The sequence below is a fragment of the Myxocyprinus asiaticus genome, chromosome 3 (assembly GCF_019703515.2).
Source record: "Myxocyprinus asiaticus isolate MX2 ecotype Aquarium Trade chromosome 3, UBuf_Myxa_2, whole genome shotgun sequence".
Taxonomy (NCBI): Eukaryota; Metazoa; Chordata; class Actinopteri; order Cypriniformes; family Catostomidae; genus Myxocyprinus; species Myxocyprinus asiaticus.
In genome coordinates, this window is record NC_059346.1 from 46,191,685 (window position 1) to 46,306,865 (window position 115,181).

A 115,181-nucleotide genomic window follows, 5' to 3' on the forward strand; every position below is an offset into this window, starting at 1 on the left:
AAAAACCTAAAATGTCGCCCAGCTTCCTCAAGAGTAAGTACAGCGAGTCAGGCCCACTCACATGAGAAACATCCAATGGTTTACTCAGACATTGATTCTATAAAATACATTGCCAGATTTGGACATGCGAATACTTTGCGACCGACCTTCGTTTCTATTCTCAGTTTGACAGGATACATCAGAGCAAACGAGATCTTTTTCTGATGTAAGAGTTTCTTACATTCCTTGAACCGATCGTGTTTCTCTCTTGTCGAACTCACAGAGTCCGGGAACAAGAAAATATTATGGTTCTTCCAAGAAAGCTCCTCGCCTGGCGCAACACAAGATCTTTATCGGATGATCTCAGAAATCTGGCCAGAATCGATCTGGGCCTGTCTCCCTCAGCAGATCCATGAGCCGGCACTCTGTGAGCTCGCTCGATTTCCAGCTTGTGGCCTGTTATGTCGAGCAGACTCGGGAAAAACTCGTCTAGGAATTTCACCATATCTCTACCATCCTCATGCACAGGAATTACAACAATTCGAATGTTATTCCTGCGGCTTCTATTCTCAAGATCTTCAAGCTTTTCAAGGAGATGTTCCAAATCAACTTTGGTTGCGGGCGGATTAGCGGTTAATTCCCTCTCCGAAGATTCCAGAAAATTGATTCGTTTTTCAACATCAGTCACTCTTGTACCTAACTCAGATAATTTTGTTTCAATCGTCGTAATCGATCGACGTATTACAGCAAGATCCTCCAAGTCAGCAAGAATCTTCGTCAACATCACCGACATGTTGGACAACTGATGCTGGATTCCTTCTCCCGCCACGCCATCCAAATCGAGTCCCCGGTCTGCAGGCCTGTTGGGGCTTTCATCCTGAACACGTAAGTGTCTTTTAATGTCTCCAGAGCCCGAGGATTTTGACTTCTTTGCCAGGTTTTGCAACAAAGGACAAATGTGTAACTGGGTGTATCAAATTTCACCAGATTATAACATTAGAATAATTGAAAATTCAGCAAAGTGTGCAGAGCTCGTCGCTCACACGTCCGCTCCTTGCATGGCGTCACGTCAGGACCTTTCATTGGCTTTTTATCAAAGACCAGAGGTGTCTCAGGCTCCCAAGTGTGACCCCTAGTGTCACTACATCGACACAACGTCGAGTGAGTGACAGATAGGGAACCTAAAATGACTGTAAACATGATGATTTAAACAACTTAACACATTAGTTTTAGCATAAGAAATAATGTAAATGCTTTTATAAAATTATAAGCTTCACATTTCTGCCTTTAAACCCTCCAAAAATTGCCCCATTCACTTCCATTGTGAGTGCTTCTCTGTAACCTCGATTTTTTCTTTTTTTTTTTGTAAAGAAAAGGAGGGACGAGTCAAAATTATTTTTTTATGGTAATCAGCACTATGCCACAAATGCTGTCGATTGAGCTTAACTTGTATTGAACCTGAAATATTCCTTTAATACCAGCTCTGTGTTCTGGCAGTTGCTGGTTTCAAATGGTTTTGTTATTATGCAAAACTTTCACATTTTAAGCTACATCATCTTTTAGCCCTCTTTACAGTTTGCTCTAAAATATACAAATAAATATAATTATTTATCTAAAAATTCTATACTCACCCCCGATAGCACAGCTCTCCGCACTATGCTGCTATCTTTAGACTATAGTTGAGGAGGCTCATTACATAATATTGGATCAAATCTCTGAAGCTCACTTTCAAACCAAGCTCTATCTCACCTGTGTTATTCATTAAAGTGATTGATAATTATTAGCATATCATTCATGTTTTAGCTAACTCGCACACTTTTTGTTAACCTTATCCTTGTGAATGCATATTCAATAAACTGTGCGTCAATCGTAAACCTTTGTCTCAGTGAATATACAAAAACACAGTAGGCTTGGTTGCATGTGCACAGAAAGGATGTATTTAATTTGTGATTGTGGATTTCAAAGCTAAAGAAACTGAACTCCATTGAATAAGTGATTAATTAGGCTAGCCAGTTTCATAATAAAAACTGGACAAGTACTAAAACATTTTCATATTGTTCAATTTGGTAAGGACAAACACTAAAGCCCTGCCATTCTCCTGCATTCTCACTTAAAACAAATGTGATTGTTAACAGACAAGTGATTTACAGCATTTTAAAATATGACAGTTCAGAATAAATAAGAATAATAGTTTGAGTTGAACAGAGAATATTATAGTATATATTATGTATATGGCTCATCACCCTACACTGTAACACAGTAAAGACAGCAACATGTATAAGATGATAATGAGGCAAGGATCATGAACAAAAATAAATGTTGTACAAGCAACTTTATCCTATCATGAGGAAATATTAGAGAAAAATTATCTGGAGAAAAAAATGCAGAAACAACATCATACATGGTCACTATTCTTCCATAAAAGTAAGACCTTTTTAAGTGAATAATTTCTTTATATGTCAAGTTCACACTTGCTGACACTTCAGTAAGTGGTTGGGAAATTATTTCACAGATGTTTTCTCAGATTGCAATACTGTTGGGGATTTTGTCTGGGGACAGATACCAATAGGGCAAAGGTAACTTCTCATTTCGTTCCTTGATGGTGTTGGTCACTTTTGCTAGCTCCTTGCGGAACGTGTTCATGGCATTTAGGACTGATTGCTCAGTGAAGTACTTGTCTGGATATGTCCCTAAAAACAGCTGGGGAAAACAGGGGAAAAAGAACAATATTTTACTGTCTTTTTACAAGTTTAAATGCCAATTAAATGACTTTATGATTGCAGTGCTTGTACGTCGGCATTGCAACAAATCAACAAGCAAGCAGTATATATATATATATATATATATATATATATATATATATATATATATAAATTATGGTCCAGTGACAAATAAGGGTGTCCAAGGGAAAATCTTTAAAAGCTCTATTTTAAAATACACGTGCCAATTTATTATAAATGTAATATATGTATGTTGGTTTCAACTGGTTTTGAAACATCAGTTTACAAGTAAAAAGTAATATTTCTTGCATCTTAAATGCATGTAAGTGTAGTTCCCTATCTGTCACTCACTTGACGTTGTGTCGATGTAGTGACACTAGGGGTCACTCTTGGGAGCCCAAAACACCTCTGGTCTTTGATAAAAGGCCAATGAAAATACGGGTATAAAAGGAGCTGGTATGCAGCCACTCATTCAGATTTTCTCTTTGGAGCCGAACGGTCGATGCTCACTGAGCTGAATTCCCAAGGCTGTTCATTCACCTCTGCTGGATCTGACGGCTCACAGCCACGCCCTGCCCCAGTTCCTTTCTTCCCGGAAGTGCACGAGGAGCTGACAAGGTTATGGGAGGCACCTTTTACTGCCCGGTCCCGATCTTTCAGCTCCCCCGCCCTCACTACCCTCGATGGTGGGGTGGCCAAGGGCTATTCGGCGATCCTCACGGTGGATAAAGCGCTCGCGGTGCACCTATGCCCGCAGAGTGCCACCACCTGGCGCAGGCACCCAAAGCTCCCATCCAAGGCCTGTAGGTTTATATCGTCCCTGACGGCCAAAGCCTATGGTGCCGCTGGACAAGCCGCCTCTGCCCTGAATGCCATGGCTCTCCTGCAAGTCCACCAAGCCAAGGCGCTAAAGGAACTGCACAAGGGTAGTTCCGCCCCAGGATTGATGCAGGAGCTGTGCTCGGAGACCAACCTTGCTCTCCGGGTGACGAAGGTCACGGCGCGGTCTCTCGGGCGGTCGATGTCCACCTCGGTGATCCAGGTGCGCCACCTTTGGCTCAACCTGGTCGAGATGGGAGAGGCCGACAAGGCGACCTCAACACTGCAGCGGACGCGCTGTCAAGGCAGGTTACCCTCAGGGGAGAGTGGAGACTCCAGCCTCAGGTGGTCCAGCTGATTTGGAGTCGATTCGGGCATGCACAGGTAGACCTGTTTGCTTCCCAAGAATCCTCCCACTGCCTGCTCTGGTACGCCCTGACTGAGGCACCTCTCGGTATAGACCAGAGGTGTTTCGGGCTCCCAAGAGTGACCCTTAGTGTCACTACATCGACACAACATCTCGTTCCCTCCATCAGGGAACGGAGGTTACGCAAGTAACCAGGACGACATCTACTTAAACAGCCAGACTACTTCATAAGTTTTTTACTGTATTTAATTTTTTTTTTTTTTTATCAAGAATTTCATTCTTTCAATTAGACCTTTTTCTTCATTATGATCTCAGGAAAGATGTATCACCCTGACATTTTTTACCTAATGCCCCCCAAAAAATAAACAATATCATAATTTAAGTGTGTATTCAAGTCATTGTTTGTGTGAATTGCATTTTTAATGTAAAATAAATGAGAAATATTTTTCACATCTTTTTATTTTGAATAAATTAGATAAATTAATAGATTCGGACAAAAAATTAGTCATGCCATTACCAATGGACCTCTCTAGACAATAAGGGTACACTTCTTTATGTGGTCAGATTTCTGTGTATACCCTCAGATATAATTCTGCAGCGGACCCCTGGGTCACAGGGTAAAGTTAGACTTCTTTTGGGCTTTTTTACATTTATATTGATAAACAGAGTAGAGAGGGGTCAGGAAATGACAGGGGAGAGATAGTGAATGTGGCCGGGACTCTACACACCCCCCTGAGTACGAATCGCCAGAGGTCCCTGGTGGCTGAGGGGTCCTAAGCAGCCACGTATATGGCTTATACCAAAAAGAGGCCCTGCTACAGCTCATTGTGTTAGCGCATTTGTGCTAACAAGTGGGAACTAGACTCTCTAAAATTGTGCATATACAGTATATTCAGATCTGTAGTGATGAATCAGTCGACAAACCTCATTCTCCTGGAACTGACTCAGGGCCCAAGCTGTTCCTAGAACCTTGCAGGCACGATCACGGTCAGGCAGACTCTCCATGATATACTTCATGTCGACTTGGTCCTTCTTTGTGGGTGGGGGTTTCCGCATGGTGGAGGGGCCGTTGGGGACCCATCCATACCAGTCGTACTGGATTGCAAGTTTACACACACACACACACACACACACACACACACACACACACACACACGCACACACGCACACACACGCACACGCACACACACGCACACACACGCACACACACGCACACACACACACACACGCACACACACGCACACACACGCACACACACACACACGCACACACACACACACGCACACACACACACACGCACACACACACACACATTAGCCAATAGATATTATTCAGATATTTGGTTAATTATTTTAATTGTTGAAGAGATAGACTAGCATGCTGCCCAAGATCTCCTTTTGTGTTTGAGGAAAGAAAAAAGTTATACAAGTTTGGAATAACACTAGGGTAAGTAAATTTGGACAGAATTTTCATTTATTGATGAAATATCCCTTAAAGTTTATGAAATCCTACCTGTCCAAAGTTGACTGCAGCATGTTGTGCTGAGACTGTGAAGATCACAACAGTCAGGTACTCAGTTAAATCCTTCTTAGTTTTGAGGGATTTCGGAAAATCTGTGGACAATGACATCAATTATTTGTTCGTTTACAGATGTAAAGGGGAGTTAGTATACACATAGACACCTAGAATATGCAAATGTATGTTTGGGAAGTTGACATTTCCTGACAATCCTGTGTGACATGCTATGCTTCATCTAAAACCAGGGGGAGTAGATTCCTCCCCCCCAATAATATACCATGATCGATTGAAACATGTAATTGCTTCACGCTTCAACCCCCCAAACGTTCAAACCACACCCTTGTCTAAAACTATTTTAAACAGCACTATCTTTCTTTTATTAATTATTGTGCATGCTGCTAATGACATCATACTGATAGATTCATTGAATAATTGTACTTTTAAAAATTATTTGTTACACCACAGGGCCATTTAAAATGATCTAGTGAAGGTAAGGATATAAAAAATGTGATAAAAAAAAAAAAAAAGAAAAAAGAAAAGAAATGGTGACCAGTTACAGGACCTAAGATATTCACTTTCTGTTTAAACATTCATATACGTTCTTCATAAACCTACAATCTTAAAAAAATGTCCATGCACACATTATGCATTAACTACCTAGATGATTTTGTACTCACCACAATGATAATTCATGCCAAAGCAAACATCCTTAACAAAGTTCTGAATCTCCTCATCACTCTGAACTGTCTTATCACTCTTGTAGTAGATCTTCACCACATCAGAAACAAACCTACAGAAAGAGCAAATCAAATGACAAATCACCAAATTCCAAGGTGCCACATTTCTACTTTGTTACAAATCTAGCCTAATTTTTATTCTGTTAATCATCCCATCCCTCCTTAACATTTGAACTGTTGTAAAATGTTATATATTTTACAACCAACCTTTTCACTGCTTCCCAGACCATCATGCCATCGTCTCTATAGTAGTAGTTGGGCACATCTGTCTTGCTATCCATTCCTCGATCTTTTATGGCCTCAGGAAAACACAGAGACTTGTAGGTGAAAGTCTTCATGACCTTTTTGACCACATCCCCAAGTGTAGACCCACTTATGCTATTACCCTTTGGAAAATAAGAACTTTAGTGAATCGTCTGCAGCCTTGCTGTCGGAAATATCACAAATTTGAGTTACGAGCACACGAAAGACCAACTGAATTCATATGGACATGACCCACAATTTTGTATGATCATCAGTGTATTTAATTGTTTATAATCAGACAATAGAGATATCTTGAATCGGTGCAATGGAAATATTAGTTTCTGACTGTTTCCTGAAGTTCTCCTCTCCATGTATTAATTCATCTTTATAACTTGAAAAGTACATTATTGAATGTGTTCTTTAAAAAAGTGCTACATAAAACATAATTTTAGATGCTGTTCATTATTTTAATTATAGCACATTATTGACATTAGATTTCGATTCAGATGGGTATATTTTAGTAATAATGTTCCTTTTGCTTACATATGAAAGACATCGTCTCCCAGCTAATGCTGTTAATTATACAGGGGACCTTCTAACTAGGTACATTCCGAAAATATAATTTTACTAATTATATTTTATTAGGTTTTCATAATTTAAGTCACATTTTAGCTTTTAAAAATGAACAAATCAATGTATTTAATCAATAATTATGATATTATATTGCATATATTAGATTTTGTTTCAAGTTCATTGTTTAATTGCATAATGTTTACAATTTACAGGTATTTACATTGATTTGTTGAACACTAAAAAAACGGTACTTTTACCTCTCTTTAAGGAAACTTTACTGGACATTTCTGTAAACAGCATCTTTAAATTAGCACATGTCAATGAGAGATTACTCAAATGGCTTTATCTCATCTGTGCTATGCCTGATTAGAATAAAAAATATATATATTTTTTGTTTCAATTAACAACTGACTGTAAAGAACAGAAAGAGTATTAAAAGTGATATTATTCATTTACAAACGGGTCACGTGGATCTTGTTTTTGGACACACAAGGGACAACTTTTACTCTCAACATGCAGTGAAAGGATCTCGCAGCTGAATACTACACCATTATACTAAACAATTACTGGTGAGTGAAATGTAAACACTTTCCAGCCAGCTGCCAAATATATACATTTTAGTCGCATAGCACGAAATTTGGTTGCAAATGTGAGTGATTTGCTCTCATTGAAGTGGATGGTTGCGCATAGAGTAAAAGATCAATCTTGGGATTTAAGAATCGATATCGAGATTGGTCAAATGAAGATCGCGATGCATCGGAAAATCAATATTTTTCCCATCTCTAATGTAAATACCAATAAAACTAGGTCTATAAATCAGAATCTAAAGCATTGTGTAACTGTAAATGACAATGTCGCAGGCCAAAAGTCTGTAATTGATGAAGATTGTAAAAACTGCATCCTCAAACCTCAAGGTAATGTGGCATTACTAGAGATAACAAGACAGAAGAATATAACTAAGGCAGAGGCTATTTGCACTAAGTGTAAAAAGCAACAAAAAGCATCTTTTTTGCACTTAATAAAATTAGCAAATAATGTTAGATGCTATTTGCACCCCGGTGCCAATCATGGGAGATACTATTTGCACTCCTAATTAAATACTAACATACAGGATAGGGGCATCACTGCAATGTGTTTATTGTGTTTAACGACACTATTCACAGTAGCGCCATCTTTGATTTTTAATGGGAATGACAACGAGGCTGTGAGGGATAGACTTACATTCTCTTCAATGGCATGCATGGTATAAAGCTGTAAAAAGCTCTTAAATTGCATCTGATTTTCAACAACTCATGTTGTCTGAAGTTTTCTGTCTACTGAATGTTCTTAAAAAGATGTCTTCTGAATGTTTTGTCCGCGAAATGATCCAAAAACACTTTAAACTGCAGTGCAGCCCTTTGCAGAGACTGTACATCTCTCGCTCATAGCCTCATTCCCATCAAAAATCAAACATGGCGCTGCTATGAATAAGGTCTATTTAGAGTCCCAAAGACACCCTACACCAACCCCTACCCCTAAATCTAACCCTAACCTTACCTTACAAAAATTTGCCATGATTTTACTATAGTAACCACAGTATCACCATGGTATTTTGCAGGAAGGTCAACCACAAAATTAAACATGGTTACTATTATTATTACTGTAGTAACACCATGGTTAATTGCAATTAAACTATGACTTCCACCAAAAACGTGCTAACTACAATATTACTATAATAAAGCTATCGTTAATTTTACCTGGATCAAACCTTTTTTACAACTCCTCCACCTTTACCGTGACCAAATTAGTGCGAGGAAATCAACCTTTATAATAATTTCTATTGATTTTTAGAAGTAGTATTGAAGGAAATATTAAGAGAAGAAACAGGATGGGAAAAAGTGGGACAAAAGGGGGATCGAACCCGATTTGTCTGCATGAACAAAAACCTTCCACACAGTCTTTACAGTTACAGAGTATGCCAGGGCTAATCAACTGGCAGCCCGCCAATCATCTTTATCTGGCTCTTCGACAAATCTTTGTTAAAATTGCTTTGCAGTCTGAAATACCAGAGTGCTCTCTGTGCAAAACTCAGTGTTCATAGGCGTGAGCATCAGCAGTGAGTTTAACAACGCTCAATGTCACGTGAAACAGTGTTCAGCCGTCATCATTTGTCTGGACTGGAGCACACGTTAAAGCTTTTCTGGCCATAGTTAACTTACACTGCTTTGCTAAACATGGATGGCACCGCTTAGGTAAGCATTTGGTTGCACTTTATTCAATCAAATGTATTTATGTAAATTGCTTAGTTGTGTAGAGTGCTTTCAAATCTGCAGATGTTAACAACAAGATGGCAACAAAAGAGAACTCGATGATGAATACCGAACTTTAAAAGAAAATGCGCTCAAAAAGTTACTTTTATTTACTATTCATGAAGTGTTAAATGGGCATGTCTCGTCTGTTCAGGGTCTGTAGTGCTTTAAACAAATTTATAACATGAAACTGAACCTGCAAATATCCTGATTATATATGGTTCTATATATTGTGATTCAGCCCTCTCAGTTACAAACAGCTTCAACTCAGTTTGTTCTTTTTCCAGTGATTATCTGCACAAATATCTGACTCCTGCACTGGCTATTGTGTGCAAATCCACAATATTTGCAGGACAAAATTTTCCCTCAATGAATGGGTTGATACTGTATAACAGAGAAAAGGGAGGAATAGACATTTTCTCTTTTTTCCACAAAGAAAATTACAGGTGCACTCAGTAATGTTTTCTTAATTAAAAAAGTTTAACTCCTAAAGACATGAATTGTAATTTTGCAATATATATATAAAATCATGAGCACTCACATTAAAATGAAGACTCCAGTCATATCAGTAACCTTATAAAAGCTGTTTTATTCTACATGGAGAGAGTCCGCACATGGGGGCTGCCATGTTAGAATCACATGACCAGCTGAATACTACTCACTTAAATCTCAGTAACCGTCCTGTTATTTGACATTTTCACTCATTGATTAAAGTAATCATGGCTGACTGTGAATAGTACATTTCTACAATGGCATCTGAAACTGAAAACTATTGATTTTAAATGATGCTGCATCCAAGCCGCTAGGTGTCAGTGTAAGTGCGAGATGACACAAAGACAAAAGTTACTGAGTGCACCTTTAAGTGTATTCTTATGTAAAAATGACAGTTCTATATGGCCATTGATTTTATATGTTGGTTGATATTGTGAGAGGGCTTTAGCAGGTTTAAATGTTCCTCCTCAGTTTTCATAATTCTAAACTGTTGAAATGATCATTGTTTTTTGTATTTCAAAGTAAAGTTAATCAAAACTAATTTGTTAGTTACGAGTATAAGTCATGTTTGTTCTTCAGTCAGATCTTAAGAAGAAATTATATGGCCAAACTTTAAAAAAATATTTTAATATAAATAAATGCACAATATTTTTTATTTTAACATGTTACTTGTAATGAAAGTAAATACAGAACATTTCTTGGCCCCTTCCAAGATTTCTTATGGATAATCTGGCCCCAGCAAGAAAAGTAGTTGAAGAGCCCTGCACTACGCCATCAAGCGACACGTGAGGGTGCAGTTTGTCTTTCATTTCTGTCTGGCCACCAGACTATTGGAGAGCAAAAAGCACTGTGTGGCAGGTGCTATTTACACCTAGTGTAAAACTAAATATGAATACACTTGCTCCTGACTAGATGCTGTTTTAAGTGTGGCCACATTAAACTGGGGTAAAAGTACCTTGTCAAAGACCCCTCCTGCAGAGATGAGATTTTCACGGGCTTCTGTGTTGATGGCAATGGTGTATCGAATGTGAGGGATCAGTAACTGTGAGGAGTGAATGATGCAATAAAAAAATCTGCATTTTTAAAGCATTTATCCTAAAACAGGAAACTTGGGTTCTAAGAAACACAATGCCAAATAAATAGGTCTTTTGTTAAATATGAGGCTGCTAGTCCCTATAACATTCTGCCTAACATCTCCTTTTATGTTCGACAGAAGAGAGAAAGTCATACAGGTTTGGCATTACATGAGGGTGAGTAAATGATTTTTAATTTGACAGAATTAAAATGTTTGGTTGCAAAATGTGAAAGATTTGTGAAAGTAGGCCTACCTTGTATACAGGATGGACTGCAGGGAGGTGTCTGTACATGGCTATGGTAAAAACCTCAGCAATCAGATGTGTCTTGAGAAGGTGTGTGAGCCCCTGATGAACATTAAAGTTGCAGGATCTGACCCACATCTTGGCAAGCATCCAATCGTATTGATTATCACTCGGGAGAAAAATTGGGTTTCCCTCTCCTGGTTTTTGACAGAGCTGTTTCAGATATCATAGTAAACACAAACAGGATCATTTGTAAAAAAAAAAAAAAAAATGTGTACAAGCATTTTTATTTGTATCATTTTATCTGTTCAACTAGCTACTGGTTCTATATATTACAGATACCTGAATGGCAATCGGCACAATTTGATTCTGTGTGTTCTTGTACAGGAGGCAGATGGGTGCAGCCAAATACTGCGGGGTGTTTGGGTCTGTGGTATTGGCTGGCACTCCGTCCAGTATTTCATAGTCTGCGATGTAAATATTTCCTGCCTGTAATACAGAGCTATTTATTTAATACTGTAACCATGGAGTAACTATGTGAAAGAATTACTGTGTTGAGTTCAGTAAGAATTTACTGCACTTTTATCATTTTAGTGTTTCAGAACCTTAGGTCGGCAATTTACTTTTCATATAACTTTTAGTACAAAAGTAGCGAGACATGACAATTAAGTGAATTAATTTAAGTACACTACTTGGGTTACACATATTTAGAAAATACAGTATATGACTAGCATGAGACAATGAACAAGGAGAATATGTAGACATTGTTTTGAATTCGTTGAGTGAAAAAACAAACACTTTTCTGTAAAAAGTTTTTTAGAAAGTAACTGAAAATCAAGTAGTAATGTGATTACTTTTCAGTGAAGTAATCAGTAAAATCAGTTATTTGATAAAAATTTTGGAAAAATAATTAGTAATTTGTAGTGGATTACATTTTTGAGCAATTTATCCAACACTGCACGCAAGAACCAGTGAGGTTTGGTGTTATTGGCGTAGCCGACATACTGAATTTCAGCACTGTGCTGTTTGCTGTTTTGATTTAATTTGAGAGTGAATAAGTACTTAAATTACAGTCTGTTCATAATAAAAAGTGATCGTTTGTCTTCAGAAGACTTGGAATATGGTGCATGGACTACCTTTATGACACTTTAGGTGCTTCATCACTAAGCGCTAAAGTGAGTGACTGTATACTGCCATTGTGTTGAATTCAGCCAACAAACATTCATTGAGTTATTTCATTTTGTGTTACACAGAAACAATAAGAAAGTCATTCAGGATTGGAATGACATCAGGGTGAGTAAGTGATGACTGGATTTTCATTTTTGGGTGAACTATTCCTCTAACTACCTTAAACAGTGAGACTTCCTTGATCACAGATCTTCTTTAGAAATAATCAACAAGCTTCTGTTTCGCATGGCTACAGTATGCTGGTCCACCAGCTAGACCAGCACTAAAGCATTAATAACCAGTCTGGACCAGCATGGACATTCATGCTGGTCTTTTCAGAAGGGTATGCAAAACGTATGTCTTGGATTTGATACTGATAAACTGATTAAAGTGTTTTACAGTAATGGATCTTGTTTCAGAACCTCTAATTCCTCATGTAGAGTGAGACCTCTCTTTAGGAAGCCCTTCACCATCTCCTCTGTGACTGGAAACTTTTCTGCTGGAAGTTTCTCACATTTCTTGATCATGACAGGATTGCAGCCATTTAAGAACTGATATCCAAACAGGAAGTCCTCATTCCAGTTGTCCATCAGATACTCTGTTCAGACAAAGTGAATAATAAAGTCAACTGCCCATGAGTTGTATTATACTGATCTGTACTTCCACATTGCTGATTTTACATAAGTATGTTTTTTTATGAGCAAAGAAACAAGAATTCTGACTAAGGAAGTAATAATGGCACAAACCTGGCACAGCGTTCTTGATAATCACATTAATCTTTTTTAAATCTGCAATTCCTTCCCAAGGGCTTTGGAACTTTTCCACCATTTGGTTAATATATGCATTCAATTTCCTGAAACAGCCAGAATATTTACAATCAGAGAGTGTCTGGCAATGCTGTAAAATGGAATTCTGGGCCTCCTGACTGTATATTAGTCCGGGTCCCTTACTTTTTTCAAAAATACAATTTAGACATTTTTGTGCCCCCCCCCCCACCTGCTGGCCCCTAGAATTGTTCCCACCTTTCCACCCACTTGCTACAAGTGGTAGAAAATAATCGTAATCAACTTGTTTCTGTGACTTGTTTCTCCATTTTTCCACCTCTGAATTAATACATTCAATGTTAAATCGTGGACCTGACACACATTCACTTAAACTTACGCTCTGATGACTTTCAGACCAAAGTCAAAAGTTTTATCTGTTTCAAACTTCACATCTTGTGGAAGATTTTTGTAGCTGTCATCTATACTCATGGGGTAGCCAGGGCACCACTTACACCATCTAAGAAAACAAAAAAAATTATTTTTCAATTACAAATTTACCAAGAATAAAATTCCATCATGAACAAAGTTGTTTTATAATGTTGGTATTTGTGTGCTGACTCATTAAACTGTAAACCATGCGGTCACATCAAACCTGAATATTTTTTGTCGCCATTCCAGTTCAGCACGCCGGTGCTCTTTTGTCAATTCATTTTCATCATCCTGAGGCAATCGAGCTAAATGAACACACACAACACATATACTCACAGTATTACGGCATGCTTTATTCACAGTTATAAAATTTATATTCTGGTCCTGGAAGCCAATTGGTCAATAACTGTGCTTTTTTTCTGGACAAATCAGCTATGACCTCTTCTTTGAGCTACTATATGTAGGCCTATCACTGCGCAGAAGCAATAAATAATCATTATTTTTGTTGTATATGTAACATACACACACACACAATACACTGTCAAAATTGTTCAGTTTATTGTGTCTTTCAGCAAAATGTGTGAATTATTAATTATTTAGTGAAGTATGTGTGACCCCTGCTGGTGATTTTAGATCGAAGTGGGTCATTCTCCTCTGAGATGCACTCAGTATTTTTTTCCTCATTAAAAAGTTTAACTCCTAAAGACATGAATTGTAATTTTACAATACATGTATAAAATCATGAGCACTCACATTAAAATGAAGACTCCAGTCATATCAGTAACCTTATAAAAGCTGTTTTATTCTACATGGAGAGGGTCCGCACATGGGGGCTGCCATGTTAGAATCACATGACCAGCCGAATACTACTCGCTTAATCAGTAAACGTCCTGTTATTTGACAGTTTCACTCATTGATTAAAGTAATCATGCCTGACTGTGAATACTACATTTCTACAATGGCATCTGAAACTGAAAACTATTGATTTTAAATGATGCTGCATCAAAGCCGCTAGGTGTCAGTGTAAGTGCGAGATGACAGAAAGACAAAAGTTACAGAGTGCACCTTTAAATTGTGTGATCACTCCTCTCTCCCAGCTAAGAAAGTTTTTTCATGCAGGGAGAAGCAGATGTTTGTGTGTGTGGATGCCTATTCGAGTTGCCGATGAGTAGAGGGCATAGGCCTACTATTTATTGTGCTATTACAAATAAGAACGCAGTTCCTCGTCTCTGTCTTGATTTGAGCTCTATCAGATGAGGTGTGTTACAAATAGCAATATTTTAACTGTCAAGACTATTTCTTCTAGTGTTAGGATGGCATTGCATTTTACTTAAAATAAAAATAAAAAATGTGTTATTTTTTTTTTTTATCCCCTTTTCTCCCAGTTTGGAATGCCCAATTCCCACTACTTAGCAGGTCCTCGTGGTGGTGCGGTGATTCACCTCAACCCGGGTGGCGGAGGACAAGTCTCATTAGTCCTCTGCTTCTGAGACAGTCAATCCGCGCATGTTTTCACATGGCTCGTCGTGCATGACACCGCAGAGACTCCGCATGTGGAGGCTCATGCTACCCTCCGCGATCCACGCACAATTTACCACATGCCCCATTGAGAGCAAGAACCACTAATCACGACCACGAGGAGGTTACCCCATGTGACTCTACCCTCCCTAGCAACCTGGCCGATTTGGTTGCTTAAGAGACCTGGCTGGAGTCACTCAGCACACGCTGTATTCGAACTCGTGACTCCAGGGGTGGAATAAATAACATTTTAAGAAACATTTTTGTCCTTAATATTTATTGTTTGGTAACCGTTTTTTAAAAGCAATAAGGCATTTGAAACCGTGCTATTGTGAAAAGTCATGGCTGAAGGGGTTGCAAGCACTCAGTGTACGCCTCTCGTTACTTAGGCTATTGCTTAACTAGAAAATAATAAACAACTTGACACATCGAGTCGACTGTCGACACCTACCTGTGCCTTCCCTGAGAACCACTTCCTTTTGATCTACTAACCAGCGATAACAGGGAAACTGAAAGCAGTTTCCAGATGGTGTCATCACTGTGATATGTTTACAATACCACTGGTCATTGATGCAGTATCTCTCCTTCTCAAGTTTCACCAGCACAATGTCTCCAAGGTTCTCCTTTACAATGACGTTGAACGTGTTCACCTTGAAAGACATTTGTTTTGACAAATCACACGCTATATGCAAAAATCCATTGGGAAAGGAAGATGAATTAAAAATGAGCCACCCTGCATCAGCACAATCATGATGCACTTTGAACAGAGAAAAAATGAACTAAAAAACATCAAACATTTCTTACCGTGCCTCTTACGAAATAATCAAAAAAGGATTTATTCAGCAGAGTTCTGTCACTGGATCCATCCTTGCCAACCAGTGTCAGGTAAATGTAGTTCATTGATCCAGAAAAGAGCTGGCTGCCTGTGGTAACAGACACTTCGTAGGTCCACATTCTTCTTGTACTGATGCACAGGTGTAGTAGCCTATAGAGACCCTGGAACCACAATTTATACCCAATTCATTTCCTGCTCCCATTGTCTTTAGGAATGAGGAAAAAGAACAAATGAAAATGAAAATGTAAAACCACTGTGATTTCATTAAATATTTTCTCATCAAATGAGGAAAGGGTATACTTACATCAAATGATTTTTGTATTGCTATGGTACAAATAATCAGTAGCACAAATGTTTAAGTATATTTTCAATTGACCTAACACAAGACACAAAATCAAAACATAACAAAATCTTTAATTTACTGTAAAAATAATGAAAGGCAATTACTTTACATAATTGAAAGGTATTTTATTTTTAGATAAAACACTGTTTAAAGGAATATTCTGAGTTAAATACAAGTTAAGCCCATTCAACAATATTTGTGGCATAAGGTACAATGGGGCTAAAAGCAACAAAATTTGTGTTAAAATAAATAAAATTGGAAGGTTGTTTTGATTTGTTACGATAATACTTATTCAAAATAACCACTTCAGAATAGGGTTAAACATTGTCTGTTTTTTTTTTTTTTTTTATTATTGTGGAAGGCTTTGATTAGAAAATGTTTATAAAGCATTATATTTCTACATGTTTTGCTTTCTTCCCTAAGATTGAAATAAATTAATTTTGACCAGAAAAGAAGTAAATAAATTGTCAGATTTAAGCACTTTAAGCACTTTTTAAATCTGTGATTAATTGCAATTAACTACAAAACAAATTATGTGATTAATTGTGATTAAACATTTTAAGCGACTGACAGCACTAATTGAGTTACAGTATCTCTTTTCAAAAGAGTAATTTAGATTTTCTGAAATGTTTTGGTCAAATAAGATCAAAGCAGTTCTTTTTTTTCTCCCCTTTTCTCCCAAATTTGGAATGCCCAATTCCCAATGCGCTCTAAGTCCTTGTGGTGGTGTAGTGACTTGCCTCAATCCAGGTGGTGGAGGATGAATCTCAGTTGCCTCTGTGTCTGAGACCGTCAATCTGTGCATCTTATCACGTGGCTTGTTGAGCGTGTTACTACGGAGACATAGCGTGTTTGGAGGCTTCACACTATCCTCTGCAGCATCTACGCACAACTCATCACATGCCCCACTGAGATTGAGAACCACATTATAGTGACCATGAGGAGGTTACCCTATGTAACTCTACCCTCCCTAGCAACCAGGCCAATTTTGTTGCTTAGGAGACATGGCTGGAGTCACTCAGCACGACCTGGATTCAAACTTGCGACTCCAGGGGTGGTAGTCAGCGTCTTTACTTGCTGAGCTACCCAGGCCCCCCAAAGCAGTTCTTTATCTAATCTTTAAATGTTTTTTTGCTTTACCATCAAGAGCAAATTGATGTAATAATGGTCAAATGTATTAACATGAATTAGGAGAAAAGCAAATGAAAAGCATCATAACAGGACATTGTAAAAGGCAATTCCTTTTGAAGATTTTTTTCATTCATTTTAAGGTATTTCAAGGATAAAACAGATTAGATGTGGTGAAAGAGTTACTCTTTTGATTTTGTGTAAATGTAGTTCATTGAGCAAGCAAAGAGCTGACTGCCTGTGGCAAAAGATACCTTGTAGATCCACATTCTGCTTGCACGGATGTAGAGTGCTCCCATTGTCTTTAAAAATGAGGAAAAAGAACAAGGAATGCATGACACTCCCCCACCCCTGTGGTTTCATTCAAATTTACTTAGGTCATAGGGCAGGTTTGAGGAAAAAGGTAATTCAGGTGTTTCTAGAATAAAACTGTGAGAATTACCTTGTGATTTTGTGTATTGTAATTGATAATATGCTTCAATATTGAGGAGATTTGTAATGTGAAAATAGCACAAAAGCAATTGAAAATCAAGAAAGTCTGATTACAATTGGGGTGGTCTATACAAAACAAATACTGCAATGTAACTGATTTTTGGAGGTTTCTTAACTTGACAACAGATGTGATTAAATGGACAATCCACTGGATTTCTCTGATAATTTTTCTAGTTACATATTGAATAATTACATAATTAGTCAAAACATTCCGATGTCAAGGTAATCTACAGACAAAAAGACATTTTTAACAACACAGAACCTCTGAGTTACATGTCGCCATGCGAGGTTCGGACGTGTGAACGAAGAGCTCTGCGCACTTTGCTAGTTTTGATACTTTATGTGTCATAAACTGGTGAGATTCGATACACCCTGATCCATAACTGTTCTAGGAAGACAATATGTCAAAGAATTCAAAATCCTCGAGCTCTGGAGACATTAAAAGACACTTATGTGCTCAAGCTGATGCCCCTCTGGAGGCCTTGAGCCAGGGAGTCGATTTGGCCGGAGAGGTGAAAGAAATTCGGCGGCAATTGTTGAACGCATCGGCAATGCTGACGAAGGTCGTTGCTGACTTGGAGGATCTTGCTGCAATACGTTGATCGATCGCAGCCATGGAGACGAAATTCAATGAGATGGTTACAAGAGTGGCGGATGTCGAGAAATGGATCTGCAGTCATCGGAGATGGAATTAGCTGCTAATCCGCTAGAGACCAAGGCGAATTTGGAGTGCGTCTGGGAGAAGCTGGAGGATATGGAGAATCGTAACTGCTCCTCAGGGAGCAGAGGGTCAGAATATGGTGGAATTCCTGGACGGGCTCTTTCGAATCTGCTCAACAAAACAGGCCATAAGCTGGAAATCGAGCGAGCTCACAGGGTTCCGGCTCGGCGATCCACTGAGGAAGACAGGCCCCGATCAATTCTGGCCAAATTAGGCTCTCGTAGGCGTACATGGACTGTTTGAGTTTAGAGGGTTGGACTCTGGTTGGCGCTGTCGTGCGCTGGGTCAAATGGGAGCCAGAGCTTGCAAGCGGGTGAAACGCCATCTGGGCCTTGTGCTTTCCTTGTCTTTTGTTTTCAGAAGACACAGAACACCTCTTCTTCATAGATCTTAAGTGCAGGGTGAGTAGCAGGTGGGAGGGGGGTTGTAGGAGGTGTTGGTGTTTGTGTGAAGTGAAGGTCAGAGCGGGTGTGGGGTGTGAGATTGGGCCTTTCAAATCTGCAGTAGAATACATTCAAGTCATCAGCCAGTTGTTGGTTCCCTACAGCGTTGGGGGCAGGAGTCATGTTTTTGCCACCTGCTCTGTACTATTTGTGGGAGTAACACACACCCCCCTAAAGCGGCAGATACTCTGGGAGAGGTTATTACTGATTTTGGAAAAGGTCATAAGGCATCAGTGTATTACTCCCTGCTAATTCAGAGTCTGAGGGATGGAGCTTTAACTTCTATCAAGAGACTATGGGAGAAAGATTTAAACTTGGAGGAGGGAATGTGGGCTAGGATTCTAAAAAATATCAAGTCTGCATCTAGAGATGCAAGGGTGCACCTTATGCAATTCAAGATTTTACATCGATTCTATTGGACCCCCTCTAGATTGTATAGGCTTGGTCTTAAAGACACACCCACTTGCTGGCGATGCCAATCAGAGGATGGAGACACAACCCATGTCTTTTGGTGGTGTGTTAAGATCCAAGAATTTTGGTTGAAGGATCAGAGTTTTTTGTGTGATGTATTGGGCACTTGGGTTTCATTTTGCCCCAGAATCTGTATTTTGGGCGATGGGGTGGTCATCAATGTAGAGAATAGACATATAAAGAGTTGGGTCCTAACCAGTGTCAAGATTGCCAGACAGATAGTTTTAAGTAGATGGAGGTCAACTGGAGCGCCCTCATTTCAGGAGTGGTGCTCGGAGATGGGGAGGGTGGTGCCCTTTGAAGAAGGGTCATTTAGAAGACTAGAGAAATTGGACTTGTTTGTGGGGTAATGGGGTGGATATCTGGCATTTCTGGAGGGCTCTCGGGGAGGGGCAGTGGAGAGAAAGGTGTAGTTGTAAAGTTTTTCTCTGCAAATGAAATGACATTTATAACGAATGTCTTCTTTGTTTATTAAAGGAAACGTCTTGGTTACAATTGTAACCTCTGTTGTGTCGATGTAGTGACATTAGGGGTCAAACTTGGGAGCCCCAATCACCTCTGATATTTGAGAAAAGGCCAATGAAAATTGGCGAGTGGAATTTGCATGCCACTCCCCCAGACATTCGGGTATAAAGGGAGCTGGCTTGCATTCACTCATTCAGGTTTGTGCTGAGGAGCCGAGACAGAGTCCCGGCCATTTCGGCAGGTAGTTCAGTGTTATAGCAGGAGAGACACAACGTCTCGTTCCCTCCATCAAGGAACGAGACCGAGACGTTCCCTATCTGTCACTCACTCGATGTTGTGTCGATGTAGTGACACTAGGGGTCCCTATAGAAAATGCCACAACCAGCTGAACTGTGTTACGTGGCTCGGTGGTGCAGATGTAGGCAGGCTGAGTAACAAGTGCACACAGCCCCATCGTAACCTTCCCAAAGCCCCACATAAGTGGCATAGTCCCTCATACCCTAATGGGGGGGAAAGACGTACTTACAATGGGAATAGGTCGCATCAGCTGTTTCGACCTTTTCTCTCTTTTTTTGAAAATGAAAATTCACTTAGCTGGGACTGAGATAAATTTGTACCGGGGAAGGTGTTCTTTTCCCCATGGAGAAAAGGACACCACGGAAACCACATCCTGCCCGAATGGAGGTTAAAATGTGGAGAACACATCACATGGACTTACCAACTGGGAAGTATCACACATGGAAATGAGTCCCGTGGTAGGTCCTACCTGGAAGGGAGGAGCTCTACAAGCGCAGCGACTGGTGTAGGGAAGACACGGGTTTACCATCAGGGAAACCGTACCATGGAAAACACCTCATATGTGATTACCGACAGGGAACCACCACATATGGAGCACCTATCCCAAGTACAGGGGCTGACCTGACAGGGCATACTTCACGAGTACTGGGCCTGGCATTGAATTCCTCCACCGAATTCGCCTGCCGCAGGGTGCTGGGGGAGGAAAGACATCCAGGGTTCGCCGGTCCCGGGAACTCACGTGGATGAAAAAATGCACTTTATTCCCTCAGGGAGGGGAAAGGCGCTGAGTGCAAGCAGTACACCCAGCCAGCTGCCCACATATTTACCTGTTCGTACCCGCTAACAGACAGGACGAAACTGGCTCAACACGGAGATTGTAAAATCTCGCAAAGGTATTAGTGTCACCCAGCCTGCTGCTCTACAGATGTCTGTTTGAGAGGCACCATTCGCCAGGGCCCAGGAGGATGCCACACTTCTAGTGGAGTGAGCTCATACTCCCAGGGGACACAGCACGCCCTGGGCCTGGTATGCCAAAGCGATGGCATCCATGATCCAGTGGGAAATCCTCTGTTTGGAGACAGCCTTCCCCTTCTGCTGTCCCCCAAAACAGACAAAGAGCTGCTCAGAGCATCTAAATCTCCCTGTTCGTTCCAAGTAAACATGCAAGGCACGTACCGGACACAGAAATGACAAGGCTGGGTCTGCCTCCTCCTGGGGCAGCGCTTGCAAGTTCACCACTTGATCCCTAAAAGGAGCAGTGGGAACCTAGTGCACATAGCCTGGCTGGGGTCTCAGGATTACGTGAGAGCATGCCGGACCGAACTCTAGGCACGTATCGTCGACAGAAAATGCTTGCAGTTCCCCAACCCTCTTGATGGAAGTGAGCACAGTCAGGAGGGCCATCTTCAGTGAGAGGGTTTTTAGCTCGACTGACTCCAGAGGCTCAAACGGGGCTCTCTGTAGGCCCATCAAGACTACAGAGAGGTCCCACGAGGGAATGAGGTGCGGCCTAGGAGGATTTAACCTCCTGGCTCCTCTAAGGAACCTGAAGATCAGGTCACGCTTCCCCAAGGACTTACCATCCACCGCATCATGGTGTGTCGCTATGGTGGCCACATACACCTTTAAGGTGGAGGGGGACAGCCGCCCCTCTAACCTCTCCTGCAGGAAGGAAAGCACTGACCTGACTGTGCATCTCTGTGGGTCTTCACCTCGGGAAGAACACCAATTTGCGAACAGACGCCACTTCAAGGTATACAGCTGCCTCGTGGAGGGAGCTCTGGCCTGAGTGATAGTGTCTGCCACCGCCGGTGGTAGCCCACTTAGGTCTACTGTGTCCCTTTCAGGGGCCAGGCATAGAGGTTCCAGAGGTCTGGGCTCTGGTGCCAAATCGTGCCCCGTCCCTGAGAAAGGAGGTCCTTCCTCATGGGAATTTGCCAGGGAGGGGCTGTCGCGAGGAGTGTGAGCTCCGAGAACAAGTCTGGGTGGGCCAGTACGGTGCCACCAACACGACTTGTTCTTCATCCTCTCTGAATTTGCACAGAGTCTGTGCAAGCAGGCTCACTGGGGGAAACGCATATTTGCGCAAGCCCCGGGGCCAGCTGCATGCAACGCGTCTGTGCCATGCGGGCCTCGGTCAGGGAGTACCATAGTGGGCAGTGGGAGGATTCCTGGGAAGCAAACAGGTCTACCTGCGCTCCGCCGAATTGACTCCAAATCAGCTGGACCACCTGGGGGTGGAGTCTCCACTCTCCTCTGAGTGTCACCTGTCGCGATAGTGCATCCTCTGCATGATTATGTTCCCCTGGGATGTGAGTGGCCTGCAATGACTTCAGTCACTGCTGACTCCAAAGGAGGAGATGTCGGGCGAGTTGCGACATGCAATGTGAGCATAAACCGCCTTGGCGATTTATATATGCTACCGTTGCCATGTTGTCCGTCCGGACTAACACGTGCTTGCCCTGGATCAACGGGCGAAACCTCCGCAGAGCCAGCAATACCACCAGCAACTCGAGGCAATTGATATGCCAACACAGTCGAGGACCTGTCCAGGAGCCCAAGGCTGCGTGCCCGTTGCAAACGGCACCCCAGCCTGACTTGGACACGTCTGTTGTGACAACAACACGCCTGGATACTTGTTCTAGGGGAACCCCTGCCCATAGAAATGCATGGTCCGTTCAAGGGCTGAATGTGCGGTGACAGATCGTCATGATAGCCATGTGATGCATACCGTGGCACCATGCCCATCTCAGGACTCGAGTCTGAAGCCAGTGCTGAAGCGGTCTCATATGCATCAGCCCGAGCGGCGTAACCACCACTGAGGATGCCATATGCCCCAGGAGCCTTTGAAATTATTTCAGTGGGACCGCTGTTCTCCCCCTGAATGACTTCAGGTTGACCTGATGCCCCAATCGGTTGAGGTGTCTGAGCACCAGGTCCCTGTGTGCACACAATAAATCTCGAGAGTGAGCTAGAATCAGCCAGTCATCAAGGTAATTGAGGATGCGGACGCCCACTTCCCTTAGTGGGGCAATGGCTGCCTCTGCGACCTTCATGAAGACGCAAGGTGACAGGGACAGACCGAAGGGGAGGACCTTGTACTGGTATGCCTGACCCTCGAAGGCAAACCGAAGAAACAGTCTGTGATGAGGCTAAATCAAGACATGAAAGTACGCGTCCTTCAGGTCTACTGCAGCGAACCAATCTTCAAATCAAATCAAATCACTTTTATTGTCACACAACCATATACACAAGTGCAATAGTGTGTGAAATTCTTGGGTGCACTTCCGAGCAACATAGCAGTCGTGACAGTGATGAGACATATACCATTTTACAATAAACTTCAGATTTACACAACACAATTTAAAATCTAATATACACATAATTACACACAACACAATATACAAATAATAACATACAATGTACATTATACAATACACACAGTATAGAATGCACATTATACAATAAAAAATAGTATATATAGTATATATAAAATGTACAGTCGGTTGTATTGTACTGTATTGACATTCAGGCTGTCGGTTGATAGTCAGTTGCCAGTGTGTTGTTAAGAGAGATATAATTATGACAGTCCAGTGTGAGATAATAAGATTAATAAAGTGCAGTGCTGATGTATATTGATCGTGAGAGATCAAGAGTTCAAAAGTCTGATTGCTTGGGGGCAGAAGCTGTCATGAAGTCGGCTGGTGCGGGTCCTGATGCTGCGATACCGCCTGCCTGATGGTAGCAGTGAGAGCAGCCCATGGCTCAGGTGGCTGGAGTCTCTGATGATCCTCCGATCTTTTTTCACACACCGCCTCACATTCTGAGGGTGGGTGCTTCCTGTTTCAGTTTCTGCTTGTAAGCGGGAAGAAGCAGAATGGAAGAGTGGTCCGATTTGCCAAATGGTGGGCGGGGGAGAGATTTGTAGCCATCCCGGAAGGGAGAGTAGCAATGGTCCAAAACCCGGTCCCCTCATGTGTTTAAACTGATGTGTTGGTGGTATTTTGGTGCGATTGATTTGAGATTGGCTTTGTTAAAGTCTCCGGTCATAATGAACGTGGTGCGCAGTTTCCTGCTTTCTTATAATCCCATACAGTTCCTTGAGTGCCCAGTCTGTGTCAGCTTATGGCGGGATGCACGCAGCTGTGATAATGACCGCTGTGAATTCCCTCGGTAGCCAGAATGGTCGACACAGAAGCATGAGAAATTCCAGATCAGGAGAGCAGAAAGACTTGATAGAATGTACGTTCCTCTGATCACACCAGGATTTGTTGATCATAAAATATACACCTCCACCTCTGCTTTTACCTGAGAGGTCTTTCGCTCTGTCCGCTCGGTGCATGGAGAACACTGCGGGTTCGATGGCTGAGTCTGGAATCTCTGCAGACATCCAAGTTTCTGTTAGGCAGATAATGCAGCAGTCCCTCGTCTCTCGTTGAAAAGAGATCCGCGCTCTCAGCTTGCAGAGCTTGTTGTCCAGAGACTGAACATTTGCCAGTAGAATACTGGGTAGCAGGGGTCGATTTGCACGACGTCTTACTCTGATGAGAATGCCGGCTCTGTTTCCCCTTTTCCTTCTGCGTTTCCGCGGTGGGGCTGCCCAGACAAAGGGCTGTGCTGGCGTGTTTGTAAACAGCGGGTCGGCATTGAAGAATTTGAAGTCCGGTTTATGGTGTGTAATTGCAGAACCAATGTCCAAAAGTGTTTGTCTGTCATAGACAATAAGGCAGACAACATCCAAGACAAAAAAACATAAGAATTGTAAACAAAACAAACAAAAACTACAATGTTGCGTCGGAGCTCGCAACGCACTCGGCGCCATCTTGAGTTCAGTATCTTGATGCCAGATGCATGACAGAATGTGTTTCTGCATCAGCATTTTGAACGGGACCTTGTACAGGGCCCGATTCAAAGCTCGCAGGTCTAATATTGGACGCAACCCACCGCCTTTTTTTGGTACGATGATGTAGGGGCTGTAAAACCCCTTCTTCATCTCGGCTGGAGGGACAGGCTCTATCGCGTCCTTCTCTAGAAGGACTGCGATTTCCGCATGCAGAACAATGGCATCCTTGCCTGCTACTGAGGTAAAACGGATGCCATTGAACCTGGGTGGGCACCTGGCGAACTGAATCACATAGCCGAGTCGGATCATCCTGACGAGCCAGCGCAACGGGTTGGAGAGTGCTATCCACGCCTCCAGACTCTGTGCAAAGGGCACCAAGTGGACAATTGTGCTTGACATACCTGCGGATGGGGCCTCACAGCAGGGAAGTGCAGGAGCTGCCATGTCGAGAGGCCTCACGTCCTGAACCCGTGGCTGTGCTGAGAGAGATGTTAGAGCACTTAACTCGCTCTGTGTACCCACCATATGATCGGTCTGTGATGGGAGAGGAGGCTGGGCGTCCTCGTGGCGCATCACATACGCCTGATCGTGGATATGTGAGTGTCGCAGCTGGGTGTGCGAAGGCAGATGACTCGCGTCTGCAGCGCCCCTGCTGTGAGTGTTCGATGTACGGCTGTCGTGACAACGACAGTTTTGGATGTTCTGCAAGTTCCATAAAACAATACGTCATAAAAGCTGTCCAATCAGGTTGTGACTTTTTCCTGATGCCTTTGGTTTTGTATCATTAGGTTCGGTGTTAAAAATGCCAGTGTGAATGCTAAGCGAACCAGGACTAAATGTATCATTTTCTTTTTTGATCCGGACCAAGAGGACCAAGAGAAACGAACTACAAGTGTGAACACACCCTAAGTGCGGAGACCCAGACCAAGTATTGAGTAACGAGACCCAGATCCACACCAAGACCATGTTTATATGATCTCAAGACCAAGGCCGCAAGATTAAGGGGGCTTTCACACTGGGCACGTTTGCTGCGGTCCGATTCCGAGTGCGATTGTTCCCGGTGGCCCTCACAGCTTTGGTCTGGTTTCACACTCACTTGATTCTATCGAACCCCGGTCCATTTGTGTTCATCATATGTCATCACAAACACACATAGAGAACACAACGCGACTCATCATACTTTTGTTTTTTTTGTTATTTTGGTGCCATTATGCACAGCAAAGTGAACGACAACTGCGTATATGTGTGCTTCATGGTGTAACTCATCAGACGTCCAGGGGAAGGCGGCTTGCTGCTGCTCGCAAACGGCGTTTTTTGAGGAGACAGCTGATTGCAAGGAATTCATTTGCATCTTTGTTTACACTGCACGCTTACTCACGCTCGTGTCCAAGGTGAAGTTATCGCCACTGTCATCTTTTATTATACCCAATATTTATAACCTATAATAGTATTAATATATAGTATTTATAAGGTGTATAGATAGATAGATAGATGTCGTCTTCGGCTAAAACGCATGCGCAGGTTATTTTACTTCCTGAACGAGTGCGCACCCGAGTCCGAGTTGCTTTCACATTCACACGAATCACGCTACAGTTCCATTGCAACCGAACTCAGACCACCTCCTACAGGTAGTCTCGGGTTCGGTACCGTGGTGCGCTCCTCGGTCCGCATGACAGCTTTCACATTACCAATTTTTCATGCAAACTGTGCTGTGTTTCGAACTAAACTGCCAGTGTGAAAGCACCCTAAGGCTCCACCTCTGAGTACAACACATGAACAGTATGATACACTGTAAAATCTGATTTTGAGGTTAAGATGTAAATTTTAGTTGGCACAACTAATATTTCATGCCAACTTAACTTAAGTTTTGATTCTATCAACTTGTACTTAAACTGGATCAACAATCGTATTTGCCATTTCAACTCACTTAGCAAAGTTGACTGAAAAAACAAAGATTTGCCAGCTCCCAGCATGCATTGCAGCATAAATAAATAATGAGTTTAGTTTTGTAGGCATTTTTTTTTTTTTTTTTTTTTTTTTTGCGATTTGTGGACTTTATTTGTGCTGTTTTTGCCATCACTGTTAGTTAACAGTTGTGTGGTGATGCTAAGAGCTAAAATTTTATTTAATGGTGTTTGTTTAGTGTCACCATTACTGAGGTTTGTATTGAAAAATCTGTGTCTTCTGTTCAGAATATTGAATATCTGTGGAGAAGGGATTGTTTCATATTAACATAAAAATGGAAAGAGATTCATAGAAATGAAATTCATTTGTTAATCGCACACATTTATTTGTGGATCTGATAGTAAAGCGAAGCGTGATTGGTTAAAGATAGAACGTGCTATGATTGGTCCGATTAATGTGGCCGTTATCTGATTGGCTTGAGAAGACGATGGGTGGAGTCCACTTATTTGTAAATTTGTGTGCATGTCTTGATGCTAGATTTGTTTCAGAATTGACAAATGTGTGTAGCAATCTGTAAATGCACAGGAAGCAATCCACAAATACATGTGCGCGATTCACAAATGAATGCTGGACAGAGTTGTGTTTGAGTTAAAAAATACATTTGTAAATATTTTTTTTATTTGCAAATTTCATTTATTTGTGAATTCACTTTATTTTTGTGAAACTCCTAACATATATTTACAAATCTCTTTTTATTTGTGAATTCATTTCCTTTCTGTGAAACTCCTTACATTTATTTGTGGATCTCATTCAATTTATCTGTGAACCAGCTTTCTATTTGTGTGTTCATATGAAACAAAAATAACCCCATAGGATGTCCAGCTTTGGCTGATGTTCATAAAACTCTTTAATCAGAACATAAAACATCAAAACTATAGTCTAGGTGCTGCAATGCACCCTGGGTAGGCTTCTGAGTCACAATAGTAAAGTTATTTGAACAAAACCTGTTAAATTCAGTTTACTCAAAAATAATCAGTTTTGTCAATGGATTATTTCGTTGTCTCGACAAAACTTTGTGTGTTAATGTACTGTAACTGGACTAAGTCAAAGCAAAAAGACAACTAGCTTAAGTTATGTTGAGTGAACAACTGTTAAAATGTATTTATTTATTTATTTATTTATTTTACTATTGTCATTTGGGTGTACTACTGAAATTATATAAGTTGTGCATCTATTTAGACTCAGTAAGTACCTGGGAAAATACTTACAGTATGTGTAACTTATGTGTAGCTAATGTCTTTATTATGTGTAGCTCAAAGTGTGTTTGACAGCCAGTTGCATCTCATGAAATTTCAGTGGAAAAGTAATGAATTTGGTTTTATAGATTTCTATTGATTTGTTGCTTTTTTCTTTGATATATGATAAACTAAAACATCAAAATATATTTCATTCTATTATTTTCTTATTGTATAGAAAATAATTTGAAAATGACACTGTCTGGGCATTTTGTAGATCCATATAATATATGAGTTAAATGATAAATATAAATGTTGGGTCTTTAGATCCAAATATGTAAGAGTGTTTAGTGAAATTCCCATGCATTTAAGGGTTAATGTTTTATGTGTTTTTTGTTTTGTTTAGAGATTATAGGCTTAGGCTACTAAACGTTTTAATAATGTAACACATAGTTGTGACAATAGTATGGAAGAGGAAAAAAGCAACCGAAAACTGTAACACTGAAAACATCTGCACACAACAGAGTCTTCATTCATTCATTGTTAGATGGCGCTGTTTAATATCACACTGAGGCGGACTGTCAGCACACCCTCTTCAGCAGTTGTTGGTTGACTGGCGTTGCTAAGGAAGTCAAGTAACTGTCTGGATCTAACGGAGTGATGCTTCCGTATCAAAAGACGTCATTTTATTCTTCAGACAAACGTATTTTAAATATGTGTTTTATTCCGTTTCCATATGTATGTTTTGGAAGGTTGTAAACGCCATATTCGGAGAGTTTTGTTTACTAATGTGTCTATCGTGTGTCATCACTGAATTTAGCATGACAGAGATTTAAAACTAATTTAAAACTTTATCAATAGTTCATACAATATCTTTATTTTTTTATTTTATTTATTTTTTTTTTTTAGCATATAAATATTAGTTAAAGCTGGGTACCAAAACAGATAATTACGCTGCAGCTTTTTTTAAATCTCTGTACACGTTATAATTGTCTTCTTCTTATTTATAATAATGTTTTTGTTGTTTTTAGTAAAATGGCAGATTAAACAATCCTAAGGTGGTTTGCTTGTCTTAGTTGGTTTGGCCAAACTGGTTTTCAGCTGGCTTAGCTGGTCCCTCAGCCTGAGAAGTGCCCGAAACCCTCCAAAAACCATTAAACCAGACTGGTGGCCAACTGAGGATCACACACTTGTTTTGTGTTCAGCTGGGTATTGTACTATTGAATGTTGGTAGTTTACAGCTTCCGTTTAGATGTTTAATAGACATTTGGGTGGATTCTTAATAGTTATAATGTTTGTATTTTTGAGATACATACTTATGCACAATAAATCTGCTTGCTGTCTCCACAGAATGTAATCAAATGAGGACCATGGAGCTTGTTTACAATTAAAACCAAGTCTGACAATAAGATGACTGAGCATGGAGAGACCATTGTCCCATTTAAACCCACAGGAGAACCAGCTTGCAAAACAGATATTACTGGTATAAGTGTAGACCCGAGGAAAGAGAAGAGTGACCAAGAGGAGCTCAGAGATCTCAAGAAGCAATATAATGGACCCACTGTACTTCAGAATGAACACAAGGAAACTAAGCTTAGTCCTGATCAGCCTCTGCCTCCCTCTCTTCCGAAGCCTGTGGGATTGGCAATGGGGGGTAGAAACATCACATTTGATGAGAAGGTGAGGGGCAGTAGATTGAGAAAAAGCCAGGAGAGTCTCACAGATGCGGGTGAGACTGGCTCGTCCACCGATTCCCTTAAAGAAGACACCTCGGCTCCGAAGTCAAGCAGTCCATTGGGTTTCAAGAATGGACAGAGCCTTACGTCAGGACATCCACCCATGGAGATGTCACCGTTCAGGGACTGGACTGGAAGTTTCTCTGAAACCGAAGTGTCCCCACATGATCTTTGTGATCTGAACAAAGAGCGTTTGAGACAGTCTAAAATAATTCTTTCTCCACTCCAGTCCACTGGCATGAATCCTCCTCTGGAGCACAGCACAGACTCCACGTCCTTAAGGACAGCTAATCGGATTGACAGAGCTTGTTTGGATTACAGTGTGGTGGGGAGAAGGGGGCGGTCGGAGAGGCTTCAAATGAACCTGAGTGATAGTGGGCTGTTGGAGACCTTAGTGTCAGATAGCACCTCTGTCCACTCCATGAAGTCCACCTATAGTGTACTGAACCCTATCAGACCCAGGGATGTGAGGAATAGGTAAGTGTTTATATATTTGTTGCTTCTGTTCTGTATTTCTTTGCTGCCCATTTAGATTTAGCTTTTAGCAGGTATCCATCCTCCACTTCAAGATCACATGATCACGTGCTGATGTGTCATCTTGCTTAACTCCTAAAGAATCCAAGTGTCTTTCTGTAATAATACATGTCTTATTTTTCAGCATAATACAAGAGATTGTTAATTTGTTAACCCAATAAATAAGATGTTAGGAAATAGATCATAATTACTTCTCCTGATGCACTGAGTGTAGAGTAATTCTCTACATTGATGACCACCCCATCGCCCAAAATACAGATTCTGGGGCAAAATTAAACCCAAGTGCCCAAAACGTCACACAAATAATTCTGAACCTTTAACCAAAAATCTTAGATCTTAACACCCCCCCAAAAGACATGGGTTGTGTCTCCAACTTCTGATTGACATCACCAGCAGGTGGGTTTGTCTTTAAAACCAAGCCTATATAATCTAGAGGGGATCCAATAAAATCTATGTAAAATCTTAAATTGCGTAAGGCAAACCCTTGCATCTCTAGATGCAGACTTGACATTTTTTAGAATCCTAGGCTCGTCCCCCAGACTCTGAATTAGTAGGGAGTAATACACTGATGCCTCATGACCTTTACCAAAAGCAGTAATCACCTCTCCCAAAGTATCTGCTGCTTCAGGGGGGGTGTATGCTACTCCCAAAAACACTACAGATTAGGTGGCGTGTCTGTAAATACCTATAAAACTGAGATCTGGGAATCCCAAAATGATGAACCAAATTCTCAGAAGATCTCGACACTCCACTCTCATACAGGTCACCGAGTGTATTAACCCCCCTCACAATCCACTCTGACCAACAGAAAGGGAACTTGTTGATACTTAATTTAGGGTTCAGCCATATGCTTGAGGCAACGTTTAAATAAATGTCCGAATTAAATACTCTGGACACTCTTGTCCAAATCATGTGCAAATGTGAGATAACGGGGTGTGACTTAACTTCTCTGGTTAGTTTGATAGAAAGGCTTTGCAATTGCGAAATAGGGGCAATGACTTCCTGTTCAATACGAAACCAGGGAGGGGCTCTCTCAGGTGGAAGCGACCAATGAGCCAAATGTCTGAGACCGAATGCATAACAATAAAACAAAATCTTGGGTAGGCCTAGCCCACCTTTGTCTACCGGCCTATGTAACTAGTTGAAATGTAATCTGGGACATTTACTGTTCCAAATAAAGGACTTCGCTATGCTATCAAATTGCTTGAAATAAAAGAGGGGGACATCTACAGGGAGAGATTGTATCAGGTAGTTGAATTTTGGAATACAATTCATTTTAGTAACATTAACCTTCCCAATCATAGATAAATGTAACGAAGCCCACCTACTCACATCACTCGAAAACCTTTTTATTAATGGGTCAAAATTAACTCTAACTAAATCACACAAATTAGCTGGGAATAAAATGCCTAAATACTTAATGCCCTGTTTAGGCCACTGGAAGGCGCCCGTCTGAAAATCTGTTACTGGGCAGTACGCTGTCAGAGCTTAGACCAATTGACTCTGTAACCTGAGAACTTAAAGGAATTAATACTTCTGTGGAGGCAAGGCATAGATCTAGTGGGGTTAGAGATGAATAATAAAATATCATCTGCATAAAGCAGAAGCTTATGCACCAGACCTCCCACCATCACTCCTGGAAAATCCTCCTCCTTTCTTATCATGGCTGCTAATGGTTCCAGGGCAAGACAGAACAATAATGGGGAAAGAGGGCAACCCTGCCAGGTGCCCCTATCCAGAGTAAAATAATCTGAAATTAATCAATTTGTTTGTACTGCCACTACTGGATGTCTATAAAGTAAATTAATCCATTCAATAAAAGTATTCCCGAACCCATACATTTCCAAAATCTTAAAAAGATAATCCCATTCTACCATATCAAATGACTTTTTGGCGTCAAGTGAGATGGCAGCGACCGGAGTCTGTTCATTTGCTACTGACCACATGATATTAATTAGAGGCCTGATGTTATCAGAAGAGCTCCAGCCCCGAATAAACCCCACCTGATCTATATGTATAAGAGGTGTCATAACTTAATCGGTTAGCCAAAATTTTTGACCAAATTTTAACGTCTAGCTGGTTCAGATAAATTGGACGGTAACTCTTACACTCTCTTGGATCTTTGTCTTTTTTAAGAATCAGACTGATCCGGGCTTGTGTCATGGTTGGCGGAAGTTTTCCATTCTTTAATGATTCCGTATAAACTTCGAACAAAAGTGGAGCCAGTTCTGTAGCATAAGATCTAAAAAATTCAGTGGCAAAGCCATCTGGCCCCAGAGCCTTGCCTGTAGGCAGGGCCTTAATTACCTTGTAAAGCTCCTCCAAGTGTATCTCAGAATCAAGATAATTGTTTTGCTCAGCCGTCAGTTTAGGAAGATCTAATGGTTCCAGAAAGTTTCTAATATTTGCATCAGTAGACGAAGACGTGGAATTATAAAGATCAAGATATAATTCTCTAAAAGCATTATTAATATCAATGGCTGAGGTAAATATTCCACCACCAGCAGATTTTACTGAGGGAATGGTAGAAAAACACACTCTCTGCTTTATATATCTAGCGAAAAGCTTCCCTGCTTTGTCACCTGACTCAAAGTATGACTGTCTTGCCCTGAATAGCAAAACTCCACCTTCCGTGACAAAATAGTATTATTTCTGTATTTCAAGCTGGTCAATTCCCTGAGGCCATCAGATGACATTCGACACTTCAGCTCTGTCTCGGTACTTTTAATATTCTCTTCCAACTCCAGGAGTTCTCGTGCTTTGGATTTTTTGATGAATGAGGCATGCTGTATGATCCGACCCCTAAGAACTGCCTTAAGTGCCTCCCAAGCCACACCCACAGAGGATACTGAAAACCAGTTGGTCTCCATATAAACATTGATTTCAGCCTTTAACATTTGTTGGAAATCAGGATTTTGGAAAAGGGATACATTAGAGCTCCAACTATATGATTTCTTTTTCTCCGTATGTGGCAACACCTCTAAACTCACCAGGGCGTGATCTGAGACTAAAGTGTTTCCAACTGAGCAACCAACAACAGATGAAATGAAGTACTTGGATATAAAAATAAAATCTATTTTAGAATAAATCTTATGGACTGATGAAAATTTTTTTATAGTCCCTACCAGATGGGTTCAAAAGTCTCCAAATATCTGTAAGACCAAGATTTTTACACATCCTGTGAAGCATCATTGTTGCTCTAGGGGGCTTGCACACTTTTGCTTCACTATGATCAAGAACTGAGTCCATCAAAAGATTAAAGTCTCCTCCCAATATTATATCATGAGGGGTGCCAGTGGCTTGCAATATCCCTTCAATATCTTTAAAAAAGCCCTGATCATCAATGTTAGGTGTGTAAATATTAGCCAAAATCAACATTTTCCTCTGAATTTCAGCTAAAACAATAATGACTCTTCCTAATTTATCTTTAATCTGTTTGAGACATTTGAATTGTAGATGTTTACTTAACAATGTAATGACTCCCCTGCTCTAACTTGAGCCAACACTAAAGAAAACATGTCCACCCCATATCTTCCCAAATTTTTCAGCTTCCTGTGGGGAAAGATGCGTTTCTTGAAGAAACACAATATCATACGTCTTACGTTTAAGAAAAGAAATAACCTTCCTTCTTTTTATGGGGTGCCCCAACCCATTCACATTCCACGTGGAGAGAGACAGTCCACTCATATTAATATTTGACATTTTGACATATTAGGAAAAAATCGATTGTGTGTCAAAAATACAATTATAAAGACCACATTCCCCATTAGTGCAACAATCAAACCCCGAACTTCCCCCCGAATCAAACAAATAGAAAAAAGAAAAACGTGCTTATTAACCCCGCGCATGACAGCGCCAACTGGCGTCCATCCCTCTAAACTCAAAACGCCTGCGAGAGTCCCCGTGACAAATTTGCCGTCTAATTGCTCAAGTCCGGTGCTTCTGTACAAATTTTGTGAGACAGAATTACACAACAAAAAAATAAGCTATAAAACAAATGCCAGCCAATAGGCAGAGTAAACACAAATAACGTGTAGATTCATACACAAAACTGTCTCGGAGGTGCAATCCTTCACAAAACAAACTCCAGCCTGTACCGGAACCAGCACAATACTTTTTTACAAATAAATAATAATAATAATAATAAAGACATTCAGTTTCCTCGGACAGTCAAACAAGTGTTCAGTGAGCCGGCTGTTTCATAAGTGCAGCAGATGACGTAATCATTCCAATGTCCTGCAAAAAAAAATTCCACGAAACACACACCAACTAAAAGGAGGCATAAGCACTAAGAACGAGCAGATTCATCCATAACTGTCCCGGAGTGTTATTCCACAAAACAAACTCCAGCCACTAGGCAGAACCAGCACAAAAAGAAACAAAAAAGGCACCCAGCTTCCTCGGATGGCCAAAGGCATGTTCAGTGAGTCAGTCCATTTGGAGGCATGTGAGAAACATATCATGACTTCCTCAGTCCATTGGTTTTATGAAAGACAATGCTTATTGTGGGCATGTAAATATTTTGTGGCCATCCTTAGTATCTATTCTCAATTTGACCGGGAACTTCAGTGTAAAAGCTTCCCTTCATCGATGCAAAAGGTTTCTTAAAGGAGTGTTATTCCACAAAACATACTCCAGCTGCTAGGCGGGACCAACACAAAAAGAAACAAAAATAACACCCAGCTTCCTCAGAGAGTCAATAGTAAGTACAGCGAGTTAATCCACTCTGGGGCCACATGAGAAACACCAAATGGCTTACTCACCCATTGACTCTATGAAAGACAATGCTTGTTGTGGGCATGTAAATATTTTGTGGCCATCCTTAGTATCTATTCTCAATTTGGCCAGAAACATCAGTGCAAAAGCGATCTTCCATTGATGTTAGAGTTTCTTGCATTCCTTGAATTGATCATGTTTCTCTCTTTTCGAATTCGCTAAATCTGGGAACAAGAAAATGCTGTGGTTTTTCCTTTGCTCCTCGTCTCGCGCAACACGAAATCTTTATTGGATGATCTCAGAAATTTGGCCAGAAGTGATCGGGACCTGTCTCCCTCAGCCGATCTCCGAGTCAGGACTCTGTGAGCATTCCAAATCAACTTTGGTCGCCAGCAGGTTATCAGGTAAATCCTTTTTCGATGACTCCAGATAATTGATCCGTCTCTCGACGTCCAACAATATTGTAACCAACTCAGAGAATTTTGTTTCCATCGCCGTAATTGATCGACATATTGCACTGAGATCCTCCAAGTCAGCAACAACCTTCGTCAGCATCACAGACATGTTGGACAGTTGACGCTGGATTTCTCCCGCCGCACCATCCAAACCGAGTCCCTGGTCCGCAGGCCCATCAGAGGTTTCAGCTTGAGCACATAAGTGTCTTTTAATATCTCCAGAGCCCGAGGATTTTTAATTCTTTGCCATGTTGACTTCAAATAACAGATATGTAGCAGGGTGTATTGAATCTCACCGGATTTTAACATAAAAATAATTAAAAACTAGCAAAGTGAACAGAGCTCGTCGTTTACACATCCGCTCTTCGCATGGTGTCACATGACTCTCCTTCAGATGATTATTTAAGTAATATCACATGAGCAAGAGTGCGATATGGCCCTACATCAGCACTGCTGTGATTCGACCACAGACTGAGTGCCGTAGGTAATCACAGCAGTGCTGATTTAGGGCCATATCGCACTCTTACTCGTGTGATATTGCTTATATAAAACAGTTCAATGAACAAGTACATTTAAAAAAATTAGGAAAAACTGAGTATGGTCATAAAAAATGCATTTGTGCATGGAACTACTTTCTTACATGACAGATCAGAATCTGCCATTGCTGGTTCAAACCAAATGATGTGCCCAAGCCTTTGTTAGTGATTCAAAAATTTCACTTTAGAACTAGTATCACGGCTTAGGCTGTTTCTAACAAGTTATTGGAGAAACAAGGGTGTGTGTGTGTGTGTGTGTGTGTGTGTGTGTGTGTGTGTGTGTGAGAGAGAGAGAGAGAGAGATATGGAGCGGGTGTGATCACCTGTTGCCACTCCCAAGCAGAGATGCTGTAGTGTGTTAGTCAGCTTTCTGAAGATAATGTTATTTTGGTTAAATTCATCCTATTTTCTTAGTAGAAAAATAGCTGTCCAAGTGGGGGTATTCCTCCCTATTTCGCGGTAGTTGGTGCGCAAGAGTCATTTACTATAGAAACCACAATCTCCAATCGCCATTTTGAACAGTATGTCCTTTCCAATGTGGAAACTCCGGTAAGAGGTAAGCGCCATGAGTTTGTGTAATTAATCAGTCTGTTGTGTCTCTCAGCTGTGATGAGCCTTAATGCTGAAGTTGTTAGTTTAATGCCGTTTAAAGATATTTCCTAGCTTTAGTAGTGTAGTAGTAATATGAGCGATCACGGAGTGCTGATGAATGAAAACACTGACTGATGCTGACTCACTTCACATCACCAACTGGCTCATATTACACACAAAAATGGTCTTTTGCTGCCACCTGCTGGCTAAAATATGTAATGTCTAAAAATGTAATGTAAAGAGACACATTTACAGTAGCTCTTAACACATATGCACTGCTCTTTCACTTTAGTTTAGAACGGCATGAACACAAGCGGAGTGATACACAGTGAAGCGTCTGAGTGCTGATGACCATCAGTGTGAGACCATCAGTACTCATAGAACATCTCTCGTCCAATCAAATTTGAGGACCGGACCGGTTGTATATTGATATATATCTGCATTTTTTCCAGATATAAATAGGGTTGCTCCTTGAACAATAGACTTTGCCTTTTCAAGCGTATTTCTCAACACAGTATGAGTGGCAAGGTTAATTAAAGAGGGTCGCACCTGGATGCATCTGGTGGACACATGACGTGTTCTAAAATTCAAAACAATTATTTTCTACATAGGTACACACACTGCAGCTACCACCGCTCACAGTTTCCGGAGGCTGCTCTAAATTCTGCAGCGCCACGGAGCTCAACTCTTTTTGTGGTTTGACAGACCGTGGTAAAGATAGTTTGCAGTTTGAAATTCAGACTTTGATTGGCTATAAACCCACTTTGCACTGTTGTAGGCATGTAAATAATGTTGCATGTTATTCTACACGATTTGTGTGTGCAATCGGTCATTTAAATTCTCTTCATTTTCTAATGCAAATAGCTCCAAAAGTGGAACACCTAGAAGACTGAAACCACTCTCATCTTGACCAGTCTGATTTGTGAATTTTTTCACAGCAGTTTCACTTTTCACTCTTCACTTTCACATATCCAGCAAACATGCAGTCTGAGTTCATGCAAATTTATCGGGTCTTTGAACCCACGGCAGGCTACCTCCATGGAGGAGGCCCGCCAGGCGGGTACCCGCCGAGGGCGGCATGCGTCGGCGGCCGGGCGCGTGGAGGAGAAGACACGGTGCGGCCATAGTCGAAACGCGGTTCACCTCGGGCGGGGAGATGCCACCACCCCTGCCTCGGCCTCAGCCTTTTTTCAGCCGCTCTGGGCCTCACGCCATCAGAGCCTTCGTTAATGATCCTTCCGCAGGTTCACCTACGGAAACCTTGTTACGCCTTTTACTTCCTCTAGACAGTCAAGTTTTATTGTCTTCTCGGCACTTCACCAAGGCCCACGAGGAGCTCCGGAGGGGCCGATCCGAGGACCTCACTAAACCATCCAGTCGATGCAGTCGGGACAAGCTGTTGATCCATGGTCACCGTTGCAGTGACTGTAGCCAAGGAGGGTGTCTCTCCCCAGCTTGACAACTTGCCCAGGCACTTGGAGGTGCAGTTTTAACAGAGGGTATGGTGATTTATCCTATCAGGTGCATGTGAGCTCCATGGGGACAGTGTCAGTGACCTTAGCCGAGGTGGGTGGCACCTCTCGGCATGAATCAGAGCCCAAAGTGCCTGGAAGAATGACCAGAACTGGTAAAATGACTAAGTCGATGCAGTCGGGAGCAGGTGTGCTCCAGGGTCTCACTCGCGTTGAGCCAGTCCGTGTAGGGTGGCTATCCTTGGCTTGAAAATGCGCCCAAGCCCCCTGGAAGGTCACAAAAACAGGGGGGTACAACAAAACTGCATTCGGGAGAGGGTGTAAGAACCAGGCCCTCACTCGCACCGAGTGAAGCCGAGTAGAGAGGGCCCTCCCGGCTTGAAGCGATTTCGTGTGATCTGGATGAATTTGAGGTGTTGAAAAACATCGGGCTGGGGAGCCACGGCCACTATAAACAAATTATAATTTGCAGCACAAACATTTGCATTTGGAGTTTGATGTGGTGAAAGATTAAATCTTTGCCAAAAATTAATGCTTCAGTGATACCAAACCCAGCACAAGCCAGAAAAGAGCACAAACGATGAAGATGGGTGAGAGTGATTGACATGGGGTTTAGCCTGCATGATTTCATGGCTCCCAAAAGCAATCTTGTTAAATACAAAGGAAGGAAAATGTTATGATGTTTCTTTTAACAGCACAAACCACCACAAACGAATGACACCGGTTTGGAGTGATGTGGAGTGACGTCACTGCTCCTGAAAAGTTTCATGCTATTTCTAAGGAAGATAAATAGTTTCAGTGTTTCTTTTAACGCCTCAAATTGAGCAAAAATGAACGACATCGGTTCGGAGCAATTTGGACCACATGGGATGAAGAGTGATGTCACTGCTCCCGAAAAGTCCATATGAGCACAAATCAAGCACAAACGAACAGCACCGGTTTGGTGCGATTTGGATGACGTGGGGTGGAGAGTGACATCACTGCTACTGAATTCAAATTATTATTTCTATATAATTCAAAGAAATTGTTACAGTGTTTCTTTTAACGGCACAAATCGAGCACAAATGAACGGCACCGGTTTGGAGTGATTTGGATGACATTGTGTGCAAAGTGACATCACAGCCAAAACAATTATGTCTAATATCTCAAACACCAAACCAGCACAAATGTTAATTTTTGCTTCACAAATCGGCACAAATGAATGGTATAGATTTGGTAATGATTTAATTATATAGGGTGCCAAATTCACAGAGATAATGCGTGGAGCCAGTGTTGTGCTGACTTTGGCTGCTCTTACGAGCTCCTTAGCTCACACTCACGCACTCTGTTTGTAGCAGATTACCACGAGCAGAGTGCTAATTCAGTTCATACAGACATATTTATTTAATTAAACAGCAGCCCTTTGCAGTTTAATAATCACTTTGAGTCACGTAACGACCGGCTTTTCTGGAGGTGAAACAAAGGGGATAGCCACAGTCTACTGGCAAATTAATATTGTGGAGGATGACAGTTTAAGGGATTTAATGCCCATTGCAATGAATAAGCAACATATGTGGGGACTAGTTCTTTCAATTAGTCAAACTCCCACATAGACTTTGGGAAACATTTAAGTTTACTTGAATTGTTGATATTTTACTGCATTGTCTTTAAATTGTGGAAGGCTTTGATTGGAAAATGTTAATAAAGCATTGTATTTCTACATATTGTTTTGCTTTCTTTCCTAAAATTGAAATTAATTTAGACAAGAAAAGAAGTAAATATATTATCAAATTTAAGCACTTTTTAAATCTGTGATTAATCACGATTAACTACAAACAAATTATGCGATTAATCGCAATTAAAACAAATGTAATCGACTGACAGCACTAGTTGAGTTACAGTAACTCTTTTCAAAAGAGTAATTTAGATTTCCTGAAATGTATTGGACAAATAAGATCAAAGCAGTTCTTTATCTAATCTTTAAATGTTTTTTTGCGTAACCATCAAGAGCAAATTGATGTAATAATGGTCAAATGTATTAACATGAATTAGAAAAAAAGCAAATTAAAAGCATCATAACAGGACATTGTAAAAGGTACAATGTTTTTCATTCTTTTTAAGGTATTTCTAGGATAAAACAGATTAGATGTGGTGAAAGAGTTACTCTTTTGATTTTGTGTAAATGTAGTTCATTGAGCAAGCAAAGAGCTGACTGCCTGTGACAAAAGACACCTTGTAGATCCACATTCTGCTTGCACGGATGTACAGTGCTCCCATTGTCTTTAAAAATGAGGAAAAAGAACAAGCAAAGCATGAAATTCCCCCCCCCCATTTCATTCAGATTAGGTCATAGGGCAGGTTTGAGGTAAAAGGTAATTCAGGTGTTTCTAGAATAAAACTGTGAGAGAGTTACCTTGTGATTCTGTGTATTGTAATTGATAATATGCTTCAATATTGAGGAGATTTGTAACTTGTAAAAATAGCACAAAAGCAATTGAAAATCAAGAAAGTCTGATTACAATTGGGGTGGTCTATACAAAACAAATACTCCAATGTAACTGATTTTTGGAGGTTTCTTAACTTGACAGCAGATGTGATTAAATGGACAATCCACAGGATTTCTCTGATAATTTTTCTAGTTACATATTGAATAATTACATAATTAGTCAAAACATTCCGATGTCAAGGTAATCTACAGACAAAAAGACATTTTTAACAATGTAGATAGTCTTTCTTAAAAAATAAACTATACTATTTGAAAAGACTAATAGCCTAAACCCATTTAGAAACCTTTAACTACAACTTTCACAGTAATAATTCCATTGAGTACAAAAAGAGATGTTAGATTGAACTCAGTCACCATTAACTTTCATTGCACCTTTTTCCATAAATGGAAAAATATATTAATCTTGTTTCCATTCATAGAAGAAAGAAATTCCTATGGATTTGGATCAAGATAAAGGTGGGAAAATGATGACAGAATAATATTAATACATAAAGTCTTATATAGCCTATATATTTACCCTTATTGTTACAGTATACCAGATACCAGTTAGTGTTACTGCATTAAAAACATTTTAGTTTGTATGATGATGTGTATTTTAAAAACCTTGTAATTGATGTTGTCTCACACTGTTGTCTCTTAACCTCATCAATGCTGTTTAATGTAAGGGCTGTCTGGAAGTTTGAGAGGTTCAACTTCTCTCAGAAGAGTTCAAATATGTCACAAATGTTTTGGTGTCGAAGCCTGACTGGATCACACAAGTTTTGCTCTGTGCTGAGCTCTGGCTCTATATCTCTGTGCACACTGATGTGGGCTGCGGCGGTTTGCTTGAAAGCACACTTCATTCGCCCGCGAAGATGCACATGTCAGATGTGAGAAGCATATTTACTGCTTATAAGGTGCTGAATGCGAGATGAATACAATTACATTTTCTTAGTCTGCGGCCACCCACCAAAGTGGCTAGTAAGGGTGGCTGAGTTACCTGCCAAACCCGATTTCTACCCACATTTGGCGGGTGTTAATGTCAAGCCCTGAGTAGAAGTATACAAACTCATATTTTAAACATACCATTATTCTTCTCTTGGTGTCAACTGTTGCTTCAGCAGCCATCTTCAGAGATGGAAACGAACTCATCCACATTCGATTGATCAGTTTTGTTATCATCCACCTTATGAGTGCCAGTGGCAGTTTGAAAGACTGTCACAGCCTCCCAGAGTTTCCTTTGTACTGTGACCTTACTCATTGTGAGTCATGGCGAGTGTAATAAAGGACAGTTTACAAACCCGGTTGGTCGGTGTTACATATTTTCCAAACGATTTTCATCAGACACATCTCGATAAGTGGACATTACGATGAAAAGTGACTCTAGATCACAACAACAACAGATTCACTCCTACATGTGCCGATGTTGTGTCAAACTCTTGTTTCCCCCCAGCAGATCTGTATGGGGGAACAATATCTGACGGTAACATTCTCCACTGTCAGAATGCATTCCCCCATGCACAAACCTAAGCCTAACCCTTCCCTACCCTACCGTACCCCACCTACCCTAACCCTAACCTACATTACCCTACCTACCCTAACCATAACCATAACCCCATACCCTATCGGGGCTAGGGGGAAACAGATTTCGACGGGGAACACATTCAATACAACACCGGCACCCATAAAAAGTTTACCATTAATCCTAATTTTCCTTTATTCTGAATAAACTCTGTATGACTTAATATAATATGTCTTGTCATGCTGTAGATAATCCACTTGACAAGCTTGCAAGTGCTGATAGAGAATCTGTGCATATCACTAATCTCGTTGGTTGTATCTCTTCTACCCACTGAAGAGCAAGAAAAATGGCTAGTAATTCTGTGGTGAATACTGATATATGATCTGTTATTCTTTTTGCTTTTTTTAACTTTAAAATTAGGTATATAAACTGCTGCCACTGTGCTTTCAGAATCTGGGTCTTTTGATCCATCTGTAGGCCTATATATCTGTATCATTGTATAAGCTAATATGTTTCATTAAGATATTGTTGCACTGCTATATCTATTGGAACTTTCATTTCCTTGTTATGTATTTCTTCATGTGCATGGAGGTCAATTTCAGGCATTGGAAAGAGCCTAGGAGGTATTGCTGGCACAACCACAGAAGGGGCAATATCAATATCACTCAATCCCATACTCTGTGCATCCTTACTAACAGCATTTACTTCAGACCATCCCATACATACATGCTGATAAACATGTGAAATGAAATATTAATTATGCACTAATACATTCTAATGTATTTTTCGCCATCACCTCAGGAAATCCAGATATATGTGAATTTTATGACATTTGGCAACACTAGAGCGGCTGACATCAGAGAAACGAAAGAGGTTGCAGGTCCGCACTTACAAACGCACATCGCCATCTATCGTGGTGGTGTAGAAGTAACACATTTAGGGGCAGTTCACATTGAATGCGTTTTAAGTGTTAAAAACATCTAAAAAACAAAACAAAAAGATGCACTCCTGCGCAAGAGGCTGAGAACACAGCAAGATGCGATGCAAAGACATCAGTGTAGCGAATGTTTACATAGGATTTAAATAACGTGAACAGACGCAGCAATGTTTCGGTGTGAACGGACCCTTCGGTGCACTTTAGCCATAAAAAAGCACTGAAACATGACTGTTTAATTGGAATGTGTGTTAAATTATGTGTGAAATCTGGGGCAACACGAGCTCTATAGATGTCAGTTTTGTAAATTTTTTAAGTTACCTACATAACCTAGACTACTTTTACTATTACGACACACTGGCAATGGTGATTTAGGAACCGGGATGTTTAAAAGGAAGATTTTGGTTTAAAAGTCTTCATAGTCTTGTTAAAGGAATATTCCGGGTTTAATTCAAGTTAAGCTCAATCAACATCATTGTGGCATAATATTTATGACCAGAAAAATTAATTTTTGAATTAAAAAATAACAAAAAGAAAAATCTGGTTTACAGTGAGACATTTACAATGGAAGTGAATTGGGCCAATCTGTAAACATTAAAATACTCCATTTCAAAAGTATAGCTGCAAGACATAAACAATATGCGTGTTAACATGATTTTTGTGTGATAAAATCACTTAGTAACCTTTTCTGTGTAAAGTTATAGCCAATTTTACAACTTTGTTGCCATGAAGATGAAACATCAACAAACCCTAAAATGACTAAACATGATGATTTAAACAACTTAAAACATTAGTTTTAGCATAAGAAATAATGTAAGTACTTTTATAAAATTATAATCTTCACATTTCTGCCTTTAAACCCTCCAAAAATTGCCCCATTCACTTCCATTGTGAGTGCCTCTCTATTACCTTGATTTTTACTTTTTTAAAGAAAAGGAGGGACGAGTCGAAATAGTTTTTTTGTGGTAATCAACACTATGCCACAAATTCTGTCGATTGAGCTTGTATTGAACCTGAAATATTCCTTTAATACCAGCTCTGTGTTCTGGCAGTTGCTGGTTTCAGATTGTTTTTTATTATGCAAAACGTTCAAATTTTAGGCTACATCCTCTTTTAGCCCTCTTTACAGTTTGCTCTAAAATATACAAATAAATATAATTATTTATCTAAAAATTCTATACTCACCCCCGATAGCACAGCTCTCCGCACTATGCTGCTATCTTTAGACTATAGTTGAGGAGGCTCATTACATAATATTGGATCAAATCTCTGAAGCTCACTTTCAAACCAAGCTCTATCTCACCTGTGTTATTCATTAAAGTGATTGATAATTATTAGCATATCATTCATGTTTTAGCTAACTCGCACACTTTTTGTTAACCCTATCCTTGTGAATGCATATTCAATAAACTGTGCGTCAATCGTAAACCTTTGTCTCAGTGAATATACAAAAACACAGTAGGCTTGGTTGCATGTGCACAGAAAGGATGTATTTAATTTGTGATTGTGGATTTCAAAGCTAAAGAAACTGAACTCCATTGAATAAGTGATTAATTAGGCTAGCCAGTTTCATAATAAAAACTGGACAAGTACTAAAACATTTTCATATTGTTCAATTTGGTAAGGACAAACACTAAAGCCCTGCCATTCTCCTGCATTCTCACTTAAAACAAATGTGATTGTTAACAGACAAGTGATTTACAGCATTTTAAAATATGACAGTTCAGAATAAATAAGAATAATAGTTTGAGTTGAACAGAGAATATTATAGTATATATTATGTATATGGCTCATCACCCTACACTGTAACACAGTAAAGACAGCAACATGTATAAGATGACAATGAGGCAAGGATCATGAACAAAAATAAATGTTGTACAAGCAACTTTATCCTATCATGAGGAAATATTAGAGAAAAATTATCTGGAGAAAAAAATGCAGAAACAACATCATACATGGTCACTATTCTTCCATAAAAGTAAGACCTTTTTAAGTGAATAATTTCTTTATATGTCAAGTTCACACTTGCTGACACTTCAGTAAGTGGTTGGGAAATTATTTCACAGATGTTTTCTCAGATTGCAATACTGTTGGGGATTTTGTCTGGGGACAGATACCAATAGGGCAAAGGTAACTTCTCATTTCGTTCCTTGATGGTGTTGGTCACTTTTGCTAGCTCCTTGCGGAACGTGTTCATGGCATTTAGGACTGATTGCTCAGTGAAGTACTTGTCTGGATATGTCCCTAAAAACAGCTGGGGAAAACAGGGGAAAAAGAACAATATTTTACTGTCTTTTTACAAGTTTAAATGCCAATTAAATGACATTATGATTGTATAACAAATCAACAAGCAAGCAGTATATATATATATATATGAAAAAAAAAAATGATGGTCCAGTGACAAATAAGGGTGTCCAAGGGAAAATCTAGTTTAAAATACACGTGCCAAGTTATTATAAATGTAATATATGTATGTTGGTTTCAAATGGTTTTGAATCATCAGTTTACAAGTAAAAAGTAATATTTCTTGCATCTTAAATGCATGTAAGTGTAGACATCTACTTAAACAGCCAGACTACTTCATACGTTTTTTACTGTATTTTAATTTTGTAATTTTTTTTTTTTTTTTATCAAGAATTTCATTCTTTCAGTTAGTACTTTTTCTTCATTATGATCTCAGGAAAGATGTATCACCCTGACATTTTTTTTTTTACCTAATGCCCCCCAAAAAATAAACAATATCATAATTTAAGAGGTGTATTCAAGTCATTGTTTGTGTGAATTGCATTTTTAATGTAAAATAAATGAAAAAAATATTTTTCACAGCTTTTTATTTTGAATAAATTTGATAAATTAATAAATTCTGACAAAAAATTAGTCATGCCATTACCAATGGACCTCTCTAGACAATAAAGGTACACTTCTTTATGTGGTCAGATTTCTGTGTATACCCTCAGATATAATTCTGCAGCGGACCCCTGGGTCACAGGGTAAAGTTAGACTTCTTTTGGGCTTTTTGACTTTTATATTGATAAAGAGTAGAGAGGGGTCAGGAAATGACAGGGGAGGAGATAGTGAATGTGGCCGGGACTCTACACACCCCCCTGAGTACGAATCGCCAGAGGTCCCTGGTGGCTGAGGGGTCCTAAGCAGCCACGTATATGGCTTATACCAAAAAGAGGCCCTGCTACAGCTCATTGTGTTAGCGCATTTGTGCTAACCAGTAGGAACTAGACTCTCTAAAATTGTGCATATACAGTATATTCAGATCTGTAGGGATGAATCGGTCGACAAACCTCATTCTCCTGGAACTGACTCAGGGCCCAAGCTGTTCCTAGAACCTTGCAGGCACGATCACGGTCAGGCAGACTCTCCATGATATACTTCATGTCGACTTGGTCCTTCTTTGAGGGAGGGGGTTTCCGCATGGTGGAGGGGCCATTGGGGACCCATCCATACCAGTCGTACTGGATTGCAAGTTTACACACACACACACACACACACACACACACACACACACACACACACACACACACGCACACACACACACACATTAGCCAATAGATATTATTCAGATATTTGGTTAATTATTTTAATTGTTGAAGAGATAGACTAGCATGCTGCCCAAGATCTCCTTTTGTGTTTGAGGAAAGAAAAAAGTTATACAAGTTTGGAATAACACTATGGTAAGTAAATTTGGACAGAATTTTCATTTATTGATGAAATATACCTTAAAGTTTATGAAATCCTACCTGTCCAAAGTTGACTGCAGCATGTTGTGCTGAGACTGTGAAGATCACAACAGTCAGGTACTCAATTAAATCCTTTTGAGTTTTGAGGGATTTTGGAAAATCTGTGGACAATGACATCAAATGTTTGTTCGTTTACAGATGTAAAGGGGAGTTAGTGTACACACAGACACCTAGAATATGCAAATGTACAACACTGACAGATGCATGCACGCTTACAATGCATTGATACTTTTTGTGGATAGTTGACTTAAAATACTTTTGGGAAATTGACATTTCCTGACATTCCTGTATGACATGCAATACTTCATCTAAAACCAGGGGCGTAGTCCCCCCCATTAATATACCATGATCAATGGAAACATGTAAATGCTTCATGCTGCAACCCCCCCCCCCCCCCCACGTTCAAACCACACCCTTGTCTAAAACTATTTTAAACAGCACTATCTTTCTTTTATTAATTATTATGCATGCTGCTAATGACATCATATTGATAGATTCATTGAATAATTGTACTTTTAAAAATTATTTGTTACACCATTTAAAATGATCTAGTGAAGGTAAGGATAAAAAAAGAAATGGTGACCAGTTACAGGACCTAAGATATTCACTTTCTGTTTAAACATTCATATACGTTCTTCATAAACCTACAATCTTAAAAAAATGTCCATGCACACATTATGCATTAACTACCTAGATGATTTTGTACTCACCACAATGATAATTCATGCCAAAGCAAACATCCTTAACAAAGTTCTGAATCTCCTCATCACTCTGAACTGTCTTATCACTCTTGTAGTAGATCTTCACCACATCAGAAACAAACCTACAGAAAGAGCAAATCAAATGACAAATCACCAAATTCCAAGGTGCCACATTTCTACTTTGTTACAAATCTAGCCTAATTTTTATTCTGTTAATCATCCCATCCCTCCTTAACATTTGAACTGTTGTAAAATGTTATATATTTTACAACCAACCTTTTCACTGCTTCCCAGACCATCATGCCATCGTCTCTATAGTAGTAGTTGGGCACATCTGTCTTGCTATCCATTCCTCGATCTTTTATGGCCTCAGGAAAACACAGAGACTTGTAGGTGAAAGTCTTCATGACCTTTTTGACCACATCCCCAAGTGTAGACCCACTTATGCTATTACCCTTTGGAAAATAAGAACTTTAGTGAATCGTCTGCAGCCTTGCTGTCGGAAATATCACAAATTTGAGTTACGAGCACACGAAAGACCAACTGAATTCATATTGACATGACCCACAATTTTGTATGATCATCAGTGTATTTAATTGTTTATAATCAGACAATAGAGATATCTTGAATCGGTGCAATGGAAATATTAGTTTCTGACTGTTTCCTGAAGTTCTCCTCTCCATGTATTAATTCATCTTTATAACTTGAAAAGTACATTATTGAATGTGTTCTTTAAAAAAGTGCTACATAAAACATAATTTTAGATGCTGTTCATTATTTTAATTATAGCACATTATTGACATTAGATTTCGATTCAGATGGGTATATTTTAGTAATAATGTTCCTTTTGCTTACATATGAAAGACATCATCTCCCAGCTAATGCTGTTAATTATACAGGGGACCTTCTAACTAGGTACATTCCGAAAATATAATTTTACTAATTATATTTTATTAGGTTTTCATAATTTAAGTCACATTTTAGCTTTTAAAAATGAACAAATCAATGTATTTAATCAATAATTATGATATTATATTGCATATATTAGATTTTGTTTCAAGTTCATTGTTTAATTGCATAATGTTTACAATTTACAGGTATTTACATTGATTTGTTGAACACTAAAAAAACGGTACTTTTACCTCTCTTTAAGGAAACTTTACTGGACATTTCTGTAAACAGCATCTTTAAATTAGCACATGTCAATGAGAGATTACTCAAATGGCTTTATCTCATCTGTGCTATGCCTGATTAGAATAAAAAATATATATATTTTTTGTTTCAATTAACAACTGACTGTAAAGAACAGAAAGAGTATTAAAAGTGATATTATTCATTTACAAACGGGTCACGTGGATCTTGTTTTTGGACACACAAGGGACAACTTTTACTCTCAACATGCAGTGAAAGGATCTCGCAGCTGAATACTACACCATTATACTAAACAATTACTGGTGAGTGAAATGTAAACACTTTCCAGCCAGCTGCCAAATATATACATTTTAGTCGCATAGCACGAAATTTGGTTGCAAATGTGAGTGATTTGCTCTCATTGAAGTGGATGGTTGCGCATAGAGTAAAAGATCAATCTTGGGATTTAAGAATCGATATCGAGATTGGTCAAATGAAGATCGCGATGCATCGGAAAATCAATATTTTTCCCATCTCTAATGTAAATACCAATAAAACTAGGTCTATAAATCAGAATCTAAAGCATTGTGTAACTGTAAATGACAATGTCGCAGGCCAAAAGTCTGTAATTGATGAAGATTGTAAAAACTGCATCCTCAAACCTCAAGGTAATGTGGCATTACTAGAGATAACAAGACAGAAGAATATAACTAAGGCAGAGGCTATTTGCACTAAGTGTAAAAAGCAACAAAAAGCATCTTTTTTGCACTTAATAAAATTAGCAAATAATGTTAGATGCTATTTGCACCCCGGTGCCAATCATGGGAGATACTATTTGCACTCCTAATTAAATACTAACATACAGGATAGGGGCATCACTGCAATGTGTTTATTGTGTTTAACGACACTATTCACAGTAGCGCCATCTTTGATTTTTAATGGGAATGACAACGAGGCTGTGAGGGATAGACTTACATTCTCTTCAATGGCATGCATGGTATAAAGCTGTAAAAAGCTCATAAATTGCATCTGATTTTCAACAACTCATGTTGTGTGAAGTTTTCTGTCTACTGAATGTTCTTAAAAAGATGTCTTCTGAATGTTTTGTCTGCGAAATGATCCAAAAACACTTTAAACTGCAGTGCAGCCCTTTGCAGAGACTGTACATCTCTCGCTCATAGCCTCATTCCCATCAAAAATCAAACATGGCGCTGCTATGAATAAGGTCTATTTAGAGTCCCAAAGACACCCTACACCAACCCCTACCCCTAAATCTAACCCTAACCTTACCTTACAAAAATTTGCCATGATTTTACTATAGTAACCATAGTATCACCATGGTATTTTGCAGGAAGGTCAACCACAAAATTAAACATGGTTACTATTATTATTACTGTAGTAACACCATGGTTAATTGCAATTAAACTATGACTTCCACCAAAAACGTGCTAACTACAATATTACTATAATAAAGCTATCGTTAATTTTACCTGGATCAAACCTTTTTTACAACTCCTCCACCTTTACCGTGACCAAATTAGTGCGAGGAAATCAACCTTTATAATAATTTCTATTGATTTTTAGAAGTAGTATTGAAGGAAATATTAAGAGAAGAAACAGGATGGGAAAAAGTGGGACAAAAGGGGGGATCGAACCCGATTTGTCTGCATGAACAAAAACCTTCCACACAGTCTTTACAGTTACAGAGTATGCCAGGGCTAATCAACTGGCAGCCCGCCAATCATCTTTATCTGGCTCTTCGACAAATCTTTGTTAAAATTGCTTTGCAGTCTGAAATACCAGAGTGCTCTCTGTGCAAAACTCAGTGTTCATAGGCGTGAGCATCAGCAGTGAGTTTAACAACGCTCAATGTCACGTGAAACAGTGTTCAGCCGTCATCATTTGTCTGGACTGGAGCACACGTTAAAGCTTTTCTGGCCATAGTTAACTTACACTGCTTTGCTAAACATGGATGGCACCGCTTAGGTAAGCATTTGGTTGCGCTTTATTCAGTCAAATGTATTTATGTAAATTGCTTAGTTGTGTAGAGTGCTTTCAAATCTGCAGATGTTAACAACAAGATGGCAACAAAAGAGAACTCGATGATGAATACCGAACTTTAAAAGAAAATGCGCTCAAAAAGTTACTTTTATTTACTATTCATGAAGTGTTAAATGGGCATGTCTCGTCTGTTCAGGGTCTGTAGTGCTTTAAACAAATTTATAACATGAAACTGAACCTGCAAATATCCTGATTATATATGGTTCTATATATTGTGATTCAGCCCTCTCAGTTACAAACAGCTTCAACTCAGTTTGTTCTTTTTCCAGTGATTATCTGCACAAATATCTGACTCCTGCACTGGCTATTGTGTGCAAATCCACAATATTTGCAGGACAAAATTTTCCCTCAATGAATGGGTTGATACTGTATAACAGAGAAAAGGGAGGAATAGACATTTTCTCTTTTTTCCACAAAGAAAATTACAGGTGCACTCAGTAATGTTTTCTTAATTAAAAAAGTTTAACTCCTAAAGACATGAATTGTAATTTTGCAATATATATATAAAATCATGAGCACTCACATTAAAATGAAGACTCCAGTCATATCAGTAACCTTATAAAAGCTGTTTTATTCTACATGGAGAGGGTCCGCACATGGGGGCTGCCATGTTAGAATCACATGACCAGCTGAATACTACTCGCTTAATCAGTAAACGTCCTGTTATTTGACATTTTCACTCATTGATTAAAGTAATCATGGCTGACTGTGAATAGTACATTTCTACAATGGCATCTGAAACTGAAAACTATTGATTTTAAATGATGCTGCATCCAAGCCGCTAGGTGTCAGTGTAAGTGCGAGATGACACAAAGACAAAAGTTACTGAGTGCACCTTTAAGTGTATTCTTATGTAAAAATGACAGTTCTATATGGCCATTGATTTTATATGTTGGTTGATATTGTGAGAGGGCTTTAGCAGGTTTAAATGTTCCTCCTCAGTTTTCATAATTCTAAACTGTTGAAATGATCATTGTTTTTTGTATTTCAAAGTAAAGTTAATCAAAACTAATTTGTTAGTTACGAGTATAAGTCATGTTTGTTCTTCAGTCAGATCTTAAGAAGAAATTATATGGCCAAACTTTAAAAAAATATTTTAATATAAATAAATGCACAATATTTTTTATTTTAACATGTTACTTGTAATGAAAGTAAATACAGAACATTTCTTGGCCCCTTCCAAGATTTCTTATGGATAATCTGGCCCCAGCAAGAAAAGTAGTTGAAGAGCCCTGCACTACGCCATCAAGCGACACGTGAGGGTGCAGTTTGTCTTTCATTTCTGTCTGGCCACCAGACTATTGGAGAGCAAAAAGCACTGTGTGGCAGGTGCTATTTACACCTAGTGTAAAACTAAATATGAATACACTTGCTCCTGACTAGATGCTGTTTTAAGTGTGGCCACATTAAACTGGGGTAAAAGTACCTTGTCGAAGACCCCTCCTGCAGAGATGAGATTTTCACGGGCTTCTGTGTTGATGGCAATGGTGTATCGAATGTGAGGGATCAGTAACTGTGAGGAGTGAATGATGCAATAAAAAAATCTGCATTTTTAAAGCATTTATCCTAAAACAGGAAACTTGGGTTCTAAGAAACACAATGCCAAATAAATAGGTCTTTTGTTAAATATGAGGCTGCTAGTCCCTATAACATTCTGCCTAACATCTCCTTTTATGTTCGACAGAAGAGAGAAAGTCATACAGGTTTGGCATTACATGAGGGTGAGTAAATGATTTTTAATTTGACAGAATTAAAATGTTTGGTTGCAAAATGTGAAAGATTTGTGAAAGTAGGCCTACCTTGTATACAGGATGGACTGCAGGGAGGTGTCTGTACATGGCTATGGTAAAAACCTCAGCAATCAGATGTGTCTTGAGAAGGTGTGTGAGCCCCTGATGAACATTAAAGTTGCAGGATCTGACCCACATCTTGGCAAGCATCCAATCGTATTGATTATCACTCGGGAGAAAAATTGGGTTTCCCTCTCCTGGTTTTTGACAGAGCTGTTTCAGATATCATAGTAAACACAAACAGGATCATTTGTAAAAAAAAAAAAAAAATGTGTACAAGCATTTTTATTTGTATCATTTTATCTGTTCAACTAGCTACTGGTTCTATATATTACAGATACCTGAATGGCAATCGGCACAATTTGATTCTGTGTGTTCTTGTACAGGAGGCAGATGGGTGCAGCCAAATACTGCGGGGTGTTTGGGTCTGTGGTATTGGCTGGCACTCCGTCCAGTATTTCATAGTCTGCGATGTAAATATTTCCTGCCTGTAATACAGAGCTATTTATTTAATACTGTAACCATGGAGTAACTATGTGAAAGAATTACTGTGTTGAGTTCAGTAAGAATTTACTGCACTTTTATCATTTTAGTGTTTCAGAACCTTAGGTCGGCAATTTACTTTTCATATAACTTTTAGTACAAAAGTAGCGAGACATGACAATTAAGTGAATTAATTTAAGTACACTACTTGGGTTACACATATTTAGAAAATACAGTATATGACTAGCATGAGACAATGAACAAGGAGAATATGTAGACATTGTTTTGAATTCGTTGAGTGAAAAAACAAACACTTTTCTGTAAAAAGTTTTTTAGAAAGTAACTGAAAATCAAGTAGTAATGTGATTACTTTTCAGTGAAGTAATCAGTAAAATCAGTTATTTGATAAAAATTTTGGAAAAATAATTAGTAATTTGTAGTGGATTACATTTTTGAGCAATTTATCCAACACTGCACGCAAGAACCAGTGAGGTTTGGTGTTATTGGCGTAGCCGACATACTGAATTTCAGCACTGTGCTGTTTGCTGTTTTGATTTAATTTGAGAGTGAATAAGTACTTAAATTACAGTCTGTTCATAATAAAAAGTGATCGTTTGTCTTCAGAAGACTTGGAATATGGTGCATGGACTACCTTTATGACACTTTAGGTGCTTCATCACTAAGCGCTAAAGTGAGTGACTGTATACTGCCATTGTGTTGAATTCAGCCAACAAACATTCATTGAGTTATTTCATTTTGTGTTACACAGAAACAATAAGAAAGTCATTCAGGATTGGAATGACATCAGGGTGAGTAAGTGATGACTGGATTTTCATTTTTGGGTGAACTATTCCTCTAACTACCTTAAACAGTGAGACTTCCTTGATCACAGATCTTCTTTAGAAATAATCAACAAGCTTCTGTTTCGCATGGCTACAGTATGCTGGTCCACCAGCTAGACCAGCACTAAAGCATTAATAACCAGTCTGGACCAGCATGGACATTCATGCTGGTCTTTTCAGAAGGGTATGCAAAACGTATGTCTTGGATTTGATACTGATAAACTGATTAAAGTGTTTTACAGTAATGGATCTTGTTTCAGAACCTCTAATTCCTCATGTAGAGTGAGACCTCTCTTTAGGAAGCCCTTCACCATCTCCTCTGTGACTGGAAACTTTTCTGCTGGAAGTTTCTCACATTTCTTGATCATGACAGGATTGCAGCCATTTAAGAACTGATATCCAAACAGGAAGTCCTCATTCCAGTTGTCCATCAGATACTCTGTTCAGACAAAGTGAATAATAAAGTCAACTGCCCATGAGTTGTATTATACTGATCTGTACTTCCACATTGCTGATTTTACATAAGTATGTTTTTTTATGAGCAAAGAAACAAGAATTCTGACTAAGGAAGTAATAATGGCACAAACCTGGCACAGCGTTCTTGATAATCACATTAATCTTTTTTAAATCTGCAATTCCTTCCCAAGGGCTTTGGAACTTTTCCACCATTTGGTTAATATATGCATTCAATTTCCTGAAACAGCCAGAATATTTACAATCAGAGAGTGTCTGGCAATGCTGTAAAATGGAATTCTGGGCCTCCTGACTGTATATTAGTCCGGGTCCCTTACTTTTTTCAAAAATACAATTTAGACATTTTTGTGCCCCCCCCCCCACCACCTGCTGGCCCCTAGAATTGTTCCCACCTTTCCACCCACTTGCTACAAGTGGTAGAAAATAATCGTAATCAACTTGTTTCTGTGACTTGTTTCTCCATTTTTCCACCTCTGAATTAATACATTCAATGTTAAATCGTGGACCTGACACACATTCACTTAAACTTACGCTCTGATGACTTTCAGACCAAAGTCAAAAGTTTTATCTGTTTCAAACTTCACATCTTGTGGAAGATTTTTGTAGTTGTCATCTATACTCATGGGGTAGCCAGGGCACCACTTACACCATCTAAAAAAACAAAAAAAATTATTTTTCAATTACAAATTTACCAAGAATAAAATTCCATCATGAACAAAGTTGTTTTATAATGTTGGTATTTGTGTGCTGACACATTAAACTGTAAACCATGCGGTCACATCAAACCTGAATATTTTTTGTCGCCATTCCAGTTCAGCACGCCGGTGCTCTTTTGTCAATTCATTTTCATCATCCTGAGGCAATCGAGCTAAATGAACACACACACAACACATATACTCACAGTATTACGGCATGCTTTATTCACAGTTATAAAATTTATATTCTGGTCCTGGAAGCCAATTGGTCAATAACTGTGCTTTTTTTCTGGACAAATCAGCTATGACCTCTTCTTTGAGCTACTATATGTAGGCCTATCACTGCGCAGAAGCAATAAATAATCATTATTTTTGTTGTATACGTAACATACACACACACACACAAAATACACTGTCAAAATTGTTCAATTTATTGTGTATTTCAGCAAAATGAGTGGTTTATTAATTATTTAGTGAAGTATGTGTGACCCCTGCTGGTGATTTTAGATCGAAGTGGGTCATTCTCCTCTGAGATGCACTCAGTATTTTTTTCCACATTAAAAAGTTTAACTCCTAAAGACATGAATTGTAATTTTACAATACATGTATAAAATCATGAGCACTCACATTAAAATGAAGACTCCTGTCATATCAATAACCTTATAAAAGCTGTTTTATTCTACATGGAGAGGGTCCGCACATGGGGGCTGCCATGTTAGAATCACATGACCAGCCGAATACTACTCGCTTAATCAGTAAACGTCCTGTTATTTGACAGTTTCACTCATTGATTAAAGTAATCATGCCTGACTGTGAATACTACATTTCTACAATGGCATCTGAAACTGAAAACTATTGATTTTAAATGATGCTGCATCAAAGCCGCTAGGTGTCAGTGTAAGTGCGAGATGACAGAAAGACAAAAGTTACAGAGTGCACCTTTAAATTGTGTGATCACTCCTCTCTCCCAGCTAAGAAAGTTTTTTCATGCAGGGAGAAGCAGATGTTTGTGTGTGTGGATGCCTATTCGAGTTGCCGATGAGTAGAGGGCATAGGCCTACTATTTATTGTGCTATTACAAATAAGAACGCAGTTCCTCGTCTCTGTCTTGATTTGAGCTCTATCAGATGAGGTGTGTTACAAATAGCAATATTTTAACTGTCAAGACTATTTCTTCTAGCATTAGGATGGCATTGCATTTTACTTAAAATAAAAAACTTTAAAAAAAAAAAAATGTTATCCCCTTTTCTCCCAGTTTGGAATGCCCAATTTTACCACTACTTAGTAGGTCCTCGTGGTGGTGCGGTGATTCACCTCAACCCGGGTGGCGGAGGACAAGTCTCATTAGTCCTCTGCTTCTGAGACAGTCAATCCGCGCATGTTTTCACATGGCTCGTCGTGCATGACACCGCAGAGACTCCGCATGTGGAGGCTCATGCTACTCTCCGCGATCCATGCACAATTTACCACATGCCCCATTGAGAGCAAGAACCACTAATCATGACACGAGGAAGTTACCCCATGTGACTCTACCCTCCCTAGCAACCTGGCCAATTTGGTTGCTTAAGAGACCTGGCTGGAGTCACTCAGCACACGCTGTATTCGAACTCGTGACTCCAGGGGTGGAATAAATAACATTTTAAGAAACATTTTTGTCCTTAATATTTATTGTTTGGTAACCGTTTTTTAAAAGCAATAAGGCATTTGAAACCGTGCTATTGTGAAAAGTCATGGCTGAAGGGGTTGCAAGCACTCAGTGTACGCCTCTCGTTACTTAGGCTATTGCTTAACTAGAAAATAATAAACAACTTGACACATCGAGTCGACTGTCGACACCTACCTGTGCCTTCCCTGAGAACCACTTCCTTTTGATCTACTAACCAGCGATAACAGGGAAACTGAAAGCAGTTTCCAGATGGTGTCATCACTGTGATATGTTTACAATACCACTGGTCATTGATGCAGTATCTCTCCTTCTCAAGTTTCACCAGCACAATGTCTCCAAGGTTCTCCTTTACAATGACGTTGAACGTGTTCACCTTGAAAGACATTTGTTTTGACAAATCACACGCTATATGCAAAAATCCATTGGGAAAGGAAGATGAATTAAAAATGAGCCACCCTGCATCAGCACAATCATGATGCACTTTGAACAGAGAAAAAATGAACTAAAAAACATCAAACATTTCTTACCGTGCCTCTTACGAAATAATCAAAAAAGGATTTATTCAGCAGAGTTCTGTCACTGGATCCATCCTTGCCAACCAGTGTCAGGTAAATGTAGTTCATTGATCCAGAAAAGAGCTGGCTGCCTGTGGTAACAGACACTTCGTAGGTCCACATTCTTCTTGTACTGATGCACAGGTGTAGTAGCCTATAGAGACCCTGGAACCACAATTTATACCCAATTCATTTCCTGCTCCCATTGTCTTTAGGAATGAGGAAAAAGAACAAATGAAAATGAAAATGTAAAACCACTGTGATTTCATTAAATATTTTCTCATCAAATGAGGAAAGGGTATACTTACATCAAATGATTTTTGTATTGCTATGGTACAAATAATCAGTAGCACAAATGTTTAAGTATATTTTCAATTGACCTAACACAAGACACAAAATCAAAACATAACAAAATCTTTAATTTACTGTAAAAATAATGAAAGGCAATTACTTTACATAATTGAAAGGTATTTTATTTTTAGATAAAACACTGTTTAAAGGAATATTCTGAGTTAAATACAAGTTAAGCCCATTCAACAATATTTGTGGCATAAGGTACAATGGGGCTAAAAGCAACAAAATTTGTGTTAAAATAAATAAAACTGGAAGGTTGTTTTGATTTGTTACAATACTACAAAATAACCACTTCAGAATAGGGTTAAACATTAATTTGTCACATTTGGTATTTCAATAGATCTCAGGTATTTTATAAATAAATTAATCTCCATTGTGATTGCATGTGTGCCCACTTTGAACTTTTTTCAGAACAACTGTATTCGCCCCACTTAAGAAAAACGATGTGTTTTATAGGGGCCTTTAGCCACTGCAACGGGGGGCTTTTTACCCCAAATACTATCCTTTCACTCATTGGACACATATTACAAAAACTTTTTATTTAATCACCTTGAACAAAACTGAAAATGACAAATAAGTGTTTTTTTTTTTCTCAAAATAAATGTGATAATTTAAATTATATTGATTATAACTTTACTTGGATAAGGTTAGTACGCAATTTTGTCACACTAAAATCATTTTAACACAGAAGCAGTGAAAAGTGAATATTTTAACTTTACAAATTGGCCTCATTCACTTTGCTTTTTTTTTCTTTTTTTTTTTAAGAAAAGGAGGGAAAAGTCTAAATTAAAGTTTGTGGTAATCAACATAGAGCCACAAATGCTGTCGACTGAACTTAACTTGTATTGAACCTGTTATTCATTACTTTGTGATTAATATATGTGTATTGTCAATTGAAAATACTTAAAAAAGAACTATTTGAAAACATTTTTTGTTGATTTGTTTGTAGATAAGTACTAAGTGTTTTGAGAATTAATCACTTGTGAAAATAGTACCAAAGTGATTAAAATAGTAATTGACATCATTTTTGTGTATTCTGTCTTGAACAAGAGTAACTTGCATATGGAGATAGTAATCATACACCTTCTTCCACCTTCATGTAGAAAAGATTTCCTCAAAAGGGCTGAAGAATGGAAAGAATGGGGTAGTGACACTGTTATTAACCGCAGTTGGGCCTGAAATCATGCTTGAACCAACTCTGCAAGAAGCTGTCAGTGTTCTACACAATATGTAATTTAATCCCTGAAAATCATGAACTTTTCCATATTTTTTTAATTGGATACTTGCAGTCTATTCTGCTCTACTGAAAATTTTCAAATGCTCACACTATTACAAATATGAAAACCAACTGAGGGGCACTGGTGGCTCAGCGGTTAAGGCTCTGGGTTACTAATCATTGAAGACTGGGGGTTCAAGCCCCAGCACTGCCAAGATGTCACTGTTGGGCAAGGCCCCCTGACCCTATCTGCTCCAGAGGCACTGTATCATGGCTGACCCTGCACTCTGACCCCAGCTTAGCTGGGATATGTGAAAAAAAAAAAGAATTTCACTGTATATGTGCAAACATATAATGTGTGATAAAATTAATTATAATTATTAACTGTGGTTACCATGTAAAATAAATTGGCAAAAAACAAGAAGTCATTATGTTGAGTTTAGAGCTGTCAGAATTTACGCATTTACACATGGGATTAATTTAACATTTTAACGCATTAATTTGTCTTAATCGCGATTAACGTATTTACCATTAATACAGCATCAATGCTGGTGTGAAGGGCGGAACCTTTATAATGTGTCCGCCCGGAGTCATTACACTGACGCACACACCAAAAACACCCACACACCACAATCCTTCTACCAAGCCTAGAAGCTTAGCATAAAACAGCATAATGCAACGATCCCATAAACATTCTATGGGCGGTCCTGTCATAACACACTAGTTGACCGTTAAGGCCCAAATATACTCTACGCAAGTATGTGAATGCAGACGCACCTTGCTATGCAAGCTCGGTTTCACATGTCATTGCGTTGTGAAATGTGTCAGCGCTTAATTCATAACTCAACGCAAGTACGCGCTGCATTCTCAGCACTGCCACAAGGGGCGCTAGAGCGGATTTTCTTCTTTCAGTCAACAACTGTCATGGTGGACTCGGGCAGCAATTTGAGTTGAATCTTTTCAAAATATATTTACGATTTTTGTCCCCAGTCCATTCAAATGAACTTGTTTTTCTCTGTGTATCTCCCAACTCCTCAACTATCGACCCATCTACCACATCCAGTTTCATGGTCATGCTTAAAAAAATCTATTGCCCCCTTGTGGTCTGATGTTTGTAACCACCAGAGCAACACAAGAGCATACGTAATGTATGTACAACTGGACCACGTGTTGGCCATGAGTTGGCCAAGCGCTCACGTCTGCGTTTGCATACTTGCGTGAAGTATTTTTCAGCCTATGTAAAGCACATTTTAATTACCACAGATGCATATCAAACCTGAACTATCACTAAAACGCAGAATGAGATGTTTTTGTTTGCAAGCACTTTTCATGGTGAGTTCAAAGCTGCGTCTGATGCAGGCATTGATGCTCTGATACGAATCATGAATGCAGCTTCACGATTGCTGTAACAAAGCGGATAGCCACAGTCTACCGGCAAATTAATATTGTGGAGGATGACAGTTTAAGGGATTTAACGCCCACTGCAATGAATATGCAACCTATGTGGGGACTAGTTCTTTCAATTAGTCAAACTCCCACTTAGACTTTGGGAAATGTTTAATGTTACTTGAATTAGTGATATTTTACTGCACTGTCTTTAAATTGTGTAAGGCTTTGATTGGAAAATGTTAATAAAGCATTATATTTCTACATATTGTTTTGGTTTCTTTCCTAAGATTGAAATAAATTAATTTTAACCAGAAAAGAAGTAAATAAATTGTCAAATTTCAGCACTTTTGAAATTTGTGATTAATCGCAATTAACTACAAAAGAAATTGCGATTAATCGCGATTAAAAATGTTGATCGACTGACAGCACTAGTTGAGTTAAAGTATCTCTTTTCAAAAGAGTAATTTAGATTTCCTGAAATGTTTTGGTCAAATAAGATCAAAGCAGTTCTTTTTATTTCTCCCCTTTTCTCCCCAATTTGGAAAGCCCAGTTCGCTCTAAGTCCTCGTGGTGGTGTAGTGACTTGCCTCAATCTGGGTGGTGGAGGACAAATCTCAGTTGCCTCCATGTCTGAGATGTCAATCTGTGCATCTTATTACATGGCTTGTTGAGCACATTACTGAGGAGACATAGCATGTTTGAAGGGTTCACACTATCCTCTGCAGCATCCATGCACAACTCACCACACACCCCACTGAGAGTGAGAACCACATTATAGTGACCATGAGGAGGTTACCCCATGTAACTCTACCCTACCTAGCAGCCAGGCCAATTTGGTTGCTTAAGGGGCCTGGCTAGATTCACTCAGCACGCCCTGGATTTGAACTCACGACTCCAGGGATGGTAGTCAGCGTCTTTACTCACTGAGCTACCCAGGCCCCCCAAAGCAGTTCTTTATCTAATCTTTAAATGTTTTTTTGCGTAACCATCAAGAGCAAATTGATGTAATAATGGTCAAATGTATTAACATGAATTAGGAAAAAAGCTAATGAAAAGCATCATAACAGGACATTGTAAAAGGTAAATCCTTTTGAAGTTTTTTTCATTCTTTTTAAGGTATATCTAGGATAAAACAGATTAGATGTGGTGAAAGAGTTACTTCTTTGATTTTGTGAAAATAGTACATTGAGCCAGCAAAGAGCTGGCTGCATGTGGCAAAAGACACCTTATAGATACACATTCTGATTGCATTGTTATACAAGTACAATTTACATGAATAAACTGTGTAAATGTAGTTCATTGAGCAAGCAAAGAGCCGGCTGCCTGTGACAAAAGACACCTTGTAGATCCACATTCTGATTGCATGGATGTACAGTGCTCACATTCTCTTTAAAAATGAGGAAAAAGAACAAGGAAAGCATTAAATCCCCCCCGTGGTTTCATTCAAATTTACTTAGGTCATAGGGCAGGTTTGAGGTAAAAGGTAATTCAGGTGTTTCTAGAATAAAACTGTGAGAGAGTTACCTTTTGATTCTGTGTATTGTAATTGATAATATGCTTCAATATTGAGGAGATTTGTAACTTGTGAAAATAGCACAAAAGCAATTGAAAATCAAGAAAGTCTGATTACAATTGGGGTGGTTTATACAAAACAAATACTACAATGTAACCGATTTTTGGAGGTATCTTAACTTGACAACAGATGTGATTAAATGGACAATCCACAGGATTTCTCTGATATTTTTTCTAGTTACATATTGAATAATCACATAATTAGTCAAAACATTCCAATGTCAAGGTAATCTACAGACAAAAATACATTTTTAACAATAGAGAACCTCAGAGTTACGTGTCGCCATACGAGGTTCGGACATGTGAATGGCAAGCTCTGATCCTGTTAGTTTTTATATTTTTTGTGTCATAAACCAGTGAGATTCGATACACCCTGATCCATAACTGTTCTATGAAGACAATATGTCAAAGAATTCTAAGTCCTCAAGCTCTGGAGACATTAAAAGACACTTATGTGCTCAAGCTGACAGCCCTCCTGAGGCCTCGAGGCAGGGAGTCAATTTGGCCGGAGAGGTGAAAGAAATTCGCCAACAATTGATGCACGTGTCGGCAATGCTGACTAAGGTCGTTGCTGACTTGGAGGATCTTGCTGCAATACGTTGATCGATCATGGCCATGGAGACGAAATTCACTGAGATGGTTACAAGAGTGGCGGATGTCGAGAAACGGATAGATTATCTGGAGTCATCGAAGAGGGAATTAGCTGCTAATCCACTAGTGACCAAGGTGGATTTGGAGTGCGTCTGGGAAAAGCTGGAGGATATGGAGAATCGTAACTGGTGGAATAATGTACAAATTGTTGAAATTCCTGAGGGAGCAGAGGGTCAGAAGATGGTGGAGTTCCTGGATGGGCTCTTTCCAAATCTGCTCAACATAACAGGACATATGCTGGAAATCGAGTGAACTCACAGGTTTCCGGCTCGGCAATCCAGTGATGGAGACAGGCCCTGATCAATTCTGGCCAAATTAGGCTCTCATAGGCGTACATGGACTGTTTGAGTTTAGAGAGATTGATGCCGGTTGTCGTGCGCAGGGTCAGTTCGCACTTTCTTTTTTCTGTTTGTTTGGTTCAGGGTTTGATTGTTGCATTATTATGGAATGTGGTCTTTATAATTTTATTTTTGACACACAATCTATTTTTTCTAATATGTGTGGGTTATCTTTCTCCACATGGAATGTGAATGGGGTGGGGCACCCCATAAAAAGAAGGAAGGTTATTTCACTTCTTAAGTGTAAGAAATATGATATAGTGTTTCTTCAAGAAACGCATCTTTCCCCGCAGGAAGCTGAAAAATTTGGTAAGATATGGGGTGGACATGTTTTCTTTAGTGCTGGCTCAAGTAAGAGCAGGGGAGTCATTACACTGATAAGTAAGCATCTACAATTCAAATGTCTCAAACAGATTAAAGATAAATTAGGAAGATTCATTATTGTTTTAGCAGAAATTCAAGGGCAAAGTCTGATTTTGGCTAGTATTTACGCACTTAACGCTGATTTTCAGGGCTTTTTTATAGATCTTGAAGGGATATTGCAAGCTGCTGGCACCCCTCATGATATAATATTGGGAGGAGACTTTAATCTTTTGATGGATTCAGTCCTTGACCATAGTGAAGCAAAAGTGTTTAAGCCCCCTAGAGCAACACTGACGCTTCACAGGATGTGTAAAAATCTTGGTCTTACAGATATTTGGAGACTTCTGAACCCATCCGATAGGGACTATAAATTTTTTGCATCAGTCCATAAGATTTATTCTAGAATAGATTTTCTTTTTTTATATCTAAGTCCCTCATTTCATCTGTTGTTGATTGCTCAGTTGGAAACATCTTAGTCTCAGATCACGCTCTGATGAGTTTAGAGGTGTTGCCACATATGGAGAAAAAGAAATCATATTGTTGGTGCTTTAATGTATCCCTTTTGCAAAATCCTGAATTCCAACAAATGTTAAAGGCTGAAATGTTTATATGGAGACTAACTGGTCCTCAGTATCCTCTGTGGGCATGGCTTGGGAGGCACTCAAAGCAGTTCTTAGGGGTCGGATCATACAGTATGCCTCATTCATTAAGAAATCCAAAGCACGAGAACTCGTGGAGTTGGAAGGGAATATTAAAAGTGCAGAAGCGACGAATGTCATCTGATGGCCTCAAAGAATTGACCCGACTGAAATACAGATATAATACTATTTTGTTGCAGAAGGTGGAGTTTTGGTTATTCAGGGCAAGACAGTCATACTTTAAGTCAGGGGACAAAGCAGGGAAGCTTTTGGCTAGATAAATAAAGCAGAGAGATTTCGAAAATGATAGTAGTTACTTGAATGCAAGTATGTGGCATTTCTTTTTCTCTGCAAATTAAATAATATTTATAACAAATGTCCTCTTTGTTTGTTAAAGGAAACTGCATGTTTTGGTTTACAAAGATTGTCACAGTGCTAGAGAATTAAAGTTGCCACCAGTGGCTAGCTGAGAAGTCCAGGCTGATGGTGGTAAATTACTTTGTGAGACTGTTTTTCAAAAACAGTTGAAGTAATTTAAAGGAATATTCCGGGTTCAATACAAGCTAAGCTCAATCGACAGCAGGGCCATAGCTAGAGGGGTGAAAGGTGGTAATGATTCTAGGGGCCCATAGGTCCAGGAGGGCCCCACAAATTCTAAACTGTATTTTTTTAATAGGAAAGGGGCCCAAAGCAATATACAGCCAGGGGCCACAAAATACCCAGCTATGGCCCTGAAGACAGCATTTGTGGCAAAATGTTGTTTACATTTTCTTAAAAAAAAAAGAGAGAGCAAAATATAGGTTACAACGTAAGGGAATGGGGCCAATTTTTGGAGGTTTCAAAGGCAGAAATGTGAAGCTTATAATTTTATAAATCACTTATATTAATACTTCTGTTAAAACTCATGAATTATTTGAGCTGTAAAGTTGTTTATATTGTTGTTTTTATGGTCGTTTTAGAGTTTTAAGGTTTACAATGTCATCACGACAATACTGTATGTATATCTGTTCTGTTTATTTTTCAAAATCACAGACATGTCTGTTGAGTGCATGAATGCAACGGCCAATCAGAGGCATTCGAGTCACCGGGACAGAAGAAATCCATTCAGCGCACGCTCACGGACTGAGTTCTGCTGCTACATTCTCTCGCAAATGATCATCATTAACAACAGGGTGTAGAAATGATGTAAATAAGAAATTTATTGTGCAGTGTAGACAGCTTCATTAATAATAACGGGAGTTTTCGTGAGAGTGCAGAACTCAGTGAGTTCACGCTAAACTGAAGTGACTGACAGCTTCAATGATTATAAAGGGATTGATTGTTCTTTGCTCGCTTTCTCACAATTTGAATAACAGTTATTTTTCATGCAGCATGCAATACATTTATATTAAACAATATTATTAATAGTGATTACAATATCAAGGGAAATAATGTTCAATTATGATTTTAGTCATAATCGTGTAGCCCTACTCCCGCCAACAACGTAGATTACTGGCCACTCCCACTTACAACTCCTGCAACGTAAAAAGCTTATTGGGTCCTGTAGCTACCGCTGGTAAAGTCATGGCCTCTACATGGCAGTTATAACCATAAATCACTAATGATAGCTTTGTGTTGTTAGACCATAGTTCTAGCACTTACATTCATGTGATAAGCAAAACATGCATGATGACACTGAGGCAGAAGTTTTTGCAAATTTTCAGTAATGGTGAAGATGCCACGCCAACTAATGGTTGAAATAATTATCACATTTAATGCACTGGTAATACTGCGGTCTTGACTAAGACCATAAGCCGAGACCCAGATCCAGAACAAGACCATGTTTATATGATCTCAAGACCAAGGCCGCAAGATTAAGACTCCACCTATGAGTACAACTCATGAACAGTATGATACACTGTAAAAACTGATTTTGAGGTTAAGATGTATCAATGAGCTTTTTTGAGTTGGCACAACTAAAATTTCATACCAACTTAAGTTTTGATTTTATCAAATTGTTGGATCAACAATCGTATTTGCCATTTCAACTCACTTAGCAAAGTTGACTGAAAAAACAAAGATTTGCCAGCTCCCAGCATGCATTGCAGAATGAATAAAAAATGAGTTTAGTTTTGTAGGCATATTTTTTTTTTTTTTTCTGCGATTTGTGGACTTTATTTGTGCTGTTTTTGCCATCACTGTTAGTTAACAGTTGTGTGGTGATGCTAAGAGCTTATATTTTATTTAATGGTGTTTGTTTAGTGTCACCATTACTGATGTTTGTATTGAAAACTATGTGTCTCCTGTTCAGACTATTGAATATCTGTGGAGATGGAATTGTTTCATATTAACATACAAATGGAAAGCGATTCACAGAAATTAAATGAATTCACAAATAAAAAGAATGAGATTCATAAATATTGTTAGGAGTTGTACAAAAATAAAGTGAATTCACCAATAAATAAAATTAGATTTGCAATTAAAAAAAATCTTTACAAATATATTTTTTAACTCACAAACACAACTCTGTCCAGCATTCATTTGTGAATCGTGCACATTTATTTGTGGATCGCTTCCTGTACATTTACAGATCGCTACACACATTTGTCAGTTTTGAAACAAATCTAGCATCAAGATGTGCACACAAATCTATAAATTGGTGGACTCCAACCATCTTCTACTCAAGCCAATCAGATAATGGCCACATTACTCAATGTGCTCTGATTGGTCCATCTTCAACCAATCACGCTTCATTTTACTATCAGGGCGGGACCAGAGTCACAGACCTCTCATGAGCATGGAATCAAGCAGATACAGATAAACTCCAAGGCCGCAAACTTTTAAAGAAACGGACAGAGGAATACGGTGATTTAAGGTTTGTATAATTTTCTCTCTGTTATAAACATGTATAATATCTTGTTAAATGTCGACAGCTAAAAATTGCCCATTTATAGCGTGTCCTGATCTTTAGCTTTATAGCTAACCTGGCTGACTGTATGAGTCTGCTATTTTAATTTTTACCAAGTTTCTTGACTGAAATGTGTCATCAAAACCTTAACTCTTAATGTTACATGGCAGATCCAAACAGACACTACTAGAAACTACAAAAGATCAGTAGTACAGATAGTGTCTTTATAAAACATGAATCATATTAGATAGTTAAAGTAGCAAAATAAAGGGAAAAAACAAGGCAGGCAAGGTTTTGGTACACAGGCAGACAGTCCAGAAAGGCAAACCAAGTAAATCCGAGAGGCAGAGGTGTAATCCAGTAAACAGGCAATAAATCCAAAAAACACACAAGCAGGCTGGGAAATATGAAGAACAGGCAGGAATTAAAACAGAAATGGTAAATACCGCTCAGAAATGTTGACTAGGCAAATAAGACTTTGCAATGAATGTGTAAACAGGGAACTTAAATAGACAGAGTTAATATGGAACAGGTGGGAGAGTAATCAGTTTGAATGGAGGATTATGGGAAATGTAGTTTGGGAAATGTTAGTACTCCTGGAGAGGGCGACCTCTGGTGGCATACAGGAGAGATAGCAGGCGCTACAGGTGTAACACAGTCTGCCAGGTTAGCTATAAAGCTAATGATCAGGACACTCTATAAATGGGCAATTTTCAGCTTTAACAAGACACTACACATGTTTATAATTGAGAGAAAATGATACGAACCTTAAGTCACAGTATTCCTCTGATGACGTCCGTTTCTTTAAAAGTTTGTGGCCTTGGAGCTTATCTGTATCTGCTTGATTCCATGCTCATGAGAGCTCTGTGACTCTGGTCCCACCCTGATAGTAAAACGAAGCGTGACTGGTTGAAGATAGAACATGCTACGATTGGTCCGTGGCTGTTATCTGATTGGCTTGAGAAGACGATGGGTGGAGTCCACCTATTTGTAGATTTGTGTGCATGTCTTGATGCTAGATTTGTTTCAAAATTGAAAAATGTGTGTAGTGATCTGCAAATGCACAGGAAGCGATCCACAAATAAATGTGCACGATTCACAAATGAATGCTGGACAGAGTTGTGTTTGAGTTAAAAAATATATTTGTAAATATTTTTTTTTTATTTGCAAATTTCATTTATTTGTGAATTCACTTTATTTTTGTGAAACTCCTAACATATATTTACAAATCTCTTTTTATTTGTGAATTCATTTCCTTTCTGTGAAACTCCTTACATTTATTTGTGGATCTCATTCAATTTATTTGTGAACCAGCTTTCTATTTGTGTGTTCCTATGAAACAAAAATAACCCCATAGGATGTCCATCCTTTGCTGATGTTCATAAAACTCTTTAATCAGAACATAAAACATCAAAACTATAGTCTAGGTGCTGCAGTGCACCCTGGGTAGGCTTCTGTGTCACAATAGTAAAGTTATTTGAACAAAACCTGTTAAATCCAATTTACTCACAAATAAATAACTGGTTTGAACCAGCAACGGCAGATTCTGATCTGTCGCGTAACAAAGTAGTTCCATGCACAAATGAATTTTTATGACCATACTCAGTTTTTCCTATTTTTTTTTTTAATTGACTTGTTCATTGAACTGTTTTATATAAGCAAGATCACACGAGCAAGAATGCTAAATCAGCACTGCTAAATAACTAAATAATTGTCAATGGATTATTTAGTTGTCTCGACAAAACTGTGTGTTAAAGAGCACCTATTATGGTTTTTAAACGTGCCTAATTTTGTTATAAAGGTCTCATACAATAGATTTACATGCATCCAAGGTAAAAAACACTTTAATTTGCTCATAATTTAAATTCCAGCATTACCTTTTTTTTCCCCACTGTCAAAAACGACTCGTTCAATGATCCGTTCTAAAGGATTCATTCTAAACTCCTCCTTTCAGAGAGCCTACTCTGCTCTGATTGGTCAGATATCCCAGTCTGTTGTGATTGGTCTACCGCTTAGTGTAGTGTTTGAGGGCGGGTCAAAGCTGTTCGCGAGCAGTCAATGAAGACCAGAGGCAGGTTTTTTATTACCAAATTAGGTAGGTTAGTACAGGAAGTGAGTCTGGAATTACTAACGATTCGTTTCAGGTGTTCAGAATCGGTTCTTTCTTTTGGGAGTCAATAAATCCATTTGTCGTGCACTTTGATTTTTGAAACTTTGCAGCCTTTTTTACATTCAGAAACAGCTATATAACACACTACATGAAAGGTAATATTTGAAAAACCATAATAGGTGCTCTTTAATGTACTGTAACTCGACTAAGTCAAAGCAAAAAGACAACTAGCTTATGTTGAGTGAACAACTGTTAAAAAAATGTTTTTTTTTTTTTTTTTTCTTTTTACAGTGTATGACTATTGTCATTTGGGTACTGAAATTATATATATATATACACATTGTCAAGTGAGTGACAGAAGGGGAACTGTAACACTGAAAACATCTGCACACAACAGAGTCTTCATTCATTCATTGTTAGATGGCGCTGTTTAATATCACACTGAGGCGGACTGTCAGCACACCCTCTTCAGCAGTTGTTGGTTGACTGGCGTTGCTAAGGAAGTCAAGTAACTGTCTGGATCTAACGGAGTGATGCTTCCGTATCAAAAGACGTCATTTTATTCTTCAGACAAACGTATTTTAAATATGTGTTTTATTCCGTTTCCATATGTATGTTTTGGAAAGTTGTAAACGCCATATTCGGAGAGTTTTGTTTACTAATGTGTCTATCGTGTGTCATCACTGAATTTAGCATGACAGAGATTTAAAACTAATTTAAAACTTTATCAATAGTTCATACAATAGTTGTTTTTATTTTATTTTATTTTGTTTTAATTTTTAGCGTATAAGTATTAGTTAAAGCTGGGTACCAAAACAGATAATTACGCTGCAGCTTTTTTTAAATCTCTGTACACGTTATAATTGTTCTTCTTCTTATTTATAATAATGTTTTTGTTGTTTTTAGTAAAATGGAAGATTAAACAATCCTAAAGTGGTTTGCTTGTCTTAGTTGGTTTGGCCAAACTGGTTTTCAGCTGGCTTAGCTGGTCCCTCAGCCTGAGAAGTGCCCGAAACCCTCCAAAAACCATTAAACCAGACTGGTGGCCAACTGAGGATCACACACTTGTTTTGTGTTCAGCTGGGTATTGTACTATTGAATGTTGGTAGTTTACAGCTTCCGTTTAGATGTTTAATAGACATTTGGGTGGATTCTTAATAGTTATAATGTTTGTATTTTTGAGATACATACTTATGCACAATAAATCTGCTTGCTGTCTCCACAGAATGTAATCAAATGAGGACCATGGAGCTCGTTTACATCTAAAACCAAGTCTGACAATAGGATGACTGAGCATGGAGAGACCATTGTCCCATTTAAACCCACAGGAGAACCAGCTTGCAAAACAGATATTACTGGTATAAGTGTAGACCCGAGGAAAGAGAAGAGTGACCAAGAGGAGCTCAGAGATCTCAAGAAGCAATATAATGGACCCACTGTACTTCAGAATGAACACAAGGAAACTAAGCTTAGTCCTGATCAGCCTCTGCCTCCCTCTCTTCCGAAGCCTGTGGGATTGGCAATGGGGGGTAGAAACATCACATTTGATGAGAAGGTGAGGGGGAGTAGGTTGAGAAACAGCCAGGAGAGTCTCACAGACGCGGGTGAGACTGGCTCGTCCACCGATTCCCTTAAAGAAGACACTTTGGCTCCGAAGTCAAGCAGTCCATTGGGTTTCAAGAATGGACAGAGCCTTACGTCAGGACATCCACCCATGGAGATGCCACCGTTCAGGAACTGGACTGGAAGTTTCTCTGAAACCGAAGTGTCCCCACATGATCTTTGTGATCTGAACAAAGAGCGTTTGAGACAATCTAAAATAATTCTTTCTCCACTCCAGTCCACTGGCATGAATCCTCCTCTGGAGCACAGCACAGACTCCACGTCCTTAAGGACAGCTAATCGGATTGACAGAGATTGTTTGGATTACAGTGTGGTGGGGAGAAGGGGGCGGTCGGAGAGGCTTCAAAGGAACCTGAGTGATAGTGGGCTGTTGGAGACCTTAGTGTCAGATAGCACCTCTGTCCACTCCATGAAGTCCACCTATAGTGTACTGAACCCTATCAGACCCAGGGATGTGAGGAATAGGTAAGTGTTTATATATTTGTTGCTTCTTTTCTGTATTTCTTTGCTGCCCATTTAGATTTAGCTTTTAGCAGGTATCCATCCTCCACTTCAAGATCACATGATCACGTGCTGATGTGTCATCTTGCTTAACTCCTAAAGAATCCAAGTGTCTTTCTGTAATAATACATGTCTTATTTTTCAGCATAATACAAGAGATTTAGTTAATTTGTTAACCCAATAAATAAGATGTTAGGAAATAGATCATAATTACTTCTCCTGATGCACTGAGTGTAGAGTAACTGAGTCACCTGCACAACTTAAGTTGTACATAATGGCAAAGTGAAACTGAGTGTTTATATAGAGATTGAAGAGGAAGGTGAAAGTAAGGGGATTAAGGCTGGATCAATGACATGCCAGTTCAGCATCTACTGCAGCTGCCAAATTGATTTAGTAGACCATTCATTCAGATTCATTTTGTGAGTATAGCTTTACAGACTGTTAATAATGTCAAATGAAATGGCCAATTTGAAATGTATATCTAACCATTAGTAATGCATCTAATTATCACTTTATATCTCAATTAAGCTTGTTCTGCCTTCATTAAATAATATACTGTAAATTCTGTTGTTACCAAAAATGAAAAGAAACTCTGGAGGAAGTCGTAAAAAATAGTTGAGATGGCGCAATATTAAGAAATCAAACAATTTGGCTTGTACTAAAACATATGACTTGAGGGGCGGTCACACTACACTTCGCACTCCATACACTCCCATTCTAATGCATCTGAATGCGAAGAAATTTTGTACGACGCTGCGTACCAAAGTTCAAGTTTAGTGAACTCTGAACTAGAGGACACGTGACCAAAAGAAGATTGAAACGTCACATTCTGACCTCTTGGCTCAATTCAAAGGATACACTCAGTTTTTCAAAGCTGTGTGTTTTTTAGTCTTGGGATCGATGCCTTTTATACGCATCGATAATCTGAAGATTTTTCAGATGATTATTTAAGTAATATCACATGAGCAAGAGTGAGATATGGCCCTACATCAGCACTGCTGTGATTCGGCCGCAGGCCGAGTGCCGTAGGTAGTCACAGCAGTGCTGATTTAGGGCCATATCGCACACTTGCTCATGTGATATTGCTTATAAAAAACAGTTCAATGAACAAGTAAATTTAAAAAAATGTAGAAAAACTGAGTATGGTCATAAAAAATGCATTTGTGCATGGAACTACTTTCTTACGCGACAGATCAGAATCTGCCATTGCTGGTTCAAACCAAATGATGCGCCCAAGCCTTCGTTAGTAATTCAGAAATGTCACTTTAGAACTAGTATCACGGCTTGGGCTGTTTCTAACAAGCTATTGGAGAAACAAGGATGAGTGTGTGTGCGTGTGTGTGTGTGTGTGTGTGAGAGAGAGAGAGAGAGAGAGAGAGAGTGAGAGAGAGAGACAGAGACAGAGACAGAGAGAGATATGGAGCATGTGCGATCACCTGTTGCCACTCCCAAGCAGAGATGCTGTAGTTTGTTAGTCAGCTCTCTAAAGATAATGTCATTTTGGTCAAATTCATCCTATTTTCTCAGTGGAAAAATAACTGTCCAAGTGGGGGTATTTCTCCCTATTTCGCGGTAGCTGGTGCACAAGAGTCATTCACTATAGAAACCGCAATCTCCTTTGCCATTTTGAACAGTATTTCCTCTCGAATATGGAAACTCCAGTAAGAGGTAAGCGCCTTGAGTTTGTGTAATTAATCAGTTTGTTGTGTCTCTCAGCTGTGATGAGCCTTAATGCTGAAGTTGTTAGTTTAAAGCCATTTAAAGATATTTCCTAGCTTTAGTAGTGTAGTAGTAATACGAGCGATCATGGAGCGCTGATGAATAAAAACACTGACTGACGCTGACTCACTTCACGTCACCAACTGGCTCATATTACACACAAAAATGGTCTGTTGCCGCCACCTGCAGGCTAAAATATGTAATGTCAAATTTTATGTACATTTTATGTAAAGAGAGGGGGATGCACCAATCCGATACCTGGATCGGTATCGGCTCCGATACTGATGTTTTCAGACCGATCGGGTATCAGTCCGATGAGCCCAATACAAATCTGATACTGTGTTAGTCATGTTCATTATGGTCAAGCTCCAAAAATGACATAAAAGAACAAAATAAATAAATAACACCATTAAAGTTGTTCATATGACTCGTGCATTTTATTCAAAGCCACTTGAAGGCATGCGATAGCTCTGTGAATCGCAAAAGGCTGTGTTTAATAAGTAAATATATAGTTTGCACATGCTGCGCTAGCACATTAGTGAATGGTGCTGCTCTGTTGACACACACACACACACATAAGCACGACACACAGACTGGTGAGGCACTCGCAGCTATTTTCAGCCTTCCCGCGGTGCGCAGTATTTGAGCGCTTCAAATGAACAACATCTCAGATGTACATGCTCAATAGTTTGGTTCACTTATAATATGCATTTAGAACGACACCATAGGAGAATTTTACAAGAATTTGAATGAGAAGTGAATTAAACTACTGTGAACTTGCCTACAAACAGAGACAGGACTTACGGGAGAGTTCAGAATGTCAAAATAAAAGCCTGAGGGGTTTAAAGTTAAAGGTACATAATTGAAATATATTACTGTTGTATTTATAATTCTAAAAGGCAATAATAATAGAAATAATAATTTATTATTATTATTATCATTATTATTTGTTTACAAATTATAACAGTATTTAAGTTGAATGGGTTCCAATAAATAACTGTGTGAATGAAAAGTGAACTGATATCTTACGACTAAATTGAACAAAAAAAAAAAAAAAAAAAAAATCTGAATTATTTAAAGTCCAGATACAAATTGAAATTGTTTTGCAAATTGGCTTCTTTTCTACTGAAGACTTATACTGGAATTATTGTTAATTTGTTGCTACATTATCCAGTATAATATTTAACAATAAAGTTTTTCTTAATAAGCTATACATTTATATTTAAATAAAGTGTAGTTAGGGGGTTGTGTTTCTTTACATATTAAAGAGTACCCATAATTAGTTCCACACAATAATGTAAAGATATTCTAAACTGATTATGCAAAAAACAACACTGGTATCGGATCGGGATCGGTATCGGCCGATACTGAGATTTCAGATATCGGAATCGGATCAGAAGAGAAAAAGTGGTATCGGTGCGTCCCTAGTAAAGAGACACATATACAGTAGCTCTTAACACATATGCACTGATCTTACACTTTAGTTTAGAATGGCACGAACACAAGCGGAGTGATACATACGGAGTGATACACATAGTGTGAGACCATCAGTACTCATAGAACATCTCTAGTCCAATCAGATTTGAGGACCGGAACTAACTGTTGTATATTGATATATATTGCATTTTTTCCAGATATAAATGGGGCTGCTCCTTGAACAATAGTCTTTGTCTTTTCAAGCATATTTCTCAACACAGTGTGAGCGGCAGGGTTAATTAAAGAAGGTCGCACCTTGATGCGTCTGGTGGACACATGACGTGTTCTAAAATTAGAATAAATTATTTTCTACATAGATACGCGCACCACAGCTACCGACGCTCGCGGTTTCCGGAGGCTGCTCTAAATTCTGCAGCGCCACGGAGCTCAAATCATTTTGTGGTTTGACAGACCACGGTAAAGATAGTTTGCGGTTTGAAATTCAGACTTTTGACAAATAAGTACTTTTCACTCTTCACTTTCACATTTACAGCAAACACGCAGTCTGGGTTCATGCAAATTTACTTGTTTTACATAGAGTCTGATTTGTGAAAACTTTCACAATCACATTTGATCACATTTGATTGCGTCTTACTGCTCTACCCCTTGATGATTTGTGAATTTTTTCACAGATTAGTTTTTGTCTCTTAACCATTTTCTGAGTTCTGGAGTCAACAGTTTAACTACAGTTTACAGGTTACATTCTGAAAACATGATAATTATGATGGAAAAACTAGTTTCACACAAAACTGGATTTGTGAAAACTTTCACAGATTGATTTGACTCAGTTTGATGGCTTAATACATGTTGGCATTGTGAAAAATTAAGGATGTAAGCCAAAAAAGTTATAAAAGGCTTACCATTTTAAAAAGTAAAATTTAGATGGGTCATAGTTGTCTCAAAATTACCTTTATGATGTGATTTATTTCACAATTCAGTTAATATCAGTTAACTAATTGTTTAAGTTTCTGATTCAACAATTCATCAGAAAAATTATTATTTAGGCCTTGGGAGGCCATTTTATAAAGCACACTGCTAATAATCAGGGGAAAACACTTATTTCAGACAAAACTGGATTTGTGAAATCTGTCCAGTTAAACCCATTGCATGTCTTCTGTCAGTAGTGGACACTCGTGCAACGTAAGCAGTGACATTCATCCGAGTCCAGGAGACGGAGTGAAGTTTGGCGGGGGGGAGGGGATAAAAATGGAAATGGAACGCAGCCCTAGTTTCAGTGAATAATAAGGTGGATAGGCCTATGTAATTACACAAACACCGTCAACACAAGTCACGCCAGCTTATAGCAAAATGAAAACGAATAAAAGCAAATTCAGAGCTGAATGTGGCTGTTTACTTGTGAAAGAATTGAATAATTAGCCTATATAAACATTATGTACAGCTTTGTTCAGCAGTCTCACTTATAGCCTATAAACAAATCATAATTTGCAGCACAAACATTTGCATTTGGTGTTGGATGTGGCAAAAGATTATATCTTTGCCAAAAATGAATGCTTCAATGATACCAAACCCAGCACAAGCCAGAAAAGAGCACAAACGATGAAGACTGGTGAGAGTGATTGACATGGGGTTTAGCCTGCACGATTTCATGGTTTCTAAAAGCGATCTTGTTAAATACAAAGAAAGGAAAATGTTATGATGTTTGTTTTAACGGCACAAACCACCACAAACGAACAACACCGCTTTGGTGCGATTTGGATGACGTGGGGTGGAGAGTGACATCACTGCTACCGAATTCAAATTCTTATTTCTAAATAATTCAGAGAAATAGTTACAGTGTTTTTTTAACGGCACAAATCGAGCACAAATGAACGGCACCGGTTTGGAGTGATTTGGATGACATGGGTTGGAAAGTGAAATCACAGCCAAAAAAATAGTGTCTAATATCTCAAACACCGAACCAGCACAAACGTTAATTTTTGCAGCATAAATCGGCACAAATGAATGGTATAGATCTGGTAATGATTTAATTATATAGGGTGCCAAATTCACAGAGATAATGCGTGGAGCCAGTGTTGTGCTGACTTTGGCTGCTCTTACGAGCTCCTTAGCTCACACTCACGCACTCTGTTTGTAGCAGATTACCACGAGCAGAGTGCTAATTCAGTTCATACAGACATATTGATTTAATTAAACAGCAGCCCTTTGCAGTTTAATAATCACTTTGAGTCACGTAACGACTGGCTTTTCGACTCCAATGTTGTATTTTGGATTGTGCAGTGAGGTTCTGAATAAAAGCACTTCATTTGAAAATAAATAAATAAATAAATAATAATACAAAATTATGTTGATAATGTTCTATTTTCATTTGATTAAAGTTTTAATTAATTCATTTATGTAGACACCATTTTGATGATAAAACTGAAATAAACTGTTTCAGAAAAAAATTAAACAAATAAACAGGTATCAGTATCGGCGAGTACTGAAAAGGAAGTTTCCAAAAAATGGTATTGGGTCATCCCCAGTAAATATATGAGCCGGCTCTCTAGTCAATTAAAAAGACTTATGAATCAGTTGGGGCTGACTGAATTAATTGAATCACTCCAAATAAACCAAGAACTGTTACTGTGTTTTGTGTGCGTGAAGCTCATGAGACTCATGAGAGTTACAAACTGGTTGTTCATATGACAACATGTAGTTTAAAATACAAATTTAGTTTTGTTGTAATCAGTGAATAATCTGAAAAAGAATTCTAAATGAACAATTTGGCAAATAAATATTTCATAAATAATTCTTTAAAAAAACAGTTCTCTTTTAAACATGCTAACAGTTATTGTTTATTTTTCTCTCATGTCTGTAAAATCCACTTTAATAAAGTGCAATTAAATAAATAAATTAAAAAAAAAGAAATTGGCCAGTAAAAAATCTGACTGGCTGGTAAATTTTTTCATCTACCAGCCACCTTGTCTGGTGGGCTAAAAAGTGCATTTCAGACCCTGTGTATCACCCTCTTGTGATCTTCCAACGCTATTACGCCAGGCTGTTAAACAGAAGCCCAACTGAGTTAACTGGAAAGCACACAAATTAGGCTTCTAATTTAAAGTAATAGTTCACCCAAAAATTATAATCCTCTTATGATTTACTCACATTTAAGCCATCCCAGATGTGTATGACTATCCTTCTTCAGCAGAACCAAAGAGAAGATTTTTATAAGCATATTTTAGCTCTGTATGTCCATACAATGCAAGTAAATGGGTTCCATCAGGCTGACTCCAGTCGATCAATTGTCTTCTGAAGCAAGTCGATAGGCGTTTGTAAAAAATAAATCGATAATTAAAACTTTACTAACTTTAAAAAATCGCTTCCTGCCAGCAGTCGACGCATCAGTGACGTAAGCGCAATGGCACATTCACACAAGAAGTCGGAAGCGCGCGCTTTGTATACAACAGAGGAGCGAATGTCACATAAGAGTTAGTTATTTTCAAACAGCAATACAGTGCTGGCCGGAAGCAATGATTTAAAGTTAAAAACTTAAAACATATCTATTTGTTTCTTACACCAACCTATCCATTTGCTTCAGAAGACATTAATTGATCGACTGGAGTCATGTGGATTACTTTTATGCTGCCTAAATGTGACTTTTGGACCGTCAAACAGCCAGCAGCCTCACGGCACCCATTCAGTTTCATTGTATGGACAAAAAGAGCTGAAATGTGCTTATAAATAATCTTTATTTTGGTTCTGCTGAAGAAGGAAAGACATACACATCTGGGATGGCTTGTAGGTAAGTAAATCATGAGAGGATTTTTATTTTTGGGTGAACTAACCCTTTAAATGTCAGCTAATGTTAATATATTGATGTCTCAAAAATATATCCATAAAATAATGTGCCGAGCAATAGTGAATATTTATCAATATTTTATGAATATCCCTGGTGTTTTTAATGTTACTGGAAAGTGAGTACATGGTATTTATTAACATTTTTATTAAAGTTTTTTTGTGAAGTGTTATTTACTAAAACCTGCCTGACATCATATCATGGTCCATGAAAAAAATGTGCACGCTCAAAGCCTAGTGTGCCCCTCTTACTCCCATAGAGAAAAATAAATGAACCAACAAATGATGTTGGTACGATTTTTTGTAAATTTTACCTCCAACCTAAACCTAAATCTAACCATAATGTCGAACCCCTTACCCAACCCCTAAACCTAACCAGAATTTTAATAGGAAAATCACTGTTGTGTATCATGGAAGAAATAAAACATTGGGGTTTGGAACAAGACGAGGAAAGTGTGACAGATTATTGACATACCTGAACATTAGTCAAATGTATTGTATAAGGAATAAAAAAATTTTTTTTTTGTTTTTTTTTCACAGTCATTTCCTTTCTTAAAATAGTGTTGGATAGGAGGCTAGCTAAAATTGTATGTATTGTATCAATTGAGATTCTGCTTGTTGATTGTGTGGTCTCTGTGAGACTAAAAGTCATACATTTTTGTACGAGCCAAGTCATATGATATATTACAATTTCACCATCTCATAAATTATTATGAATTGTCATGAGACTGATGTTGAGTAATTTCCATTATTCTCGAAGATTGTCATTATTCAATAGTTAGCCTAGTTCCAGTCCTCTAATCTGATTGGACAAATAGTGCTCCTTGGGTGCTGATTAAGTAAAATAGTTTCACTGTTTGAATCCCTACACTTTTCTGTGTTCCACTTATGGTTCTTTGGTTTTTAGGAGCTTTCTGGAGGGCAGTGTTCTGGGAAACGGTGCCTTGCTGGGGGCGGAAGAGCTCGACCGCTACTTCCCAGAGAGACGGCTTGGTATCTACATTGCCACATGGAACATGCAGGGAGAGAAGGTTTGGAATAATAGTCTGAAAACAATACTATTTTGTTGTTTATATGCTGTGCAGCTGTGAGACTGAATGTTCCCCCTCTGTCTCAGGGGCTTCCATACAACCTAGATGATCTGTTGCTCCCAACCGATACAGACTTTGCACAGGATGTCTACATTATTGGAGTTCAGGAAGGTTGCCCAGATAGGTAGGCATTCATCTTTTTTGTTCTGTATGTCTTTTCAACTTTTCTGTTTGTCTCTTTATGATATTTTTCCACATTTACTCTCTTAATGTTTTTCTACTTGGGCTGGTGATGCGTTGATAATTCATAATTGGGATTTTCATTTGAATTATTAATAATTGCAAATTCTGGAAGACTGCAACAATAATTTGAATTATTTATTTGTATTATTTCATGTGCTCCAACAGCAAAAGACAAAATTTACTATTATGTTTCCACAACTTTCAAAAAGTGAGAAAAAAACAAGAGTGGTGGATAACAACAGTAAGAGAGAAATATGACAAATTACTGTCACTCTCTCAGCAGCTGTATTTGAAATCCCATCATGACTATTTTTTTAATATATGCTATATATTTATACTAAATGTATGAAAATTTGAATATATATATTAAAAAATGTAAACAGCTAAAAAGGTGAAAACGTGTCTTCATGGTCTGTGAAAAGGGTCCATTATCTTGGCAGTACAAAGATGTCTTAGAATGATGCTTGTAGGATTGATTTGAATCATCAGGCATGCACCTAAAGATTCTCACCCTTATTGTGCACAGGAGGGAGTGGGAGATCCGTCTGCAGGAAACGCTTGGGCCGTATTATGTCATGCTGTATGCAGCAGCCCATGGAGTTCTCTATCTCACTGTATTTGTCCGAAGGGACCTCATATGGTTCTGTTCAGGTAAGGCCTCAATAAAGTTTTTTATTTATTTTTTTATAAAACATGATTATTATGTAAAAATAACAGTTCAAAAGTGTGTGTCTTTTTCTGCCACTACAGAGGTGGAACATGCTACAGTCACCACCCGAATTATATCACAGATTAAGACTAAAGGAGCTGTGGGTGTTGGCTTTACTTTCTTTGGGACGTCTTTCCTCTTCATCACCTCCCATTTCACCTGTAAGTTGAGTAAAGATTAAACCAAATCGCAGACACCCCAGTTATGTGTAACACTGCCATTTTAATATATGTCTATAATGACTATAGCATTAGATTAGGGGATGGAAATTGTTTATGCCTAACTACTGTGTATTACAACAATTTGTACTGAAGAAAACCCAACCCAACCATTTTTGTTTTTTTCTTCAGCCGGAGATTCTAAAGTATATGAGAGGATCTTAGACTACAACAAGATCATAGAAGCTTTAGCTCTCCCTAGAAACCTTCCTGATACCAACCCTTACCGCTCTACAAACTGTGAGTATTCCTGTGATTGTTGTATTTCTAGGTTTGTACCATAGATATTGCTTATATTTTTCTGTTAATGAACACATTTTGCTTGTTCGTTCTCAGCTGATGTCACAACCCGTTTTGATGAAGTCTTCTGGTTTGGAGACTTTAACTTCCGCCTGAATAAAGATAGAGGAGAGGTGGATGCCATTTTGAATCAGGTTGTAGGTGCAGACATGAGCCCTCTGTTACAGCATGACCAGCTGTCTAAAGAGATGAAGGAAGGTAAGTTCAAACAAGATGTAGTAGTTCAGTCATGTGTCATGCAGAATATTGCCTTAATATATTCACATCAATGCAATATTCTTTCTTACATTGTATAAAACTGGAACTATCTGTATTGAGCCATAATTTTTCAGCACATTCTGTCCATTTGCAGGTTCCATTTTTAAAGGGTTTCAGGAAGCACCTATTCACTTTCCTCCTACTTACAAGTTTGACATTGGTTGCGATGTCTATGACACCACTACAAAGCAGAGAACGCCTTCATATACTGTAAGAGTACCAGCTAATTATGTGAAAACTTCTTTGTGTTTAGTACCATCACTTAATTTCCTGATTTGTTGACAGGATCGGATTCTTTATCGAAACAGACAAGCAGATGATATAAAAGTGGTCAAGTACACTTCTTGCTCATCTATTAAGACATCAGATCACCGGCCTGTCATTGGCATGTTTCAGGTCAAACTTCGTCCTGGTAGAGATAAGTAAGCACCTTTCTACAATGGCAAGCTTTATTAGTCTTACATACTTTTGGAGGTTAGAGTGGTGCTCAGTTGTTAGTCAATGTTCGTAAATCCACAAATAAAATGTAAAGTTTTTTTTTTTTTAAATACTTTCTCCTACACCAGCTTTAATATGCAGATAAAACTATAAGTAAGCCAGTTGTAGGTTGATTCCCCCAGAGAGTTTAAAGGGATAATTCACCCAAAAATTATAATATTCTTATCATTTTCTCACCCTCATGCCATCCCAGAGGTATTTGACTTTCTTTCTTCTCCTGAACACAACAAAGATTTTTAGAAGAATATTTAAGCTCTGTAGGTCCATACAATGCAAGTGAATGGTGGCCAGATTTTTGAAGATCCAAAAAGCACATAAAGGCAACTTAAAAGTAATCCATATGACTCCAGTGGTTAAATCTATATCTTCAGAAGTGATATGATAGGTGTGGGTGAGAAACAGATCAATATTTAAGTTCTTATTGCACACACCTATCATATCACTACTGAATATATGGATTTAAGCACTGGAGTCATATGGATTACTGTTATCCTGCCTTATTATGCTTATGCTTTTTGGACCTTCAAAGTTCTGGCCACCATTCATTTGCATTTTGAGTACCCACAGAGCTGAGAAATACTTCTAAAAATCTTTGTTTGTGTTCAGCAGAAGAAAGAAAAAAAATACACATCTGGGATGGCATGAGGGTTGGTAAATGATGACAAAATTTTCATTTTAGGGTGAACTGTCCCTATAAACAGTTTGGATCTACAGCAATGTTGGCTCAGCCCAACAGAGCACAGCAGTCTGGTTCTGGAAGTACAAATCCAATTCATTTTTTCCATAGGGGAATAGATTTTTAATGATAACCTTTAAAGACAGACCTACCGTTAGCTCTGTGGTTGTTAATTGATTATATATGCTTCTGCTAAATCCATCAGTCCATATTTAATAGTGAAATTTGTGCCCATGATCCTTCAGAGAAAAATCCACCAATCAGAGAGTCGCGGCAAGCAAAGTGTGCCAAAAGAGCTCTACAACAACCACCCGCTCCTGTGACACACTGTAAATGAACCAATTGAGTCAGTCTCCCTAGACTCTCAAAGACAAAAATGTATATATCTGAATAATTTGCAATAAACTTAAATATATTGTTTCTGTACTTCTAATTAACAACTTAAAATTAATAGTTTTAGATTTTTCGATAGTTTTTAATTCAATTACATCATTCTCAATGATTCTCTGCATTGTAGTTCATTCCCTCACAGAAGATGTCAAGTAAAGTCTTGTACCATTGCCTTTTTTTCCAATATTCAAATACTTTTTTGCTTCAAATCAAAGTTTGTAATGTTATGATTAACCTCAGATCTGGTTGGTTTGGTTTGGTTTGGTTTGGTTGATGGCTTACAACTCTTCATAAAGGATTTTATGAAATTCCTATGGAAAAATGAATTGGACAAATGTTTCAGGAACCAAGATGGCTGAAAAATAGGTGGACACTTGTTGTACTCTATAGTGTGAGTTTGGCTGGGACTATGCGTCTTTTCCAAAACCTAGTAAGCTGTCTTGCTGTCTCCAGATTACATAGGCAGCTGATTACTATGGCAGCATCTTTACTGAAATGAAGCCTCATAAGAGACTGATTTGGAGCTCTCTTCATAGCCAGCATCATTTAAATAGCACTTCTCAAGCGCAGCGCACAAGAGACTTGACTCGCCACTGATTTCAAAAGAATTGATGCGAGAGGAACGATGGAAAACTCTAATTAGCATAAATATACATAGCACACACAATTTGGGTATAATTTCTATTTTTCTATCATTTCTATCATGAAAATATTTTTATGGATACTTTTCAGTTATAATTGGATAATACATATATTTATAATGGGATAATAGTTATACGGGTTTGATAAAACACTAATGACGTGTATTATCCTCCTCAGCATTCCTTTGGGTGCTGGGCTATTTGACAGGAGTCTGTACCTAGAGGGAATCAAAAGGAGAATCACCAGAGAACTTAAGAAGAGAGAGGCAGCCATGAAAAATCAGAATAACAGCACTGTTTGCACCATTTCCTGATTTGGGACCTGTGCACAAAAGCCATAGGCTGCTAAAACTGTTCAAATACTGAGTTACTAACTTGGAAAGCTGGACTTTCAGGACCAAAGGATAACTCAAGTGCTATGGATGTCATGGCACTTATCTGCCTCCACTGAAGTGCATCAAAAAGCATCGGTGCAAAGTCCAGGGACCAAAAGATGATACTGTGGCTGGACCCTGAAGTTTAGCAGCTAGTTTTGGAACTATACAATGTTTTTTGACTCAACAGAAAATGCTTTATAAATCTATAAATTATACTGACCAGAGTAAATTAAGTTTACCTAATACACTTGTCTGAACTGTACTGTACATCCAGTATTCTTTGCTTTTTTGTATTATTTTGTATTTAATTTAAAGGGATTGTTCACCCAAAAATGAAAATCCTGTTGTCATTTACTCACCCTTATGTTGTTCAAACCCATATGACTTTCCTTCCTCTGTGGAGCAAAAAAACTGATTGTAGGTAAAATTACAGCTTCAGTCACCATTCACATTTATTTTATGGAAAAAAGATGGAATTAAACTGAATTATGACTTGAGACTAACCATCCGCCTTTGTGTTCTGCAATAAAGAAAGTCAGAGGGTTTGGAACAACATAAGAGTGAATAAATGATGACAGAATCTTAATTTTGGTGAACATTTAACTGCAAGCCAACACAGTCTGTTCTGCATCAGGTTTCAACTGATAGTGTTCCAAAGCCTTTTTAAATCAGTAGCTCAAATTCTTACACTTTTACTGAAACCCTAAGCACCTCATAACCAGAACCAGGTTGCCGAGTCTGTTTTATTGGCTCCTGGGTCTCATTTTGGAACACTTACCTACCAATGTGCTAATCAACGGTACGTCTATTAAAAAGGGAACTGTACTGTAGCATCATTACCAGCAAAATGTGGGAGAAGTGGCGTTTGCATCTGTTTTTATTTATTGATTGTGATTGATAGGTAAATGTGATCTTGTGTTTAAAAGCATGGAAGCTGCAATTGGCTTAAATTGTGTGCATTGCAAAATCTGAATGGGATGGCACATACTAGACTTGATTATTTCCTTGACATCATTTAATATAATTCAGCTAACTTGATGTCAAATGGGATTTACATATGGGAGTGGGAACTACCATAGTATTGGTATTGCTTGTGTATGGATCTCAGTAACTTTGGTGTAATAGTGAGTCATGCATTCACATCATGAATTTCAGTTCTACTTGTACTGAAAGTGCCTGCGATCTTGCTCATGATTGCCTCAACATTCTGCTGTTTAAAACCAAATAATAGCCTGTTACAGTTGTTTACAATGAGAATTAATACAAACATTCTGTCTCATTCTTAACTTGTTTAAATACCCTTATTGCAGCAAAATAATTATTGTTTTGAACACAAACCAAGGAACCAATTACCGAACATTAAAAATGTGCATGATGTAATTACACATTCACAAAGACAAAAACTATGGTTTATGTTCGGAATGGGATACAAACTTACTGCTTACTGCAATGTATAAAAATATTATGTGAAACGGTAGGCATTATTCTACAATAATTTTTTTAAACTAGTATGCTACATTGTCACATGATTTTGTAACAATGCATGTAGTGTCCAGTTGTCAACTTGGAAATCAAAATAGTTATTGTGCATTTTTAATTCCATTTTGCATAAAAATATCTTAACCTTTGGCAAGTCTGATCAACTGAGTAAAAAAAATTAAAATGGAACAGAAAGAATCAAACTTTCATTTAAAATTATTTCAGGTGAATATGAAAGTTTTTACTCTAAACAAATCCAACCATTGGCTTCATCTGAATAACCTACAATGGAGAAGTATTCACTGAAACAATAAGCAAACAGACACTGTCACCAACAAAAGTGCAAGAGAATAAATATGACAAACTTGTGGGGCAAATAAGCAAAAAGAGGTTGATGTTCATGATACTGCACAAAAGTGTAGGCGATTCATGTTTACAGTTATTTCAGAGTACAATACAGTCAAATAAACAGATTATAGAATATATAAATACATTTAAGACCTATGATCCTGTTCCATGTTTGTTTACTCTCCAGTGGTAAATCTATCATTCTGTTTAGATATTATTATATTATATTAAATCTAATTAATAGTGTATGCCTGGGATGTCATTCTAGAGCTACTTTGTGATCTAGTCTAGGCACAATGTAATGTGTGGGAATATATTTCTGGTTTACGTTCTCCAAATGTATAAACTGCAATGCAGAAATGTGAATAATGGCATGTAAACAGTCAATTTTTTGGCATAATACAGCAAGATGATTTTGCCAATTAAACTGGAAATGTGAAAAAGAACAAATGTTAATTCACTTTAAACACATGGGTTAAACAAAATCATGCAAAACGTAAGTCCCCATGGGCCTTTCATGTGTAAAACTAGACTTGGCCCCTTGACTTGTCATATAAGTTCATCACACCAGCATTTAAAATTTAAGTTCACCATTCTAAAACACCAGTTAGGTGAAATGCAACCACAGTCCTTCTATGCATTGCAACTAAATTTCAGTCAGTCAAAGAGTAGTTTTTATGGGGTCAGTCCTCATATTTGCCTCTAAATGGTGCCAGTTGGTGATCTATCGAAACAGGCGGAATATGCGAGGCAGCCGTCCATCTTTACTAGTAAGAGCTGCTTGAATATCCTCGTAAGAGGGCAACTCCGTCAGATCTCCCAGTGCAGCTACTGCAGGCTTACTACGGAGCATTTTTGTTGTGACTCTCTTGATGTCATTGGCTGTAACATTACCTAAAACAACAATAGAGAGGGGGAAAGTTGGTGAAAGGATTTCTTTAAAGTCAGCAAGATTTCAAAGTTAGTGATTCAAAAACATTTACTGCTTTCTCAAACAAAACAAAACCTTTTTAATTATCTAAGAAACCTTGACTAGCATCTCAAAGAAAAAAGAAAATAATAAAAATCATATGACCAATTTAATTGTATTCAGCAAAAATATATTACCTGGATTAAGCATTCAGTGACATGTACACTTCGAAAAACAATCTACTTACTGATGAGCTCACAAAGCTCATGTGGGAGTTTCCTTTTGCCTGTCGCAAGTACTTGTCGACCTACATCTTCAAAAATGACTGGTCGTGATTCCAGGTTCATCATGAGCATTGACTTTAGCTGTGTCTTGGCTCGTTCCAGTTCCATCTTCAGAAAGAAACAAAGAGATTTCATGTTCTGACTGCTGTATCTAAAACAACAAATAAGCTAAAAAATAAAAAGGAAATCAGTTTTACTTCTCCTGCTGTCCCAGTCATCTGAATAAACTCCCGTGTAATAATCTCCACCATTTCCCGCACCTAAAAGCAATTGATGACAGTCAAATAAACGGATTCAAATTTTCATGTATTGCAGGAACGTTCAACACCTAAACATAACTTCTATACCTGTCTAGGGTCTGCACTTGCATGGATACACAGCAAACCACTGTCTTCATAACTGTGATGGTAAGAGGTAGCATTGTACATCCAGTGATGCCTATACAAAAGACAACAAACTGCTAAAAAACCTTTCCTTGCTTGTTTTGCAGTGCAATTTCAAGGCCACATGACAGGAAAAGCCACGCAAAATGAAAATTCTCTCATTGTTTACTCACCCTCAGTTAGTTTCAAATCTGTATGACTTTTTCTTTTGCAGAACACAAAAGGAAATATCTTTAAAAAAAATTCTCATGTGAACACAAAGCCATTATGAACAAGCTTCTCCCATGCACTTATGAACGTGCAAGAAATAGCTTTGGTGGGCATCAAGATTTTTAGTGCAAAATTACAAATTTGTTTGCCTTGAGAAAACTTGGAATATGATGCACGAGTCACATGGACTACTTTTGGATCTTTTTTTTTTTTTTAAAGCTTTAAAGGGATAGTTCACCCAAAAATGAAAATTCTCTCATCATTTACACACTCAAGAAATCTCAGATGTGTATGATTGCTGAATACAAACGAAGATGTTTAGAAGAATATCTCAGCTCTGTAGGTCCATACAATGCAAGTGAATGGTGACCAGGACTTTGAAGGTCCAAAAATCACATAAAGGCAGCATAAAAGTAATCCATAAGATTCCAGTTGTTAAATACATATCTTCAGAAGCGATGTGATCGTGTGGGTAAGAAACAGATCAATATTTATGTAACTTTTTTACTATAAATTCTCCTCCCTGCCCAGTAAGTGGCGATATGCACAAATAATGCAAATAGCCAAAAACAAAAGAACATGAAAGAAAAAGTGGAGATTTATAGTAAAAAAAAGCATTAAATATTGTCTGTTATTCACTCACACCTATCATAACACTTCTGAAGACATGGACTTAACTACTGGAGTCGCACTGATTCCTTTTATACTGCCTTTATGTGCTTTTTGAACCTTAAAATGTTTTCTGGCCACCATTCACTAGGATTGTATGGACCTACAAAGCTGAAATATTCTTCTAAAAATCTTGGTTTGTGTTCATCAGAAAGAAAGTCATACACATCTAGAATGACATGAAGGTGAATAAATGATGAGATAATTTTCATTTTAGGGTGAACTATCCCTTTAAAATAAGTCACTATCAACTGCTATATTGAGAAAATTAGGGATCACAACACGTTTTAAAATATCTTCTGTGTTCCGCAAAAGATAGAAATTCAAATGGGTTTGGGTGAATAAATAATGACAACATTGTATTTAAGATTATGAAGATATGATGCCACACCTGTTAAGCACATTAAGGTAGAGACGGGTGAACATGCCTTTTCCTGGACCTCCTGCAGAGAAAGACCCTCCGCCTCCCATCATCATATTAAGGACAGCAAAGGGAACAAAGTCATCCTCCTGTAATTCACAAACAAAGAGAGTTACATCAGCTCTCAACACTTCTATCAAGGCAAGTGTGTGATCAATATATACAAGGTTAACAAAAATGTATTCGATTTAACTATGTGCACTGTATAACCAACCAAAAAAGAGCAGCTCTCCAAGCCAATCATGATGTGTGTTAGTTCAGGAATGGGAGTGGGACCCAAGCTGACATCCGACATGTCCTTCACCATCTAACATTAGACAAATAGCTTAAGTCAAGTCATTCTGGGATCTTTAAAAGTTATTTGCTGTCCTTCCAAGCTTTGCTCACCTTAACAATACCACCTGTGTATTGGGCTACAGACAAGTCAACGTTGGCAGGTGTGCTCAATCCCCATACTGGTTTAACATTTAGCAGATACTTCCTGGCACATTCAACAAGCTGCACATGTTCAATGCCGACCCCAGCCAGCACCATGCGCTCTGGGCAGTAATAGCTCTGTAGATACTTATGAAGCAGCTTCTTGTCAATCTTCTCAATGTTATTAACAGGGCAGAATCGAGGCAGGCCCACCGTGTTACCCCTGTATGCTGCCTAAACAATGGGGAGACATAATATGAAATAAGCGGTTTCAGTGATCTACAGCCAAGTATGGGCATTGTACAGTATTTTTGGTCTTTGAGTATAACCTTTAACAGGACTCAACAATAAGGATCTAATAAGCAGAAATTAACTTTTCCATTTAGGAGCAATATTTGCCCCCTGATTTTGATTTTTAAAGGGCATTTTTTTTTTTTACCTTTATGAGGGCACATGTTTTCTACTAATATTAACAAAATTAAATTCTTCAATTTAATCTATTTATTAACATAAATTCTCCGAGTAATTATATCTCCTGTTTCATGCAATAATATTTATACCTAGGCCTAGTACAGAATATTAAGAAATATATCCAATGTTACAAACAAAACACAGAAGAACTCACTAGCACATTTTCAATGTTGGGGGCATTTTTGTCTTTTGATAGCATTTTTGCCCCAAGCCGCTGTTAACTTATGACACTGCTAATAAGTTATAAATTGTATATATATATATATATATATATATATACACACACACACACACACACACACATACATACATACATATATATATATACATTTATATATACATACATACATACATATATATATATATATATATATATATATATATATATATATACACATTTATATATATATACATATATATATATATATATATATATATATATATATATATATACACACATACATACATATACATACATACAATTTATAATAGTTTATTAAATATTATATTTGATATATAATTTATATTATAAATGTATAATATGGTATAATTTTTATAATGTATTTGTATACGTGTCAGAAATATGTCTTTTTCATTATTTAGCATTCATTACATAACACTTCATTAAAAAAAAAAAAATTATATATACATACATACATACATTATATATATGTGTATGTATATAATATATATATATATATATATATATATATATATATATATACACACACACACACATATACATATTTAGCATTCATTACATAACATTTCATTAAAAAAATAAATAAATAAATTATATATTTACAACAGCTAATGCATTGTGTTTTTACCATGCAATAATATCTGATGGAAAATGATGGCATGCAGTGCAAAATCTTACTGATTTGTTTTGTATTTATCTCATTCTCAATGTTGCTTCCCAGACTGGTGCTATAACTCTCTCTCACAATTTCAACAAAGTCTCATCTATAACTTTACCTTGTTCAGTACAAAACATCACAGAAAACCAAATATTTGAGCTTGCAAGGCATAAAAACACATGTACATGATCAACAAATGTAAGATAGTAGGTGCTCTGTTTACATGTAAAAAGTGGACCAACTCACAGCATGTATCATTTCTGTTAGTAAAGGCTCTGGGTCAGGTCTCATGTTCAGATCCTCCAACTCAAACCGAACAGCCATTCTGGTCATCTCTATCTCCTCATCTGCAGAAGGGTAGTTGACATGAAATTTCAAGCAGTATGGTATTCTGTAATTCATTTCAAACTTTTGAACAAAGTTATTATTATTATAAATGCAGTTTCATGACCTGCATGACTGTGTGGAATATTTGTACTAAATTGGCCACAAAAAGCTTGACCAGTTATGCCATCTCAAATATACACTTTATATAAATATGAACCTAAAATCTTGATAGTAAATGTCCATGTTACCAGTCAACTAATAAGAATCATATGACTGATCGGTCTTTGATCGTTGTTTTGAAGATTCAGTGGACCCCGTCATTAGTTTTGCAGGTGCTCACCTAATAAACGGGGCTGTAGAACAGCATCTGACAACAGGTTAACTACAGTATCCAGACCCTTTACTTCAGCTGAAACAGCATACATTGTTGTGTCCCTGTAAATGGCAGATATGACAACAAATTAGCACAATGCAACAAATATAATAACATTTTAAAATGCATTGAAAAGATCATTCATTAGGAAAATCAAATGTTTTAAAAATGGAATACATTCAAACCTGGATGTTTGGCAGTCACAGATGCCTCCATGTTTCTCAAGTGTTAAGAGTATTTCATCTTTACTTCCATACTGGGCTGTAGACTTAAGTATGACAGAACAATTGCTTGGTTCATGCATTTGAACAATTGTATCAAAGCAATTCTAAATACATATACATACACACACTGGCGGCCAAAAGTTTGGAATAATGTACAGATTTTGCTCTTATGGGAAGAAATTGGTACTTTTATTCACCTAAGTGGCATTCAACTGATCACAATGTATAGTCAGGACATTAATAACATGAAAAATTACTATTACAATTTGAACTAAACTACTACTTAAACTACTTCAAAGAGTTCTCATCCAAAAGTCCTCCACGTGCAGCAATGACAGCTTTGCAGATCCTTGGAATTCTAGCTGTCAGTCTGTCCAGATACTCAGGTGACATTTCACCCCACACTTCCAGTAGCACTTGCCATAGATGTGGCTGTCTTGTCGGGCACTTCTCACACACCTTACAGTCTAGCTGATCCCACAGAAGCTCAATGGGGTTAAGATCCATTACACTCTTTTCCAATTATCTGTTGTCCAATGCTCGTGTTTCTTTGCCCACTCTAACCTTTTCTTTTTGTTTTTCTGATTCAAAAGTGGCTTTTTCTTTGCAATTCTTCCCATAAGGCCTGCACCCCTGAGTCTTCTTTTTATTGTTGTACATGAAACTGGTGTTGAGCGGGTAGAATTAAATGAAGCTGTCAGCTGAGGACATGTGAGGCGTCTATTTCTCAAACTAGAGACTCTGATGTACTTATCCTCTTGTTTAGTTGTACATCTGGCCTTCCGCATCTCTTTCTGTCCTTGTTAGAGCCAGTTGTCCTTTGACTTTGAAGACTGTAGTGTACACCTTTGTATGAAATCTTCAGTTTTTTGGCAATTTCAAGCACTGTATAGCCTTCATTCCTCAAAACAATGATTGACTGATGAGTTTCTAGAGAAAGCTGTTTCTTTTTTTTGCCATTTTTGACCTAATATTGACCTTATGACATGCCAGTCTATTGCATACTGTGGCAACTCAAAAACAAACACAATGACAATGTTAAGCTTCATTTAACAAACCAAATAGCTTTCAACTGTGTTTGATATGATGGCAAGTGATTTTCTAGTACCAAATTAGCAATTTAGCATGATTACTCAAGATGAGGTGTTGGAGTGATGGCTGCTGGAAATGGGGCCTGTTTAGATTTGATCAAAAATGACTTTTTTTTCAAATAGTGATGGTGCTGTTTTTTTACATCAGTAATGTCCCGACTATACTTTGTGATCAATTGAATGACACTTTGGTGAATTAAAGTACCAATTTCCTTTTTAAACAGCAAAATCTGTACATTATTCCAAACTTTGGCATTTACTTACAGAAAATGCAAGCTTTTCCAAAAAGTGCGCAATTCCACTTGCATATTTTGCTTCATGACGTGAGCCTGAGTTTACTAAAACTAAAAAAAAAAACATGTCAAGTAAAAACATTCAGTATTTGTTTCAAATAATTCCATCATTTATTCACACAACATCAGAGTATTTGCTACAGGCAGTGTTATACTTACTTCCAACAGTACAAAATTGACCAAATTTGTTCTGAGATGCAACCGTAAGTCCGTTTTCCAATGTGGTGATTTTAGTCTCATTTTTCTCATGGCCGTCCACAGTGGCAAAGACAGGTCTGGGAATCCCGGGTAACGGTGTGGACAGAGACACGTTGGGATACGTACTGCCACTACTGTACTGCCTACATGCAATGCCATACCTGAATAATAAGAGAATATCAAAATCAAATCAAAATCACTTTTATTGTCACACAGCCATATACACAAGTGCAATAGTGTGTGAAATTCTTGGGTGCATTTCCGATCAACATAGCAGTCGTGACAGTGATGAGACATATACCAATTTACAATAACATCAAATAAACAACACAATTTAAAGTCTAATACACACATAATTACACACAACACAATATACAAATAATAACATACACTGTACAGTATACAGTACACACAATATAGATACACATTATTCAATAAAAAAAGTATATATAGAATATATAGAATGTACAGTAGGTACATTCAGTTCAACAGCAACAATACAACCCTCTATGATCATGTTGGAGAAAGAATCATCATTGGCTAGTAAATTTCTTTTGTTTATACTCACCAGACTTATGACGACATGTAAGAATAATGTAACTAAAAAATATCTTACGCAAACAGAGAGAGGGCCTCTTCATATATATTCACGCAATGTAGTGTATTGTAATTTTCTTTTTAAATTTTGCTTTATGATTTTAAATCACATTTTAGCTTTTTAAAAATGTACAAATTTCACATTCTATCAGTTTATATGATGTCATGAAATCGCATTTTTAATAATGATAACAGCTGTTGTCACTGTTTGAAATTTCGTACACATTTTTAACAAAACAATTCGCAAGGTAGGAACCTAATAATGACAATTAGAGGTCAAATTTGGCTGACAATTAATTGTCAAACAAATAATTGCGATTATGACGATTAATTGCCTGTTTTAGGGCTATGATGATTAATTGTCTGTTTTAGGTGTTTCACAAATATGACGATTAATTACCATACAAACTCACTATGTGTGCTTCATGCACACAACAAAGTCATTTATACAAATTTAGCTTGGGTCATATAATAAAATAAGGGTATATGATTTCCTTTTCAGGCTTCAAAAACATATGAGAGTCAAATATAAAAGTATAAAATTTAAAAACTAAATAACTACAATATATCTCTCTTATTTGTCCGATTTACTTTTGATCCATTGGACTTTTTCAATGTTTTGTTTTCTTTTGTAACCCAGCCAACCTGTGTAGCTCTTATATTATGATATATTATGCAATAGTAAAATATTCTGCCTTAAATTCTTCACTTTCACACATTATTTTAAGGCTCTCTAATTAACTCACAAGCCCTTAATTCTCGTGAAAGAAGACTTTGAGATTCTGTTTCTTGCATTTTATCATCTCCACAGAAATAGAGCAGGACATCTCCTCTGTCTCACTGCTTGTTAATAACACTGCGTGAATAAATCCACAATGACCACGGACATTTGGATGTTCCAGTGAAACTGGAGCGCTTTGCGTTCACAAAATTAATACGTTTATACCTTGTTTATATTTTCGCGGGAGTTTGGCGCAAGAAGTGGTTCATCTTCACACGTTCTCAAGAGAGCTGCTCGTGACGTCCGCGGTGCGGTTCCCTGAGACGCTCGGAGTTCAACTGAATGAGACACAAGTGCTTTTTCCTGCGCGCTCATGAGACAGCATACAGCGAAAGACGAGCTGAATCCAGCTTCTTAATCAACTGCTTTTTTTTTTTTTCAGTAAAAGGGCCTCGGTGCTTCGACACTACACAACTCTATCACTGGCGAGTGAAATGTTAATATTTACTTGCCAGTGGCTAATAACAGACGTTTTTTGATCGCATAGTGCGAAATTTACTCGCAATGTAGAGGGCTGTCAATAACTGCGAGATTTTAACATTCACATGCTTCTACACTTTAATTTAGTTCTTTTACATTATTAAAAATAATCGATATTTTAATCACCGATGCAGATGGGAACGCACGCGACACTGAGTTGAACTTTAACACATGTACACTAACACTGTAACAAGCGACATGAAGAAGCAGAGATTTATAAAATATATTCTAATATAAATCTAGGGCAGAGATCTTTATTTGGCTATATAAATACGACACACGTCCACACAGTATGTTAATAAAGCAGACATTTGATCAAACCTCCGCAATCGACTCCAGCTCCTTAATCTTGACATGTGAGCAGCCATGTTGAATTCTATTTGACCCTGAACGTTGCCCGGAAATGATTACTGAACACTTCCTTCGTCGTAAGCTGTTTCCTGGAAACCGTAAAAGAGGTTCAATCCCTGGGTGCGAGATCATCCCCTATGCCCTTAAACAAGGGTCTTGACCAGGCTGAAGTGTGTTCTGAGGACAAGAATATTTTTGTAACGTTGTAATTTTATAGAATTAAAGGGATAGTTCACCCAAAAATGAAAATTCTTTCATCATTTACTCACCCTCATGACATCCCAGATGTGTGTGAATTTCTTTCTTCAACAGAACACAAATTAAGATTTTTAGAAGAATATTTCAGCTCTGTAGGTCCATACAATGCAAGTAAATGGTGACCAAAACTTTGAAGCTAAAAAAGCAAATAAATGCTGCATAAAAGTAAGACTCCAGTGGTTAAATACGTCTGCTGAAGCGATCTAATTGATTTTGTTTTGGAAAGAGGGGGTGTGACTTATAGAAATTGCTTACAGCACCTTTAGGTGAGGAAAAAAATAGAATGCACCTTTAAGGTGTGAGTAAATGGCATGAAGTGATTGCCCAAGGTTAGTTACGTTGAGACCATTAACTACTTTGAGTTGTTATGACAGCCAACATCTGCACACATTGTTCCTGAACTAATGTTTACTCCAACTAACACTTAAAATGGTTGTTGTTCTCCATCTGGATCACTCATTTCAGTAGTTTTTACATTGCTTCCTATGGAGACCAGGACCAGAAAACAGTCTAGCAACAATCAGTATCATCATGGCACCGCCCAGTGGTTGGTCAGGCAATTATGGATACAGTTCAAAAGCACTAGGATGCTTCACTGTTTGTATCACTCCGCTTCTCCATGTCTGTGGCTTTCCAAATAGTGGTGGGGATTTTGATTCATAGTTTATTCTGAGTTAATTTAACAATTAGTTCAGTGACCATATCTGGAGATTGCATATGTACGCCAGCAGGTGGAGACTAATGTTTTTTTTATTTTTTTTTTTTATGTAATGAGTGAGTTGATAAATCATTGACTCAACTGATTGGTTTAAAAACATAGAGGGACCACTGGAATAATGGAAGTGATGGTATGTTCAAGTCATGTCGGAATGATCGCATTTACGAGTTGATTCCACATGAATGCCACCACAAAGTCGTTGGAAATTGGGAAACTCTGGACTCTTGTGAATTCTGACTGTGCAGTTTAGTTTGTATGCATTTTTTGCACTTGTAATGAAGAATAAATATAAAGCTTGCCATAAAATAAGACTCATTTTCGCTGGTTTATGCAGCGACAGGCTTGTGCAATAAAACAACATTTCCAATCATTATATGTAGGCACACAAGAATGATAAACTAGATAGATACAACATTATTTACACACCTAAAGTGTGGCTTTCACTTCATTTTGCTGCATTGGTGCTAAAAAAAAAAGCTTCTTATCTTCGCCATTATATATAATATGGAATAGCAAAACATGTCTGTTCTTTTTGACTAAAATCACTTGAACGCACATCAAATCGTAGACTATTTATGATCTCTGACCTCATAAGTACAAACTTTCCAGGAGGACTTGAACGTGCTATGAATATCACAAGAAGATTTGTTTAAAAAATAAGATTTGTTTTTCGAACGAAACACCACTAGTTCAAAACTAGAGTATGAGTGTAATACAGAGAGCAGAGTTGAGCTTGATGCTTTTGTTTCTTTTGGAACTATATTTGCTGGGGAAGAAGAAACACACAAACTAACTGGCCAGTGTTTGTCTGAAACATAAGTTATTTAATACTATTTACTTGTTTGTTTACTTAAACTGTTGTAATAAAACAATATCACATGAGCAAGAGTGCTGTTGTTCCTTATATGAGGTCTTGTGCCTACAGCGAATCACAGCCATGATGATATATGGAACAACAGCACTTTTGCTCGTGTGATATCGCTTAATTAATTACAATATCTGTAGGCCAAAGCAATTAATTTTATATTTTATATTTTACTTGTTTGCCATTTTATCCATGCTTTATATTTCAGAATAGATTTAGCCCAATGTTTAAATGTTGCTGAAAAGCATTAAATAGTCAATTTATAATGTAGCCTAATCTGTGTATGTTACTGAGTTGTAAATACACTAAAATACAAAAACCAAGCTGTTGAGATTCATGCAGGATGTTTCACCTCTCACACTAGTTTAGAGGAGCTACACATCTCTACAGAATACAGCTTATATTGCAGACAAAATAAATGGTGCATAAGAATTGAATTGATTTCTAAATGCAGGCATTAGCTCTATAAGAGCGTGTTGTTCGTGGGAGTGTGGGCCCCATAGGAATCAGATCACTGAAAGAAGAGTACAACGAATTATACTGTATATTTAGTACATTTAGATAATGATGTTTATAACACATCTGGCTGTTGTTTTGTTGAGCATGTCTTTAATACCACAAATAAGCTTTTCATATGAGCTTCAAGATACAATTCATACTCTGAGAGAGGAGAATGCGTATCTACATCACAGACTGAAAAACCTCACTCAGGCTCTGCGGGAACTGAGAAAACTGCTTTTGGACAATTCAAAAGGTGAGAATAATATATATTCATTATAAAAAAAGGCATTTTGCATTTGGCAAATATAAATGAATGGTTAGACGTTTGATCATATTTGTGTGAGATCCAATGAAAGTGTTAATGATGTTACTGTTTGTGTACAATTTGTTAAAAGAACTTACATTTTCTAATTTTTATACTTACTAAAAAAAAAAAAAAATCACATTTCCACAGAGTCTACTGTGGCTCATGATAGTGACCAGTTGCATGCCTGGAATGAATGGATTAAGAATGGTAATTTATGCTTATTAATAATATGAAAAGCTTTCTCTTGTTATGTTGCCATGTATAATGAATTATGTTCTGTACACTGAATTGTCTTTACTACTGTTTTCTGACATAATATACAGTGAGTTAAATACATGGGATGATGTGCAGTTTGTTAATATGGGCTTGAAGACTGTTTAGTTAACTGCCCCTGAGCATGCAACGTATAATAGTATGATAAACTTTTCATTAAATCATACTGTTCCTAACTGTATACATTGCAAACTGAGATGCTTTGTGATTATTTTTTTTACAGGTATCAGTACGGAGACGCATCTCATGTTAGGACAAGCTTTCTGTTTGCCAGATCTTCATGCTGGGGCAAATTCATATTTCCTAGAACAAATGCTTCTTCTATCATGTTTTATTTGGATTGTGTTTATTCTTACCTAAATGCTGACAATACAGTATGTTACTCAACTTTTAAACCTGATGCCAAATTCCAAAGAAAAGCCCAGTCTAAGTATTTGCAATCCAAGTCTATAATTTGTAGAAACATAAAGCCTACTTTAACACTTTACATACCGTAGTCCTCTCAACTAAATGTAATTGATTAGTCTGCTGGCTTAGGCTTGACTTTAGTTTTATTTGGTCATGCCTTAACTTCTTTTGATATCAACATTTAAACATTGTGTCTATTTATGTCACAGAACTTGGCTTCTGGTGACTTTTTTTCTGGTTATACTTTTTATTTTGTTACTTAGCTGATAAGCAGCAAAGCAAACATTAGGACTTTCATTAAATGTATTATTGTATTCTTTATTTATTGGACATGTATAGATTTAAGATCATATACAACAAGAAACTTTCTGTCTTTTACTCTGAAAATGTAAATAAAGAATCACATCTTGTGGACATAAACTCTGTGGTTTCTGTTTCAGCACATCAATAGGTAGCTTCTTATTGATAATTACTGTAGCGACATGAAATGATTTCGAGCCATTTCCCATTCGCAGACTTTGTGTGTTTGATGTGCCACACTGCAAACATCACATTAGCCAACAGAATTGGCCTTTGTTCAGTTAATTAAAATCACCCTCGTGAATAGATTAGAAATAAGGCTATTTGTACTTTAATTTACATCTGATTGTGCTGAATTGATAAAAGAATTGAATTCGATTTAAATTTGCAAAGACTTACTACATCTTGTCTCTAATAAAAAAAGACCATAGTTAATAGTAACATTTTTAATATTGTGAAAGTCTTGTCAAAACACCCAATTCTGTGATAATAGTCCCATTATTACAGTAAAAATTATAAACTGTAAAAAACAATACTTTGGTTGCTATTATCTGGCTCATTGTAGTTTTTTTATTTTTTATTATTAAGCTTTTTAAGAATAGATTCAGCAATGGCCTCACTCCAGCTGAGCCATATATGGTTAAAAAATGGCCTAAATTGAAACCTCACTTTATACCAGATTGATTAGTAAATGAGGCCAGTTTATTGGATTGTACACATTGTACGTCAGCACTTTGAGTCCTAAAATGTTTTGTTTTTCCCCTTACTGGGTCTCTCTATGCAATGGAGATTGATGTTTGAATCATAAATCGGCTATATAGTATAATTTGTATACTATATATGTACATGTAATGAGAGAGGAATGAGTTTTTTGGTTTACTGTTCTAGTCAAAGGTAGCTGATAGACATTTTAAAGCTTTAATTATAGTTTATGCTGAAATATAATTAATAACGTCACATGCAAACACATACAGGTGTGAAATGATTTATGCCAAGGTGCACAACAAACACTATTAGACTTGTGGACAGCTATTATGAATAACCATTATAGGGAATTGGAACACAATTGTTTTAAATTTTTTTTCTCAAACAGCATGTTTTAGTTTTTATTTGTGGCCTCATTCATTTTGCACAGTGTGGAAATGGGGTCTGAACACATGCAGAGTGGTGCTTTAATCCTCTCATATTGTTCCCGGTTGTGGAGGGGTGGTGCTCTGCTCTCCAGATTATGAGACAGAGCCTATCTTTGTGTGTGTGTGTGTGTGTGTGTGTGTGTGTGTGTGTCTATTGCTCCATCATTAGATCAAGCCTCTTTGATAAAGCAGAAGAGATAAATCGGGAAACGCTGCCTGACAGAGATGCTGCATCGAGGCTTAACATTTCTTCTCTTCGTGGGTAAGTACAGTTTTATTATTATTATTAGTAGTAGTAGTAGTTGTAGTATTTTATTTATTTTTTATTTTTTTTGTAAAAGGTAAAGCATATACACTCTATTGTAAATGTATTATGTAGTTGTATAATGATAGCCAATACACTATGAAATCTGCCTCTGTTTGATACTTATATTTGATTTTTTTTGCAATGGTTTGATTGCTGAAAGAAATAATTTGCAACAAATACATAAGAGTAGTAGTACACTGATTTCATTAGAATATCAAGCCTTCTCTTTGTATACTGTATGTAATTATGCAACATGTGGATGTTTAAAGCAGAATTAAACACACGCACACACACACACACACACGCACAAACACACACACAACAATTATTTGTACAAATGTGAACACAACCCAAATTTACTGTTTGTTTACAGCCATACACTTTCAACTATGTAACTCCTTCTCTGGAGTTCATAAAGTGTATTTGCATTCCTAATTATGCTAATAATATGAGTCTTAAATTAAGTCTGTTAGCTTTAATGTATATAGACCACTGGATTTATGTAAACAGGTAAATTATAAAATGTTATAATATAATTTTAACAGTTATAGGTACACTAAAATAAATAAATAAATAAATACTCTTTTGCTGAACTTGATTCAGTCATGGACAGTGATTCTACATGTCATTTCAACTTAAATAATTCAAGAAGAGGGAACCTAACTGAATAAAGTAAATCCAACAAAATTGAACAGTTCAAAATAACTAAAATAATATCTTTAAGTGATATGCTAGATAGTGACAAGAAATGATAGCATGCTAAACACATGCTGGTAGAAAGCTATATGATAAGCAACTTTATCATTATGCTATGATTAGTACAGCAATTGCTCAATGGATAAAGCAATATGTAGAACACTTAAAATGTATTGGTCCTCAACCTTCAATTGCTCCACTCTTCACCATGATAGTAACCCAACATAACAGAAACTTTCTAAACCTCAACATAATGAAACCTTAAACACTAGGGAGCCTCCCCTTTAAGTTCATCTGGCACAAAAGCACATAAAATAACATTTACTCTCCCTGTCAATTTCCATGCAAAGCATGCTAGGAACTAGAGATCCTCTGCCCAGTTTTAGTTAACCAAACAAAAATATTCATGTTATCCCAATGCACATGAATTAAGTAAAGCTGACAAGACGCTTCTTTTAGTTGAATCAACTCAGTTCATTGAAGTTGCCTTTGATACATGAATTTGCTGAGTAATATGAACATGGGAGGATTGAGTAAAACTGAAAATAGTGAAAGTAAATTTTTTTGAGTGTATAATATAATATTATAATATAATGAATATTTACCTCAGTTTGTAAAAAAAAAAAAAAAGAAAACTTTTCCATCATACAATCAGTGCAAAACAAATTAACCTCCTCCTCTGGAGTGCTTAAATTGTATTTCTAAGGGGAGCAAGTATTTAATACCTTAATGAATTGCTTAACTGCTTCTTCAATTAATGGGGTGTTGTTTGGCTAAAGCAAACACAACCCCGGCTGCTGGCATTAGATCCAATTAGCTCACCCACCCGCCGTCACCAGCCTATGTCAGATGAGTAATAGGCCTGAAGTACTCATTCATGGGATTTCTGTTCACCTAAGAGTACTCACCTGCCCTCCTACACTGGACAAATCAAAAGATACTCGAGGCACCATTTGGGGTTCCATGCCACATTGGTGGAACCCTCTGGAGATCCTCCAGACACCCTTTAAAAGAGCCTCAAATATCCTATTTTTTTCCTAAAGGAACTTCAAGAGCCTCAAAGCCTTTTTTTTATGATGGGGTTACTGAAGGAACCGTTGACAGTCCTTATGTTTTTTTAGGAACTTAGAGTAAGTTAAGTCAAGTTTCTCTGAGAACTGAAAGGGTGATTGGAGGATCTACAGAAGGCTTCATCCAGTGTGGCATCTGAGGAACCCCATATCTTTAAATGTTTACAGTGTACAGTAATACATTACAATGTGGTGTGGTGCACTGTTGTAGGCATATGTAATAAAAAATAATGGGTGAATTTCACCAAAACATTGTCCAGGTCACCACAGTAATAAGAATGATATTTTTATTAATTATATTAAAGTGAAATGGGGATAATGAGGATAGGAGATGTGCTCAACTGTAATGATAATAATGTCACAATAAAATAAAAATAAATAAATAAAAAAAAAAAGCTTTGTTTTTTTACTCAAAATATAATGGGTTTTTTTTTTTTTCATATCATCATAGCTTCATAGCATAACCCATTTCTGGCCATGTATTGGCTATATTAGGGAAACATTAAACTAAGACCGCCCTACATGGACACAGTGGCAATGAAAGCTTATGTGATCAGTTACAAACCCTTCCTTACAAGCTTTCTAACTGATCCTCTAAGTACAAAGGATCCCTGCTCTTTTCATGTCACAATCAGTAAATGGAGGGTTAGCTGATGTGTGGTGTAAAGTGGCCGGTCCATTGAAGAGAGTAAAGAGGTCTGTAGTGTACAATGCATGCCTGTGATAATAGTGGTAATGAAACACAACCAAAATAGGAATATGCCATGAGGGTGAGGCACTGCTTCACTGTGTGAGAGTTTGTGATTTGTGTTATCTCATTATTTGAAGAAATGCTCACACAAATAAATGAAGCATAGCACAAGTATGAGTGAAGTGAAATATTTTATGATATACTTTATGATTTTAAAAGGTAATATGTATAAGAAATTGTAAATGATTTGTGTTTATCTAATCATAACTTTGTAATTATCATGACAAACAACAGATACATGCATTGTGATAATACTATAGATTCAGATTTAGATATAATTGTCTAAGAGAAAATAAAAGGACTATTTATTTTACAGTGCATGAAAGCATTGGGGCAGATGAGGAATGATGCTATGGACCATTATCTTCATATAAAAGGCACAGATGAAGAGGGCTAGCATGTCTCATCCTGTATGGAGCTCACTTCAGATGCCCTGTTCTTTCTGGATTCTCCTGCTGTCCTGTTCTATCATGATTAATCCCAGTTTGTCTGAATTAGGTGAATATAAAGAATGTATTTTTGGATGCCATTGTGGTTATGTGATTTTATTTTGCTTGACTGAAAAGACTCGTTTACAGTACCTGCATGTGTGCCATGCAAATGTTTTATATGCTTGCATAATTTGACAAAAGACTTGCAAAAACATTGTGCCGCTCTATGTGTAACCTAGCAACCATGGACTTCAAACTACCTCTGATTCCTCAAAGTGGGATGTCCATTTGAAATTAGATTTAGCGTCCATGAAAAGATATGCTGAGTATCTGGGATAGCTGGGTATTACATTGCAAATAGTAAGCAAATGCTAATGCAGTATAAAATGATTTTTTATTTTATTTTTTTGCAGATAGTATGATGCATACATTGTGTTTTCAGTTCTTCACTAAAAAACATGTAGGAACACCAACATTTTATTTTTATAAAATAAAGTTTTATTCAAGTCCAAAATATGATTTAACATCTCTGAATCAACCTGAATGTATTAGGTTACACCAACAAAACTAATTTTATGGGTTAGACCACTTTTTACAGTGTATTATTCTGAGACATACAATTCTAATCATTGTAATTCCTTTACTAAAACTGTTTTAATACAAATTGTATATTGAACATTTCTCACAAAATATGACTTTATGTAAAATGCATAAAAACCGAATGTAACACAATCAGTTGGTAATATTTAACACAGTAAATATTGTTTTGTCTGGTAACCAAAAATGTAACATTTTGTAATCAAAATATTATTTAATATGATTGAATCAATCTGACTAAATGAGGATACAAAGTAATTTTGTTAGTGAATATAAAATGTTATGATAAATGAAAAAAATGAAAAAAGAAATAAAAAATTACAATGCATTTACTCACCTTCATGTTGTTCCAAATTGTCTGTCTTCTGTGGAACACATCAGAAGATGTTGGGCAGTATGTTAGTCTAAGTCACCATTCACTTTCATTGCATCTTTTTTTTTTCCACACAATGAAAGTGAATGGTAACTGCTGCTGTCATTTTGCCTAACTACCCCTTTAAGGCTCTGAGTAGGTCGAAATATTTCCTAACAACTGCACATTTTTAAATTTTGAAGAGTAGAATGTAGATTAGTTTATAGATCTACATGATCTTTAGATTATACTAAGCGCTTTGTAATAAATATGTGGATTTTATTTTCTTGCACACTTTCTCTTTTACTTAGCATTTTCAACCTTACCTAAAAACCGCATTGGGCTTTTAAATCGCTCACTGATGCTGCACTGTGCAGTGGTTGACTCTGGACTGAAGGCTGCACTTCCAGTGAAATGGGAGAAAGATGCCGGCAGCCTGGACAGCAGGATTCATCAAATGGCCAATGGCTCACTTTCCTTTCCCCACTTACAAGAACAAGACTTTGGAAACTATACATGCAGCGCAAAGAGAGGCTACAAACAGATTCAGACCACTGTCATGGTCAGCAAAGCACGTATGTATCTTGTCCTTAAATTTGTTTAGTATGCATATCTTAATTATTTTAAAGGGAATAAGCAAGATGATACACATATAACAAATGTACACACGTGAGGCATCTGTGTCAACCACCAGTTGTCATTTAGATTGTAATTTGTGTTTGTTTGTAGGCTTGGAAGATGTGTTCTTTCACCCCCAGTCCCTTAAAATTGAAGTGGGACATGATGTTTTCTTCCAGTGTGTCTCTGGTGATAGTTCTCCTCCTGCTCAGATTGCATGGTTAAAAAATGGTAGAGTTCTGACCAGTGGAAACCAGATTCAGGTACAGAATGACAAAGCACAAACTCTCAGCCCAATAAATGGTACTTACATTTTCTTTTTCTATTTTTTTATTTATTATAAAAGTATATCTCTATCTTGCAGTACAATTGTGTGAAACTCATGAAAAGATGTCCAAGTCACAAAAACCTTTTGTAGGTTGATTTCACCTAAAAGTGTAACACTATGGCTTTGTGGCACTTCCTCTGTTTAAGCGGCCTGTCCAGCCCGACACTGCCACATTGGTGTCAATGTGGGACAGGATTATTTGTTTGTGCAACTAATCTAAAATGGGTGGCGTTTTCTGGAAAGGTTTGAAAACATTGTTTATTTTTGCAATTCCGCACATTTCAGCTTTAACCCTTGAAGCTCTGAGGGTGTTTTTAAAGATTTCCAGTTTCAGTGACATCCCCAAAATTAAAGGCTTATAACTCAAACAAAAAAACAAACAAACAAACAAACAAACAAAAACCAAAAAAAAAACCAAAAAAAAAAAAAAACCATAGAGGGTCAAGTATTTGGTATTACTGTAAAGAAAACATAAATTTTTTCATGATATAGATTGTGATAACTTCTGTGACTCTTAGCCTAAGAAGCTGCAAATTGGCTGGTTGTATTCTACTCTTTGGGAGATTTCCAACAACATATGACACATGGCTATTTGATGAGTTTGATGTCTTTACCAATTTAAATTGAATACATTTTCATTAAATATCAAAATGGAACACAAATGATTTGTCTGCAAATTTCAAACCACTTCAGTTTTGGTAATAATTCCTAAATTAATTGTAAAGTACAGCTTCTAAGCTTCTAAACGATACCTATTTTGTGTTGGTCAAGACTGTAGTTGTTTAAAAAAAATTCTCGCAGTCCCACCATGGCTTCAGTTTCTTGGAGCTATTATAATTTCATATGACTGGGACATGTTCTTTTTGAGATTCACCCTTATAATCCACAGGACCTCATATTTACTGTAGGGTTTCTTCCTTAGGATTATCAAACAGCTTATGATTTTTTACTACATATAACCACTAGGGACAGTATGGCGGAGGGAGCCAAAGAAAGACTTCAGGCACCTTGCACATGGCTAACGTCACCAAAGCAGACCAAGGAATCTATGTCTGTATTACCCACAATCTTCTGCTGAACATAAGTAAAGAAAGTCATGCAGCAACTCTGACAGTGCAGGGTAAGATTGCTACTCAGCTAATCCACTCTGGCCACTTATGTAATATGCTGAAATTAACTCTTTATTTGTACATGCACAGGTTCCAGTGTAGACTTAAAGATTATTGAGGGCCCAGAAAATGTCACTGTACCCGTTGAAATGGAAGCTGCACTGCACTGCGTGGTTGAAGGCTTTCCAATTCCCACAGTGCAGTGGTTTAAGGATGGACAACCATTACCCAATACCTCCAGATGGGATCTGCAGAAGAATGGACAGCTGCTGGTTTTTCAGTGAGACATTTTCATGGTCCCCTTTGGCATGCGCACTGACAGTTGTTAAATCTCTGGAGGCCAGGTCACTATTCTCCTTTTTTCTAGTAGGCATTCCTACTTGAAAAATGTATCCAGCTGTGTCAGGCTGCAGATAACGTGAGCTTCTTTGTCTGAACTCCGATTAGTAGTCGCTGCATCGTGTAGCTATGCATTTGCATAAAGTTGAACTCAACTTGTTGCATTGCCAATGGTCTTTAATTGCCAACTCTCATTGAATAATACATGACTTACAGTCACTTTGTCGCTGTCAATGTGTACACCCTTGTCCAAAAGGTAGTATCTGTGTAAAATGTTAAAATGTATTCCATATCTCAGCTTAGTGCGGTTAGACAGCTGAAAGTAAGCCATTTGTAGGTTTATTTCCCCCAAAAATGAAACACTGTGGTGCTCTGTTTGAGCATTCCAAGCATCCTGACAAAGCAACATTGCTCAACTAACTTTATGGGTAACCAGTGGAATGGTGTTAGGGAAACCTGTTTGAAAAATCAATATTTTTGCAATTCCGTGCAGAAATTACCATTAACAATAAAATATGATAATTTGTTTTAAGAATAAGCAGGTTTGGTAAAATACAATCCATTTAAATGTATGGTCCGAAAGCCTAATTTCATACATTCTTTACATAAACCTCTTTGGACACAACTTATATAAGGTGTCTTTAACTACTATGTACTTAAGCATTTGATACAATGTGCTAATTATGGACATACTGTACGTGTTGTTGCATTGTACTTACATTTAAAGTACCTGCATTAAATTACATATGTAGTTACACTGTTAACCTCACCTCTAATACTAAACCTAAACCTAAACCTACCCCAACCCTTTACCTAAACCCAAACCCCTAACCCTACTCCTTAACCTACCCGTACAGTACCTCAACCTCAGTAGCAGCAAATGTGAATCTTGTGAGTATTTTGCAGAACAATATGGAGTTACTCAATAAATACTATACAGATTATTGTATGCAGGGTTTGGAGGGTTACTTTTAAAATGTAATCTTTTACAAGTACTGAATACTTAGTAAAAATGCAATCAGTAACGTAACACTGTTATCTTGATAAGAAAATAATGTAATCAGATTACTTTTTTGATTACCTCAAGATCGCATTTGTGAATAAATCAAGAGAAAAGCAATATGTTCTCGATGACTTTTAATCATACTTTCTGAAAGCAAACAAACTGTGTTTTAATAATGTTATTAAATAGCTAGTGATGTAGCTATTATTATATATAAGAAAGAAAAAAAAACATAAAAACAGGGACACTGCCTCCTTAACAGGAAAACAAAATATGTTCAAATGTAGAACAACTCCGCATTTTTAACCAAATCAGGTGATTTGTTACAGAAAATAGTTTATTTTCTCATCAAGCAAATACAATTAGAATAGATGCACTGAATTATGTCTTGGTTAACATTAAACAAAATATGACAGGATATACATACCTCAGACTCAAAAACTCTGCAAAGTTGAAGTCTGCCATGTATTACAGTTAGCATGTAGACTAACTGGCACCATTTATTAACTTCTGACTGCTATAGGCAGGTTTGGGGAGTAACGAAATACATGTAACAGGATTACGTATTTAAAATACAAAATATAAGTAACTGTATTCCACTACAGTTACAATTTAAATTATTGGTAATTAGAATACAGTTACATTCAAAAAGTGTTTTGATTACTGAAGAGATTACTTTGCATTTTATTGTAATTTGTTTCATTTAATATTTAGTCCTTTCAGATGGAAAACATTTATACATATAAATGATGCGATCAAAAGTGCATTTGAACAGCGGTGAAACACTTTCTTATGATGTTTTACATTCATACGAGCAGACAGAGAAGTAAGTTTGAAGTAAGTTTTAAGCAGAAGAAATAGAAATAAACCTTGTGTAAATTGTCAGCTTTACACAAAGCTAAAATGCTATTTCTAGCCATTTTACATGCACATGTTAACAGGCACGAATATATTTTTTTATAAAGAAAATTAACGTTAGATCATAATTTCTTTTTTCTAGCAAGACTTTTGATATTAGGGCAAAAATCATATTCTTGATAATAATTTTTGTATTGTTTCCTGTAAAATTATCTAAAAATCCTTAAAACAAGATAAATTTGATGTATCTTGTTTTAGAAACAACACTGCATAAGATATTTAGGTTTGTCAGAGAATGTATTTTTAACATGTGTATTTTGTCTTACTGTACTGGCAGAGTTTTTATAGTCAAAACAAGTGAAAAAATCTACCAGTGCTGAAGAAGTAATCCAAAGTATTCAGAATATGTTACTGACCTTGAGTATTCTAACGGAATACGTTACAAATTACATTTTACAGCATGTATTCTGTAATCTGTAGTGGAATACATTTCAAAAGTAACCCTCCCAACCCTGGCTATAGGTACTGTAGATCTTCATCATCATTATTATTATTAATGCCTCCAGTGCCTGTGTTCTTGTTTTAAAGAATCAAAATGGATTTAAACCTTTTTAGTGTGTCTTGATTTACTTATTCCTACTTTCTATGAGTTTTAAAATGTTACCTTTGCTAGTATTTCTCCCTCACCCATACTTTTGAACTGTTCTTAACAATACATTTATAGTAAGTATCAAAATCAGATAAATTATCCATTGCACTTTTCCCCTAAGAACTTAATAATATTTTCAATTCATTTGGTATTCATGTGTAAAATCTGGATTGTTTTAACAAAGAAAAAAAGAAATGCTGTCCCAATTACTGTTGTCATTGCAACATGAAAGCATTTCAGAGAACAATTTAAGAGTTTCAACTGAAGTTAAGATGGAAATGAGAAGTCACACTAAAGTTTCGACAGTAGGCATCCCGTATCCCGGAATACTGGCCGTTTGCCGGTTGAGTGGTCGTTTCTCCACTTCTATTCCCGTGAAAACAATCGACAGACGGTCTGACGGCGAAATTAGAGTACACTATTGATTAATTTTAGCTATATTTGCTAACGTGATTTTCGTGTGGGTCTTACATTTAAATGATTTTTAAAATTATGTATTGGGTCCTTAGAAAATCACTGCATCTTGACTGCTGGAAGGTATAATTTGTTGTTTCCCTTTTCTTCAATGAAGTGACAAGAATGTTGGAATTTCCACAAAAATTATAATAGTCCTCCAGTGGCCATTGCGATAAAACTGCACTTTTAATGGTTTGACCTCGTTTGCATTGAGAGCACAGTTTTGATATGAGACAAGTGGTGCCAGATTCATGTCAGTCATCTAATCGTATCTGTACAACTATAGAGCAAGCAGTGGTCTTTATCATTTTGTGTCAGGAGGATCTTTTTTTATACTTATATATTGAAAATTTTAATCCTGCTAGTAATCCCAATTTTTACCAAATGTAACTGTAATCTGAATACGTTGAGTTTTTATGTAACTGTAACGGATTACAGTTACACATTTTTGTATCCTGATTACGTAACACAGTTACAAGTATTCCGTTACTCCCCAAGCCTGATTGTATGTATTTTAATGTTAGTACATGGTAGTTAAAGAAACCTAATATAAAGTGGGACCACCTCTTTTGGTGCATACTAGATGAAAAGTATATGCTCTTACCTTCCTCTTAGGAGAGTTTTGTCAGAAGATGAGGGGTTATATTTCTGTGAAGCTAGCAATGAGAGGGAGAAAGTGATATCCCAACCAGCCTACCTCTTACCTGCAGGTACCTCCATTTCAGATGAATCTATTTTTGTTCCAAGCACACAGCTGGTCTTGCTTCTATAATCTATTCAGAAATTTCCTTTCATCTCCTCACACAGTTATGGACTGGACCTTTATTGTCGAACCTGCCAACCTAACAGTGAGGAAGGGTGATCCTGCAACTATTCCCTGTAGGCCTCCACACAGCAGACCCCAAGCTCAAGTGTCCTGGTTTAAGGACAGCCAACTTCTACAGCCAGGACTGCACTATACTACTGATCCTAATGGAGACATGCTTTTCCACAGGTGGAGTTGTATGTATTTGTGTGTTATCTGAAAAAAAAAAAAAAAAAAAAAAAAAAACTTTAACTAGCCCCAAGCTGGTTTGCTGGTCTTAGCTGGTTTAAAATGGTCTAGCTGCTCTCCCAGTCTGGCCAAGCTTAAGCTGTTTATATATATATATATATATATATATATATAATCTATTTTTTCAGTATGCCTGTGATGTTTTTGTATATTTTCAGTTGTACATGTTGTCCATATTTTAACTTATATAGTGCTGTCTGTAAATTGTTCTTCCATGAAATCCTGAAATATGTGTCAACATTAAATACTTTTCTATATGATCTTTTTAACTGTGAGAATCTCTATGTACCAGTGTAAAAGAGACAGACAGGGGATTCTATTTCTGCAGAACATCTCATTCTCATCTCAAAAGGGCTCTCACCTCGAAAAACATCTTCCTGGATGTTCTTGGTAAGAAATTATTAGAATGTCTTAAAACATGTCTTAACATATACACCTACTAGATGATTGTGTCTAGAAGGGATCCCCCTCTCGTCAATCTCGCGAGATTCTTACACGGCGTTAATTTGAAGTCGCACAGCAACGAGGAGCACTCTTTAAAGATTATTTAAATTGTCAGTTTTGATGATCAGTTCAAGCTCTAAAATAAATATTTCACATAATAAATTTGATAACTTTAGCTCTACATCTGAGATATTGTTGGTCACTGGAGAAGTACATCAATCAGCTCATTTATTACAGGTCTGATTGTGTGGTCAAGTGGTGACAAATTCCCGCATTGTATAAGAAGTCCCGGGTTCTAATCCATTTAGATGCAGCTTTATATTTTAATAAACAAAGATTGCATCCGCACTTCAGTGGATATAAATCTTGAGTGGGGACACATTTATTCGCATTTTGCTTTGCAATTGGACTGGAAAGGAGCACGAGCTGTGGAAAAAAAACTAAATCTCCACCTTTTATAAATGTCTTTAAACAGCAGCTAGTTTTTTCAACACAAACACTTTTTAATTAATTCATTACTATTAATGTCAATTAAGTCACAGTAACAGAATCTAAGATTTAAAGTAATATGTGTCTTAACATGAACTTTTGTCAAAATATTAATGTATCGTAGAAACATGGGATGCTATATGAGATTTCAAGAAGACAACAGGATTTCTTGACAATAATAATAAGGCAGAGGCTATTTGCACTGTGTAAATAGCAACATCTTTGCACTAAGTGCAAATATTGTTAGACAGATACTATTTGCACCTCTAATGAAATACTAACAGGGCATCAGTGCAATTTCTTTATTTAAAGACACACAGACACCCTACACCAACCTATCACTGCGAGGAAATCAACCTTTATATTCATTTTATTTATTTATTATAAGTAGTATAAAATAAAAATATTAAGAGTGGAGACAGGAACCAGGATAGGGAAAACTGGGTCAAAAATAGGATTAGAACCCAGACCATCCACATGGAAATATCACAGTCACAATGTGTTATCACTTCAAGCCATTACAGAAACATTTAAGGAGCAGTTTGTCTTTAATTTCTTTGTTTCCACCAGACTATTTCAGTGCAAATAACTGCACTATGTGACAGATATATATATCTAGTGCATATATTCACTCTATGATAATGATAATAATAATAAAGTTATATTATTGATATTATTGAAGTTTCTAATGCTTTCCATCATTAATACGCTGAGATGCGAGTAAAAAAGCACAGGCGAAAGCATTTTAACAGAATGCGCATGCGCGAGGAGTTGAAGAGAGAGGGATCCCTTCTAGACACGACCCTATAGATCCATATTTAGGTTTTATCTAAAAAATAAATAAATAAAAGTTGGTCTGCAACTATGAAATTATAATCATTTCATTGCACACCTAAACCAGAGGTTGCCAAAATGTTATTGCCTACTGAAATCCTGTGACAAGGCCAAGGCAGAATCTGTAAACGTGTTGGCATTTTTTGCATTGATTTTGTGGGGAAATTAATGTAAATACAGTAAAATGTCTAAAGCAGAGCAGAGAGTACTTTAAATTAAATTAGCCAAAAATATTTATTAAGCGAACATGCAAGGGGCCAGGGGGTGTATAGAACTTTGTGAATGAGGAGCGTTTATATTTATTTTTATTTACATTATATTTTTGTATGTATGATCACAGTAAAGTCTCATGTTTATTTATTTCTATCTTTTTCATATTTTATTTAAACCATTTTTATTTATTTAAATTTGGCTTCTCTATCACAGTCTCTTGAACCCCCTGCAGTTCCATTATGAACTCTTGGGGGGTTCGTTCATGAAGCCTTGGTTAAGAAACCTTGACCTACAGGCTTTTCTATGGTCATTCTGGGCTGATTATTTCAGAACCTCCATCTGTAACTATCTGGCCGATGGTGGTGACGTCTCCTGTAGGAGCTGAGGTGGCGATTCACTGCCAGGTGTTAGGACACCCTGCTCCCTTAATTAAATGGTCAAAGCAGGGCCAGTCAGTCCAAACTGGAGGCAAAATTATCATGGGGTAAGTTTTGCATGACAGGCTTATTAATGAAAAATTGTGATTGTTTAATGGGTGGTGCTTCTGAATTCCCTTTGTTCCCAGGGTAAGAAACACCACTCTCTACATTTCATCAGTGAGAGCTTATGATGAAGGCCTTTACACATGCGCAGCTTCAAACTCAGTAGGTCATGATGAGAAAACCATGACCCTTCGAGTTGCTGGTAAATCCCCATTTGCAAAAATAATAGAGCTGTGTTTTTATACTAACAAAAAAAGTACTATATTTTTTTTAACATGTACCATGGTATTCTTTGAAGTAAAAATTACCATAGGATTACCATATAAAACAATGGAACCACCATAGTACTTTTATGCAAAGGTATTTGTTATGTCTTCTCAGTTTAAAAACCCTCAACAGAATGGCAGCAGATCTAATTTTAAATTTCTTCTTGGTTTCAGTGAAACCAGTTATTGTTTCCTTTGTTGCCTTGATCACTGTCTCAGAGGGATCTCCTGTTAGTCTCCCTTGTCGAGCTGTGGGAGATTTTCCTGTGAAATATACTTGGATCCGAACCTCCTTGATAAAAAATGCACCTGAACTGCCTACTACAAAAACTCCCATGTCACTCCCACAACAGATACATATTGACGGTTTGTTAAATTTTGAACAGACTATGGAAATATATACATACATACATATATATATATATATATATATATATATATACACTACCGTTCAAAAGTTTGGGGTCACTTAACTGAAATGTTTCTCATGATCTTAAAAATCTTTTGATCTGAAGGTGTATGCTTAAATGTTTGAAATTAGTTTTGTTGACAAAAATATAATTGTGCCACCATATTAATTTATTTCATTATAAAACAGCAGCCAATAAGTGCCCAACATAGATGGGAAAAGCATCCCAGGGTGATACCTCAAGAAGTTGGTTGAGAAAATGTAAAATTCTAGGCAAAGGGTGACTACTTTGAAGATGCTAAAATATAACACAGTTTTGATTTATTTTGGATTTTGTTTAGTCACAACATAATTCCCATAGTTCCATTTATGTTATTCCATAGTTTTGATGACTTTACTATTATTCTAAAATGTGAAAAATAATAATAATAAAGAATGAGCAAGTGACCCTAAACTTTTGAATGGTAGTATATATATATATATATATATATATATATTCTCCTTATGATTATAGTATTATAGTATTATTTTAGCTGTTTTCCTTGTTTATAAGTGAAAAGCACTGCAGGTCATTGTGTCACTCACAGCATTGTATATAAAATGAGCCAGTTTCTATTTGTCATTTGTCACAAAAATGTGAGGCACATCATGATGATTGTTGTTGCTCATATTTCTGTTTTTTGGTGGTATAATGCCAGGATGTTCCACATATTTTTCACCACATGAAGTTCAGCAGAAAAAGAAAAAAAAACTTTGGCAATCTTAAATGATACCTTTCATAGATAACTTAAATTAAACTTGAACAGATTTCCACTGAGATAAACATTTTAAGACGTGCAAGTCATGAGTGACAGATTTTGTTTTTAGTAGGCACTTTTTATGTCTTTGATTTGAATCGCTTACATCACTGACATTATAACAATTTTACAATTTAACTTAAACTATGTAATGCTGAAATTTATACCTCCATTTGTTGCATGATAAAAGTTATCTTTGGACCCTGGTTGAATATATGATGTAGGTTCTCCCACACAAGGGGTACTTTACTGTATGTTTTGAAAGTAACATTTAATTTCACAGATAATGGGACATTAGTCATCTCCAACATCCACCGGTCTGATGCAGGACAGTACCAATGCACTGCAGAAAACAGAGTTGGTCAGGATATGAGAAGTGCCATCATAACTGTAACTGGTGAGCAAAGTGCTGGGAACTGACAGTATATTAGTTCTCATGCATACAGTGAATATACAGTACATCATTATGTGGCATGTTTGCACCCTCTGGTTTAATCTAACCAGCCTAATCTTCTAACCTGAAGCTGAACCTGATGTCTGGTCTGATAAGGAAACAATGAGTAAAAAGATTATACCCACTGTGAGTAATGCAGTGTGCAGAGATAGATGTGCTTGTTCCATTTGTGACATCAGCCTCTCCTAACATTGTTACTGTGACCATGTGATGTGATTGTTGATTGTGCATATTTTGGCATATTCATCAAAATCTTTCACATACATTTTTGACTGTATAGTTTAGACCATTGCATTGATTAAGTCATATCTAGTATCTAGTAAGTCATGGATCTAGGAACAATCAGGGATTTTAGTTTGTTCGCTTGTCCCTAATTTTGCAGGTTCCAGAAATTGAGCAAGATCTACTTACAAATTCCTATGATTCAAAGCATCTAAGTAACATATCCTTCCAACGGACAACTAAGGACTTCACAAAGATATCTTGTAAGTTATGTTACGGAAGCTAAGCCTTCTTAATTTAAAGGAAGAGTTCACCCAAACATGAACATTTAGTTAGGATTTACTCAGCCTCATGTCTATCCAAATTATGACTTTCTTTCTTCTGTGGAACACAACAGGAGTCATTTATTGCTAAATGTCCAAGCTGCTGTTTTCCATACAATGAATGTGAATGTAACCATGGCTGTCAAGCAAGATTTTCAGTGATAAGCGAATCACAATCAGTCTGCTTTGCACATAAAAACTGTTGTATGGCTTAAGAAGACTACGTTTATGATGCTTTTATGGTGCCTTTTTGTAACTTGACAGCCCCTGGTCACCATCCTTTTTCATTGAATGGAAGAGAGCAGCATGAAAATTCCTCAAAACTTTTCCTTTTGTATTCTACGGAAGAAAGAACGTTATATGGTTTTGAAATGACATGGGGTGAGAAAATGACATGAGGGTGAGAAAATTATGATAGAATGTAAATTTTTTTACCTTTAAAATACCCAAGGGGCCTTTTATTTATTTCTTCTTGCGCAATGAAAAAAATAATATTCTTGTTCTAAT

At 37.6% G+C, this 115,181-nt stretch overlaps 5 protein-coding genes and 1 long non-coding RNA gene across 13 annotated transcripts; 3 read left to right on the top strand and 3 right to left on the bottom strand.

Moving 5' to 3' along the window:
* Positions 1-1,893: 1,893 nt before the first annotated feature.
* On the bottom strand, positions 1,894-15,915 carry LOC127420989 (polyunsaturated fatty acid 5-lipoxygenase-like). Its single transcript, XM_051663671.1, has 14 exons — positions 15,738-15,915; positions 15,385-15,583; positions 13,639-13,720; positions 13,384-13,503; positions 12,969-13,075; positions 12,645-12,820; positions 11,398-11,544; positions 11,065-11,268; positions 10,692-10,778; positions 6,348-6,526; positions 6,081-6,193; positions 5,398-5,498; positions 4,810-4,980; positions 1,894-2,679 (listed from the first exon to the last, which is right to left on the bottom strand). Exons 1-14 carry the CDS (start codon positions 15,885-15,887, stop codon positions 2,500-2,502), a joined length of 2,016 nt encoding a protein of 671 aa, XP_051519631.1. The 5' UTR covers positions 15,888-15,915; the 3' UTR covers positions 1,894-2,499.
* A 12,803-nt stretch (positions 15,916-28,718) lies between these two features.
* LOC127420999 (phosphatidylinositol polyphosphate 5-phosphatase type IV-like) lies at positions 28,719-84,618 on the top strand. Of its 8 annotated transcripts, XM_051663741.1 has the most exons (12): positions 28,719-28,814; positions 29,143-29,320; positions 29,462-30,324; positions 78,760-78,883; positions 78,970-79,067; positions 79,653-79,777; positions 79,877-79,996; positions 80,186-80,293; positions 80,390-80,551; positions 80,706-80,821; positions 80,897-81,033; positions 82,995-84,618. In XM_051663741.1, exons 3-12 carry the CDS (start codon positions 29,522-29,524, stop codon positions 83,128-83,130), a joined length of 1,929 nt encoding a protein of 642 aa, XP_051519701.1. In that variant the 5' UTR covers positions 28,719-28,814; positions 29,143-29,320; positions 29,462-29,521; the 3' UTR covers positions 83,131-84,618. The 8 variants fall into 8 exon arrangements, with proteins under 8 accessions (XP_051519701.1, XP_051519710.1, XP_051519707.1 ...); XM_051663750.1 differs by lacking the exon at positions 29,143-29,320 and having other exon boundaries at positions 28,751-28,814; XM_051663725.1 differs by lacking the exons at positions 28,719-28,814; positions 29,143-29,320; positions 29,462-30,324 and adding exons at positions 69,219-69,314; positions 69,645-70,826.
* Positions 44,540-57,379, bottom strand: LOC127420992 (polyunsaturated fatty acid 5-lipoxygenase-like). Its single transcript, XM_051663686.1, has 14 exons — positions 57,194-57,379; positions 56,841-57,039; positions 55,092-55,173; positions 54,837-54,956; positions 54,419-54,525; positions 54,095-54,270; positions 52,848-52,994; positions 52,516-52,719; positions 52,143-52,229; positions 47,801-47,979; positions 47,534-47,646; positions 46,824-46,924; positions 46,368-46,538; positions 44,540-45,325 (listed from the first exon to the last, which is right to left on the bottom strand). Exons 1-14 carry the CDS (start codon positions 57,341-57,343, stop codon positions 45,146-45,148), a joined length of 2,016 nt encoding a protein of 671 aa, XP_051519646.1. The 5' UTR covers positions 57,344-57,379; the 3' UTR covers positions 44,540-45,145.
* A 152-nt stretch (positions 84,619-84,770) lies between the features above and the next one.
* pmpca (peptidase, mitochondrial processing subunit alpha) lies at positions 84,771-94,396 on the bottom strand. The gene is made up of 13 exons (XM_051663754.1): positions 94,331-94,396; positions 92,113-92,312; positions 91,925-92,004; positions 90,531-90,613; positions 90,313-90,407; positions 89,892-89,992; positions 88,285-88,548; positions 88,112-88,204; positions 87,868-87,986; positions 86,562-86,652; positions 86,412-86,474; positions 86,178-86,322; positions 84,771-85,914 (listed from the first exon to the last, which is right to left on the bottom strand). The coding sequence occupies exons 1-13, from the start codon at positions 94,375-94,377 to the stop codon at positions 85,745-85,747; spliced, it is 1,551 nt and encodes a 516-aa protein (XP_051519714.1). The 5' UTR covers positions 94,378-94,396; the 3' UTR covers positions 84,771-85,744.
* Positions 94,397-96,652: 2,256 nt separating this feature from the next.
* Positions 96,653-98,094, top strand: LOC127427058 (uncharacterized). The gene is made up of 3 exons (XR_007894893.1): positions 96,653-96,955; positions 97,157-97,216; positions 97,506-98,094. It is a non-coding gene; the product is annotated as an uncharacterized LOC127427058 (long non-coding RNA).
* A 1,278-nt stretch (positions 98,095-99,372) lies between these two features.
* LOC127420739 (roundabout homolog 3-like) lies at positions 99,373-114,095 on the top strand. Its single transcript, XM_051663258.1, has 12 exons — positions 99,373-99,385; positions 102,264-102,445; positions 103,639-103,902; positions 104,057-104,208; positions 105,240-105,393; positions 105,473-105,662; positions 109,303-109,397; positions 109,495-109,681; positions 110,034-110,131; positions 112,052-112,205; positions 112,287-112,405; positions 113,959-114,095. Exons 2-12 carry the CDS (start codon positions 102,331-102,333, stop codon positions 114,093-114,095), a joined length of 1,665 nt encoding a protein of 554 aa, XP_051519218.1. The 5' UTR covers positions 99,373-99,385; positions 102,264-102,330.
* The last annotated feature ends 1,086 nt before the right edge of the window (positions 114,096-115,181 follow it).

Coding starts and splice junctions, on each gene's coding strand:
- LOC127420989 (XM_051663671.1), bottom strand. CDS start 15,887: ATGTGGACCTACGAAGTGTCTGTTACCACAGGCAGCCAGCTCTTTTCT. Junction 11,545..12,644: donor CTCTACATGAGGAATTAGAG/GTTCTGAAACAA, acceptor TCTGTATTACAG/GCAGGAAATATTTACATCGC. Junction 10,779..11,064: donor CAGTCCATCCTGTATACAAG/GTAGGCCTACTT, acceptor CACTCCTCACAG/TTACTGATCCCTCACATTCG.
- LOC127420999 (XM_051663741.1), top strand. CDS start 29,522: ATGACTGAGCATGGAGAGACCATTGTCCCATTTAAACCCACAGGAGAA. Junction 79,068..79,652: donor CAGGAAGGTTGCCCAGATAG/GTAGGCATTCAT, acceptor TATTGTGCACAG/GAGGGAGTGGGAGATCCGTC. Junction 79,997..80,185: donor CATCACCTCCCATTTCACCT/GTAAGTTGAGTA, acceptor TTTTTTCTTCAG/CCGGAGATTCTAAAGTATAT.
- LOC127420992 (XM_051663686.1), bottom strand. CDS start 57,343: ATGTGGACCTACGAAGTGTCTGTTACCACAGGCAGCCAGCTCTTTTCT. Junction 55,174..56,840: donor GGTTCTCAGGGAAGGCACAG/GTAGGTGTCGAC, acceptor GTGTTCATTTAG/CTCGATTGCCTCAGGATGAT. Junction 45,326..46,367: donor GTCAGTTCCAGGAGAATGAG/GTTTGTCGACCG, acceptor TGTTTTCCCCAG/CTGTTTTTAGGGACATATCC.
- pmpca (XM_051663754.1), bottom strand. CDS start 94,377: ATGGCTGCTCACATGTCAAGATTAAGGAGCTGGAGTCGATTGCGGAG. Junction 90,408..90,530: donor TGTGACTGCCAAACATCCAG/GTTTGAATGTAT, acceptor TGCCATTTACAG/GGACACAACAATGTATGCTG. Junction 86,653..87,867: donor TACCTTAATGTGCTTAACAG/GTGTGGCATCAT, acceptor TCTTTTGTATAG/GCATCACTGGATGTACAATG.
- LOC127420739 (XM_051663258.1), top strand. CDS start 102,331: ATGAAGAGGGCTAGCATGTCTCATCCTGTATGGAGCTCACTTCAGATG. Junction 105,663..109,302: donor GGACAGCTGCTGGTTTTTCA/GTGAGACATTTT, acceptor CCTTCCTCTTAG/GAGAGTTTTGTCAGAAGATG. Junction 110,132..112,051: donor CATCTTCCTGGATGTTCTTG/GTAAGAAATTAT, acceptor TGATTATTTCAG/AACCTCCATCTGTAACTATC.